This window comes from Salarias fasciatus, chromosome 9 (assembly GCF_902148845.1).
Source record: "Salarias fasciatus chromosome 9, fSalaFa1.1, whole genome shotgun sequence".
In the NCBI taxonomy this organism is placed as follows: domain Eukaryota; kingdom Metazoa; phylum Chordata; class Actinopteri; order Blenniiformes; family Blenniidae; genus Salarias; species Salarias fasciatus.
In genome coordinates this window covers 20438295-20548965 of record NC_043753.1, presented here as the reverse complement: position 1 = coordinate 20548965, position 110671 = coordinate 20438295, and the positions used below count along the sequence as shown (strand labels likewise).

The window sequence follows — 110671 nt, the reverse complement described above, 5'->3', positions numbered from 1 at the left end:
TTAAGAAGTTTCAAGATTAAAAACATGCTACGGGTCAGTAAAAACACTGAGAACTGGGAGAACCCAGCAGTACGATTTCAATCCGTCCACAGGAAGCAGACGACTTTAAAGTTCTGGCTTGAATGAAGAATGAAGTTCGCAACACTTTCAGCTTTTCAGAGACAAATTACAACATTATTGTTTGCTGCATTCGTCTCACTGTTGGCAAAACTGGACAAAAATAAAAAACAAAACAAAACAAAAAAAACACAAAGAAACAAAAGAGGAAATAACACAACACTTCAAGGCCAGAAAGTTCAATCTCTGGACATCTGTGGAACATGTTTTCACCCTCACAGTCTCTGCCTTGCCTTTTAGCCGCTCTTCCAGGAGCGAGGCGGTAAGCTGCGAGATGGACGGGCTGAGCGTTGCAAGGTTTCCAAAAGCGAACAGAGTCTGACTGCTGCTCTACCTGAGGAGCAAAAACAAAAGAGCCATCTCTACCTGTAGGACTGTGGGAGTCGAGGCTTTGATCTGGACCAGAAAGAGAGAGTAGTTTGATGAAATATTGATGCTTTTTTTTTTAACTGTGTCCTGAGGGAGCTCAGTCTGCTGGCAGGATGTGCGCGCTGATCCACTCCACCGCTCCGCGCCTCGCTGGATGGGAACGGACTGGACTCAATGAGCGCTATCAGCCCTAATGGGCCTAATGATGACCCCCCACCCCGGGCCCGGATTGGTCAGGGACCCTCTTTTTTTCCTCTCGGTTGATCAAAAGAAGAGGTTGCGCTTAATCAGTCAGCACCAATTGGAAAAAACACGCCGTGCTGATGCGTGTCTGACAGCCAGCCTGCTCAACAAATCTCTATCTGGCGCTGCAGTGGTAATTGTTTGACCTTGAAGCAGCTTTAAATGTACTTGTTGTGTGCTTAACTCCATGATCACAAAGCCTGCACTTTAAGTTTATTTGGTGCCGAAGTCAAAAATTAAACAATTCTCTGTACTAAATAATACAGCGCTCGAATCTTTCTTTTTAAGTAACCAGGGATTCTTCTGGCCGACGCTGGTTTGGCTCAAATTTTGAATCACTGAGACCTTGTTAATCCCTCTATCACACACCCCGCAACATGAATCCAAATGGAGAAAGTTTGATTTGAGTTTGTATGAGAGTGACCCACATTCTTAAAGCAACAATGATCTCCATGGAAGAAGAAGAAGAAGAAGAAGAAAATCTGAATATTGATAAATTGCCTAGAGTGCTTTTGTCTGAAAGTTAAGAGGCCAACACACTCCAATCAGAGTGTAAAGAGTGTGAAAAGCGAGGGGGGATTTATCACTCTCCCATGCTCACGTTCGTGCACAGATAGACGGCGGGGCATAATGACTTCTGCGGGAAAAAAGCAAAACGATTATTTGAACTTGAAGCAAGAGGAGAGGGAGGGGGGGAAATGGAGGGGGGAGGGGGGGGGTGTCAGGAGGAGCCAGGGGCAGCAGATAGTCTGGGAAAGGTCTCGCGTTAAAGTCGAATTAACATGCCTTTCCATTGGAGTCCATTAGATAATCATATTCATGCCACACAAGGCTCAAAACCCTCTCTGTTTCATTATTCCCTTTTAATCCCGCCTGATAAGGCGGCGCAGGCGTCGTGGTTTTATTATGTCGTCATTTGGAATCCACATGAAATCCCCACGGGACGTTATCGTTGGGAAATTGCTTTAAGTAGCCCAAGTGGATATAGTTCTGCGTTTATTATTTCTGACGGATTCAAAATAACTGCAAATACCCTTTTTCTCCCACCCCTCCGCCCCGATTATTGGGGGCTGAGAGTCTTATCAGTCATTCGCACTAATGGCCCACTCGAGCCACCCGATACCTCCGGCGGGGCAGAGGAGGGGGGCTGGGAGAGGAGGGGGGGGGGGGGGGGGGGGGGGGGGCCGGCGCTTCACAGTCCTGTAGGTACAGGTACAGCACATGTGAGCAGCAGGGCAGCATGGGCAAGGATGGAAAACACACACACACACACACACACACACACACACACGCCGTAAGTGAGAGCTTTTCTTCAGGGTGTGTTTGTTTGGCGCCAAATCTGGAGTTCCTGGCAAACAGAGCAAATGTCAGGTTACGACAGTCATTAGCGGTTCAACACACTTGTGGTCTGGAGATTAAGGCAAGGAAACACTTGACTGAATCCTTTAAGGCCTTTATTAGAGAGAGTGTGTGTGTGTGTGTGTGTGTGTTTGGACACAGAGAGGAGACGGGAGGCGGCGAGAAGCCGCTGAAATACCCGGACTCAACATTTTAATTCATGACAGTTAAGTGAGGAGCAAATAAAAAGCGATCTGGGCTGCCTTTGGAAACGAAATGTTGTTAACGTTTAACTTTGAGATTCAGCTTTTTGCTTTGATTTCTCTGCTTTTCCACTTGAGTCAGAGAAGTATTGCCTCAACAAGGCGGGAAATGTTTGTTGTGTTGCGTTTGAATTGCTGAACACCGATTAGAAACCAGGAATTGTTTGTCTGTTTTGATTTTAAAAACGTATGCACAACAATTTGGAAAGTGTAGAAGCAAAAACCTCAGACCAAATGAATGAGAAGAAGTATTTAAAACCCTAAAATTTTACCAGTTCATACGATTACATGCAGTCAATAGTGGACATTCACACACTGATGTTCTGCTTAAACAATAGCATTCATGTGAGCACATACATTTTCAAATGTGTAACTTAAATAAATTACATGTAAAATACTTAACAAACAGGAGGGAGTGCAAGAAATTACTTCAAGAACGTAACAGAATTCAATTGAATTGTCAAATAAACGCATTTGATTCAGGTTTTCGCCAAAAAATTCTACATTAATATTACCTTTTTCAGTCAAAACATAGATCAAATGAAAAACTACTGCAGTTTGTTTATATAATGCAAGAATTTGCTTTAAAAAATTAATGTATTTATTGGTGAAAAATGCAAATTATAGGATTACAAGGTTAAATATACTTCATATTTTCTAAAATAACACTTACAGTGACTTTCAGTTAATACTTTCTATTCACAAACAGGACTTTTACGAGTTAGTTCTGTTAATAAAATCCTCACTATCTCCTCTACTGTAACTGTCCTGAAAGGCTTTAGTGTCTCCGCAGTGAGAAACACTCCGGCATCTGTCACGCCTCTGCTCCTCGCAGCGCGGCTCTCGCAGCCACATCTGTGTGGATATAATATGCTTATTCTGCTGTATCCATTTCACAGTGACATCTGTCCAGCGGCGAAGAATTAAAGGCAGAAATCCAAATGCCTACACAACAATCTGCCAAGTATTGATTTACTGTTCCTGGGGTAACATACATGGACGGACCCGGCGCCGCATAGCATCTCAGTGAGATCATCTGAAACCGGGACGGCGCTCCGTCCGCTGGTCCCCATCTGAAAGAAATCAGCAGAAAAGTGGCGATGGAGGTGTGAGGGGAAGGTGGCTGTATCGTGTGTGTGTGTGTGTGTGTGTGTGTGCCTCCCTGTCTGTACATCTCAGGGTCTGGAACAAACAGTAGTTCCTTCTTAATTGGGGTGAGATCTGGGGCTTAAAGGGGGCCAAGAAGGGACCTGAACCCCTTTCTTTCTCCTCCAGAATCGCTTTGGCTACAGAGGTGCGTTTGATGTGTGCTTTGGCTCTGCGAGTCCTACTTTGGAATATGTTCTTGGGAGACCATTGGTTACTTGCCTCCAGGCAGAATCTCAATCCCCAGGATCCTGGCCCTCTTTGATGAAATACTTTCGGGAGCCGCTAACCCTACTGATGCCCATGTGTACCTCCTCCCTCCTCCTTTACCCTCTTGTTCTCCACCGCCTCGCCCCCTCCCCACCCCCTTCCCCCCTCCACTCCCGCCCTTTTCCCCACCGCTACCACCACCACCACCACCACCTCCACCACGTTCCTGGGATTCTCTTTGAGAGATTCATAACAAGGACTTTATCTCTGTGTAGTCCGGGCCAGATGAGCACCGTCTGACAAACTGACAGGAGAATTAGTCGTGTCTTACAGAGCGCCTTTAACTGTCTCCTGCCTTCCGCCGCTGCTACGCCGAGCCACCAGCTCTTTCTGGGATTCACACCGATATCAGGCTTTTAAGAGCATATTTTATAGCTTCCTATTTTCATATATCCTTCATTAGTAATATCTGAATCAATTCCACTTCCCTAACACACACACTTGCACACGGGTTTCAGTTTTGACGTCTGAAATCCATCTTCATACTCCGACAAAGTGGGAATCAAACATTTCTAACGATGACAGAGACGCTGACAGGCCTGACAGGAGATCCCAGGTCCTGATTGATTGAGACGGTAATTAGTCGATGTCGACTTTATCAGCATAATGAGGGGAAGTGGCTCCGAAACGTCCTCCGAAGGCGGAGGATTTCTTCTCCCAGTCAATCACGTTACGCCGATTTCTTCATTTGCCACAGCGGCTGATTAGATCAGGATGAAGAGGCCAACTGCACTTTGACGGACCTGACCTCTCGGCCACACACACACACACACACACACACACACACACACACACACACACACACACACACACACACACTAAAGTCCGAGGTAAACGATTAATGGGTGATTTTGCCTCCCAAACTCCCACCTCTTCATTGATTGGGACCGCACCCTAAAGACCCTTCTTACCACATCATTTCCCTGTATATTGATTATGTATATTGATCACACCTCACCCTACAGGAGGGCTTCACTCAGCATTAGGTAACACTCTGAGGTCCAGAAGACTGATTCAGCCCTCATGGAGTCACCTTTCAGCTTAATTGAGAGGGAATTATCAGATTTATTTAATGTCAACAACTTCACTGTAATTAAGAGCCTTTTAAAAAGTGTGTGAAAAGTGATGGCGAAATCAGTTAAATAGTAAGATAGAATATTTTTTCAAACAAATAAACACTTTCTTTCACCTGAATTGCAGAAATATTGAACAATTTGTCCTGAAACTTCAGTCATCCTGACTGAACCTGGATGTGTTTTCACTTGTCTGTGTGTCAAAACGGGTGACGCTCAGACAGAGGTCGCCATGCGCGTTTTCCGTTGAAACACTTGGGGAAAAAAAAGGGCGTAAAAAAAAAGCAAAAGAAAGAAAGGAAGAAAAAAAAAGTGTGCAAGAAAGAATGAAAAGAGGGGTGCAGAAATTTCAAAAAAAAAAGGAGGGAGGCAGTGAGTAAAGGAGGGAGCAATCCGAAGGGAGGAGTCAAGCGAGGGAAGGAGCAGCTGGAGTCCCACACTTCGCTCTCTCTCTCTCTCTCTCTCTCTCGCTCTCTCTCTCTCTCTCTTTCTCGAAAAAACGCACTAAATGCATTAACAACTCTCCACGCGCTTCCCTGACGCCCGCGTTGTTTTCCACGCACATCTGCGGTCTGCTGTCGGCAGATATTATCGGCGGGCTGATGGTGTCGGTCCGGCGGTGGTTGAACACAGCAAACTGTGAGAAGGAGGGGAAAGACGGACAAGAGGAAAAACTCTGGCAGCGCCGTTTTGGAGTTGGAGTTGCAGCGTAAAAAAAAAAAAAAAAAAAAAAAAAGGAGAGAGAGAGCGAGAGAGAGAGAGAAAGTCCCAGGCAACTCCAGAGGCACATCTGCCACTTAGGAAGAAGAGAAGAAGAAAGAAAGAAGAGCTTTTTTTTAATTTTTCTGAGAAGACAAGGGGGAAAAAAAGCATCCAAGAAACAAGTAAGTAATCTGGTTGTTGACGCACACTTTACGCGAAATACACTTTGTGGATAATGTGGCGCTCTTTTGTGTGTCCTCTTTTTTTTTGTTGTTGTAAAGTTTAGAGGAGCCAGTGAGAGTCTTAAAAAGCTGAAAAGGTTTCATGTTTCAAAACGTCGGGATTCAAGCAAGTTCAGCTGAAGTGGATTAAGTTCGGCGACGCTCGCGTGAAAGAGCCTCGATCTGGGATCTCTTCAAAAAAAAAAAAAAAAAAAAGGCTAAAACTCAGCACAGAGAGCTGCACTTGGCCTGGACGTGATTTATTCCCTGTGAAATAAGCGTTGGTTGTTAGAAACCCTCCCCCGGATGGCACACTTAACAAGTATCCCGCAGACAGATGTGCACATTTTTAAAAAAAGTCTTCATGAAAGTTGCGTAAAAGTTTGGCATCCGTGCGTAAACGCGTTTTTCCCCCCCTCTTTTCCTCCTCGTTTTGCTGGTTTTAGAAAAGACTTTACAAAAAACAACACGTCTAATGCACTGTGGAGAGTTTTGGAAACTTTATGAACTTCTGCAAACTTCATTGGAGCTTTACCTCCTGGAGAAACGCGCGCGGGGGTGTGGTGTGGCGTGAAGTGGGGGGGGGGGGGGGGGGGGGGGGGGGGGGGTCGTGCATATTTATGTGCATGTGTGATCATATTTCAGTGTCTGTTATTGATTCGCTTTATCCTGTTAGAGCCCCGCAGACTCACCGAGGCGCGGAGAGGCTGTCCGGTCAGACCGAACCTGAGCCTGACTCCTGACCTCTCCACACGCACACAGTCACTGTCCACAGACCCAAACATCGACTTCTTATTTTAAAACATCTATGTTATCCCCAATACCAAAGTTAGTTTGTATTTTAAATAAAAGACAAGCAAGAATTTTCTGCAGTGCATGTTGAATTAATTTTTTTTTTTTTTTGCAAATGCAATTTGTAACAAAACAGTTTTTCCTCTCAGCAGTTTTATTATTTTTGTAAAAGTGTCATATCTGTAAACCTGAATAATTTCCCTCATTAGTGCCTCTGAGTGTTGATGCACAAATTTAGAATTTTAGGCGGCTGATCTGAAGGAGGGAAGCTTGAGCACATATCTGAGTGTGTTTTAAGGTGTGAGTGTGTGTGTGCTCTGGGAGAATTACGCCCATTACAGTGGGCTCTGCGGCCCAGTGGGGGGCCATGTGGGGAGTTTTCAGGGGTGCCAGGAAAAGAAGAATGAACTTTTCTTCTTTTGAATTTTTTTTTTTTTTAGATTGAAAAAGGATTTATTTATAAAAAAGAAGAAGAAGTAGACGAAGTGCAGCATAAAAATCAACTTTCCCATGAATAAGATGAGAGGAAAAAGAAAAGGAAACATAAATATGTGTGTTCATTTTGGGGGTCCGGGACATGAAAACGTCTGGAGCCCCCCGAGTCTCCACATGTGCAGATATTTGTTTGAAAGTTTCCCTCCTGTCCTCGCCAGCTGTTCCACATTTTATCTGCTTGTCTGCTCTCGGGTTTCATCCAGACGACGAGGGTCCGAGGTGCTCAGCCATGCGGTGCAGCTCAAATCCTCCTCTCTCTTTTTTTTTTTTTTTTGACACATGGCAAATTATTAACGGGGGTCTGGCCGCCCTGAGACGGAGGAGCGAGCTGAACACACACCAAATGAGATGTTTAACAGCACGAGCTCGCACAGATAAAAATCTCCTTTCAGCTATTTTTATGAGCTCGCTCCATCATTCATCTTGCTGCTGGATTTGGCTTTGAGCACAGTTTTTGCAGGTCTTGGTTACACTTGTCCAATAAAATAAAAAGAGGGACTGTCACATAAACTGTCATTTAATATTTCCTCTGTTTTATTCATTAAAAAAAAACAAAATAACAAGTGCAGGGCCCGCAGCTGGAAATTTATCACTGTGTCTGAAGTCCTGTGTTCACAAAAATGAAAAAAAAAAACAAAGAAAACAAAAAATGAGGCCTTAAATCATACAAATTTAGGCCTGTTGATAAATGTTAAAATTACAATTTGAGGATCATTTTACCTGTGATTTCAATTGTTGGGAAATAAAAACATTTTTGATTCTTATTTTGCAATTTTAACATTTTATCACAGCATCAATCATTTATTAATAACTCATTATTTCATGTGTGCAATTACAAATGATCTCTTTTTGTATAATAGAAAAATAAGCCGTCTTCATGACTGTCAAATAATGAAATTAGTTGTAATTATTACGAATATATAAAAAAGAGTCACATATATGAAGGATTAGATATTCTTTTATGGCTTGTTTTATGTAATTGATGGTGTTAATTTATATTTTTACCCTAAAATGTACACTTTGTAAACGCATCTGGAATAATTTATGTCGACTGAAGGTCATGTGATAAAATTGAGGGAGAGTAATTGCTTGTTATATTCAGTATTTATTCTACATAACGTCATTTCCACAGGTACTTTTTGACCAAAGGTAAAGTCCAAGGTTGATGCTCACTCCTCGCTGGTGCACCTTTCACCAGAAAAAGGACTTTTGTCTCATTATGATGCAGCAGCAGGGATGAATGCAGCAGTGTTTAAGATGCTAATCTGCTGGAATGAGATGCACAACTCCGAGCCATACGCTTACTGTAGCCAGGAAAGATGCATCACCGCCGCCGCTCTGCGCTTCTTCAACTTCCAGGCGCGGAAGGGAACAGGCGGATAACGCTCCGCTCTGCAGGAATCCGTCCGTCAGATAGCGGCGGCGCGCTGCTTTATCTCCACTTTAAGCGCTCCTTTTTAGCAGCATTATGCACGGCGGCGCTGGCCCGGGACACCTGTGACCCGGTGACCTGGCAGAATAGGAGCTGTCATGTTAATGCGGGGAGATGACACGCTATTAGCTTTTTGAGGTATGGCTCGCTCCTTCTCTGCAGGGCCTGGCTTTCACAGCTAAAGGCAGCTTCTGTCCCCGGGCCTTTGTTTTTGCACCCTGCAGGGAGAATACCTGTTCTGGCTTTTTGCATGCAGGAGGCCCTGATGAGCCGGGCTGTCGTGCTAATGCCGCGAAAATGAAAGGTGATGTGAGGGAAGTTGATTGTCTCCGAGATGATGCTCATGACAGCTTTCTTTTTTAGTGTAATCTTTGTAGGTTTTTGTAGGCTTGTGGAATTATTTCGAGTTTCTTCACAGTTGTTAGGAATTTCAGACAGTCGTAAGTGGTTCGCTTGTTTTCAGGAAACCAATCCGCAGTGGAGTCACTTGACCGGTGAAAGTTTTGTCGTAACCCGCTGTGTGTTATTAATAGCTGCCGCCTCCCTCGCATAAAACTGATATCGCTGCATAGATTGCCCCCAAAAGACATCTCCCACTTTGATGATTTGCTACTTTGATATGTTGACATCAAATGAAACAGACACAGTGGGGAAAGAAAGAGGACAAGTCAGACAGAGGTGGTGATTGAGGGGGAGAAAAAGGCTGTGTGTGAGTGTGAGTGTGTGTGTGCTGGTGTGGTTTGTGAAAAACTTGGGCCCCAAGATGGCAAACCTGAGGAGCGTCAAAAACGTCTGGATGCATTTGCGTACGAGCAGAGACAAGAAGGGGTCTTGGGGTGTGCGCGGGCTTCTCCTTGGCCTCCTAATCCCCAGGCCCAGCCATCCCTTCAGGGCATGCCTCAGATCTGACTCTCTGGCTCTGTGCGTGGACGACCCAGCTCCGCCAGCAGATTTAATATGCTATGTGTTCCTGCTCCCCCGGCAGCCCCCCCCACCCCCCCCACCCCCACCTCCCTCCACCTCCACCATCATTGTCCCAGAGCGGGACCCTCGCTCTCCTCTTTTCAAGGAGTCTGCTAAAGGCACCTTTCAAGCCGGGCGATGTCTTTGGATAAGATGAACGTCGGTGGGAAAAGTAGCAGCGAGGAGGCTCCAGATAGCACAGCGCAATTTTAGATATGTATATTATTCACATCAGGAATCCTTAAAAAGAAAACAGCCACAGACCCAGCCGTCACCACGCCATGCCGCTCTCCTCCAGCTTCAACATTTCATCCCTTTTCACTTCGTCCTATTTTTATTTTTTTTTTTTGTCTTATTGGTAACTTTTTTTTTTCCTGGTTTGTACGACATTAAAAAAAAAAAAAGGTGGGGGAAAAAGAGGCATGCGCCAAAGTGGCCTTAGTGGAGCTAAAAAAGAGAGAGCAATGTCTTTTTTTCCATTTCTGCTGCCTTTTTGGAAACTACCTGACAATTAGCCCGGTCAGCTGCTCTCCCAGAGTAAAGCTAAGAAGACTGCAATTTAAAAAAAAAAAAAAAAAGAAAGAAAGGAGAGCGAGGGAAAAAGAGAAGAAAAAAACAGTCACATAAGTTTGAATGAAGTGATTTGAATTTCCAGGTGATGGATCTGAGCCGGACAGGTGAACACAGGGCCTGTTGTGGGTCGGGGGTGAAATTTACTGCGAACGGGCAACGAGCGTGTGTGTGTGAACGCAGAGTGTGCCAGCGTTTGCGTTTCACACACGGTTGACGGCAAACAGGACAGGTCTCGCCTGCACGTGGCTGCCACTCACCCCCCCACCCCCCACACACACACACACACCCCACCCCCAAAACCCCCCCCGTTCGCTGTGGCTGCTGTAAAAATGTCTTTAGGTCTGTGGTGTGAGGTATAGCAGCAAGAGGTGAAGCGCGCCGGTCTGAGAACCCATTTGTGTGTGTGTGTGTGTGTGTGTGTGTGTGTGTGTGTGTGTGTAAAGTTGAGCGCCTAAAGAGACAGTTTCCCGGGGCTGGGGCTGTTTCTGCAGATGTGGCATTGTGTCAGCGTTGATGGGAGCCGGTTGTGGCATCCGTGAGGGGGTCTGCGCTTTCTTGTCCGGGGTGCTGATCGGGAGACGGATGAACTGGCCGCTTGCCGCGAACAATGATCTGTCACACAGCCGTCTCTTCAAGTGTGAAGCCCGCCTGCTCCAAGCAGCGTTTCTTTTTTTTTGTTTTCCTGTCATAATTTTTAAACTTAAAAAGCCAGTTTAAGTTTGTCCGAAACTGTCCGGTGATGAAGTGATGTGTCGTCACGCGATAGCGCTCCACCGTGTGCGTTTGCGGTCCCATGCTGCTCGGACTTGTCTTCCGGTGGGAGTTATCCCCGAATCTTGCCGCATCCCGGAGTGGAGGTCAAGGAGGCGTCTTTTGTTTGAATGTCAAATGTAAATCCCAAGGTTAATACCTGAAAGCAGCGCGGGGCCGGCCTTTCTCTGGGCTCTCCAAACATGCTTAGAGGAGTACCTCTTCCCCCACTCTGCCCCTTCATTTCCGTCTGCTGTGGACTTCAGGGCAAGTTGGGAAAGAAGGGTTGTGTGTGTGTGTGTATGTGTGTGTGTGTGTGTGTGTGTGTGTGTGTGGTGGTGGTGGGTGGGTGGGGGGGGGTATACCATATAAACCTCATTCGTGTGTTCTGTTCAGTAATGAATGCTAACAGACCCCTGCTCTAATAATGCCTCATCTTGGAAAAACAAAAAAGAGGAGGGGGGGGGGGGGCTCTACTATCTGAGCAAATTTCTGCCCCGGCCCGAAAGAGCCCTCCTTTGACAGCGCAGCATTTGAAGACTAATCGTTTTTTCTCATGCAAAGCACGCTGTTTTAAGAGCCCGGGCCACGGAAAGAGAGGGGGCTGTGTTTTAACAATACTCCGCAGGGAGCGAGGAACAGGATTCAGGGAGGGGAGGTAGGTTTGAGGGGCGGGCGGGCGGTGTGTGTGTGTGTGTATGGGCGGTTTTGGGGGGGGGGGGGGGTCCTCCTCTCTTTGCTCCTCAGACAAAGCCCAGTTCCTTTCAGGGTTGCATGGGGGGTAGGGTGTGTGGGGAAGAGAGGGGAGCATCCAAGAGTTTGGGTTCCTTGAAAGAGAGGTACTCCAATAGCTTCTCTTTTTCTCTTTAATGACAGTTTGTCATCGTGGCTCCTCGGTCTTCCAGGAAAACGGTGGGACTGGCCTTTCTGTGACAGGCCCGGAAAAAAAGTAGGCCTGAGAAAATTTATAGAGAAACAGAAATATTAAGGTGTACATGGGGGCCTAAAACGGCTTTGGCTATTCCTGCCAGACTGGTGTTTTTATTAAGAGGGGTCGACATGCTTTGGAAATATATCTTATTCATGAAGAAAGCCAGGTTAGACTTCCCAAAGAATTCATTATGTTCCCCCGGCCGCGGCTCCGCGGGTCGCAGCCGTCCCTCGGAGGACGTGGAGCGTGGAGCGCAACATTGTAAAGCCTCCCTCAGTGGGCACGGCGGCGCGAAGGGTCCCATTTGTCAAAAGGTGCAAGAGTCTTTTTCCCTCCTCAACACTTTCCCGGCTCAGTCTCAAACTCATTGTCTGAGCGAAGGCAGGACATTAGTCACTGCAACACCAACGGGAGCCTGCGGGGCCGAGGACCAGAGCTCTGGAGCCCGGGCGAGGACTTCGGGGGGGGGGTGGGGGGGAGAGAATGGAGCGAGCGAAAAGGTGAAAGAAGAGCAGGAAAAGAGGTGGAAACGAGTGGAAGATGGAAAGTGAGGAAAAGAGAACATGAGGGAGGAGAGCATGTGTGTGGGAGAGGGAGAAAGACCGTGGGGGGGTTAGAGGGAGTGGAGTGTGTAGCTCTACCTCAGGGCTCAGTGTGTAAGCCCCTGTCTACCCCCCAAAGCTGCTTTCACAAAGAGATTTACAAGACAGGTCTCCGGTGTGCTTTGCTGCCCTGCATTATGAGTGAGTGAGTGTGTGAGTCTATAAAAGTGTGTGTGTGTGTGTGTGTGTGTGTGTGTGTGTGCGCCCTTGCACAAAAAAAAAAAAAAAAAGAAGAAATGCTCCACTCAGTTTTGTTTTCTCTTTTGCATCGACTATGCAAGAACGATATTCACCCAAATTTACCAATCCGGGCAGGTCAGACTCCCAGCAGCCCCAGCGGAGCTGTGTGAATAACCTATTCCCCCTGGTGGCAGGGGTTTGTGTGTGTGTATGTGTGTGTGCACTCATGTGTGAATGTATTTCACAGATTCACACATACAAGGGATCCTGTTAGCTTTTGGAATTATTTATAAAGCCTGGCTTTTGTGTGGCGCCCTAAGTCCCTGTCTCCTCCCATTACTGCCTATGACTCTACCTGGGCTTCCTGCAGCCTCCAAACGCTCCCTCAGCCACCCTCCGTCTGCCGCTGCATCGCAACCTCTTTCCAGTCTCTCCCCTTCTCCTTTCCTATAAACCGGCCGGACATTTTCTCCTCGTGAGCAAATAGTTTTCTCATTTAGGAAGACAAACACAATCTATATGTCTCAGAAAGAGAGAGAGCAAGAGAGAGGGAGGGAAGGAGAGAGAGAGAGAGAGAGACGCAAAGTTATGCAGACCCATCCCATATGGGCCTGATTACCCTGTAATCCAGGAAACTTTTTTCCGCTGCTCTCCCTTGCACGGACTGAGCGGGGGTGAAGGTTTTAGTGTGTTTGGGATGGTTTATGTTAATGTTTGTCTTTTATTGAAACAAGCTGGAATGTGATTATGCTCCCGCTCGGTAACATATAAGCAGCTGAACTGCTCCAGTTTCCCCGTCTCCCTCTGGCATCGAGATCAATGCAAACCAGCTAACGTGGGGTAATAAGCCATTAGTACACACATTGTTGGAGAGATTTACATACATCGACCGGCGGACTGATAAAACCGGGTTCCGTATCCTAGAGGTAAGAGCGATTGTGCGTGCGAGTGATTAACTGGATGAAGCGCACTCCTCGTGTGACCCGCGAGTGTGTGTGTGTGTGTGTGTGTGTGAGAGAAGCATCGCCGGGCGATCTCCTCCCCGCGGTTGCCGGTCGTGTGTGATAGGTGCCAGATTGCGTAGCTGCGAGGCGAGCCGGGTTGTCTCTGGCTGTCAGGAGCGCGGGGCGGAGGAGGGGAGATGTGAGGATGATTACAGTACACCGTTCCTCTGATCTGATTCATCACCGGCCGTCTCTCCTGCAAAGGGTGAACTTATTATCCCTGTCTCAACTTCCACCGCCGAGCCAGCTGCTCTCCATGCTTCCCAATTAACCCCAGGCACCCGTCAAATGCTCCAATTAAGGCCTCCTCCTCCTCCTCCTCCTCCTCCTCCTCCTCCTCCTCCTCCTCCTCCTCGCAAATCCATCCGCCCGTGTTTGCCGGGACGACTCCGGTCGAGAGGCCAGAGCGTGTGAGTGAGTTAAGTCAGCGAGTCGGCGGGCGTGTTTGTTTAGGAGCTGTCCCGAGCGATGGCGCTCCGGCTCCCAGATTTATGTGAGGTGGGGCTGCTAACAGCTGAAAGACGTAAATACCCCCAGATGTTTGGCTTCCTCACAATCAAGTCGGCGGGCCTCAGGGAGCTGCCTGTCTAATGACAGTCTTGTTCCTTGCTCTGTTTGCTGGGGATTTTAAGGGGGCCATTTTGTGACTGTGCTCTTTGGAGTTTATGAGAAGTTTTCTTCTGTTTTTTGCACGGCACAGTTTCGGCATCTCATTCCAGCCTCGCGTGCTGCGATATCGTATTTTCCTCTTTTCCACTGGGCTGAGAGTTTCCTCCGAAGTCAGACCTTTCAAAATCCAAAATATTCATCTGTGTGTTTTTGATGTATTGGTTTCTGATGAGCAACAGTGTGTGTGTGTGTGTGCGTGTATGTGTAGGGGTGTTGCTGTAGGTGGGATACAGCCTTGGCAGCACTGCTAAATCCTCTTGAGACCGGCTGCGTGAGTGCGTGTGTGGAGCCGAGGAGCCAGTGCGGAGGGATGGGGGGGCTCGGCGGCTGATATGAAAGTGAAGGGAGAGAGCTGTCTCCCCCCGCGCCGCCGAAGGGAGAGCCGTCAGGGAGCGCCGAGTCTCCGGGACTCCCTGTGAGCCTCGGCTGTCTTTGATCTCGCACCTCCGCGGCGCTGTGCTCTGTATTCCTCTATAGAGCGCGCTCACCTGCCGCCAATCCTGAAACACACTGAAGAGACTCCTCACTTATCAGACTAGCGCGGCGTTCGGTGCCTCCGCATACTGTAATATGAGGCCTGGAAGTCTTTGGATACGGCAACTTCCAGGAAAAAAAAAGTACAATCAATGCTGCACTCACTTTTTACTCGCTGTATTGATACGTCTATTAGATTTTATAGGCTACCCATTTAAGTTATCACCATATATGAATGCCACAAATATATTGAAAGACAGTTTCTATCTGTTTGACCAGAGTCGCTTGGTCTCTCTGAATACCTGCAGGTTCTTCAGGCAGGCTCAGGGAGAACATGTAAACTCCGCCTCAGCCTGGAATCAGACCTCGCCCACCAGTTGCATATGGCCACAAAAAAGTCACAGTTATATTGCTGGACTTAATGAAACTGCAATGAAAGCCTTATAATTTCAAAGAAATGCAGAAATTATTGACCTTCAGCAACCAGTCCTGTCTGGACGGGAGCAATGGAGCCTGTTCCATCTGACGCTGGACAGAGTGCAGGAAACAAAAAGACACTTTCAAACCTACAGGGTATTGAGTGAGAGTTCACTGAGAAAACAGATGTAGACACAGGGAGAACATGCAGATTTGACTCTTGAACTGCAATGAAACCAAGGTTTTCTTCCAGTGAGCCAGTGCTGTAAACCACTGATCTTGTCTTGCACAGTTGATTCACAAATGAACTTTTAATCATCAGTAATTTGACAGATGAGATTTAGTGTCTTGCTGGTTTAAGGTGCCGCGCTACATGTGGGCTTCGCCCCCCGTCCATCACCGACGTGTGAAGGTGCAGTGGAAGTGCCGACAGAGTGAGCTCACTTTAAGGTATTCCTCTGCACTCCCGCTGGAAGATAAAGAGGAATGTGAAAGATACAACCGAATCATCTCTTTCTGCATGTGTGGAATGTTTGACCCAGTGCTACCCTTCTGGATCCACTCCCATCCAAACAGGAAGTCAAGCTTTAAAGCAACTTTCTTCTTCATTTTCTCTCCCCTCGCCTCCTCTCACCCTGCATTCCTCTGACGGACTGTGGCACGTTTCAGGACAGCTTCATTCAGCATTCCTTCACATCCTGATTTGCTTGCCCTCCCTCCTCATGTTTTTCAAGTCTCACTCTGTTTAGATCCGGCTTTATCACGCGAGAACCAAACAGCGAGACGACTTCGTCTCGTGCAATTTTCACCCCTTTAATTCGGTTTAAATGGCAGGGCTGCGAGGGCCGGGACGGGAATTAATAAGAGCCAATAAAGCTCGCCGCTGGGGCATCGGGCCGGTCTTTAAGTAAACATTATGACTTCTTGAGGGGGGATTCAGGGGCAGCACTTGATGAATTGTGGCGGAGCTCGGGAAGGGCTAATTTCTCACTTAGCCGTCCTGATGGGGCGAGCTAATAGGCCTTGCTTTGCCTGGCTGATTGTCTGCTGGCTTTATTATTGTGCATTATCGCACTGCCCCCTGGCTGTTTTTAGCGCTCGGCCCCGGAGACGCCGGAGCCCGTCATTAATCATCGAGCGGCACTGACTCATTCCACTCCAGCACTTATTCCAATGACACAGTGGAATGAAGGCAAAGAAAGCGAGATAGAGAGACGGAGGAGAAGCGAGAGAGAGGGAGAGAGACGTGCAGAACCGGCAGCCGAAGTTAAGTGAAACGGAACTTCGACCTGTAGCTGCACTCAGCACCACTCTTTGTTATACACCTCAGTGTCGGGCGCAGAGGGGAAGTGGAGCGCTCCGCGCGGCACCGAGACGGACACCTTCTGTCGAAGCCATACCTGCCGCCACTGCATTTCCGCGGGGCCATCTATCTGCGAGCGAGCGAGGTGTGCGAGGTTCTCATCGGTGCAGGAATTCCTCTTGCTCCACTCATCCCCTCCCCTGGGCCCTCGCTCTTATTTATGTTCTGCACACAGTGATTGCACTTGCATACTGAAAGCCATATAGAGCAGCTGTTGCGTCGACTCCTACACACACACACACACACACACACACACGAACCGGGGAGGCTCGTGCACTGTCAAACAAAACATTTCCTCTTTCTCCCCGTGCCATGTTCACACGTGCACACACACACACACTCACGCGCAGGTTTTTTTCATATGCAGTGCGCTCTCAGGCAGCGCAGCCCACAGTTGTAACATGTATCCTGCGACGGCACGGCGGAGGATGTTGTTGTTGGTTGTGGCGTGGTGCGGAGAGCTCTTCTAAAGCCTCGTATGAAGAATCCCTCCACAAACAGGAGTGTTTTCACTGGAGTTGAGAGGCCCTTTACTTTACAAGCTGCTTGACTGGAAAACTTAGCCAGGAGTTCAGTATCCAGAAAGCTCGATTTCAAGCCACTCTTTAGATGCAAACCTCTGAAAGTTGGAGGCACAGAGGAAGTTTTGGCATACTGAACTGAATGTTGCTGATGTTTTAGGATGCATTGTTTGCTTTGGGATTCCTGAAAATAGCTGACCAAGCATGTTTTCCTTCATTGTCAAGAATAAACAAAGATGACGACTTATCCGCCACGACAACAAAGCTGAGAGCGTTATCCAGTCCCAGTTGCCACAGCCCTGAAACAAGTCGCTCCCGAACACATGCAAACTCGAAATATATAATTAAAGAGTCTAATAAGCAGCGAGCTGTGGGGAAAAGGAGCAAGGCTTCCATTGTGGCGCGCGCTTTATTTGCCCCTTATCTGCTGGGTAGCGAGCGCAAAAGAGGCGTCGTGTAAGCGTTCCGATTACATCGTGTGGGTTTGTTACCCAGGAATGTAAGATGCACGCAGCTCATTCCGCTGCGCAGCGCGCCCGGTCCCCCACCAGCCCGCCAAAGCATCTTAAGTGGAGAGGTCTGAGGGACCAAGACGCGTAGCGAGGATAATCTTATTAGCTGCGCTGAACGCTACTGATGGGCTGTGCTGTTTGTCCTTGAAAAAACATAAAAAACAAACAAACAAAAAACACAGTCCTCATACGAACAAGCTTTACAGTTTCAGATTTTGTGCGGTGCAGTCTGGCTTCCTGATAGGATGCTGTATCATTAAACCTTAATAAAAGACAATAAACCCAAGAAAAGTGGAGTTTCTGTAGCCACAATTAGACGAATCTGTGGGATCGATTACATGAGAGAAACAACTTTTAAAACCTAGACTTAAGTAAATCTCTTTCATTCAAAAGGATAGTGTTTTTTTTAGGGGTTTTTCTTAGGGGTGGCTGTGAGTTTAGTTCCAAATGATCAGATTTTAAAGTTTCAAGCAATTTTTTGGCATCTGTTCTCATTTTCTTGATCAGATGACCTTTGCTGGGATGACAGCTATTTAAAAATGTTCTCAACATATTTCACAGCATTACAGTTTTGCACCAGCTCAACAGTTTCTGGGGTTCACTAACCAACTCGAAATGTACCAATAAATAAACATTTTGTGGTTTGTAAAGCTTGTGCTCACAGAACGGCTCCCATCAAATTGCTGAATGCACCTGCAACATCCTGCTGTCGTACTGGACCCAAACGAGGCCGACTGTGTCAAGACCTGTACTCTTTTCAAAGTTGATGTGGTTCAAATTTTCTATTTTCGCATTAAAAAAAACCACAAATTGACATCTAATTTTGAAAGTTATGATGTTGGATATAATGAAAAAGCACCTTATAGTTATTTCTCTACTGCAACATTGTAAAATATTGATGAAAAAAATACTCGTTTCTCTTTGTTAAGTCAACTACAGTAATGCGAACGTCCAAATTGGGCTACAGCAGCATGTCATCCCTGTGCCTCTGTGATTTATTGGTGCTTTGGCGTTGCCATTCAGCATTCGTGAAATGATTTACTGATTCCAAAACTTGAACCAACAAGTCATATCCATAAAAGTGTCAACTTCCACGCTTTACAATGTAGCTGTAAAAGTTGGACTCACACATCGTGCGTGATGGGATGTTATAGAAACATGTAAATGACTAACAGTCTGAACAGCTCAGCCGTGTCACTGTACACAAAAGGGCGAGGAGATCGAGCACTAAACCAGTTTGCATGTGCATATTTTGGATTTGATATGAGTGTGTGTGGCAGGGTGTGACTAATTCCTGCTAAATGGTCCTCACTGGAGGGGCTGGTCCCCATCAGCTGTAGGCCAGACTTAGTACCATCTGGGCACGATGCAAAGTTTTGACTGGTGAATGAGGAGCCGCAGCCACCAAATCCCAAACCGCCCCTCCAGGGCCGAGGGCAAGCTCCCAGTGCAACATGGGAACCCGGGTATGTGGTTTCCTCAAAGAGCCATTGAGCTCGGGACCACCTCCTCAGTGTGGGGGTTTTGAACCCTTGACAGGTCCTCGAACCACCAGCCAGAGCCTCCACTGTCTCCTCGAGAGGGTCGCATCGCCTCGCACTGACCTCGCCCGGCGCAGACACACGCAGCCCGTAGCAGGCGCTTTCTGCTTTATTGCTGGATTCGGCTAATCTTGCCGACGGGCTCCGACTCCTCCCCCTCCTCCTCCCCCCCCCCCCCCCCCCCCCCCCCCTCCTCCCCCCCCCCCCCCCTCTCTGCCCCTCGGTGTTTTAGTTATTCCAGCTGTGAAGGAACCCTTAATATTGTTGGCATAGCTGTGAAATGTGCAAAACACACATCGTACACGCAGGAAAACATGTGCAGGCACGCAGGGGCACAGTGAGGCGCTCGCAGATGCATGCATGCATACGTGAACACGCGTGCACGCTCTCACTTCCCCCCCCCCCCACCCCCCCCACCCCACCCCACCCCAACCACCCCCCCACCCCACCCCACCCCAACCACCCCACCGTTCTCCATTCATTTTCTCCGTTATCCCACTTTCTGCTCGCAATCTCCCCCGATCGTCTCCATCTCCCATCTCTCCCCTCCCCTCTGTAACCGGCTGCGCCGCGGTGCGTTTGTGCAGCGTTGATAAGCCTAAGATAGCAGATCTCGGTGGTCGCTGATGTAATGATGATGAATGCCGCGGCGCTGCCAGTCTCCCCCTCAGGGGCCTTCGACACTGAACAGGCGCCCTAATGAAATGAACACAAATACAGTACCGCGTCTGTGTGGAGGAAAGGGGGGGGGGGGGGGGGGGTGGTTGCCAAATCTAAGAGGACACTTCAAGAGTTGATGTATAAATGTCCCCGCAGCTTCTGAGTGGCGTGCTGGTGCGTGCCTCGCATTCGTAAGCGTGTCGCTGATGACGGAATGCAGAGATATGCGAAGAAGTACCACCTTAAGCCGTCGTGTAAAATCGAGCCTGCGAAGAAAAAAAGCACAAAAGCGACGTTTTTTTTTTTTTTTTTTTGATGCCGTCGCTGTTTGTTTAAACTCCCCCCCAAAAAAGAAGCAAGACTGACTTCCTTTTTTTTTTTTGTCGAATCAAAGGCAAAAGTTTATTTTAGTGTTTCACTTTGATGTGTTCAATTTGCAGATGACTTTCAACTCAGTGCCTTTGTCACCAAGGCGTATAATTTATGTTAAATTGATTTGCTTAATATGCTTATAAAATAAGATTTTTTTTTTTTTTTTTTTCTGAGGGTGCAGTCTGAATTGTGGTATTTTAAACCTGTTTAATCGCCTCCTTTTCTGTGTGGAAGGATTACAGTCGAGCACAAATAGAGATACACTCTCTTTCTCTTGTCTAATTGGGTGTGGGACAGACATTTCATGGGAATGACTTTAATATGGAATCATCATTGATTGTGGGTAGCGGCAGCATCCAGTGACGCCAGCCTGTAAAATAGCCTCATTAGAGGATCGTGTCTGTGCTTTCTCATGTTTTCTGGCCTGTAGGTACTGGCGTTTGTTCTCTGGTGCCAGAGGTCAAAGGTACAAACGCCAAGTTGCGACGGCCGTCGTTAAGAGCGAAATCCTGAGCGAAGAGGAAAAACCTGTAAAACGTCTTTCGCGAGGAAGACACTTCGTCTTCATGTCTTCATGTAAACAAATAGCACTTTTTCTTTTTTTTTTTTTTCTTTTTCAAAGATTTGTTCGGGGCAGAAATGAGCAACACCAAAGCTGAAAGCAGAGACGGGAACATCTGCAGGATTGGGTGTGGGCGTCCAGGTCAGAGGGATTATGGGTGAAAAGGTCCTGCTTTTAATTGCTGCTTTGGAACTGTGGCCTGCCTTGTGGAACACAAAAGGCCCGTCAGACACGCTTCAGTGGCTCGGACTTGTGAATATTTGCCCGACCGGTGGAATTCCCCGCTCCGCTCCTCACCCCCCACGCAAACCCCAATCGGGACCCTCATATTTACTGCACTTTCAGCTCTTTTCTTTCTTCTTTCTTTTGCTTTTGCTCCGGTCTGACTCACCTGGGGGCGATGTGAAGACACACACATGCATGGATCCGCACTCCACACACACAGCATGCTGGGAGATTTTCAGCGTGAAGCAGTATCTCTCCTTGTTCTTTGCCTCTTCCTTTTTTTTTTTTTTTACTGCTTCTGCTCGAGTTTTCTCTCATCAAGTGAATGAGCGGCGCCTGTGATCAAGCCGTCACAGAGGAAACACACGTCGCACATATTCTAACCATTAACAAAAAGATAAAAAAAAAACAACACAAAAACACACGCCGGTAATGAAAGCGTTCAGGCTATCAAACACACGCAGCAGTGATTTCAGATGATATCTATGCAAGTAGGACAAAAATGTCTTTGGTTGGGGATGACGGCTACACATGTACTCATGTGGGAGTGATTAGAGGACAAGCTCTTTTTTAATTCTGTTTTGATTGGTAGGGGAGTAATTGCATTGTGTTTTTTTTCCCCCCCTTCTCGCGCGTGTTTTTTTTTTTCTTCCATAAGCCGGCAATTGCTTACAGATGTTGTTGTCGGGTCAGAATGGATGACAGACTCTGGTTTTTCAGGGGGCTGGGAAAAAAAAAAAAACAAACAAAGCATACAGTGTTTGTCTGAAGTTTACCCCTCACCACTTCCCCCTTGCCTTCCTTCCTTGGGGAGTTGGTTAAAAAAAAAATCACCCCTCCCTCCCTCCCTCCCCCCATCCCTCCCGCCCTCGCCCCCCCCCCCCTCCCACCTCTAGTTTTTGCAGCACTTCTGGTTTTGCATTACAGCTGACTTTACTGCCGTTGGATCCATGCATGTTTATAGAGCGGAGGACAATTAAATGGTACGGCTGGGTAATTTAACGGGACTTTACTGTAAAGAAAATGTTGGTGAGTCTAAATATTTCCAGTAATTATCCATGAATTACGGCGTCTCGGCGAAGCCCTCCTATTGGGCCGAACGAAGCCGTCCTGTACTTTGTGTAAATGACTGCTTGTGATGTTGTCTCCATAATCAGAGACCTCCGTGACCCAGATAGAGTGGAGCTGGTAGACGGCCTCTGAGGTGCTGAACCGAGCAGCGTGTCTGCTAGACTGTTGGCTGAACCCCTTCTAAACCCACAGACAGTATTAACTTGAACCACCTTTATTCTTTGAAAGAAAAATTGCCCGGCACCATGATATTCCCAAAAGGGCCTTCAAACAACCCTTGTTTTTTTTTTTTTTCAGGACTGCGAATGTTTCTCTCTCTCTCTCTGTGGTATCCCCTTAAGGTTTCTCCTTTCTCTCTGGAAAGGCTGCTGGAGCAGGATTATCAGTACATCCACGAGCTGCCTTTCGTTCTATTCTGAGATAGAAAACCTTCTCGGGATGTCCCGCCTCCCACTGTTTATCACCTCGTTTTTTTTTTTTGTAACAAGTCAGAAGTTTAGTGTGACACAGTTGAGGATGAGGTTAGGTAAATGTTGGTGTTTGGGTTATTTACCCACAGTTGGTTGGGGTGGTGATCAGCCCCTCGCCCCCCCCTACACCTCCCGACAGGCAGATCAGAGCCCAGCAGGTTTGAGTCAAAATATGAGGGTGAGCTGGTGGATTGACCCCTGCTCTGCTCTGGGCATCATGAAAAAGGAGGATTGGATCTGAAAATCAACAGTGTTTACAATGCTGAAGCCTTTTCCCGATGCATTTCATCAATAGTGTCTGACTTTGGATTATCGTAAGCAGCTAATGCATACCTGGACAAATCTGAACACTAGCTTGATCACCTCGTGATCTGTTTGTCTTTCTTCTTCTCCGCCAGTCGTCTTGGCTCCATGAGGTCTTGAGGAATGAACCATCGCTATGGAAACCCAGTCCCAGGCCAGTTCAGCAGCTGAGAAGAAGAAGAGGGTGGAGACCATCGTGGCGACCAAGGGCTCGTCGGCACGCAGCGACATCAGCGAGAAGGCGGTGGCCTCCAGCACCACCTCAAATGGTACGTTCTCACCTCCAAGTGACCCCTGACCTTTTCTGTCCGCACACGAGCTTGGACTATTTCACAATCTGACCTTTTTTTTTTTTTTTCTTAATCAAACTTTATCACTGAATCAGAAGTTTGGCAACTTTATTTCTGTGAAAAAGTGAGAAGAAACTTTGAAGAACTTGCAGTATGTATATTTCATTCAGAGTCTCAGCAAACCTCATGTGAGATGTGTGTGTCTGCTTCAGACTCCTGTAGGAGAGAGTCTTCAAACTTGCATTTTCAGTTCCCATTGCTCAAAGTCAGTGGGATTGTTGAATAGGTTTTAGATTAAACTCTCAAACAAGGATTGTATTTAGCTTTTACTTTTTAAAGAAATAATATTGAACTCAGGTGTCGTGGGAACTGCTGTCAGGCCATCGTCCACCTCGGGCTGCTGAAGTCCAGCATTCCTGTGGCCCTGTGTCCGTCACCAGCATTCACTCAACAGAAATGAGGCTGTGTTCTACGGGGGACAAAGATTTTCTTCATGTCCGTGTTCTTACTGTCAAATGACGAAGTCGACTAACTCGGAAAAACATGATTAAAAGATTTAGACACGCACCGATTCTCACACACATAACTGTTTTCCTTTTCCCCGCTCCTCTGGAGCTCCGCAGTGAGTGGAAGACAAAGCTCACTGGTAGCAACTCTGGCATGTTTACATAGCAATGTCCTCAACACATGCTATTAAAAGTGGCACCGGGCTTGCGGTTCATTAAGCCTGTCATCATTCGGCCTTTCATTCTCAATTCTGTGGCTAGAATGAAAGATATTAGATGGCCATTTTTTTTTTTCCTGTTTTTTATTAGTGGAAAGCCTCGCAGCATCAAACTAAAGTCATAACAAAAGCAGAGTTGAGATCACTGTGGGCCGAGCTGCAGCTGTGCTCATTAGCTGCGAGAGGATTTGGAACGTTTGTGTGTGTGTGTGTGTGTGTGTGTGTGGGGACGATTGGCTCCGGTGGCCCGATTGAATGTTTTCTGACACCCGTTTCGACTTTGCTGATGTCAAACACGATCATCGATCAAGTGTGAATGGGAAACAAACGGCCCGAAAAACAGTAAATACGTTTGGGCGACTTGTTCCCCGCGTGGGGAATTATCATGCGGAGTTGGCAAAGGTAACGCATCCCGAGGCCTTTCGAGAAAACTCTCACTCTTACTCATTCCCAGATGGCCTACGCTCTTACCTCATGAGGAAGGGACAGCTCTGAGGAGACGGTTGTGGAATACGCATGCCTGTAGTGGTAGTTACAGCTCGTCCCACGACTTCAAGCCGCTCCAGCTACAGTAGCCTGGACGATACCCATCTGCAGAGAAAAGAGCCCTTTTAGATCCCGATCTCTCCTTTGGAATCATAAGATAGCTTACACATTCTTTGTGTGGTTATAATTACGGCGCATTCCCGATTCGCCCCCAGAACTCATAACCTCTTATCAGGTGTAACCCTACACTCGCTTCAACTTTAACCCCCGTAGCCCCTGCCCCGCTGCCTCCATGCAAACAAAAGGTAATTGTGAGCAGCTGTGGAACCCCGGCGACTGCTTCTTCTGAGGAAAAGCCCGGCAAAAATATTTCCCCCCCCCCGTCACGCGGAGCTGTGGCCCCCGATCTCCACACGGCGGAAACCCCGCGGTGCGTCCGGCAACGGCGCGCTATGATAAGTTGTGAAAAGTGGGAAATAATTAGGGAGGGCAGGTGGAGTGGATGTGACGGACGTTCTAGGTCTGTCTAAAGTAAGTTCTGATGTAGCTTCCAAATCTTCAGCTAAACCCCCCCCCCCCCCCCCCCCCCCCCCCCCCGCCTCCGCCTCCTTACTAACTTAGTTTGGCCCGTGTTGGGTGAGCCTGGAGTAATTATCCGCTCTCTGGTACAGCGTTCCCACATGGTTGGCTAAATGGTGGCTTCATCCTGTGTGCCATTCATCTCCGTGCCCCCTCCTCTTGCCCTGACAGCTCAAAAGGGCCGACTGTGCCACAACAATGCTGTGATTGGTGCTCTTTAGGAGGGGTTTGAAGGAGGGGGTGTCCCCCCCCCCACCTCCCCTCCGCTCCTCATCATTCGGCAGGCAGGTGGACCACAAAGTCCCCTGATTCTTTTGTTGGGTCTTGCGATTTCACAAAAAAAAAAAAAAAAAAAAAAAAAAAGATGTCCATGCTCTGTGGCTGAATAAATCCTGCCGTCATGGGATAATTGTTAAAAAAAAAAAAAAAAAACTCCGAGGAGAAAAGGCCGGTTATTTGCAAAGACGTCGAAAAGTTTGTGGTTGAACTTTAAAGCTACTCGTGCCCCTGCTAGTTAGCGTAAATCACAAGATGGGCCTGAAACGGGGGAGGAGGAAAAACCGGATTCAATTCAGGAAAATTTGTCGGTGAACGCCGCTTTAACAAGCGAGCCTCTGGGTGTGTTTAATGGCCGCGCTTAAAAGGCCGGGGACGGGTCTCAGAGGCAAACAAGTTAAGCTTTAAAGGGCAACAAATACAGGCCCTTCGTGTAGGTTCCTAAAGAAAACCCGACGCGAATGCAGAGCGTGGCTAAAGTGTTTAAAGAAGAAAGAGAGCACTTTGACTACATCGACAGGAAAAAAAAAGAGAAGCATCTTCTGATGTGGGGGGAAAAGAGGAAGAGTGATACAGAGAGGAAGGGAGGGGGCGAGATAGAGGAGGCGTGAGGGGCCACCTTCTTTTTAGGCAGCCATTTAAATGATCAACAGTAAATAGAAGGGGAATGTCATCTGACAGAAATAAAGTTCCCGTTAACAGCGGGGATGGAAAGTAATTTACAGATACGCTGTCCCCACCATCTTTGTGCCTCCCAGATAAGGTTTCATTTCAGAAACGGATAGGAGACATTTTCACTTACGGGCCCCCATTCTGGGACACCTGTGATAACAGCTTGTGGACCCCTAATTGAAAATGGGTTTCAAAATGGATTTTCACTTTTCTTCCTCCCTCCTCTCCACCCCCCCCTCCCTCATGACTAAAGCCCCCTCCCTCCATCCCCTGCACTACCCCAGCTCCGCTCCATCCCCTTTTTTTTTTTTTTTTTTTTCCTCTCTTGGCGTTTCTCTTGTCGCTGGCAGAGCGAGCGGAGGGGAGGGGTGAGGAGAGGGGGTGTTGGGGGGGCTTCGGGGGTGGGGTGGGGGGGGAGATGGAGCGTCGGGAGCGGATCATCCCTCAGCCCGTGTCACAGCTATGACAGTCGCATGATCTGTCTTATTAATGAAATCATTGATCACTTGATGGGGCTCATAATCAACTGTTTCTGCGCCGTGTCCTGCCCCGTCTCCTCCTCCTCACCCCCCCTCCTCAGGCTGCCTCCACTGCTTTCCACTGTTTTTATCTTGCCACCCCCCTCAATAAATATGAATATAAACTTAAAATTAAAAAAACAAACGCATAAAAAACCCAAATTTACGTATACTTACATTGCAAGCTGATGTCTGGATTTTGAAATTAAGGTTAATTCACATTAAAGAATTCTAAAAATGAATGTCTTCTACTTATATAAAATAAGTCCAGTGTGCTTTATTTTAAGGAACAGGTTCAACACAAACAAGTAATGCTTTTTAATAGAAGCAACATATAATACTGGATTATTGTGTTTAATTTTTTTAATTAGCCTTTTTTAATTGTTTTTTTTTGGGACATTAGTGAATGAGCAATAAAAGAAAAAATACAACACTGAAATTATTCCCTCCAGTGGTTTTTTTTTTTTCTCAATCCACAAAAGATATTGAAAATGAAATATCACAAAATTCCAAGTGAAGAGAATCGTGGAAGTTCCCCATCAGCTTCACTGAGCCTTTGCGTTGCGGAGGTGATCTGTGTCATCTGTATTTGTGCTGTGTGTTTTTCATGGGGGCCCGGGAAAGAGAGCGAGAGAAAACAGGGGCCCCTGCATGTTACCCTACTCTTGGCTCTGCCTGTAGGGGCTAATGAGAGAGAACTGATGGAAGGATAAGGGACCTCATGGGAGCTCCGGCTGGCCCCTGGGTCAAACAGCACAAAGGAGGAGGCGTTATGGAGCCTGACACACAACCCCACACAGGAAAACTGGCTTTTAGTGGCAAAAGACCTCTGCGTGGAACATGCATTATACATAGAAATGCACAAAAACGGACTGGAACTTTGAAGAGGATGCAGATTTAGCCACAATATGGCCATTTTCACAGAGGTTCATTGTGAGCCGTGGAGAGGTTTATGCAGGAGGTATAAAATATAGAAGCTACCTGTAGAGCGGAGTTTGTAAAACCTCCATGTGCTCTCGCGGTGGATGTGCTTGGACTTCGCCGGTGAGCCATAGCCATTTCATGGACCTCTGCACTGAAGGCAATTTCCTGCAGCAGCAGGGGTACGGGCTTTGGCAGAGCCACCTCTCGGGGGCCTGAGGCGCAGGATTAGCTTAGCCTCGCTGCTACTCGGGGCGGAGGGGAACCTCGGCTGCCCGGCCTGCCTCAGCCCTGCCTGGCCTCTCTCTCTCTTTCTCTCTCTCTCTCTCTCTCTCTCTCTCCTGTCTGGCAAACTTCCGCCTGCCCAGATCTGCCTGCTGGGGCCTCTCTGCTCCTTCACTGCTGGAAGATGCATGCAAGAAGCCACCGCCTCAAGAATCGAGCACACTGTGGAGAATGGAGCTGTAGTGGAATTGAAAAACCCCCTTTTATTTATTTATTTTTTGCATCCATGCTACTTGTTGTATCATTATACAAGTTATGCAAATAAGTTGAAATATAATTTATCTAAACATCCTTAAGATTTATCCAAAATTATCGCATTTGCTTGAGTGCTTTGACTTAATTTCCCGTACTTGTTGGTTAGCTTCATTAGGTAAACGTGGCTTTAAAGGCTGAGTGTTCACATTGTGCGCTCACAGGAGAAGCGAGCGCCACGCTGGCACCTCAGCGCTGGGTTTGTAATTCTAATATGTTTTGAGAGTTCATGCTGCCCATCACAAAGGCTTCTTAAAGGAACCTGAGGTAATTTTCACTGACATGCTGAGAGCAAGGAAAGGCCGGGGTGTCAGAGGTCATCGCGGTCAGAGACAAGCCTGCGAAAGCAATGAGCAGCCCCTAAAAGACAAATCAGCCTGCCCTGCGAGGGAGGGCGGTGGTACATCGACCAGGCTCGCCCCGCTCAATCTCCTACATCTTGCTTCCTCACAGAGCGAGGGAGATAAAGAGAGAGAGGCTCTCGGGGGGGACCGAGGGCCCCGTAAACTCATAAACCAATAAAGTGGGGAAACAGTAGTTGATTATTCTGCCATTCTGTCCATTTGTTGGTCGGCATCAGTGGCCTCCCTCCTGCCAGGAGGAACAAAGCAGGAGTGTCTCGGAGTGTCCTGACCCTGCCAGGAGGATTTATTGTGGTGTGTTCCTCTGCGCGTCCTCTCTGTTTTGTTTGTTCAGTCTGTCCTCCGCACCGGATTTGGATTGTTTCTGAATGGGACTTAGAGGATGAAGTAGCAACTAATGGGTTAGATCTAGATTTGATACAACCGGACGACTCAACAGCGAAGTACAGGTGCTATCAGGGAATAGTTCTAATTTTTATCTTTAAATCTCACAATAAATTTCAGGCTATTTTCTGCCCCAGACTCTGGATTAAATCAAGACATGCTTTCTGAATTGAGTGTAAAAAAAAAAAAGAAAAAAACAGGCCCCTCTACCCCCTAATCTCTCTCCCCTGACCTCCACACCCCCTGGGCCTTGACTCTCACCCTTCTCCTTGCTCCCCCCTCCCCTTTCGCCGCCCAGCACTCTCCCTCGTAGTGCGAAAGAGGAGCCAGGATCAAAGGCCAGAAACCATGGCAGTGATTTCTGGTGATTGATTAGAAGCAGAGGTTGAGAAGCAGCAGCTCTCTCTCTCTCTCTCTCTCTCTCTCTCTCTCTCTCTCTCTCTCTCTCTCTCTCTCGCTCCCCTCGGTTCTTCCCACCCTCCGGTGCTGTGCATGTATTCTCTCAGGGCTCTCGTAAATAGCTCCAGCTCTAAGTGTGAAAAGAGTTGCCACGATTGGCAGACGGAGCCCCAGAAACACATCCACTGACAAAGCGGCCTGGCCAGTTTTCCTGCCTCTTCCTCCTGTTCGGCGGGAGGAGAGAGCGGGGGGGTGTCAGTTGATAAGAACCATTTGTTGTCTTGCTCGGATCTGGGGAGGGACAGCGTAATCCCCTCGCCCTGGTCTGCTCGCAGAGCTGGAGGAAAAGAGCAGAGGAGAGGAGGAGGAATTGATTTTCAGAGCGAGGGCATGCGGAGAATTGAACTCAGATGTGTAGCAGAGACAGGGTTTGAAAGAAACATTCTACTTGCGGGGAAACAAATGTCTGTAGCTTACAGCGGAGGGGCCGTGCAATTTGAACTTGAGCAAGTCCTTCTAATGTTAATCAATTGCATAGTTGTCTTTCACCATCCTCACCCCCCCCCCCTCCTCCTCCTCCTCCTCCTCCCCTCCTCTGTCCCGCACAGCTCAGCCCGGAGGCCCCTTGACAAGCGAGTGGTCCTGTAAAGGCATTTTAATGGGCCCCGGCCATTCAGTGGCACTGAGATTAATACTTGGAGCAGCTCTCCCAGATGTACGCTCGCGCACAGAGAGAGACACAAATACACTCGCACCTCTCACCAGCGTTCGCCACCCCTGCCTGATCTCACCTGGAGCTGTGAGCCTAATGATGTTCGGAGTGTGGGCCTCGCAGCGACAGCTCCGGTCCCGGGGAGATGTGTCTCATGTCAGACTTTGCGCCAGACAGACTCCAATAAGGGAGAAAGTGGGGCGGGGCGGGCTGGGCGGTGTTCCTCGTTGCAGCTGGAGCCAGGCCAAAACTAAAAGTGCAATTCTCTGACGGTTTTGTTTTTCCTCTGTGGTATTTACAAAAAGTGATTGAGCGCGTTTTTGAGTGTCACGGAGTATCTCATTACGGTCCTAAAAGCTTTTTATCCATTCGCATGCTCTGAGATATGTACACACCAGTTGCAGGCTGTCGGTAGTCAGTCATGCATGCGCATGCAGACACTCTTGTTTTCTCTCACTTTCCTCAACAGTGCCAAACTGTACACACACACCCACACACACACACACACACACACACACACACACACACACACACACACACACACATACACACACACACGGTGCAGCTGGAGGATGGGCTGTCATTATTAACTGTTTGGCGACCTCATGACTTCATCTTCGGAGCTGTCAGAGGCGGCCCACATTATGTCTCTGCTCGGCTCAATGGGCTCTTTGTTCTGGCTTGGCTCTGGAGCGGCTCAGCATGGGGCTGCGTGAGTCCAGCAGTCCCACCGCGGATCGGGGGAGGGGGGGGGGGGGGTGTAGGGAGGTAGTGGATGGAGAGAGGGAGGGAAGGGAATGTGAAGGGGAAAAAAGGATGAGGGGAGATTGAGGAGATTTGGGAAAGACATGGGAACTGGGAGAAGACCTGGGAGTGTGAGAGGGGTGCGGAAAAGATAATCCAGGCATGAGTGAGAAGAAATTAGCTGGAAGAAAGTGGGAATGAGATACAGGCGGTGGGATATGGAGGAGTAAAACTCGGGGAGTGAGCGATGGAGAAGGAATGCAGCGGGGGCTACAGGTGAATCCTAAAGTAGACAGAAGCATTCAAGTCTTTTGCTTGAATGAATTTTAAAGGGCCTCTCTCATCCTGTTGAATTATTCCCATAAGAACACCAGATTATGTCAATTGAGCTGCAGTAGCCGTCCATGTGCCAATTGTGGGATTAATATAGAGAAAAAGATTAGAGAAGGAGACGAGGTTGGAGCGGGAGGCCGGGATTCCTCTGGTGGGAGTGACAGGAGAGGTCATACATAAGGGGAGCTTATTACCCAGAGGGCTCAGCAACAGGAGGGCACAGAGGAGTGAGGGATGGGGGGGGTCGGGGGGGCAAGAGAGGTAAATGGACAGTGTGTTGAAGGGGGGATGATGAGAAAAACAGAGGGATAATGGCTTTAAAGTAAACATCGTGTAATTAAAAAGCGGAATGCTCTGAGGAAGAAATGTTCTGTGTACTTTAGTAAATGACTGTAATGAAATGTGTCATCATAAATCCCCCAACGGCCAGTCGCGCTCTCGCTCTCGTGCACTAACAATGTGGCTGGAGATCTATTTTATCCCCTTTTCTGCTTTCTTTGATCACCACCAGCAACTCCTCCAAGAACAAACTTCATTCGCTTCACGATAAATAGTTGTTTAATTTTGGTACTTACAACAAGCTCATGTTTGTGGGGAAATGAAATGACAAACTGGACTGGATAGCGTTATACCTCACAAGACTTGGCAGCTTTGGGGTCCAGTGAGTTTTGTCGATTAGACCTTTTGCTCTGCTGCATAAAGTTGTTTTTGTCAAAAGATTGAAGCCTCATGGTGAATTGACTTTTACTTAATTGATGTAATTTACCTCTGAAACTCATCAGGTTCACCAATCCAGTGCACGCAATTAAGCATTGGGGCATCAGTTGTAACGACTGTTATCGTGCCCCTGTTTGGATCAGCTTGGGGTTCAGTGTCTTTGCCATGTTGATGAGATTGGGGCTAAAAACTGACCTGCTCGACCCGCCAAAATACGACACGTTTACGTCATTTATTCAGTGTTTGGTTTTGAATGGATGGAAGCCATCAAGATAACTTACTCCTCCATCAGATTTTCAACATGGAGAGTTCTGGCTCGTATCCCAGGGCCTTAAGAGTAATTTTAAATGACTGTTGTAGCATAACAAGAAGACGAGAAACAGTTAGATGACCTTATAAAGCTACTGCCATGTGTAGACTGCAAAGCTTGAAAATAACTGCATAATAAGTGCAAATAACTAAGTTCTTTTTTGCCATTATGTCCTAAAACTGCAATTTTACTTGCAATGAGAGTCCAGATTCTGTTTGTGGAACCTTAGTAGAAAGCAATAAGTAGCCCCTGCTCCACTCATGGCTCTTTCGGTAAAAAAATGGAGAAACTGGCAAAGGTTAAACATTCCTACAAAGTGCAAACTCTAGCTTCAGCTCCCATTAATGGTGAATTTTAAGGTCAGTGGTCAGATGTTTCATGCATCAATGCTCCTCTAAAGCCGTGCACAGCCTTTCTGAAAGTGTGCATGAGTTTGCAGAGTTTTCGATTAAGGTATTTCCTGATTTCATGCCTATTTGAATGAGCCTCAGAGCCTTGCCTGCTGCGCTAAACCCAAGATTATTTTGGTGAAAAGTAATAGAACTTTAACATCTGGAGGCCCGAACTCCTCAAATAACTATTCCGTCTACTATTCTTCAGCTTTGCAGCGGCACAATGACATTTAACTCCGACTGGCTGAGCTAACCTGTGACACATGAGACCATTGTTCCAGCCGTCCAATGTATTGTCCAGACCTGCAATGCAACTTTTCACCTTACATTGTGCTTTTCATTGCATTATAGTGGCATTTAGCTAATCACACCGAAAACCCCGGGTCTTTTCATTTCCTCAGTCACCTCCAACCTTCAGCCTCCTCCCAGCAGCCAGTGGTTAAGTCTGTTTGGCCAACCTGGCAGATCCCCTAATCTGCAGAGCTTTCTCTGCCTGCAGGAAGCACTGTAATGAAGTGGTCGGTCCACATCTCACCTGTGTTTTCAGGTGTAGGGAGGTGAAGAGGGGTGAATGACGGCCTGTGAAATGAGCGACTGCTGCCGTTTATATCACAGATTGGGGGCATGTGCAGAATTCTGCTGTGAAAATGTGCAAAGTATTACTTGTGAAATCGTTCGGCGCCTTGTGGATTTGGATGTAAAAAACAATAATGTTGGTTTAGTTAATCGGCATGTAAAGTTCTAAAGAAAAAAGTGTATCCAAATGACACAGAGGGTTGTTTGTTTAATTTCTTTTGACTGAACGTGACTTAGTGCTCACGCAGAAGAGCCCCTCTGTGTGGGAGTAGGCTGAAGGAGTCAGTTAAGTAGTGTTATTTTTATGGCGTTTGGCTTGTAGTTTGGAATTCTGATTGTCATGCTCTCTGGTAGAAAGGCCTCATGTCCCAATGTGACGGGTTAGAAACTGTAAGCATTACCAGCTGCAGCATCAAAGCTCCAGGCATGCTGTTCATTTAACCCAAATCCGTCACACTCATGCGTAGCCCCTGATTCAACCTGTAATGTAGACATTCAGCAGAATGCATTAGACTGCGACTAATGTAGATTTATGGATGGGAATTAATTTCCAACACCTCTCTACCTGTGCTGTGTCAAAGATCGCAGAGTATATTTAAATATACTTGGCTGAGGAGCGGTTCAATAATACAGATTTACAATCATTTATATCGTTTGAGCAAATGTAGCCTGTTATTGCCCAGTGTTGGTTTATTACTTTAATACAGCAGGAGTTTGGGTCAGTGCTGGTCAATAGATGCCTCTAGTGGTAGTTTCGGATCAAGATGATTTGCTTGGTAAAAGTATTATAAATCAGCTTTCAAAAGAATCAAGCTTAATGTTTATGTAGTCAAAGAGACATGACTCGTAAAACAGTTTCTCTTCTGTTTACTGAGCTGCCAAGCAGGTGTAAAAAGACTCTGCAGTAATAGAGCCGGCAGTGAATTAGACAGATCTGAACATCCACAGGCCTAATCACCATGAGAGAGAGAGAGAGCGAGTGAGAGAGAGAGAGAGAGAGAGTCAGTCCACTCTGGATTCAGATGTTCACCAGTCATTGATAAAGTGCTTAGCGGGAAAATTAATGAATCCGGCCTGACTGGTGCAGGGGGGGTTTTGGGGTTGAGGAGGAGGGAGAGGGAGGGGGTGTGTCGGGGGGTAATCCTGTTCCAGCTAAATGGCTGATCCCTCTCATTCCTCAGATATCAAATGTCAAAAGTTAAATTAGCCTGGTAGCCTCAGATATGAGCTAACATGCTTTTAAACGGGGTGGGGGGCGGTGATTCTTGCCCCCATGGGATGGTGGGCAGGTGCCTTTGAAGTGTCTAATTATCCAACTCCTCGTAAGTGCTGGCAAACTATCTTAATGAGGGCCTCAGTGTCAGCGCAATGCCCACGAATACCCACAACGCACTGCTTTCCTTCTCAAGAAAAACACTCATGAATCAGTCTTTTTTTTGTGTGTGTGTGTTAACATCAGAATATACAGCAGTGCAGATCTCAAGTTTGAACTAATAAAAGTTGAGTGAAAGACTTTTATGACTTCATTCAGTACTGAAAGGTGGAAAAGATCCACAGTGGCATTCTGGATCACATTTGATGTGCTTGAAATTGCTGTATTATTTTTTTCAGTTTTATCCAAACTGTTGGCGCTGTGTTTCTTTGCCTTGGCCGAGTATCCATTTCTCTTGGCGAGCCGCTCCTAATCTGAGTGCCACAGACTTGGTCCGGATCACTCTGGTGTCAGAAGTGGGATTCCAACACCGAGACCCTGTGGAAAGCTGGCCCTCTCCGTTCTGGTGGGCGGCTGGCCCAGATTCACCGTAGAAGACCGACCCACTATCCCACGAGGACTTAATTCTGCCCCCGCTTGCCCTCACACACAATCACTCTATATTGTTGCAGAGGACATTATAAATGACTAACAGGTTACAGCTGATGGTAGCTGGCGTGTGACCATCTGAAGCAATGCTAATCCGAGCCAATCAGAGCGCTAAATGGCATCTTTTGCTTTGAAGCCTTGATCAAATGCATCTCTCGGTGTTTGATTCCTCAAAGAATGCAGGCCCAAGGTGCCCTTTGAGTGAAAAACCTTAAAAGCCGTAACTATCCATGGTCAAAAGCGCATCAGTGTTCATTTTAGAGTCAAGCTTTCAGCCCTCTCACTGCAATGCTCATTGCTGCCTCACAATGTGGCCCTGATGAAACGGTAGTGGGGTTTCGGGCTGCTCTATGGTGGGCCTGTGCCCCTAATGGGCGAGCGAGGGGTAGCTAGGGGCTGGCGGAGGCTTGGCACGACACAACCCCGCTGTGAGGCTGATTTGAGGTGAGCGGAGGGAAGGAGGAAAGAGCCAGGCAGGCTTTGATTTTGCCCCTCCCCAGCCTCGGGGCCTGGAGGCTGGGACTGCGAGATGCTGAGCTCCGGGTGCGTCCCAGCAGACCCCCGGCGGCAGAGAAAGAGCGGGCTGGGACCGCGGCGTGCTGAGCCAGGGGGCTGGGGCGTGGGCTGGTCAGAGCCAAATTGAGATGTGGGAGTCGCTGAATTTGCCTAGATGAATATTGAAGAGGGCATTTGCGGTGCAGTGTGGGAAATCAGCACCTCACAATAGACTGTTAGCCAGGAGAGGGAACATCCTGACCTCTCTTTACAATTCAGCCAAACATCAGTCGAACATTGATGTGTAAATAATGTACCGCCACTGATTCCCTCTCTACAGAGAGGAAATCAGACTTGAGTGCAAAGTTTGAGGGAGTGAACTTTATGTTTGCAAGTTTTCCAGAATGTCAGAAAGTATCTTGAGTCCCAACAAATCCGGATATGATCCTGTTGACTTATTTCTGCCTTTTGACATTTTAATTTTGCTGTCAGAAAAGTTGCTGGAAAGGCCCCCATTTTCAGCCGAACACTGAAATCCCGTTCAGAGCTGCTCACCTTCTCGCTGTGCAGAACTAGACCTTGATGTGGCGAAGGCGCCGAGCTTCCCGTGGCATTGAGCTCATCAGCCGAGAAGTTGATCAGAAAAATACCTCACACAATTGCCATAATCCTCCACACTCTTGTTGTTGGGTTTTGTTGAGTTTGAGCACTCTCTCTCTCTCTGTCTCTCTCTCTCTCTCTCCCCCTTGTAATTCAGCCTGCGCTAATCGTGAATGATTCCCTCTGTCTTTAGCGCCGGTGCCAGGGCCGGTGAATCAGGTACATAAGCCTAAGCTGCTTGGAGAGGTGCTCTTATTAAACTCCAGCCAGCTGCTGGAATTTTTCTTCCCCCTCTCATTGTTAATTGGCTAGTCTCGAGTCTTACCCGGGAGTTGATTTGCAAGAGAAAGAAAAAAAAGGAGCAAGAGATTATTGCACAGGAGGAGAGGAGCTTTGAAGAAGTGCTTTGTGATTTCACTGTATATCCTTCACTCCTCTTCTGCTCGTCCATGTGCTCCCCAGCCAAAACCTGTTTGTGCCACTGGTGAATGTGCTTTGAGAAGTTAGAAGGTGGAAAACAGCGTAAGTCTAGCTTTGGCTCAGAGGTACAACAACAACACCTCCTCCTCTGATTTTTAGGCTTTTACAAACCGGCATTGCAGTGTGCTGTGGCCCTTTGTGCGCCCCCCTGAAACACGCATGTCCCAGCTTTAAGACACTCGCGCTGAAGCTGGAAGGCAAATGTTTAAGAGTGAGGGACAGATTGGCATGTGGAGGAGCAACAATCCCCGTTCTTAACCTCTGCCTTGAAGAAAATGCCTTCAATAACAACAAGCCAAGTGTTTTGTTTCACTTTCTGTTTCTTGGAGCTGGCTGGGCACCCTTAACTTTAGCCCCCTCCTTGTCCCGGAGCCCAACACTCAGAGGTATTGGCCCCACTCCATATCTCATTATCTCTTTCAAAATTTCACTTTGTCATTGCATCCACGCACTCTTTCATACCAGCACATTAAAGGGCATGCATAGTGTTTTCTTGAAAGGTATTTGAAGCAGAATCTTACAATGGAGAGCCCAGACAAGGGGAAAAAAGGGAGAAACCTGGGTTTTAGGATTTAATGAGTGGCTTGCTGGGGGTGAAGGAACGATAGAAACCAAGTGAGTGAGAGCAATAGAGAGTGCATCTGTAGAGGGTCAGAGAGAGAGAGAGAGAGAGAGGAGAAAGAGTAGTGAGGGAGGAAGAATGCAGGAATGGAGCACCAGGTACCATTATAGTGGCAGAGAAAGCTCCTGAAATACTAGAGCCGGGGCGTGTGCTCTGATCAGGACGGCAGTGAGCACAATTACCTTCTTTTCAAATCCTTCAGTGACACTGCGGGAGGAAGGAGGACTTTGAAACTTGAAAGGCAGGAGCTCGCTTTCAACCTCAAACGCGAGCAGGAAAGGGCTCTGAAATTTGTTCAGTGCTCCCCATCCACCATTAGCTTGTTTCTTCCTCTCGCCTCCAGGCATTTAAGCGCTTTTTGAAAAGATGTTAAGAAATTCAATCACCATAGAGAGAGAGCGGGATAGTTCTTTTTTTTCTGTTTTTTTGAGAGGCATGCTTTCCTCTGGTCCACAGAGGACCGGCCTGCTGCTTTTGTGTTGTGCTGAATAGACCTGCAAACTGGTAGCGGACTGGATGCGGCAACCATGGGAAAAGAGAGGGAAATAAAAGAGGAATGAAAAATGAGGGAGGGAGAAAGGGAAAGGGGTCTGCTGGGCGGATGGTCAGAGTTAGAGAAGTGTTGCAGGGCTGAACTTTTCAAAGTTGCGATTGTTTACCTGTGTCAGGTCTTGTCTTCATTAGCTCTATTTCTTGACAGATGTTCGACATGCTATAAGGATACGAAAACTTTCCTCCTGCAAAGGCAGGCAGCGCAGAGGCAGCAAGAAGAAACATCTGACTCCAGACTCGCTCTCTTCCACTGCGGAGTCAAACAGTCAGTTGACCCTTGGGCTGCAGAGTGTTTGTTTAACCATTTAAGGTGCTATGAACTGAAGTAATGAAGCCCCTTAACTTGGTATATGGTGGAATGGAGAAACCCCCCTCCTTCATTTTGCCAGGGTGAATGCAGGGGGATGGTAGGACTGTGACAGTACTGTGATTGAACTATTAGCTGCTTGACCTCCCTGCGAGGAGACAGACGGATCTTGAATCGCAGTGTGGGTCGCCGAGGAAGAAAACGGCAGGAGGGACAAGAAATATGCAAACAATTTGATGTTTTCGGTTTAGATTGTTTTCATAAGTTAAATCACACAGAAGTAATGAATCTATTCATAAAGCATCAAGCTGTGTGTGGAAATAAGTACGAGAGGACGAGCTCATAAATATTTAGACACATTTTACTTTTAAAAACGTTACGCTGGATTTTTTTTTTTCAGATGTGAAGATGCTGGGGTAAACAGAGCTGCACATCGCTACGAGGTCTTCCCTCAGCAGTGTTTGCTCCACGCTTTATGGTCTCGACTTCCTCAATCCATGTCGGGAGATGAACTCAATTCCGAAATCCCTTTATGTTAATATTGCGCTTTGCAAGCGCAGACCTATTAATCCAGCTTTAACCGTATAAGTTGCATTATTCCCTTAATAAGATCACTGGCTGTGCCGTATAGGATTAAATACTTATATCATAACTGACACTGTCATTTCCCGCGGATGAGAGCGACTTGCCTCTCTGGCTGTCAGTTCCGCGTTAAGAATCCTTGAATCTGCTGCCAGCACTGCGCCCGAGCACCGCCGGCCCGAACGCAGGTAATGGATGTGGGAGAGAGAGAGAGAGAGAGAGACGAGAGAGAGAGGAATAAAAGCAGTACCCTTGGGTCGCTCCTCATGCTACTCCCAGTCTCATTCACTCTTTCTGTTTCTCTCTCTTAACCTCCTCCTTTCTGATCGCTTCTGTTCTTCTGTGAAGTGGTCCAGCACTATGGCAGCCCTCTCCAGTGCTTAAGGTAGCGCTCTTTAATCTGGCCCGCTCCTCTGTTTCTAATTGGCAGTGGGATGCTGTTGGGTTGCAGCACGTAGTGGGGGAGCCACTCCACACCGCTGGCCTGCTGATACTACAGAACCTCTGGCGCCGGCACAGCGGCGTTTTGCCAGGTTCTCACTCAGGGACATTAATGCAGGAAGGAACATTGGAGCGTACTGATGACCAGCAGCGTCGGCGGTGAAACCATGATCGCATTCTCTGTAACCAAGGATAAACATGGAGATCAGGAACAGTGGGGTTTAACTTAGAAATCTGCCTCAGGGCAAAAAGTTAATGGTTGCACAAACTTATGTATTTATCTGGAGGGTCTAGATGTAATCAGTGTAAGCAAAGGAGGTAAAATACATGCATTTATCACTGAAATACTAGTAGTCTAGAGATTGTTTACAAAAGGAAGAAACAAGATGAAATTGATTCGCCAAGAAACATCTGGCTTGGAGTTGAATATTCAAACTAGTCAATATTCTAAACATTTTTTTTCGACCTCTCAGTGCATTTCAGTCTTGAAGTAATGAGTAAATACACAAACGTGTCTGTTCCACAATAAAATAAGTCTGACAGATTCCCAGATATGCCACAGCACTTTGAATTGCTCTCAATGGCATCGTACTGCAGAGCGGACTAATACCAGGTCAGGAGGCTGGCTAACCCTCATATATGTCAGATCAGAGGTCTGGCCAAAGGTCAAAGGTCATGTGTCTTTGGCGGAGCTCAGCCCTTGAACTCGGCTCACATTTATCCGCTTTTACACCGCATGCCAAGAAACTTTCTCCAGAGACCCCACTCCACCTGATTTCTGGGTTAGACGGAGAGATTTAGTCTGAGAGCGAGGGGGCTGAGGGGCGGCGGGGGTGAGGCGGAGGGCGGAGGAGAGAATGGAGGAGGGCGGGGTTGATGCAGACCACGACGCTTATTAATGGGCAGTTTGGAATGTGGGCAGAAAGCCTGTGTTCCCTCCTCCATGACAATCAGTTTCTGTATAAAGAGAGCAGACTGTGCTCAGTTTAAGAACATACTTCCTGTGTTATTTCTATAATTGAGAAATTGGCCTTTTTAAGCATACTTGTCCACAAATTGCTCATAAACTCACATATATGTATCAGATTGGATTCAGATGTGCACGGTTGACGTCCCGCCTCCCTCTTTAACTGCTCACTTTATGTAAACGGACTTCCTCACAGCCAGATCTGTAACTTTTCTTTCCCCCCCCCAGCAGAGGACGAGAGTTCGGGCACGCCTTACCACCGCGAGAGGCGCAATGCCATCAGCTCCCAGGCCGCGACGCCCGGCGCCCCCGACCGGAGCGTGACCGAAGAGCCCTCCACCTCCACGGAGGAGCGCCCCTCCCTGCTGAAGAAGGAGCTGCACGGCTCCCTGCCCCACTTGTCCGACCATGCCCTGCCGTACCGGGGCACGCTCTTCGCCATGGACCCCCGCAACGGCTACCTGGACTCACACTATCGTAAGTCCACTCACCTCAGAATGCTTTTGTTTTTGTTGTGTTTTGTCTTTTTTAAAGTAGAAAACTTGTAAGCCGACTGTGTAAAAGTTAGGGAACTCCTCAGCTCAAGGACATGTTTGTAGCACCCGGAGCGCCGAGGCCAAGCCTGCCTCTTTACTGTAGGTGAGAGGCAGGACTGCCAGATGCTTGATTAAGTCTGACAGATTAGCCCTTCTCTTGCGCTCGCGCTCGCTGTCTACGCACACATCCAGACACACACTTGTGAACACATGCACGCACGCTTGTCTTGTTTTTTGTGCCTGGGAAGTTAGTATGGGGAACGGCCGGCGCAGCTTCTTAATTCCCTCATTAGGGGCCTGTCTGAACACAGTACTCCGCTTTCTCTCATCAACACACACTTCAAAGCCCCAAAGCAGCGCCGAGTCAAACCTCACCACCCCCTACTCTGCCTCTCTCTCTCTCTCTGGGACTCGGAGGCTGTGTGAGAGAAAGAGAGAGAGAGCGGGAGAGAGACTACCGGAGACGAAGCTCAAGAGATTGAGGTGAGGGAAGAACCGCGGCCCGAGTGAGATAGTGAAGATAATTCGAAACAAAGGTCAGATAGACAGTAGTGGTTAGATAAAAGTGAAGCTGTGTGTATTTGGAAAGGGAGAACAGGAGATAGATGTTAGGGGAGTAAGAGTCCTGATTAGGGGGTTAATTTGGTAGCCACTGTAGCCAAGACTTCGCCTGCTGACAAGGATTTGATGTGATGGCTTGTTAGGTTTGGTAATATTGGCACTGAATTGGTGCAGACAGAGCGGGGCAGAAGGATTTTTAATCCAGTGGCAATAATGAAAAGTCCAGTGGAGCCCGACGTTATACTGTATCTCTATTTATTCAGCCACTTCATTAGCCGCTGCTCCCTGCTTGGGTGCCTGGGAGTCACCAAGGTGCCTCTTTAAGGGAAAGGTTACTTAAAAGTAGGCGATGGTGCTGTGGACAGGGCCCTCGAGGGCAGAACATTACTGCCCATTACATCCTGACCTAACTCAGCAACACTGCCACTTCTCATTTTATGTATGTGTGTGGGGATGTGTGAAGGAGCTCTGGTGGTTCCAGACCACTGAAGCCTTGTAGCAGGAGTGGGGGGGTGGGGGGGGCAGGGAGGGTCGGGGATTTTGGGGGAGGGGGGGGGGGGGGGGGTCATTCAGAGGCATGGGGTCATGCGGAAAAGTCACAGTCTGTAATGGAGAGTTCAAAAGCAGCAGAAAAAGTCAAAAGGGCTGTAGAGCTTCAAGAGGCTTTCTTTGTGCAGCCAGACTTCAAGAGGCTTGAAGACTGCAATCATGTGGAGCAGAGTAGAGTACGGCACTGTGATAACAGCAAAAAGCTACATATGTATCATGCACGTAGATTTTACTCTCCTTTTACAGCACCCCTCCCCAAAAAAAAAGTCTGATTTTGACCTTTGGGCATCAAACCAGATGATCAGTGATTACAAAAAGAAGAATCGGTAAAATGAATTGTCACTCCAGATAAATAGGAATCACTCCGAAAAAATGATAAATCAACACTAACAGGTTAAGAAAGTGAATGAATTCTGGTGTTGTTCATTGATGTTTTCCTGTCTTGCTGTGTTTGGGGAGACATATGACCTGAGATGAGAGCCCCGCTGTGTAAAACGCCTCCTCCTGGCCCCAGGTGTTGAGGACACGGGGTGTCCCTGAAGGCGGCGGTCCCATTCTGTCTGATTGAACCCGCTACCAGAGCTCAATCCCCATGAGCGCCGCCACGTCTTGAGGGTCAGCAAGAACGAAAAAGGTCCCCTTAAACCTCCACCCCCTCCTCCCCTCACCTCCCCTCACCTCCACTCAGCAGCTTTGAACCAGAAGCCTGTAGCATCTGTCGCCACTCCAGCACCACAAGGTGTAAAAAAGCCGCTGGCTCCTGTTCTGGTTTCTGATTCCACACACACACACACACACACACACACATGTTAGACACTCACACACTCCATCAGTGGCGAGGCCTCTCTATGAGGGCTTTGTCACCTCCTAAATTCATCCCAGGTGTGTGTGTGTGTGTGTGTGTGTGTGTGTGTGTGTGTGTGTGTGATGGAGAGGGGGCTCTAAGCCGTTGTGCTGTGCTTGCACGCCGCGCCACGCCGCGCAGCAGACAGCCAGGTAAATCCGATTACTCTTAGCACTGGTGTGTGTCAGTAGTTAATGTGCCTAAATGCGGCGGCACCTGCCGCCTCCCCACACCTGGCTGCCGGATCGTTAGCGTGGCGGCGGAACGCCGGGAGGTGTGGGAGTTGAGCAATGAGAGGGGAGAGGAGTGGGGGCTGCGGGGTTTATCTTCAGGGGTCTGGGTAAATCTCTGCTTTTCAGCCACACTTGCCATCTCCCACTCCTCTTGCGTCGTTGGCCTAAGACTGTGTTTACTCTGGTTTTTAAACCCACTTCAGGCCAGAAAGGAGGAGGCACCAAGGAAACTCCTATTGTCAGCATTAGCTAATCGTGGCGATGCCTAAAGTCTTAGCCGCTTTTCTTGGGCAAACACTGGATAAGAGTCCATATCCTTCTTACCAACGCTCTAATACATGAGGCTTTGGCTGTGGGATCAGAAAGAAAGGATTGAGATGAGGATTAATGAGGGAGAAATCTTTCTTTATAATTGTATGGAAGCATGAATGGGATGCACGGCGTTGACATCTGTTTACATTGTGTGCTGATTAGCCGGTCAGCAGTCCTAAAGCATAAGTGAGCCCACTCGCTGGCAGAAGCAAGTCGACATCCTCTGAAGACGCCCTCTTCTTTAAACGGTCTCCGTGCTGCCCTTCTCTGCCAGCCTAAATGCATCCGTGGAGGGAATAAAGTGCATCCTTTTCAGTGGCTCTCTTGCTTGTGTTCAAACTTGGAAGGAAGGCAGCAAGAGGAGATGATGCTTGAGCATTTTGGTAATCATGTGTGCTATAACACACGCTTTGTGACTGTATAGAATCTTTGTCATAGAAGGGAACTGGTGGAAGCAGACTGGAAACACCAGGGTCGTTCTCTTCGAGACGTGCTTCAAATTTAATATCAAGCTTGTATCTTCATGTGGAAGCTTCAGTGAGGGACATTTGTCTGTAAGAATAAGTGCAGCTTAAACATATTTTCATCATGACAATCACCCACATCAGACATTTTGAGGTATTTCACTCATTGTATAGGATTTTATTTGCAACTAGTTGCATGTCAAAAGCACTTGAAACTAGTTAAAGAGCATAAATCAATTAGACCCTCTATTAAAGTGCACATAAAAGCAGATGTTCTTGAGATAGAATATAGAAATGCAATGGATGTTAAACACAATAGAAAGACCTGCTTAAGAAAATAATCACAACCGTTTTAGTTGCATTGGGAAATTGTAGAATATGAAGAAAATCCAAGATATTCAGGCCATGATATGTGATACAGTCCACTGGTTTGACAAGTAATGACCTATTTGTGTCCTCAGTCTTTCCTTGGTTTCCCTCTTTTCAAAGATCTAACCCAGATCTGGGTGCTCGGACCTAATCCCTTCACTAAAGCCTCGCTGTTCTCCACTGATCTCAGAAACCAACCCAGCTAAGCTGAAGGCAGTGGAGGTGTAGAGCTTTTGGCCAGAGGATTCCTTCACATGTATCGCGCTAACCCTGCTCTCTGAGCCCGGCCAGAGGTGACCGCCGCAAGGATCACAGCCGACCTGCACTCTGGGAAAGCTGCAGAGAACACTGAGCCCCGATGTGAAACCAGCCCTGGGGCTTTAGGGTGTAGTCGGGGTGGTGGATCGTCCGGTCGCAGAGGTTAAACTGTAAACTGCTGCGCTGAGCTGATCTCGGGTCCACTCGGCCGTAGCACGCCATCCGCCGCCTTGGCGTCACTCCGTCTGACTTTATATCAAAACGCAGCTGACCAGTGAACTGAGCGAGCCGGCTGTCATCAAACTCGCTGCGATCCGCGCTGCAATAGCTCCGGACTCTGCAGTTAATTAAAGGGCTTGGAACTGCGAAAGGTCCGTCTGTCAGGCTTGAAATAATAAAAGGAGAAAAGCAAAATGAGCGATAAACTGCGTGCATACAGAAGGGGGGGTAAAAAAAAAAAAAAGAAGTTGTGGGTCTGTTGTGAAATCACATTCAAAGAGCAAACTTTCAAGTCTCTAGTCGGTTTAACTGTGACAACTGGCAGGGATGCAGGTTCAAACGTCCTCCCCCCAAAGAGCCGGGGAGTACAGAGGGGAGCCTGGGGTGAGAGGACACGTGCCTGTTTCAAGGGTAAGTGTTTGTCTTTGTGATTGTTTCAATATTGGCTTTTTGAGCGCGGTGGCACGGCGTCGTCCCCCAGCGGTGTGCCGGCGCAGAGGAGCCCGGGGCACACTGCAGGCAGTGGAGAGGGATCCCTTCCATCCACCTCCTTTCATCAAGAAAGAACAACACGGGCCCGCGCTCCGCCGCGGCCCCTTGGTCCAGCGCACCAGGGATAATCAGATGATCCCCTTTTATACAGCTTATTAGAGGCATCTCATGCTGTAAGATAGGCAACACACTCGCACGCACATGCCCCTTTGTAGCGCTTGATGATTTAAGAGGGTTAAGCGGAGTTTTGAAGTGCTTCGACGACGCACTTTCCTACCATCTTAAGGTCATGCGGCGCTCTTATGGCAAAGCTGATGAATGTGAAACCGAACATCTCCGAATAATGGTCGCTCTTATTAACAATGACAAGATTAAATGCAGAGGGGGCTGAGAAGAATTAAGTAGCATTTCCGGAGAGCCCGAAGATGCTTAAAAAACAATACTCAGCATTTCTTAGTATCATCGCAGCAACATCTGTCACCGACGCCTTTTCAAGTGTGGTTGGTTAAGTCAGTCCAGTCGCAGAGGGATGCAGGAACAATGGCACATTGTCGATGTGAAGGCTTAAAATGAAGATTTGTTGGATCATGTCCCTCCAAAAGGGGGGAATAAACTGCATCAAACACCACAGGCAACAATAACATCAGGCACTGTGCTACCAGAACAAACGTTGACAGGGGCTTCCTCTCGGCTGTCGGGTTAAAGCCACAGCACTACGAGCCTGTTCTCCTCTTCCTTAAGTTACCCTGTAGTCTCCAGTCGGATAATCACCTCTGTGTTCTGCGGGAGCATCAAGAGTTTCCAGGCCTTTCAACATGTTTGTTTTTTCTGTGTATCCAAATCTCATCAGTCCTCTCTCTCTCTCTCTCTATTTGCGTTCCTCTCACATCGTGGCGAAGATAAGCACCCTTATCCCTTTCACCAACAACCCGTATCTCGCGCTCGCCTCTGGAGGGTCACAAGTATATATTGTTCTACATGGAGGGGAGGCTGATGAACACGGGGTAATTAAAATGTTTCTGAGTGTGAGATACCGCTGGAGGAAAGAGAGCCACAGCTGACTGAGAGGGTGTAAGTGAGGGGGTTAGAAGAAGGGAGAAGAACCGGGGAGCCGGGGAAAAGGAAGGAAGGAGGAGGAGGCGGTGGGGGGTGGGGGGATGTAACAAAGCAGAAAATGAAGAGAGACATAAAAGAATGGGAGCTCAAGGAGGTCAGGCCCATCACAGGCTTTAGTGTTGCCTTCAAAGATGCCTGGGACAGGTGGCAGCTCCAGACAATCTCGCACCACAGAGCAGCATCCTCTCAGGAGGAGATAAGGGATTCCTCCATCCAGGCTCTCTCTCTCTCTCTCTCTCTCTCTCCCCCCTCCCTCCCATCTCGGGGGTTCTCCCAGACGGGCTGCTTTGATGTGGCTCAGTGTGATCGGGCAGCTGTAGGCCACGGGGCTGCGGCAGCGCTGCTGGGCCGCTGGGCCGGCGGACCGTTGGGATCCGACCGGAGCGCGGCTCAATCAGCGGGGCTCTCCGGTGCCCGGCACTTTCAGGTCTCATTAAAGCACTCCGGCAGGGTTAATCCTCTTTAAGGTTTACACGGGCCCCGGTTTGTCTCTCTGCCCGGGCCGAGGGAACCCCTGGGCGCCACCTGCGTGACAAAGACTCAAATCGCTGTGACACAAGTTCCTTCCGTCTGCGCTCCTCCTTTCCCCTCGCTCCACAGCTCCCTCTTGCCTTCCCCGGTGCATTCTGCCTCTTCTTTCCTCCCCTTCCCTTGATAGTACCTAGGCCTGGTTGTAAGTCTTTTAGGATTATTTGGGTGGAATCTGTTGACAGGGGTGCAGTAAATGGATTACAACTTTGTCCTTGTTTTTGGGATGCTGTGAGGAGGGAAAGGGGAGAGATCAGGAGCATGTGCTTTGAATAATGAGCGAGGCAAAGAAAGAGAGAGACCGAACGCGGGATTAACTCAAAGAATTAGGAAAACGATGCAAGAGTGAGCGAGAGGGTGAAAGAGAGGGTAAGGTGACATCGATACAAATAGTACAGAGAGAGAGAGAGAGAAAAGGAGAATGGGAGAGCTGCACATGCCGGTGCACTCATAAGACCTCATTTGTTTGGAAGAATGAGGCGCTATCTGGCCCCGCAGAGCGCTGAATCCCTCTGTCTGATTCCTGCACCACCAGGTTTCTTTAAGTTCACTCACTGGAGAGGGATGAACCGTGGAAATTCACTTTCATAAATACTTGACGTGGATCATAAGGCCTTCAGTCTACATAATAATAACTACAGTCAGGAGTTAAAACCAACTAGAAGAACCGTTTTTAACAAGTTTTACTTGAAAATGAACTTCAGTTTTTTTTTTTACTGCCCAGCTGTGGACAGCGACCTCTCAGCATGACTCAGGATGGAAGCTCTGTCCACCGTTCCCAAGCAGTGTGCAGGTCATTAGAATGCAGGTGTACGAGCCTCACGGAGAAACATGCAGTTTTAGCCTCACCTGCATCAGGGGCCTGAAGAGGAGCTGTCACTCGGGGCTGCTGGAGGTCACTCTGTCCGATTGCAGCTGCGCCAGTCACATGGACAAGGTCACCGATACGACCTTGACTCACGCATGTGTTGCACTGAATCAGAATACCTTATCATAGATGTTCTCTCATGCATGAATCTAAAGGAGACTTTAAAAACAAACATATTCCACATGTAAAGGTAAAACAAATCTACTTTTGTCCTCATAAAAGCCCAAGTCTGAAATGAAGATTTGACTTTGCAGCGGCTTTATATTTTTGGAGAGCCAATCTTGCTTGAAGCAAAGTCCCTGTGAGTTAACCCGCGGTTTAAATCAGCTCCCTCTTCTCCAAAACGTCTTGTTGTTTGGAGAAGTTGTTGCGTGAGAGGTGTAGCTTTGCGTTTCAGTAGCTAAACCGCTGCGTCTTTTCCCCAGCTGGGTGGGGAAGCGGAGACTGGAGGGTGTGGAGCGAGGGGGAAAGGGCCAACGCAGAGCTCTTTGTTCTGCTCCCCAGATTGTCCCAATCTGGAGAATTTCTGCAAATATAGGAGATGGATTGTTGCTCTGCTGAGGCCTGGCCTTCACTTCCTGATCCATACTGGGATTCAGGGAGAGGGAATTGAAAAAGAAGGTGCAGGACTGAGGCTGGATGGAGGAGGGCCCTCCATCTGCTGAGGAGCTGAAGATTGATTTGGCTCCGTAAACGTCTTTCATATGTTGCTGTGAAATATGTGTTTGTCCCATGACAAGACAAGAATTCTAGTTCATTGTCAAAATTTTGAGGTTTTTTTTCACATTATAGAAAATCATTAATATGTGCTGGAATCCATAAAGAACTAAAAGCAGCACTCTTCTTGCCTCAGAGCATCTTCCTCCTACCAAATGAGCAATAACATGATGCTTTTTCTAACACAAAGTTGCTTTTTTCATGTTCTTCATATAGAAAAGTGTTTCCATTAACATTTTTTGAGCATGTTGTGCTTGTTAGATGTAAAACAATCTTTATAGAGCTTATAGTTTCTGACTCACTCTTGTTTGCATTACAGTTATATTTACTTCTCTTCACAAAGATGTGTTGTTATTAACAAAATTCCACCCTTTACCTTTCATTTTCATCAAGAAATAAAACTCCTGGGCCTCCCCTGAACCCCAGATCTCCCCTTCTTTTCCCCTTGTGTCTCTGTTGCAGCCCTAAAGTAGGCAAATAAACCCTGCCCTACTGGAAACGGCGAGTTTAAATCATAAGGTTTTGCATGAAAAGTGCTGCATATCTTCTGAATGATGTATGAGTAAACCAAATCCTTGGAGGGAGGGTAAAAAAAAAAAAAAAAGAGGGCCCGCACTTAACTTGGCAAACATTGGCACAAAGAGATGAGCTGCTCTCACTTTAAGTCCCAGAGCAAATATGCATAGACGTGTAGAACCACGACGAGAAAGAACGGGCATTGACTGACTTGTTCAGTCTAGACAAACAAATTACATCTGACAGCGAGCGGCGGAGGAATGTACACTCCAACGGGAAGCCTGTTATCGTGCAGACGGCTCGCTTTTTACCGCTCATTTTCTCTCCTCTGTTCTCGTTTTCTCTCTTCTCCCCGGCGTTAATTACTTTTACCCACAGAAAGACCGTTCGTGTTCAAGGGTGTGTGAGCGCAACTGAGCAGAGAGTTGGAGGAGGAAAAAAAAAACAAAAAAACAAAGGAGAACATAGCGGAAGAGAGGAAAAAAAAAAACCTATTGATTCACAGAGGAAGGGCAGAGTGTGATCTGCCAGCCGTGCGTATATGATGAATGGCAGAGAGATTGGCAAGCCGGCACTTAACATTCTTCTGTTATTTAACCTCTCTGCTGGCTTTCTTCTCCCGCTTTCACACTATTGCTCTTCACTGAATAAAGACTGTTTTTTTTTTTTTTTTATCTCCCTGCTCTCCAGTGTTGCATACAGTACAGAAAGCTCTGCACAGCAAGAACATTAGGCTAATTTATACAGCGGTAATTAGGCCATTAGACCTGAAACAATCTGGGACCTGTAATTAAGCAAAGCGCTCCAAAAGTCAACAGCAACTCCCATTGAGCTTAGCTAAACAGTCTCCCAAAGTGTTATTTACATGTCCAAACAGCTTGAGGTCTCAGCGTAAGCAAACGCGATGAAGAGGAGGGGCGGCGCGGAGGGGATTGATCGGGGAGGGGGCCTGCCGTCACGCGAGCGGCGGCGGCTTCCAAACCTTTAGCGCTCGTAGTCGGTCTCGGGTTTCTTTAACTGCGACTCGTGGCCGACTGATTAAAGATGAAAGGCTCAGCGTCACGTTTCTGGAGGAAAGTGGGATCAAAAAAATTGCCCAGACACAGTTGGCCAGTCAGAAAAAAAAATGTGCTAAATCTAGTGGATTTTTTAGAAAAATATGCAATTTTTGTTTTATCTTGACAGTGTTGAATTTTCAATCTCGTAATAAAACTGTCTGCTGAAAACGTTTCTAGTTACGAAAAAAGCCTCCAAAAGTTTGTCAGTATCAACTTGTCATTTTGTTGTCTCCATAAAACACACCATAAACAGTTATCTCCAGTCGCACCAGGACACGAACCCGGCCATGCACATCATAAACTGCAACATCTCAACACCGCCGCTCATAAAAATAGTTTACAGTATACAAGTCAGCGCTGTTAGAGCTCTTCTCTTAGGACACGAGACTCTCTTAAGTAGAAGTCGAAAAGTCCTGGCTGCGAAATGTTTTTTTAGTAAAGAAGGAAGTTCCCCTTAATTTTTTTCTGGTTTGTTTATTGAATATTTATTTATTTTTTTTTACATCTGTTTACAATGTTTTTTTTTTTTTTTTTTTTTTTTTGCCGTTTTGCATCTGCTGTGCATAAAACTCTGAAAGTCCTAATGTCATGTCTGACTCTAATTTGGTTGCACATTTGATTCATTTCACAATCTGAAAAGCTCAAATTAAATTTGAAGAAACAAACCACTTTTGACAAAAAGCTAAAAAAGAAAAAAGTGAAGAGTTAATACATTTGTTTTAGTGAATAGACAGTAGAACTTGTGTCAGATTTAATAGTTCATGATCTGTTACTCAGATTCACATATGATTACCAGAAATGTAAAATAAGTCAAACCTGCTCTAACTTTTTTGACCTTTGTTTATAAGAGGAATCTGGGGAAAAAAAAAAACAATTTACATTTCAAGAGGTCAGACACTTCTTAGTATCTTCAACACCAAAAATGAAACAGACCCAAATCTAAATCCTTCCTTTTGTGCGTCAAAGTCATGTTCACGCGCTTTTATTCACTCCTAGAAAGAATCAGCAGAAGTTGCAAACATGCAAACAGCCGAAGTCGGGAGCGTCTTTCATGCGCGGCGGCGCTGCGAGCTGCGGAGTGACTGCGGGCCTCGCTGCAGACGAGCGTGCCTCAGCAGTGAGATCATGAGCGGGGAGAGAGGTGGCATAATGAAATCTGGCAGTCACAACCCCGGCACAAGCTTCATATGTTCCACATTAGCAATTCTACAAACCTCTGGAGCAGGCCCCGGCAGCCCGTTCCCTCACTCCGCCTTAGTCGCTTATGACAATCTGTCAGTGACTCTTTGTGCTCTCGCAGCGGAGCGTCGACGAGCGCCGCGGTGTTTATGGAAGAGGGCTTCGTCCTCGAGCGGTGGGTGACACTCTGCTGAGAGCGGAGTCACTGAACTCTCACCGGAGGAGGAGGAGGAGGAGGAGGAGGATACGGGGCTCAGGTTTTTACCGTCAAGACAATAAGTTCACCGTGCTGAGTTGACAACAACAATAAAAAAAAAAAAAAGAAAGCAGGAAAGGAAATGGTTTGCATTATCAACACTGAAATCAGAATTGCGAGTGGCAACTGAAATCACACCACGTACGTTCCGAAGCTCGGTGAGGATCCTCCGTGGAAAAAAAAAAAAAAAAACTTCCATTATGAAAAGAGATTAACCAATAAGGATATTTCAAATGATCTGCTTTGGGCTTTATCCTCCTCCCTTTGTCCTCCCCCTTCTTTTGAAATTATTCAACTGTCCAATAAAGGACGAGGCAATTACTATCCGCTCTTTAATGAAGCGGAAACTGGCTTTTGGTCCTGAGCATGGTGTGTTTGCGTTGAATTACAATTAATGAGCCTGGTCAAAGTGTGCTTCTAATTGCCCTTTCATTAGGACCCATTTGTAATCATGTCTTAATGACTTCCTTCTCCTAAAAGACTGAAAAAGAGAAAAAAAATAATAAGACAAAAATGAATGGTGCAGCTCGGAAAAGTTGCACCGAGGTCATTAAAGTGTTGGTGAAGAGTTCCGAGGAGCTGCTGAATCAGTCTGGAAGCTCTGAAAATCATTACTCTTCCTCCGTTTCAAAACATTAAACAGAAGTTTTCAAACTGCGGTGTCCTCTGTTTACAGAATCCTAACGTTCATGGGTTGAGATGTTTCGTTTCGGCCCTCTTGACTTGGCCAAACGGCGGTTTACCAGACGCAACCCGGGCAAAACTGCGGCGATTGCATTTTCCATTAGGAATGCCGGGGCTGCTGCGGTGTGTGGCCTCAATGGGAAGGTAAAAACTGTGACGCGTGTTTTGGCTCCCCGTGTGCCTTCCAGCTGTATTCTGCACTTTGAGGATGAGAATACCCCAGAATATCCAGAAGAGCAGGGGCAATTTAGTCCGGGAGTAAACAGTAAGGAGTCCCTACAGGAAACACTGGAGATGGATTGCAGGATGAAGCCCCCCCCTCCTCCTCCTCCTCCTCTTTCCTTTGCTCTCTGTTCTTTGTGACTGTATACATTCCCTCCAGTGACACGAGGGCTGTTTGCCTTGCTAATGGAGAGCCGCGCTCATGTAAAAGAGGTGGCGGACTCTATTTAGATAGGGCCGTGGTAAAGTAAACTTCTGAGTCGGATTTAAATAAACCTCGGCGGAACGGTTCGCCGCGCGGCAGAGTCGTGGGCAGCAGCCAGAGGAGCGAGGGAGGGAGGGGGGGAGGGGGGGAGTGATGAGAGAGTTCGAAAAAGGGGTCCAGTCACGGTGCAGAGTTGCGCTGAGTGAGGAGCTCCAGAGACATAAACAAAAGGGGGGATCTGGGTAATTCAATGAGGAGTGGCGGATGTGGGAATGAAGGTGCATGTTACGGGGGCGAGAGGGTGGAGCTTTCTTCTTTTAGAAGAAAAAGAAAAACAGAAGAGATTTCACAGTTTGTAATCTCTCAAGTCGTCCCACGTTGGCCAACATGACAGAAGTTACTGTGAAGTTCCCGCTATGTGGGCAGGGATGAGTGAGATTAGAGAACATGGAGCTTTTACTCCCAGCGAGCTCCAACGCGGCGCAGAGACCCCGGCAAACCTTAAATGTTCATTTCCGTGTCTGACAGCCGAGGGCCGGCGGCCCAGGAGTTGAGCTGTGGAGAGTAAACAAAGCTGATTCTGCCCTTGTCTACCAGCAGCCCTTCCCTACATCCCAGCATCGCTTCAAACCCCCCCTCCCCTCCTCCCTCCTCCCTCGGCAAGCTCTGGAATCAGCCGAGGTGAGCCGAGCCAAGACTGAGTCATCAGGAGAAAACTATCAAACAGACAGAGACAGAGCGGTCAGATACTTGCCAGAGCTGCACGGAGGAGGCTTTTCCCACTTATCTCTGCTGTTCTGCAAACGGGATAAAAACTGTTGGCCCATTCGAAGAAGTTTGCATAAGTTTTCTTTTCACTCACCGAACGCCGACAGCCAAATTATCTGTGGTATTGCTGTTTTGTGTCTTTGGGAATCATATCGATCAGCAGTGAATGAACAGTTATTTGGCCCGCGCAGCTCTTTATGAATTGGACTTTGTGATTTCTTGTGTGCAGAGGTTTTTCAATCCCTCTTGTTTTGTTCTATCTCAATTTACCCCGAAAGAACTGAAAAAAGATTTTTCAGCTTCAACACAACACATGAAGGCTTGACCTGTCAATACAGGGTGAACAAATGTGCTGCAAATACTCCACTCTTCTTGAGTCATGTGTTTTCACACGTCCAACCCAACTCCATACTTTTGGGAAGGATTGACACAAGGAAAGGGATGTGTAACGTTTGTCGCTGTGAGCAGAGCCGTCCGAACTCTCTGAAAGTACACAAGTTACATCAGCCAGGTGTTACAAACCGACAGCATCCAGCTTGATAGACAGGACTGTTGGACAGCAAAGAGGATCAAATGAAACATTCTGCTAAATTGCATCATGGAAAAGAACTGGTATCCAGAGTTTTTTAGTATTTAACCCACACTAGAGACTGGAAGTCAGAATATCATATCCTCTGCTTCAAGTTCTGTCCTGTTTTTTTTTAAGATCGAACAACTAAAAGCAACTCCTGAAAGACTTTGTAATGCTATAGTTCCACCGACGTGATTTCCTTGTGGTTGTAGCTGCTTTTGGTCGGAGCTGGCAGCGACCATCTGAGTGAATGTACGCCCGGTGAGGTAAGTGGACCAGAGATGTGTTCGGGGATCAACACCTGCTGCGTTGCCCAACCGTGCAGCTGCATTGGTCGTGACCCAACACATGCAGAGCAGTCGGGCTCCCCGCCGTTTGGCCAGCTGCCCTTTTGGCTCGCGCTCGAGAAATGTTTACTAGTAAAAAACAAAAAAACAAAACAAAAACAAAAACAAAAAAACAAGCAATGTAGCCAGCAGCTCTGCAGACTTTCTGCGTGAAGCTGTGCAGATGTTGACACATGCTTGGCCGCGGGGCGGTGATACGCTGCTTGGCAGCGGTCTCGGTAACAGCCAATAAAGTGACACATGTTCCTACAGCGAGGAGTGTTCGTGCTTTGTGAGTGAAAGTGTGATTTATTTGTGTGTCAATCATTTTTCTGTTTATGGCCTTCTGCTCAGGCTTCACTGTCGTAACTTCTCAGCTGAATCGGCACAAAATTTCCCCGCGATGATCGGCCTGCCTCGACTTGTCCGGCGGCAGATGCTTTGGTTGCGACACACAACTCCGGCCCCGGTTTTTAAGTTTGCGGCTCGGAGTGCAGCTGAGGTTAGAGGATGAGTGTGTACATTTGCAGATTCACTCTGGTGGCAAAACACCAGTTCCAATTTCAGGGGTAAAAATAGAGAACGGCTCAGAAGCTCATATTACGCAAATGTTTTAATGTTTTATCTGGACAGGGGGGGGGGGGGAGAAGCCTCAGGAATCTCTCTGGCAGTTGTGACAAAACGCTGAAATGAAAAAAGGATGTTTTTGTTCTCATTTTGTACGTCTCATTGGTTGTACTTAAATGTTATCCTTTGTACAAAACCACATTATGCTTGGCACGGCGAGAAATGTGCCGTTCGGCGGCTTTTCTTATGGTTATTTATCGCTGTTTATTTTGAGCTCTGTCAGCCTTGAGGCATTTACAAAGACTTCCTCGGCGAGAAGTTAGGAGCCGTGCAGCTTTTTGGTCGGCACGTTTTAATGAGGGCTCATTTGGGTGGGTCCGCTGAAAGATAGCCATCGACCACTGCCTTTCATTATAGCTGCTGTTTAGATTAGCTCAGGAGGGAATGGATTCACATGACTATACCCTTGAAGAAGAAGAATCTGGGATCTCTCAATGTGTGAAGAAAAACTGCTCATGTTTCTTCTCTCGCTCTTCTTTTTCTTTTTTTTTTTTTTTTGTTCCTCACAGCTGCTCCTCAGTTCTTCCCGACTTTCCATCCGCCGGTGCCAATCGACGACAGACACGCCCAGGGACGTTACATCTACGAGCCTTCCCCTGTGCCCCCGCTTCACGTGTGAGTCTCTCAAACCGGCCTCAAGTACACACTCATTACTCACCGGTCGGTTAGCATCAGCCTGGTCATCGTCCTTGACGAGGACTAATGAGGTTTGGCTCAAATTGATGCAGAATTGAGTTGAACTTCAGCACAAGAAAGGCCTTGTGCAACCGAAAAAAAGTGGACGAAGGAAGTTGAAGTTTGTGCAGTTTGTCGGGCTGTGCCAGTGTGGGAGCAGTGATCATGACTGGGATGTTCACTGCTGTCAGTTTATTGGGGTTGTACTGAAAGCTCAACAGCCTGACGCCATCGAAAAGGGACGGCGGCGCTAAAAGTGCAAAATTGCAGTTATTTCTGGATTCCAGGCCTCATTCCTGCAGCATCCACTAAGCAAAAACTGACAATTCAGCTGCATCATGTACATCGTCGACTCCCCCCCTCCCCCCCCCGCCCCCCCTCACCTCCACCGATTAATGGGCGATACAAATCAAGCTCCGAAACTTCCTTCCGCCCATGGGTGTGGAGCATCCTCCTGCTGGATGCTGGGCGCCTCTCTTTGCCTTCCAGGATCAAAGGCCACGGCCGCGTACGCGCGCAACATGATCCGCATGTCAGAGACACGCAAATGAACATGTGTCAGAGACATGGAAATGAGAGCGGGGCGAGGGAAGCCTGGGAGCGCGCAATTCTCATAAGAACAGTGATCAAGCCCTGTCAAGAGAGGGAAGCGGTGCCTCCGCTGACATCCACCCGTCTCTGACAGACACAGACGGGCTCCTGACACGCCGACTGTACACAACCACCGCGTGCACTCCGTTCAATGTGAAAGCAGGTGAATACCTGCCTCGGGAGGAAGTGAGGTAAGTAATACCAGGAGAGGGAGGCTGTTAATCCCCCTCTGATGGCGCCGGACACGAATCCCTCTTCTCGGGTTCGTGTTTACTCGGCCTCTTCGCGTTCCTCTCTCCATCATTTGTATTCTTTGCCTCCGAACGGCGAGCGCCACAAGTAGATGCTTCATCGTCCTTGTGGCGCTTGTTTCCTTCCCGCAGACACGGAGGAAGCGATCAGAGTGCGACGAGGACAAATTGGATGGGGCAGCTACTTGGGCCGCATTATGTTTGATATTCTTCATCATTATCAACTCAGCCCCCCTTTCTCCTCCTCCTCAGGAGTCATATCTCTCCCTTGCTGATGTGCCACTAAGCGTAATGAATTTTTTATGTCCCCCCCCTCCCCACCACCACCACCTCCGCTCACCGCTCCGACCCACCCCGCCTCTCTCAGCCCCCTCGTCTCCTGCTCTGGGGCTGCAGCCGAGGAGGAAAGGTAAGGAGGGGGGCGAGTGGAGAGGAGGAAATAAAAAAAGGGAGGTGATTGATGCCCCGTGTCACCGCAAACAAAATGGCAAATATAATTTAGCATTTAGCTTATGCGGAGATAATGGGGCGAACACGCGCAGCCAACACAGGCTCAAACAAACAGCCCGGCTTGTTATCCGTCAGGAGTGCTTTGGAACGATGTGGAGCGCAGGTTAGGGGGGGGGGGCGGCGGAGAAAAATGAGAAGGGGTGGCGGGCGGCGGCGGCGGCGGAGGGACAAAACAAGAGCTGGGGAATTGAATTAAGGCGGAGAAGTTCCACAGCAGCCGGCGTCTTCAGTCACTCCGTCCGGACAGGAGTTATCTGCGCGCTTGGTTTGCTGTCAGCGGCGACACGGCCGCGCTCCGCCGTGCTGCTTAAGGCCTATTTATCCAAACCATTAAGCACCGAGCTGTTTAATACGTCACGCCACGGCGAGGGGGACTATTTGTCATGATTATAAGACAGCTGTTGAGTGGCTGTCCGTATTTAAATCAAGTCCGTGAACTCACCGCGGTGAGCGGGGTGTGATCCGGCGAGGTTACCAGGGCCTTGGTGTGGAAACGCTCCTCGCCTCGCCTGATTAAAAAAGCAGCTCCGACTGAGAAGCAGGACTCTTCACTTGCGGTGTTGCAGCTGCGTTCAACCACCTGACGGTAAATTAAAGGAAATTACACTCCCAGGTTCGGGTTCTGTGCAAGTTTTAGCTGTGGCTAAAGTTTTATGGCCGTGAAGCTGCAGCCAAAACAGCAAATCTCCGGCGGGAGTTAAGTGATGCCTTCTGCTGGGGAGTGTTGCTCGGAGCCAGCAAAACAGCGCCAGTCGACGGATAGCCGTCGCTTCGGGGAAATGGAGGACAGGAGGCGGCTTATGGAGAAATATTGAATTGTTTTAGGACAAGTTCTCCTCGGTGTGCAGAATTAATCGTTATTAGCTCTCTCAAAGATATGCCTAAGTACACAGGGACTATTATTGCAGTACTTCCCCATGCAACCTCTCATTACGGCCTGTAATTACAGTCGGGTTGGCCCTGCGGCAGTTCCATCAATCCAACCGCCCTCCCCCCCCACCCACCCACCCACCCCTCCTTCGCCATACACGCAAACGCCAGCCACCACCGGGCGTCCGTGGCCGGAGAAGAAAAAGAAGAAAAAACAAAAAAAAAAAAACCCACCGGGCGCTCCCGGCAGCTTGTTTCCTCTCCGCCACAGCGACACATCCACCATCCATACGCCGCAAACGAGCAGAATCATATCCTATTACCGCGACGGGCCTAATTGAAACATGTTTATTTATGGCCGTCGTTCCGAGACGAGGAGCGGCGCGTTAGCAGTGCGGCTAACGGGCTCCCGCGATATGAGGCTGCGGAATTAAATTAAAAGCTCATAAAATGAAATATGCTCTGTATTAGCTGTTTGACACTTAATTTGCCTTCAAATGAGCAGAGGAAATCACAAATTAACTGTCTTTGTTTTTTTTTTTTTCTCCCCCCTTCCCCTCCCTCTGTACCTCACCTAGCCTATTAGGCAAGGGAGAGCGCAATTACAGACAGAGGCTAATCGTTTAGTTTATGAATTCTTGTGGGGAAGGTACCGATGTGCCATTCAGTATTAAAGCCTCGGGGGTCAGGAGAAGGGGGGGCGGGGCCTCTCCTCATGGTGGCTGGAAAAAAAAAAGAAAAAACACAACATTTCAGAGTTTCAGCAGCTTCGGTTTAACTAAAAAAATAACTTTTTCTGACCTGGAGGCCGACGCTCCTGAAACGTCAGAGAAGACGCTTCCTGCCTAAATAAACACACTGATTGGGTGAAGAGCCAGCGCTCCATGGGAGCCCTGGTCCCCCCTGTGCCGCCGCCATTGTGCGCGACCGGCTTAATGGGAGACTTTTTGGAAGTGGGGGGCAAAGGAGAAGAGAGCGCTTCTTTCACTCCCGGCTTTATTGCCCTGACCGCGGTACACAGCACAACAAAACAAGCCTCTCACGCGGCGCTCTCGGTCACCCGGAGACGCCTCGCAACAAACAGAGGTATTCGCCACGAGTCAATTATCAGCGTCGGGTTCTGCTCCGCGGCGCCCGGCCCTCGTGCTGTGAATGGGGCCACTAAAACAACAAAACATTCTTATGGGATAAGCAATTGACTCACAAGCTTCTGCTCACTCGCTGCGTGTGAATCCAGACTCGACCTGACAGTCCATTTAAAAGTCTGTAAAGTTGTAAAGCAAAGACTTGCTTTGAGCTTTGAGCTTTTATTTTGTAGTTTTGTGGATTTATGATGAAATGTCTGCTCTCATTCTAGAAACGTTAGATTTTTTTTATTATTTTCTAGACGATTGAAGCTTAAAGACACATTTTTACTGACGGTGATTTAAAACAAATGTAGGTTTCATTCTTTAATTTTGCTAAGTTTATTCCCTTCAAACTTTTCTTTTGCTTTTCTGCACATGGATGTAAAGTGATGGAAATGTAAAAGGAAAAAAACTTGTGACTCACGCAGTGATGTTTTCTGTCAGTGCAGTGGTGAAGCGTGTGTGTGTGTGTGTGTGTGTGTGTGTGTGTGGGGGGGGGGGGGGGGGGGGGGGGGTATTTCATTCAGTTGACTGCAAGGTACTGCAAATGGTGAACCAAGAAGGTGATTTGTAGTTTCCAGAGGTTTTGTGTTTTCTGAAAAGTGCAACATGGCGGTAATACCAGCGGGTCACCTTCTTACCCTCTAATTCCTCTGGAGTTTTTTCTTCTTCTTCTTCTTCTTTTTTTAAAGCGTCTCATATTTTCCCCACCTCCATAGATTTTGGGTATCGTCTCGTACCCGCTTCCCCCTTGGCCGACCGTGTTTTTTGTTTCTTTTTTGTTGTAAGACGTGTGCTGAGTTCTTTTGTTATTTACATAAACTGTTGTCAGAGCGCCCAATCTGAGCATGGAGGAGCGGCGCGTTGCTTAGCATAAAGACCACGGTCTTATCTCCACACCTCCTTCCAGATGGGCCCGGGCCGAGCATTGCTGCACGCTCACAAACACACACACACACACACACACACACACACACACACACACACACACACACACACACACACACACATACACACAGAGAAAAACAATAGGAAGATAAAAAAAGGACTTGGTTCAGCTCCTATAGAAGGACAAAGGTTTTCTTCTGTTGCGATTTATGATGCGATTCAACTCTGAAATGTCAAGACCTTTATTTATTTGTTAATTTATTTATTTTAGCTCTAGAAAAACTTCTCTGCTTTGTCAGATTTTATTTCTTCACCGTCAAATATTTATCGCTCAAGCCTGGAATCCGCAGCGACCCTTTTTTGTAGCGTTTTCACGCCGCTCTTCATCGTGAAACTACTGAAACTATCAGCCTGCTCCGAGGAATTTCCATTCCTATTGCATTTGAATATGGTCTAGACTAAAGCAGAATGTCAAGTGGGGCCATAAATTACATTTGGAATAAATGATTATGCTGTAATCGCATCGGATCATCTCTGTCCAGATATGGCCGCTGTCACCCAAAAGCAGGGCCGGAGAGACGAAGGCCACTTTTTCATCTTCCTCTGCGACTGTCCAGAAGCCTCTCTGTGTGACTTCACAGGTCAGCCCTCTCCGCTGCGCCCGCCGTCCCGCCTCGCCCGCCTCCTCCCCCACCGCCCCGCTTCCTTTAATACTTCCTCTGCGGAGTAAGTCGGGGGGACAGGCGGTCACGCAGTCGCTGGCTTCATGATTAATGGTGTTTATTCTTGACAGAAGGCTCCTTTATTTATCTGCATTGCAGTTTCGCTGATACTATCAGTCACCTGAATGAAAAATATTCAGTCATACCAATTTTGCAGTATAATTGAGTAGAGTCACTTCCTTTCAGCTCCCCCCCCCCCCCCCGCCGTCTCTTCCCTCTCTTGCTCTCCTCTCCCACTCTATCTGGCAGCCTTATCATCGCCACAGTAATTTTCGCGCTGCGTTGTTTGATATGGAGAGGCTGGCTTTAGCCGCATTTGACATAAAGCCTCTTCAATTTTCACAGGAGGGAAAAAAAAAAGAGGGGGGAAAAAGAAAGTTGTGCCACTCTGTGAAAATGTGCGAGGAGGGTAAAGTACCCCCCCCCCCTTCTTCTTCTCCTTCTTCTTCTTCTTCTTTTTTTTTTCTGAGGCAATTTCAGGATTTAGAGAGAAAGGAGATAAATGCCTAAGCAGAAATGTGGGCAGATTGAAGTTACAGTATATCTATTTTTTTTGTAATACACCAGTTTCAGAGCCTCTAAATGGGCAGTGTAGCCTCTTTTTTCCCCCCCTCCTTAGCCTGTGCACTGGACCGTGATATATTTGAAGGCACCTGTGTATTTTGAGAATGATGGATCCAGCAGGTTGGGAGAAAAGAGGAGGGGAGGGAGGAAAGAAAAAAAAAAAAAGAGTTTGGCCCAGCAGACACTTGACAAGGCCTGTAAAGGTTTGTGGGTTGAGTCATTACCTGTGGAGATGTGTTAAGACGCGTTCCAAAAAACCCTCCTTACAGATGCTGCTGTGTGTGTATTCAGATTTTCCCCCCAGTTATTAAATATCACGTGGGTTTTTTACATTTTTTTCTAATCTTCTCAAGAGGGTTTACATCAGATTTTAAGCATTAAATACAAACAATATTTAGAAACTAAACCGACTTTATCTCATTTCTTACATAACTATTTAATTCAGGCAAGTCTGATAGTTTAACAAGTCTTCCTCGTTTCTTTATCGCCTCTGCAGTGTTCTCCTCGAATTTGATTTAAGGGTCCATTAAAAGCGCTTTGAAAAAGGTACATTTTTTTTGATAAAAGGGGGAATACATTAATCTCTAATATGAGGCCTGCGAATTTGCACATGTAACACATTAGTGGATTTGATTTTCTATACACAAGTCATTTGCCCCCTCTTCATGTTTGAGATCTCAATTTGTAGCTCTCCCAAGGAGCACAATGGAAAACCAGGTCTGAGGGGAAGAGATAACAGGCAGGTGCCAACAGCTCTGCGCTAATGTGTGTGTGTGTGTGTGTGTGTGTGTGTGTGTGTGTGTGTGTGTGTGTGTGTGTGTGTGTGTGTGCGCGCTGGTGGTTCCTTGTACAGCCATGCTTCTGCACATACACACACTTATATTTGAATATTGCATTATTTATTTCTCTGCATTAATAAAAAAAAAGATATAAAGCAATTTAAATATAAATATAATAAAATGCTATTTTGAGGAAAAAATGAAATGCGATTTATTAATTCATGCAAATCTTTTCAAATTGTTTTTTCCTGTTAGATGTCTTGGTTACAGGCTTCTGCTGTAGTTTTTACAGCCTCATATGAGGTTATTTTGGCTTTCAAAAATATTATTATATTATTATTGAAACCATCTCGCAGGAAAAAAAAATATTGATCTTCTCATCCGTTGTTTTTTACTGTAAATAATACAGAATTTATGTCTTTAAAAAAGCTTTTTTTTTCAGCCTTTTAAATAGAGAAATAGTTCAATTTGGACAAAAATGGCTGCTGGTTTAACTTGTGTCAATCAGCTAATTAATTCACTGACTAATCTTTGGCCCTATAATTTAAAATTTAGTGGGCAGGGATATTATACAAAAATTAAATTACATTTGTGTGATGTATTACGCGTCTGAGGAGCTGTGAAGTGCAGGCGGGTTTCCTGCGGTTCTCATTTGATGGGTGTGGCGCGCTGTCACGTTTTATGAGCCGCGCCGCTCCTTAATTGGCTTTGTAAAAGACCCTCCTCTTATTGGCGGGGACCTATTAGAGAACGGCGGCGACTGTCAAAGATACAAGCCGGCGCTGACGGCGCGCCGCCTCACAGCGCCTCGCGCCACCCGAGGCAGCAGCTGCTTCTCTTTAGAAAAAAAAAAAATAAAAACAAAAATGGGGCCTGAGCTGTGGATGCAATCAGAGGATTTATGGATTAATCAATTTTACTTCAGAGACTGATTTTAGCTGTTTGTCTTTTTTTTTTTTTTTTAAAAAAAAGAATTCAACCTGTGCCCCTCCGACGTCACGCCGCGGCGGCGCAGAAATGTGGAATTTCCATTACTGTGATCTCCGGGCTGCAGACCCTGCGATCCCACTCTGGGGGCCAGTTATAGCAAGTAACGAGACCGAGGGAACAGGGTCATAAATCCTCTCCAACTCTCCTCATTTTCCATCCTCTCCTCCGTCCCTCCCCTCTTTTCCTTTCCTCCCCCCCTCCATCCCTCGCCCCTCCTTCTCCTCCATCTCCCCCCCCCCCGCGATAAATGATTGAACCTAAACACAACAATGTAAAATATTAACGGCGCGTCGGCCGACGCTCCGCTGAAGGCCAGTGACACTTTGAACGTGGGAGGAAATGAGTTCATTACCTCTCTGGCGGCTCCAGCGCGTCCCTCCCCCCCTGTTTATCTCTGAAATAACCAAAAAATCCGCTCTCTTTACACTCGTCCCACCAATGAAAATTAATTCATGTCACATAAAGGGATTCTTTTCTCTCAGCCGCTCGTTATCGCCCTTATCAGATGTAGCGTCCATTTCATCTGATAGAGACGAGTTTCATCTAATCAGTCTTTTTTTGCAACACGGGCCGGAAAGAAGCCCCTTGCCATTTCAAAATTCCCATGATGCCTTGCTCCTCTGAGAGGGTGTCAGCTTTTTTTTTTTTTTTTTTTTTTCTCTCATTGAAGCACTGGAGCTGCACCGTTATGCAGAGTCATGCATGAAACCTGCAGGCTGACGCGCTTTCGTTTGGCTTTAAACTTCACCTTGTGTGTGATTTTTGCTAAATTAGATGTGAGGGGTGTAAATAAAACTTGTTACACCGAGCAGCCCTATTAGGAATTCCCTCCCTCTCCCATCGGTTTTGTTCCGGGTTTGTGAAACATCCTCCTTTGGGCATTTTCCCCCCCCCAAATTTGCGCAGGTCCGTATTTAAGCCTCCCCGAAGCTTCATCAAGCCGGAGCGTGGCACCGCCGCGCGTTCGCCTCCGTCATGATTAAATATCAAGGAACTCCACTTGACATTTTATTAGCCCAACAAGATGGATGAAATGGCCAGAATAAAGTAGGCTGTGTCTGTTCACTTTCCCACCAGCGCTTGCCTTTCTTCTGTCCGGCTCTCCTCCTCCTCCTCCGCCTCCTCCTCCCCACCTCGGAAAGAAGTATGTATTAGGAAAACGTGATGGATTTCCTTCTGAGGAGGAGATTTTCAAATTTGAGAGGAAAAGCTATATTTCTGTGTCTTGTACCTGATGCTCCTGCTCCCCCCCCCCCCCCCCCCCCTCTCCCTTCCTTCCCATCCTCTTTATTTTTTCTCTGTTGTTCTAGCTCAGATCCCTGTCTGAAGGATTAGCCATCTCCAGCGGTGTGTCTCCGCTGTGCATTGTGTGTGATTTGCTCGGGCCCGTCCGTGCGGCTGCTCATTTCGGCAGCGCAGTGTGACGCGCTGGATTGAAGGGAGGGGGTGGGGGGGTGGGGTTTGGGGGGGGGGGGGGAGGGGGGGGCACGCCGCTTCTCGCAGCCTCTGGGCCACACTCGCTCTCCTCACCTGTAGGCTGCACACACACACACACACACTCAGTCTCACACACACTCATTACCCGAGCTGCCGGCCGGTGGAGGCGATGGGGTGTGGAACCCGGACCCTGTTTAGCTGCAGGCGTCAGCTGAGTTTCTGTGTAAAAGGCATCGGGGCCATCGAGACGCTACCTGAGCGGAGAGAGAGAGAGATGGATGTGTTTTCAGAAGTTTAACGCTTTAACACCCAGGAGTGGCCTCCTGTCTCCTCTCTAGCCCGAGGCTTGCCAGAGGAACTCCAAACTCTGACTCACAGCTAATTCCACCTGTGCTTCAGGAAGAAGAAAAAAGAAAGAAAAGAAAGAAAAACAAGCAATCAAGCACGTAATTTTCAGTGAGCAGAGATGGAAGGTAGATTATTTCCTTTCAAAGCGTTTTAAAACGAGCAGACTGGAGCATGGGAGACGACCGAACTCTTTTCTTGTTGTCGCCGGTCTCGTGTTTTGTTCCCTGACTTCAGCCCCCCCCTTGAAATTACAGGAAAAAAGGGTCGGCTCATTTTCTGCTATTTCACTTTCATGTCTCGGTTTTTCTCGCTGTACACCCTGTTGATTCGTTTTGCTAGACTTTCTTATCTCGGTGGCTGGAATTGCATTTAATTGCGGTGTGGAAAAAAAATGGCTTTCCAAACAGCCTGGGAAGAAAAACCCCGCTGCGTGGCACAGCCCAACCAGAAACTTTTTTTTTCCTTTCCTTTTCCCCCCAAAACGACGACTGTTTGCAGGCGTTAATTCCGACGAGCGGCGAGGAGATGCGATTGTGTCTTTTCTTGATAAAACGTAATCTCCCCCCCCCCCCCCCCCCCCGACTTTGCAGACGTGACGCCCTGATCTGAGAGAATTTTCCCTCTCCGCCCCGCGTGACAAGGAGCGGCGTGCGTTCGTGACTCGCCGGGCGGGGTTCGCCGAGGCGGCGGTTCGCTCTGACACCTGGGCCCGTTTGTTATGACTCGGCCTCGTCACGCCCGCTGACTCCCGCGGGTAAACATACGTCAGCGCTGCCGCGGCATGGAGAGCGATACGTGCCTGAGGAGAGGCGCTGCGGCCGTCTTATCTGGAGATGGTGTGCGTGAGACCCGCGGGGGGGTGTTGGGGGGGGGGGGGGGGGGGGGGGGGGGGGGGCGCTGTGCTGGATATTGGACTGGACAGTGAGCGTATGTGCGCGCCGTCTGACTAAGCAGTGTACGGGAATGTCTGGCACGCCTCCAGAAGTATCCCACCGAGAGGGAATCCTGCTTGATGTGACCATGAATAGAACCCCACCTCCACCCCCCCCTCCACCCCCGCCCCCGCGGACCCGCCCAGGCCTTTGATGTCAGGGGGGGTCACACGGCGCTCTCACAGCTCCGGGGGGGACATAGTTACCCCGAACGCCTGGCAACCCGGCCGTGCCCTGCCAGCTCCGCGGCCGGCGCTGCCCAGACAGCAGAAAGGCTTGAAGAAGACGCCGCCGCCGCCGCCGGTCGGCAAACGAGGAAATTCTGATTACATGGCCGCTGCCGCTGTCGACGCTGACAAAAAGAGGCCAAAGGACAAATTCCTGGCACACATTTACTGCTGGAATGTCCCCATTCAATCTGCCACCAATAGTATTTGCTGAAACCTGAATCATTTGTCACTTCTGAGTCGTCTGGTTTGATGATTTCCTCTCGCTATGAGTTCAGTCTGAGTTGAAGGAATTGGTAGAATTTAGGGAAGACTTTCCCATTGAATCATTAAGGAGGCAGAAGATATCCTCCCTCCTGTGTTTGTGTCTCCTCTCCCCCGTGTCTCGGCTCCCTCTCCTCCCTCCTCGGGTCTCAGCTGGCTCTGTTCCTGTGGCCCTTTGATCTCAGTGAAAGGGTTTGGAGCTTTAAAGTGCTTCTGTTTCCGCTGTCAGGAGCCTCTCTCTTCCTCCTCTCAGGTTTAGGCTTTCAGAGCGGTGGCGGCGTCGTGCCGCGGCTGGGTGGGTTCCGCGGGGCCGGGAGCCGCGCAGACGGGTGAGGTGGAGGTGAGGTTTCGGGGGAGGTGGGGGGGCCGGGCTGTCAGCCTCGGTCAGGACGGGACCTGACACCTGACTGATTCCACTTCCCTCCAAAAAACTCGGCTCCCTGCTCACACAGCCTCTTGTGGTTACAGTCGTGTGTGTGTGTGTGTGTGTGTGTGTGTGTGTGTGTGTGTGTGTGTGTGCTCCCTCCTCTCGCTGAATCCATACATGAAAGTTTGTGTTAATCTGAATTGAATGTCACTAAATAAAATCAGGTTGAATGTGTGAAAGTGACAGAAGCATTACTGTAGTGTCGGCTGTGGAGAATGGTTTTTCTTAACTCATATTTTGGACTTTGGATGAACCTCAGGATCCATATCTTCACCACAACACATTAATATCAATTTAAATGCTTTAATGATTGCTCTTTAAATGAAAAAAAAAAAAAAGCTGTATTGTGTGCCTTTCAGGTCCACTCAGCTCAGAAATCAGGCTCTGGCCGCTCAGGCCTCAGTGTTCACAGATGATTGTTGGCTCTGATGTCAAGCACATCGTAAAGTTTACGTTTCAAAAATCGAAACTAGCAATTTAGACACTGGTTTAAGTCCAAGTGAGAAGGCAGAAGGTCATGACTGTTGGGATAAAGTCTTTCTTGGCCGTCTGTTTTGGGCCAGGCGAGCAGCTCCGGATGAAAATATGAGCGTCCGTGAGTTGTCTCAGTTGCTGGATTATTGGATTTGGACTCACCAATTTCCTGTACTCTTCTGCAAAGCACACACATCCCCAGAATTTTCTTTTCATTTCAGCTGTAACCATTTCATGCTTGAGCTGAAAGCATTTGCAAAGCAGCGGTCCCGTTTTAGCCGAACCGCTGTGTCAATACCGGCAGGTCGAGCCGCCGCTCCGCAGCCATACCTTCTGCGCTTTAGTGAAGTCGTCAACCTTTACCGCAACTCTGTGTCTCTGCAGCCTTCGCCGAGGAAAAAAAAAAAAAGTATTAGTGTTGATATAACCTTGTTCCAAACAAAGACTCAAGGCCTGCTTACACGAGCGCACACCCCTCCATAAAACCTCAAAGTCTTTTGGGGGCATATTTACTCTTGGCGAGTGTGTACTCATCCGGTGGAATAAGACGACAGTTTAAGATCCGCAGACCGCTCCGTGTAAACACGCCGTGTCTTAAAGGGGCGCTGGCTGGTTCCAGCGAGGCCACGTGAGAGGAAACGGCTTCCATATGTCAGGAGCTCGCGCTCTCCGCGCGCCCCGCACGTCTTCTTCAGGGGTTAATGGGAATTAGAAACCGGGGAAGGGAAGCAGAGGAGTGAAGTTTGAAGAAGCAGGCTGCAAAACCCTGCGGTGCAGGCTTTGATGTAAATCTCAAATCAGGTGTAACTAAGACTTCTCAGCACACACGCACAGCGCCAACATTCCTGCGCACACACGCACACACACACACACACACACACACACACACACACACACACACACACACACACACTCGGCACATTGTCAGATTACTTCCTTTCGTCATGTTGATGAATGTACGCTGGCAGATGCTGAGGCGATCACGGCCGCTCACACCGGACCGGCCGCTCTGCTGGACGTTCCTCCACGCCGCACTCCTCCGAACCATCCATCTCGCATGCTGTCCTCCTCAAATCCCCTCACACCTGGCTCTACACCCACAAGACCACTTTTTTTTTAAAACCTTCCTCCCTTTCTTCTCCAATTCCCTTCTAACTCTTATCTGTCCCCCCGTCTCTCCCCGACTTATAGCTCATATCTTCACGGGCTCCTTTCTCCTCCTCCTCCTCCTCCTCCTCCTCCTCTTCGGCCCTACTACTGTTCATGCTCTGATTGTTTTTCCTCCCTCATATCCTCTCTCCACACCTCTTTCCCTCCTTTTCATTCTCTCATAACTTTGCTTCTCTTTTTCACATTTCAGCTCAGATGTCCCACTTGCACAAGTTGCTGCTCTCTTCTTACCGATTACACGGATGTGCCCTTTTTTTCTTTCTACTCCTGTTTCAGGGTCGTTAAAAACCGAAACACATGTCAAAAAAAAGAAAGCTTAGTACAGCATACTTTTATAGTCTGCAAATTCAAAACGATGAAAGAAAAGTGAGATTGATTTACAAAAACTTTGACAAAGTAGTTTTGACAGCAATAATTGTCTCTTCCCAGGATGAAACACACGCGTAAGCCTTCCTCACTGTAACCTCAACCTGTTTTTATTCAAACTTTAGTGGAAAAACAAGGTAAACAGCAGGAGGTCCGCAGAGCCAGTGAATGACAGAGTTGATCAGTGTCACACAGCCAGAGTGGGTCTCTGGCTCACCTCACAGAGGGAAAAAAAAAAATCCCAAAGAGCTTCTAAACGTCCTCCTGGTTTCTTATTTCGACATAGAAAATGTCAGAAACATCACATGTGTTGGTTTCAGGGGCTCTAAATGGACTCCTGGTGAAAACCAGGCTCGCCGATTTAACTCGGCGCACGTCTGTTTGTCTTCCAGTTTCCTCCCGGTAATCAGCGACAGAGCAGGTTTTTCTGTGTTTCTCCCTCAGCTGCGCACGCCGCCGTGCGCCCGGGTGTGTACGTGTGTGAGACTCGCCGCGCCGCCGTGTGACAACAGAAGCCGGCGTCACTCCGCGGCGGCGTTGTGATCTGTGTAAATGAGCCATGTAATGGAGGCATGTGGGCACGGGACGCACACACACGTACACTCACACACACACACACCTGTTTTGAAGTGCGCTCTTGCCCTCGCCGTGGCCTGGGAGGTGTGTCGGGGCATGAAAAATGTATCATGCGCTTTTTTGACAGCTGACGTGCAAAAACACACACAACTCGAGCGAAGGTTGCAGGAACCGCCATGACCGCCGCGCTGAAACGTCACCGGCTCGGGAATCGGACTCAGATTTCCCTTCGGGCTGAAACTCTCGGGGCGGTTGTCGTCTTTTTCGCGTTCACCTGCCTCGGCGCCGGAGGGACAGAGTCTTAACGCACTCCAGCACACTGAACGCCGTTAAAATTGTCCTGCAGCCCCTTCGGGCTAATTACAAAGAGCCTCCTGAAGGTGTGTGTGTGTGTGTGTGAGAGTGTGTGTGTGTGTGTGTGTGTGTGTGTGTGTGAGTGTGTGTGTTCGCACATTTGTCCGGTGTTTCTGTGTCGTTTCCGCTCCTCTGTGCTCATTATTGACCGCGGCCTGAGCTCTTTCATTAGGGGGGCTGTGAAGTGGAGGGACGGCGCGGGCCGGGGGTGGGAGGGGGTGGGGGTGGGTGGGGGGGATCAGGGGACGGGGCGGAGGTCGTAATTGGGCTGTTCCGCTCCCCCCGGCCTCGCTCAAGGTCACCGCCAGCCAGGTCCCTCTCTTTCCCTCTCTCCTCCCAGCCTCCCATCTTAAAACCCACACTTTCAGCCCCCCCCCCCCCCCCCCCCCCCCCCCCCCCGTCCCTGCCCCTCTCTTCCCCTCATCCTCCTCTTTCTCCCGGGGTCTTTTGTCACAGTGGGCCGGTCCGCTGGGGAGCCACCGAGAAGCGGAGGGGCTAATTCAGTCTAATCTTTGAGCCTGTTAATGTCTGGCTGATATGTGGATTTCTCCACGTCCTCGGGGGACGGCCTTTGTGGCGAAGGCCATCATTATGAAGTTTCCAGGCCCTCCGAACCAATTATAAGGAGGGAGACAAATTAGTTCATCTCAAACTTCACTCCTAAGAAGTTGTCCTGATTGTTCTCAACTTTATTTCCCATCTCTTCACAAAGGAGACGATCCATACTGAAGGTTTTGATGAAGAGGACCCTGATAGGGCTCTTTTTCTTTTTTTTCTGTCAGAAGACTTCCTTTTCTGTGTAAGTCTCGCTGCAGGATTTTGTAAAACGCTGTATCCGTCGTGTGCAATTCTGCGCCCGGTGTCAGCTCAAAGCCAAAGTCTGGAGCCGTCCGGGCGCTGTAGTGTTGCGGTGCAGCGTTGCTTGTCTGGCGCTGGCCGGCGGTGAGCTCGGTCTGGCGTTTCCCTCTGATTAAGATGCAGCGGTGAAAGCTGCCTTTGATCTGAGGAAATGTCTGCGTAGGGAGCAGTTGGAATGCGGCGCTCTCCTCCTCTCTGCCCTGCAGATGGAGGGAGAGAGATAGTGTCACGCTCTATTTGTCTGGCTCTGCCACTGCCGGCCCAGCCGCGGCAGTAAAAAAAACCTTGAACGTTACGGGATAATGAAGCGAGCCCTGCGACGCGTCTCTGGAGCCGGACGCCGCCGTTCTGTTTACAGTCCGCTGGCGGAAGTGGTGAAAGCACACGCTTTCTTTACTGCAGGAAAAGTTCAAGTTCTGGTGGAGGAAAAAAGTTTGGAAAAAGTAGTGAAACTTTTTTTTAAAATGGGGGAAAAACATTCATGCTGTGAAATAAAAACAGGTTCAAATGGGAAAAGTTAAATGTGCATCAAGGAGTTTTTCAACTTTAAAAATACTTATTTTCCACCATAAATATGTTACAAATATTCAATAATGTGTACAATGTGCCCTGACATTGCAAGTACCTCTAACAAGCTAAATTGTCACTTGAAAGTTGCAGTGCCGGTCCGGCACCAGAATTTTTTTGGGGGAGAATTTGAGACGATGTGACATAATGCGCCTCCCGCTGGCCTGATTTCCTTAGGTTTCGTTTTGTCCGCCATTACTCCACCAGATGTTTAGTGAGCAACAACTGAGCAGTATTGAGGATGGATCTTCCAGAAAGTAAGAAAAGACCGGCTTCTAGCACTGCAGCTCCAGCACAGACCCCACCAGGCAAAAGAAACTTAAAGTTTACTCGAGCGCTACTTAACGAGCGAGGAAGGAGTTCCCGTCTTGCGTGCACATACATGGGCACAAGCCACAGACATTAGTGTTTCACTAAGCTGCAGTTACGCCCAAGGCCTGCAGGGGCCGTTGTTTAGCATAAAACGAGGAAACTCCTTAATGCACCTTTAAACTTAAACAAAAGATTTGTATCAGATGATTTCTTAATAAGTAAGAGAAACTTTTTTTTTCTCTTATGTGGTCCAACCATCCATCATCCATCCATGTAAGCCAGGGAACTCACCGAACCATAACATTGTAACTTAGATGGGGAGAAAAAGCCTGTTTTCAAAATTTAATATGAATACAGTGTTTTAATGTTTAAAAATGTGAAAAGTAAGTTCTAAAGCGAATCCAAAAAGACTTTGTACTTCATTACTTTGCATCATTGTCGTTACAATCAGTAGATTTTAACTCATAGCTTAACTGTTTGTTTTCCCCCTTAACCTTGTGTGTGTTTGTGTGTAAAATGTGTAAACTTTTGAAAAAACCCACATGTGCAACGGTGGCAGACTTTCTATAAAGCAGCTGCTCACAATGACTCTCGTTTCCCTCTCTTTCCGCTGTTACCTGTGTGTGTGTGTGTGTGTGTGTGTGTGTGTGTGTGTCTGCAGGCCTCCTGCGCTGGCGGGCAGTCCGGCCTTCTCCGACATCTCCCTCATCCGGATCTCCCCTCAGCGGAACCCGTCGGTGGGGGCGGAGTCTCCCTTCCACCCGCCGCACCACTACATCAACCCCTACATGGACTACATCCGCTCCCTCCACAGCAGCCCCTCCATCTCCGTTCTGTCGGCCACCCGGGGCCTCAGCCCCGCCGACGGTGAGCAAAGTCACACACACACACACGCACACTTCCATCCCACATGTACCGCAGAGCGAAGACTTTTAAAAATAATTGTTGGGATTGATTAGTGAGGCTAAACTGCAGTTAAAAGGAAACCTCAGTTCTCCGCATCACTTTAATTCCTGTTTGGAGATCAGAGGAGGTCAGACAAGAGGCAAGCAGATCCATCTCTATTAAGACCCAGGGGCTGGCGAGATGCTATCTGAGCGAGGGAGAGGCGAGATGTGAGTATTATGAGTGCAGCGCTCCCCGTGTGGGTGGGGGGTGGGGGTGATGGGGGGGGGCTCAGGTCGGAGGGAGGCTAATCCTTTTGATCTGTGAGTCGTGTCAGAGACCTCTGGAGGACGCATCAGCGAGCGGCAGGGTCACATACAGTTACACCAGAGGGGAGGGGGGGTCGGATTCAAGTTCAGGGTTGGAGGGGGGGCGCGCGAGGGCGGGGAGCGGGGGCTGTTATGGCTTCCTATGGGGAGCGTTTGTTTCCGGAGATCTTAAAATGGATTTTGGCCGAGAAATCAATCGAGGCTGACGTCTGAAGGAGTTTATTAATGAAGCACTGATTGAAAATGTCCATGTTGAAGAGGGAAGAGGATGGAAAATAAGAGCCAAGTCCAACATCATTGCTTTTTGAAGCTTTTGGATTGGATAAAATTGTCTTTCTATTCTTACAAAAAGCAAAAACCAAGAATGATTTTAACTTAGCAAACCGATACTGGCCTTGAAAAGAGACATTTTTTGTTTCTGCTTTCCACCAAATCAAATTAGTTTGAAGCCACAAAACAAATGTAACTTTCTAAACTTTTAAAAAGTTACTCAAAACTTGTGGTTTATGAAATTTTAAACAACAATTAGCAACCTGTTCTGGTCATTTTTGCTGTGTTAAGACATTTAGTGTAACTCAGCTGCTCAACTAAACATGCTGGAAACTCAAGTTTGATCCCCTTCTATGCAAAAATAATTCAAACTGTTCATTTATGTGGTTTTGTGAAAGTTGGAGGAGCTGTCACAGGTTGACACGCCGCCCTCAGCCCTCATCTGTCTGATCCTGCAGGAGCAGATACGCCCTCATTGACTCTCAGCCTCGCGTTGAAGTGTGTTCCTCGATCTGCACAGAGCTTCTACACCCCGTGCACTCAGCCTCACCCCCATGCAGGCCTGCTCAAAGCTGTTTCCCAGTTCAAACCGCCGCTCTCCAACGCTCCGGCTCTTCCATTACCACAGTGTGCTCCAGCCTCGGATTGCTTTAAAGCAAACTAGTTTCTCCAACCTACCACACGATCCCCTCTCGCTGCGTAATGCTGTGAATTGTGAATGAGGCCCCTAATTACTTCTTTAATCAATCCAGTGATTAATTAACCCATCAGCTTTTGTGCTGTTAGTATATCACCACGCTTACAGGGAGCCTCCTTCTTCAATATGCAAAGGTTTTTTTTTTTTCCTACCAAAAGCTACATTTGAATAATGATGAATTAATTAACAGAATCTAATAGAGATTTAAAGTGGGTGGGATTTAGTGCCACCCTCTCGCTGCCACACATTTGCCTTTTTTTTTTTTTTTTCTTAAAAAAGAAAAAAGAAACAGCTCCTTTCTCTGGGTGTTTCTCTCCTTTCTGAAGCAGGGTGGGTTCAGAGGTAGGCTCGCCCCTGATCCTATTGTTGTGCTGAAGGAGCGCCCGGCGGCTCCCCAGGTCCTGAGGCATGCCTCTGCCTTCTCCGCATCCAGTGCCACACTGACAGCTTCCCCCTTCTCAACCCCCCCTCTTCTTTGCCCCGAGGATGGCACGCGGATGCCAGCATTTCTGATTTAGAAATCCTGCAAAGCCCCTTTTTTTTTTTTTTTTTTTTTTCCTCCTTCTTCTTCTTCTTCTTCTGCGCACGGTTGCTGAATGGGACACATTATGGTTGAATGCAAAAGCAAAGCCAAGGCGGAACACTGGAGACAATTAAGAAACTCCCCCCCCTTCCACCGAAGACATAAAAGCCAGATCGAATTAATTTAGAATTTTTTTTTCTTCCTTTCATTCAACCAATCATGGATGCATATTGCCGGCATACAGGCCAGCCTTAAGAGGAAATCTCCTCATACAGGATTTCTTTATTTATTTTCTCTTTATTTCTCCAATTGGGGGGGAAAAAGAGCTGCAGCTCGCAGTGGTCTGAACAGATTCCATATTTGCATCCCAAACCACAGTGTTAGTCTTCTCCCTCTGTTTCTCAGAGTATTTGCATATGGAAGCCCACCGCCAGATGTTTATTTTTAGGCTGCGGTTCAAGGACTTACAGCACTCTATAACTAAGGGAATGACTTGGAAAAGAGGCATCTTGAGAGAGAGAGAGAGAGAGAGTGAAGTGGAGGCAGAATCGGTCGCTCCATCTTTATGCAGCGCGGATCTATCTGGGCAGATTTAGGCCTTTTGTTTCGCTATAGAGTTTAAAGGAGCAGAGTCGCGGAGCAGGTTGCATATCTGCAGACTGCAGCACCGACGCGCAAAAAAACACACAAGCACCATCTTTGGCAAGGGATGCGTCAGCCCACATGATCTTACCACACACACACGCATACAGTACATACCATGCACTCTTTCCAAGTGATCAAGGAATAGTAAGAAGAGGAGAAAAGGCTGTTTAAGAATTGTATTGTGAGATGATCGGTTCTGCCGCTGCATCAATCGAACGCCGATGCGCACTCACTGTAATCTCCGGGGAAGCGCCCGGTAATCCTCGCCGAGGTTCTCCTCTTCAGGTGATGCTCCCCGTGCAGCTGTTTCGCTCGACTCGCCGCTGTTGCTAATGTGCTCATTACTGTTCTGCTGAGCTGATTATCATCTAATGTAAATGAGTGTGAGTTTCATAATGCGTTGCAGGTGTGCTCTCCCTTTTTTTATAAATTTTATTTCCAAATGTTTTCTTCATCGCTCACCTTCTTTTTTTTTTTTTTTTTTTTTTTCCCCCTCTGGTGCTGATCCCGTCTCTCCCTGCCTGCTCCAGCGCCTCACACCGGCCTCACCACGGCCGAGTACTACCACCAGATGGCTCTGCTGGCAGGCCACCGCAGCCCGTACGCCACCGACCTCCTCCCGTCCGTGGCGTCCACGGCGGGGGCCGGCGGCGCCAGCGCCCTGCACATGGAGTACCTGCAGGCGATGGACAGTAAGTCTGCTGCAAGTCCCAGACTCAAGACACCTCTCATTTCCACAACATCAACTTTGCATGAACTTTTGGGGCGAAACCTAATCCCACAGATCATTTTAGGAATTTGCACCAAACACTTAATCCTACTTTTATTTTTTTTTATTTTTTTAATTCCAGATCAGCATATACAAACACAGTATGTGGTTTTGGGTGGACTAAGCCGTCTTGCAGCTGTTGTAGGTTTCCCTCCTTCCCATTTAAGCGTAGATTTGTTGACTTGCAGATCACACAATGCCTCGGCATGTAGGTTAAATCCAGGATTAGCTGCGGTTGGGAAGTGGAAGGTTTCACCACATCACTGCAAACAGTGAATATATTATTCATATCAATCAACCAGTCGTTGTTTTTGCAGCACCTTTCACACAGTGAATGCACCTCAGAGTGCTTTACAAGCATATGTACACACACACACATATGGGTAGAGTTGTGTATATGCATGTGTGCACATACGTATTTGGAGCAACACTGCAGGTCTGAAACATCTGCCAGGTAACAGAGTGACGCTTCATCCATGCTTTAGGAGTGCAGTGGATTTCCACAAGACTGTGTGTGAAAGCACACCTACCACATTCAGCTCCGTTGGGAAGACACCTTTAAGCATCGAGAGTGCATACCTGCATGTTTAAGGCACAGGTGGGCCCAGAGGGAATTCAGCGCTCAAATTGCACTTTCACAATGCAACGATCCGCTCCTATAAATAGCTCAGACTACAGGAGGAGGTTTGCTTTGACATGATTTAAATGAGCTTTTGTCTTAATGTGTTGGGCTCAGGAACCGTGTGCAGAGGACTTATGCTAATGAGTTATTTTAAAGTGTAAATAGGAAATTAAACGCACACTAAATCTTAGAGAGGTCGCGCAGCCTCACCCCGCTCCCTTTGATGAGAATGTATTTAGTCAGGCAGACGCTGCTTTCATGGAAATCCAGGGTGAAGTTCCCCCTATTCCTCAGAACAAACTAATTAAAACTAGCCAAACTTGTGCGGGTATCAGAAAATTAATTGCTATTAAGTGGGAATTGGAATGTCCCACCATTCATCACTGGAGAAATCCTTTCTTCTGTGTCACTTTTTAAGATTAATAGACAGAAACAAAACAATTAGGGGCCAAATTTAAGTGGAGATGCGGTGCTCCTCACTTCCAAATCGCCTGTGATCATTGCTAGTAATCACTCATCGTGTTTCAACATCATGTGTTCCAACGGCCGCAAGAAATTAACACTTTAAAGCTTTGCTGGATTTCAGAAGGAAAAAAAAAAAAAACATGCAAAGAACGGCCGAGTCTATCAAGAGGCTTCCGCTGATAATCTGGGCTACGGCAGCTATTTTGGTCCATTTCAGATCAGTGTAATTACCTTCAGCGAGAGCTCTGCTAATGAAACAATGAGCCCGTCCTGCGTATTTGTGCTTTAATGGGCCATTGTCTACGTTCGTACTGCCTAATTAGCGCCGTAGCTCTCATAGATCACAATGACTCCAAGTCTTTATTTCTCCTCTTTATTAGCTAATCTTTATCTTCCAGCTATTTTTTCCTAATAGTTGTTTTACTGACACGCAGGCTTCTGTTTTGTAACGTTTAAGCATCTCGAACTGCTATATAAAACCTGATAATTGTAGCTATTAAGCATGTGGAAACTCTTCAGGTGCTGGTTTGTGTTTATTACCAAGCATGGCAACATTTAATTAATGTTTATAACACTTTGAAATGTCACTTTAGGTTGACATTTTTATCAAATAATACGTCAATATGTGTAATTTTTCAATAATGATCACATTAATAATACATTTTATGTATAAATAGCACTTTTCAGAATACTCAACGCCCCCCAGGTGCGTCTGCTGAGGGTTCAACCCCAGTTTTGCCAGACAACTTTTGTCAGTCGGGCCTGTCCGAGCCCTCCCCTGGCCACCAAGAATTAATGACGCGGCGGGTAAGCAGCCGTCCCGTCCATAAATCAAGAGGAAATTAGAGGGACAGCGGCGCTGCGATCCCGGACGCTCCTCTCTCTGTCTCCCCCGGCCGGCCGATTTATCATTGGGGCTGCGCATTAATAAACACCACTCCCATGAGGCTTTGCAGTGCTGAGAAACCAACCTTTCTCAGTGATCCCCCCTGCCCCCCTCCCTAATTCACCACAAGTGGAGGATTTTTTGGTTGTGGAGTTGTCAGGAAATTTGTGAGTTTCCAAGATAACGCCAGCTTGCTCAACACTTTCATTCCTCTGCTTTCCGATAGATGTCCAGATATCATGAAATGATGTGAGAGCAAGGCCACAATAAAAGAGTTATCATGTCAAGTTTTGGGTTTTTACATTTGTTTTTTGCTTTTTTAAACAGCAGGATGAAATAGAAACAAATTGAGCTGAAAGATAAGACATTAGAGTCAGTTGGTTCAGCGCTCTCCAGGCACCTCTCCCATTAAAAAATGGGAGATTTTTCATCCGGTGTGCGGACGGCGTTGCTCTCCTCGCAGATGAAACTCGGGCCTGCTTATGCCAGAACGCCGCCGCCGCCGCCGCTGCCACAGTATCCACGCAGACGCATTCACATCCGCGCGCCGTGATTACCATGTGAAAGGAGCGCGCTGTAATCGTTGGATGTGTCAAACGAGAGACGGAGCATTTACGTTTCGCGAGATGGATGGATTGTGGGGGACGTAAATATGGTGGAGGAGGAGGAGGAGGAGGTGGAGGTTTTGGTGGGGGGGGGGGTTATCGGGGCTGTGTAAGCCGGTTTTGTTTGGCTTCGCGAAATTACTCAAAATGTTTTATTTCCAAGTCTTGAGTCACAAAGTCATTGTGTCAGTTCAGGCACAAAGCGCCACATCCCCTCGGTGCTTTTTCTCCCCTCCTTCAGCCCCCCGCCCGTTTTTCCTCTGTCTTGTTTGTGACATCTCCATGTGAAAAGACAACAAAAGTCATGTTTTAATCTCTACCCGTGGCTCATTGTATGTGCGGAGAGAATGGTTGCGCCGTTTCCGCCTTTTACCTTTTCAAGCCCCCTTTTTTAGTATTTCCAGTCAACACTGATTGCATTTGAATAACGAGTCAAATTGGACTTGATTAAATATTACCATACACAGTCAGAGCATTTCTCCAACATAAAAGACATGTTTTCTCATGGATGAAATGCAAGCAGTGCATCAAGTGACAGCCGAACACTCATTCAGACGGGCCTTTTGTGCGGTGATTGACAAAAGTGTCATTTGTCAGGGTTAGATTAGGTTAGACTTTGGATAATGTCAGACGGAAAAGCTCCAAAAATTAAGATTTGCAGTTTTTGTGATCGTTTGTCAGTGAATCGCTCCTGCTTTTCTCCAGAAAGCAGCAGAAACGGGTTCATTTCCACTTTCAGGAGACATTTTAACCTGTCATTTGCACGGCGGTCACTCACTCCGGTCTCTCTCGCTCCCACTCTCTCTCTCTCCTGGTCTCTCAGGCTCCCGCTTCCCCAGCCCGAGGCTCCCGTCACGGCCCAGCAGGAAGCGGCCGCTGCCCATCTCGCCGCTGTCGGAGCACAGCTTCGACCTGCAGACTATGATCCGCAACTCGCCCAACTCCCTGGTCACCATGCTGAACAACTCTCGCTCCAGCTCCTCCACCAGCGGCTCCTACGGCCACCTCTCCGCCGGAACCATCAGGTAGCTGGAGGAGGAAGGGCAGAATCTTTCTGTAGAGACATGGAGGTGACGGAGGGTTGATGAAATCGAGGGTCGCGGTTGTTATTTCTGGCTGTAGCATGAAAACAGTCGGATTCGTGAGGATGTCTGTGAGTGTGCGTCCTTCGCGGTGGTCATTTGGGAACCAGCATGTGCCAATATGGAGTCGGACGGCGGCGCGTCCCGTCGCTGAAGGTTTCATAACGCCATCGATTGGCACGTTCCCTCCACCGCCTCGATAAACCCGCGCACCTCCTCCAGGATCAATGTGTGCTGCAGAAAAGTGCGAAGGAAGTGAATATGTGTGTGTATGGTCCACGTCAAACCCCCGCGTGGGTGTTGCGCTCCCGGCCAGCCGGTCAGCCCGCCTCCCCCGGCGGCTCGTGTCAGTCATCCGCTCACTCCTGATGGGAGAATCACATTCATCACAGCCAGGTACGGCCGGCTCAGGCAACGGGAAGCGAGAGGAAAAGACCGGAGAGGGGGCAAAATAGGAAGATCCATCGCCCCACCCACAGCCATTGATCAGCGATCTGTAAGAAGAGTCTGATCAATCATGCGGCACACTTAGCCACTGTCCAAGTGACAGGGCCCAAATAGCCGGAGCCAACAGACTGATGAGTGATATGACAAGCGGATGGGCCCCCAAATGTGTCTCGGCCCATTGATTTCCACTCGGCTCGTAATAAGATCAGCAGACATATGGGTCGCGGCGAGAGCAAGGCGTCAGCGGCCAGGATGAATGGAGGCTGCCGCCGCTGAGCCACACAGATCTGTGTTTATCGGACGAACCCCCCGAGGACGCTCGGCGCCATTCTGGGTTTTTGTTTTTTTTAACCATCAACAAAGTTTTAGCTCAGGTTAATAAACTTCCAGCATTCAGTAGAACAGTTTCGCCATGTTGACGTGTCTGTGCGGCGCGCTGCAGATTATTTACGGTGTGTATCGTTTGCCCAGTGGAGAAATGACATCGTGCCTTACACACAACTCAGGATAATTCGCTGTGTTAACAAGCTGAACATTGGCAGGGATTTGCAGACGGAGCGGAGCTCCAGCATTACCACACCACCTCCTGTCAGATTGTCCCCGGGGTTGCGGCGCTATCCAGAACAATCCATTTACCCACTATCTTTCCCCCTTTTTGTCTCATTGCTTTTGCAGCTGTGTGTTTTTTTTTTACTGAGTGAAGTTGTGTTTTAGTTTTTTTGGGATTATTTAGCCGTATTGTAACTCGTCTGTCTCGATGGTTCAGCCCGGCCCTGAGCTTCGCCTACCCCCCCACCCCGGTGGCTCTGCACGTGCACCAGCAGCTGATGGGCCGCCAGCCGGGCATCGTGGGCTCCGCCTTCGGCCACAGCCCCCCCCTCATCCACCCGACGCCGGCCTTCGCCACCCAGCGGCCCGTGCCCGGCATCCCGCCGTCCGGCCTCAGCGCCAGCGAGCGCTCCGCCATCTCCAACGACTCCTCGCAGGTGAGAGCGGCGGCGGCGGCTGCGATTCATCATCGCCGGGTAATAGATAGCGGCGGCTCACGCCGGCGAGACGCGGCGGAGGAGCGCGGTACAGGCAGGACCCACCCTCCTCGCTCGCCTCTCCTGGGACTTTCCTCCAACTTGGGTTGCCTCTTGTTGTGCATCCCGCCGAACGCGGCGCCGAACGCGCCCGCGGCAAACAACCAGGGGCTTGTTAGCATAGACTCCCACCGCTGACGCCATTAATCACAAGAGGAGGAACAAGGATCTGGAGAGCGAGCGCTGACGTGGATGGATGGATCCGATGGGGCTTTTCCTCTGCTCGTTCGGCCCCTGCTGTATGTGCGGGCCCTTATTTGAAGTAAATATTCACAGTTTATTGGTTGTCCCCCTCCTGCTGTTCCTCAGGCCGTCGACGTTATGTTATCTCAAATTGGAAATACCAAAATTGCCTTTTCCTTTTCCCTGTATACACAGAATATTGCTTTGGGGCCGCAGCTGAATCCCAGAGATTGGCCAAATGTTTTACATGCTGCAAAACTGGAAAAAAAAATAATATATATATATATATATATATATCCAAACATCACATCCAACAAAGCTCTTTTTCTGCTTTTATTTTTTAATTTCAACTTATTCAAATCTTGTAATTTCAGCCAGCTTGCTTTGTAATAAAAGCTCCCCCATCGGCTGATTCAAGCCGGGGCTGCATTTGGGTCATCCGCTGGTTGAATCGGTTAATGAGTCGGTTTTAATTGCGATGATTAGCAAAGCTAATGTGATACACTGAATTGCCCAGTTTTTCATTAGCCGAACTAAAGCTCTCATCTGAGACGGGATGCAGGAATTATTATGGTTCAACCACAGTTGTTATTTTTTTTTTTTTTGTGTGTGATTAAATAAATGACTGATTGACTTATAAGCATCACATGCATTTTTAATAACCTTATAAAGGATCAAACAAAAAAAAAAAAAATAGCAGGGAATTAAAGGAGTGTAATTATCAGTGTAGTGAAAAGCAGGCTGTTGGACGTCCGTAATGAGGAAATAAAAGTAGTAAATGCTCACATATGTCCTCTCTCTCCACAGACTAAACCAACAAGTGAGTCGGCGGTGAGCAGCACGGGCGACCCCATGCACCACAAGCGCTCCAAGATGAAGCCGGAGGAGGAGCTGCCGAGCCCGGGCGCCGTGAGCGTGCAGGTCGGGCCCGCAGCTTTCTGTGTTCCTCTCAGAAACACCCACACTGTGGAAAGATTATTAAATTTCTCGAAGGCCGTAAAAACCGCTGCTCGCCCGCCGAAGGTGAAGCTGGAGCCACGATAACCGACGGCGTTGCTCTCGTTAGGGAGGAGGCTTGACGCTCAGGCCCCGCTGGACCGGAGCCACGCCGGCTCCCGGCGCCGCGCTCAGCCGTCTGACCGTGACAGTGAAATATGTCCAGGCTAATAGAGCGACCTACAGCAGGAAAAGGGGGTTAGATTCCTCAAACACTCGCCCCGGTCCCGTCGTATAACAGCCCTCAGACACAGAGAGCGCCTTTCACTGCTACATTTCCGCTCTGCACACTCGACCCCCCCCCCCCCCCCGCTGCCACACGAGGCCGCATTCACACGTGCGCTGTGGTCTTGACCTATAACCCACAATTCCTCGCCGCCTCTTTCATGTGGAAAACGTCTTTTACGAGTTTTTACGTTTTTCAGTCGGCGCTTGACTTTAACCACGTCGCTCTTTGTTTTTTTTTTGTTTTCCAGGATCATCCTGACGGGATGACGCTGGTGAAGGAGGAAGGAGACAAGGATGAGAGCAAACAGGAGCCGGAGGTGGTTTATGAGACCAACTGTCACTGGGAGAACTGCTGCCGCGAGTTCGACACCCAGGAGCAGCTCGTACAGGTGAGCGTGGCACGCCGGAACAGGGGCGGAGCCTCAGGAGGCTGCAGATCACCGCGCATCTGCGGTGATCGGAAAGTGTGACGTCAAACCCGCTAAATGATTTTTCACAGAAGAGCTTCCTCTGCCTTCTCACCTATTGTCATTTCCAAGGAACTTCATTAAGGATGAACAAGTTACAAAAAGAAGATATAATAGAAATTAAAACTTATTTAAAAGTCAAGATTATATTATGAGAAGTTTATTATAGAGAAAAAACATTAATTCATTTGAAATCCTGAAGACATTTTTGAGCAACAGTGTTGTGGTTTTCTGGTTTTCAGTGAGATCTGAAATGATAAAAAGTGAAAGAATGAGAAAACAATGTCACTGTTTGCTTCACTGTGATCATAAGTGAATGTTGAAAAGCTCACATTTTGTTCCTGTTTGTAGTTAAAAGAACAATAGAGGATCACCTCTGTTGTGTTGAGTCCATGACTCTTGGAGTTTTGATTTAGTGAGTCCAATAAAGTTATATGAAACAGAAACAATATCAACAAACCCACACATTAAGGAATTAGAAGAGTGGCAATAATTACAGAGGTTCCTCCAGTCCAGCATGCATCCTTTTACAGTCAAGTATTGATCGTTTTTGGGGGGATTTTAACTGCATCGCATTGCGTCAGTTTCTGAGAGTGAAGTGTTCAAACTCCAGTTCCTCTTCAGCACCAGCAGCTGTTTCTGGGTGAACGTTGAAAAACACAACAGGAGTCGTTCGGCTGTAAGACGGAGCTCAGAAAACACTCGCCAGAGCCGCAGTGTTTGTGTTTGTGTGCTGGGAGAGTTGTCAGGCTCAGTCGATCTCAGCAACACAAGCTGCAGCTGTGCCGGTCGGGACAGCGCCTCCTATCAGGCCCCGGCAGCGGCAGCCTTCGGCGGCGGCGGCGGCGGCGGGGCCGCGGGCGCCGTCCGCTGCCGGCCTCCTGATTGGATCCGGGGACGTGGTAATGGGCTCAACAAGCCGGCGAGCACATCCTGCGGCTTAATGCCGCTCACTGATCTGGCGGGCGAAGCCTCCGGACCGGACCCCCTCCTGTCCGTTATCGGGACCCTCCTGCGACCCGCGAGATGGACGGCTCTCATCATCCGGCGCCCGGGGGTTCGCCGCGGTGCCAAATATTAATGACGCGACGGCCGCCGCGCCCCCTTCCACGGCTACTTACGCTGACACCATTAGCTCTGCTGGCCGACTGAGGCTGGAGAAGTGATAAAATTACAGCAATATGAGGGACGGCGCGGCGCACACACACACACACACACACACACACACACACACACACACACACATGAAACACACATCACCGCCACATCTGATAGAAAGATCCTCAGCTCTCCACAGCTGTCTATTTGCCGTCTTGACATTGCAATCCTGGGCTGCGGTGGTAACCCCTATCTATAATTGATATCCTCAGCACGGAATGGGCTGCCTCCCGTGTTTGAAGGGCTCAGCTCAAAGGTTGAGCATCTTGACAACTTCTTGCCCCTGTTTCAGAGGGTGTGTGTGTGTACGTGTCTGTGTGTGTGTGTGTGTGTGTGTGTGTGTGTGTGTGTGTGTGGAAGGGGAGAGGATGGCTTCTAAATGGAGAGAAATCCAGCTCACATCCTCACCAGGTGGCCGTCCAAACAAAGCAGCGGCCTCTCATTCCTCCACACACACACACACACACACACACACACACACCCACACCCACACACACTCACACACACACACACGCCATCCAGCTTTAACCTTGCCAAGCCGCACTTAGTGCTATCAGATTTTCATGTAGACACACACCAGCACAATCCTTATTAGTTTTCCATTTCCTCATCTTGGAATTGTTTTTTTTTTTTTTTCTTCTTCTCCTTCTTCTTCTTCTTTTTCCGACGCTCGACTTTCCGATATGACGTTTTATTTCTCATTTTCTATGCGCATGCAGATATGCAGAGAGATGCCAATGAAAGTCTTCGCCTACAGAATCCCTGCCCTCTAATTCAGCCGAGCGGACGGGAAAATGCTCTTATCTCTGCGCACCCCCACCCCCCACAGTAATAGGATAAGTACAGTATTTGGACCACAGTGGCTCTCCTCACACACTGGGAGGGGTTTGGGGATAGGGTGTGTGTGTGTGTGTGTGTGTGTGTGTGTGTGTGTGTGTGTGGTTGGGGGGTTTCCATATAAGCAAACAATAGAGCGTCCCTTCCCCCTTGTACTTGTCGTCTGAAATAGCTTTGGGGGTAAAATAAAATATCCATTTCTCCTTGGTTTTAACCCTTTTCGTCCCTGAATTGTTTAAAGTGGCATGAACGTCAGCTTCCCAGATTTCTTTGTGGTTGGCCTAATTTTAGCGCCAAGCCTCCAACACCACCCTCATCGCTCTCCACCTTCTTCGGTGGCTCCCCCGCCGCGCTCCCGACGCACATTTTCACCCTCTCCAAACGGGTTCTCACCACGGCGCGCCTCCGCCGCTCCTTTATCACCCGCGTTTTGAGCGCTTTCGGTGCCGCCGATAAGATAAACATCAGATCTGCGCAATTTGGCTCACTTATCGGGCCTACCCAGTCAGCGGAAAGCCAGGCGGGTGTCAGCTTTCGTCGGCTGTATTTATTTCATTTATTACATTTCAAGTCTCGATACCTCTCCATCGCCCTCTTCGCTCAACCCGTCAAGTCTTTCGCTTCCCCGTTTTTGCGGGTGAAACCTCTCCCTCGCTCATTTTCCCCTTTCATTTCCCCCTCCCTCCCTCCCCGGTTCCCCTCGGAGGGAGCACTTTTAAAGATAAGGCCTGGTGGCTTCTTTAATGTCTCTCTTGAAGTAGGCTCTTTTCATTGGAGTTTGTTGCCAGAGATGCCAGCCCAGCACTCCCATAATTCCCTAATATGGCCTCCTTCAACAGCCTTTTATTATTTCCCCATTGATCCGTTACAGGTTCTACATGGTGGAGTTTATAAAGGAGCTGTACGTTTCTGACTGAGTGGGGAGAGTTTATATAAGGCATATTGTCTCAAAAATAGGCCTAAAATCTTGCCTGCTTCTAAAACAAGTTTGTGGATCTTTAAATTCAGTCGTCCTGTAAAGCCTCGTTCCTCGTAAAGGTAGAGAAATGGGTAAAGTGTGACCGCGAGGGGCGATGACATTAATTCATTCATTGGATCTGCGGTAATTCTCAGCTTTTTCTCACGGATTGAATATCCAGTCAAAGTTTATTTTAGAGGTTCCTGCGGCCCGCTGTAAAAAACGAAACCCCCTGAAGGCTCAGGACTTATTTCTGGTGAGTGAACTTTCAGGTTCGGGTCCGTCCCCTTATAGACACTATAGATACCGACTGGGTTTGGAACATTTTGGTTGACATATTTTATGAGGGCTTCTTATGTTTTATGGGGGTGTTTTATGTAGCTGGTGGTGTGTGTGTGTGTGTGTGTGTGTGTGTGTGTTGCTGCAGCTCGCCGGGCGGCGGGCCGCTCTGCACCCGGTCCTCCACATAGGTGGTGCTGTGATGTCCTTGTTCTTGCAGGGGGAGCTGGGAGATCTCCCCGTGTGCAGCTTTGTTGAAGCAGCGGGCGTGTGTGTATGAGTGTGTATGAACGTGTGTGTGTGCGCCTCCCCGGTGTTAAAGAGAGATAAACGCAGGCGCAGTATAAAGCCCCCCCCCCACTCCCTCCTCCCACCCGCTCCTCTCTGGCTGCTGGCGAAGGCCTTTAATTGGTAAAATGCAGATTTTTTTTGATCATGAGGAGGATTAGGCCCCCTTATCTGTCTCGAGTATCTTACTCTGAGATGAAAAGACTGTGCTGAATTACACATGCCAATTCCAGCTCCCTGCCCCCTGCTCGCTCGCTCTCAGCCTCTCTCCTTCCTTCACTTACTTCCACCCCCCCCCCCGCGCTTTTTACTTTTTCTTTCCCTCCCTTCTTTTGCCTTTTTTTCATGCCCCCCTCCTTCCCTCTCTCTCTCTCTCTCTCTCTCTTTTTTTTCTATACAAAGCACTTCAGCGGCCGACATCACAAAAGAGCATATGATTTATTAGGCGGTGTTTGATAAAGCTAAACGGTGTTGCGGGTCCCACAGCTTAGTGAAATTGCCTTGTAAACAGGCCCGTCTTTTCTCACATTCTTAATACACGGCGGTGGCGGCGGCGGCCCGGAGAGGGCTCGATAAGGAGACACGGAGACGGATACCCAAGCCAGCAAATGTGAGGGAACAGTAAAGGAATTTATATAATTATGTGTATTGTGTCCCGCCTAGAGATCGGAGGGAATTGCTGCCGGCAGCGGAGTATGGAGAGTGATTTTTGTTTAGCGTTCTACACGAGTGTGTATCTAAAGCTAGAAAACGGCACCTGTGTGTGTGTGTGTGTGTGTGTGTGTGTGTGTGTGTGTGTGCGCGCGCGCGCCTCTCGTACGTCACAGGCGGCTCCAGTGTCCCCTGCGTCCGTGTCCCCGGCGCTCCCTGTCGCGCGCCTCCCTCCTAAATCCATCTTGGTGGCGTTTTTACAGTTGTTGGCCGATAAGCTGGCAGGGGGAAGATGAATAACCCGCCGCGCCGCCGCTATCAGCACCTGTTTGTCGATTTAACCAGGCAGCAGGACCTGTCTGCTCAGCATGGAGATTATTGATTCAATAAGAATTGCCATTAGATCATGCCATTAGGTTCCTCAGCAGCCCCCCCCCCCCCCCCCCCCCTCCTCTCACATGCCCCCACCTCGGCGTGTCCGCCGTTCTGTCACCCCGGAGGCTCATGCATCACACCCGTCAGCGGCCTCCTTCATTTGTACAAACAGAGAACGACTGTGTATCCATCTGTGTGTGTGTGTGTGTGTGTGTGTGTGTGTGTGTGTGTGTCGTGCCAGCCACCGGCGCGATCCCACACCACGGCGCTCGCCCATCGCTCTCAGCCCGGGGATATTGAACGCTGGTCACACCAGACCGATCGCTTGCCACAGGGATTCCCTCACAGGGAGGAGAGGAGGAGGAAGATGAGAGCGACGGCCGAGGCCTCCTGAACCCCGGACCAGGCCGGGGAGGAGATCAATCTTGGGGGGGGAAACTTCACCGGTGTCTGTGGTCATCCAGTTCCCAATCATTCCCCCCAGAATTAGTCTTGTTTTGTCAGTTTAGAATTAAAAAAATGTCAGGCGAGAATAATGGCGGCGCTCCGCTGATCTATTATTGTCAATTTCGCTCATTGCCTCGGCTTCTGCGGCGCCGCGGTTACAGTGCTGACTCATTTGTTGATACACCGTTAGTATTTCTGGCGAAGCGAGGGGGCTCGCGGGTCAAGATGTCTGGAAGAAATGATCAAGCGTATCGCGGTGGCCGCGGCGCCCGGGGGTCACGATCTGGCCGGTGGGCAGGCGGCTCAGGAGGCACAGAGACGACATTGTCAGGCCGGAGTTCTGCCTCTGGGCGGAAACTGACCCTCGCTGCTTTATTTGCTTTGGTGTCGAACCTTTGATGGCTCGACCGTCTTGTGAATGAACGCTGGCACAAAGCGCCGATTCCCCAGACGTTTATGAGCATTCAAAGCGAACTCTATTTATCTCCCTTCCCTCCGACCGTCAGTCCTTATTCTGCCCCCTGAAGGTAAAAAGACTCTGTTCTGGTTTCTTTCAGTGGGGATGTGGTGCGTCTCTCAGAAACACTGTTGTCTCCAGAATTGAGCCAGATGTTGACTTCATCCCCTGAGGGTCCAGGTCTACTTTCTTTTTTTGTCCCCTCGCTGCTCGCCTCCTTCTCTAACATCCACCACTTGCTGCATTTTAGTAGGAAGGTGGGAAAAAGCAGAGAAAGGTTGTTCTCTCTCATGTAAGGCTTGACTGCAGTCGTTAGAGCCGCTGCGTTTCAGAAGCCTTGTCGTTTCCTTTCCATTTTTTTGCCGCCCCACCCCACCCCACCGCCTGAGCCCGGGATTGGAAGTTGCCACAGCAGCACAACTGTCAGCACTTGTCATGAAGGGGCAGGAGGCCCAGCGTGATGCGAAGTGACGGTTTTATTTGAAAATCCTGTTCGGATCGGACGCCGAGGCTCCCGAGTCTGCCATCCTCCCACCGCAGATCGCCACAGAGCGAGGAGGAAAAAAAGGCTTCAGTGGAAGGAAGGAAAGCACTGAGATAAATGAGAAATTAAATGGAGAAAGAAGGATATGAAAAGAAATGAAAAACAAGAAAAAGAATGTTTTATTCGCCTCTTATGCTGCGGCAGAGCGAGAATTCCCTCCAGCTAAAACAAGGAATCAGTTTAATGCAGAAATCACATTGCACACAGACCGTTCTTCATTCTGGTGTACGGGAACAGAAAAAAACACATTATCATGATGCAGCTCCGGTTTTTTTTTTTTTTTTTTTTTAAATTCTCTCATCTCCTTTTCCAGCACATCAACAATGACCACATCCACGGCGAGAAGAAGGAGTTCGTGTGTCGGTGGGAGGAATGCTCTCGAGAGCAGAAGCCCTTCAAGGCACAGTACATGCTGGTGGTCCACATGCGCAGGCACACGGGGGAGAAACCACACAAGTGCACGGTGAGGACGCTCACGCTCGTGCCGCTGAATGCACGGATTTGCATGGGAAGATGCGATGTCGTGGTTACGAGGTGAAGGATGTGTGTGGAGATCGTCTCTCTCTGCTCCTCCAGTTTGAGGGCTGCACCAAGGCCTACTCCCGTCTGGAGAACCTGAAGACTCATTTGCGCTCGCACACGGGAGAGAAGCCGTACGTGTGCGAGCACGAGGGCTGCAACAAGGCCTTCTCCAACGCCTCCGACCGGGCGAAGCATCAGAACCGAACACACTCCAACGAGGTACTGACCCCCTCCGCCCTGCCTCGTCCCTGCAGGTTCCTCTTCCCGTGGTAACTCACCTCTCCGTTCTCCTCTTTCAGAAACCGTATGTGTGTAAAATCCCCGGCTGCACCAAACGCTACACGGACCCCAGCTCCTTACGGAAGCACGTCAAGACGGTGCACGGGCCGGAGGCGCACGTCACCAAGAAGCAGCGGGGGGACTACCCGCGGCCCCCGCCCCAGCCCCGGGAGCCCGGGGGCAACGGCCAGGGGCGGTCCCCGGGGCACGTGCCCCTGGGCGGCTACGCCGACCAAAGGGAGTACAACCACGCTACCTCAAAACAGGATGAATGTCTGCAGGTCAAGTCTATCAAGACAGAGAAGCCTATGGTAAGACTGGAATCCAGGTCGTGTTTGGTCCAGTTTTACTTTTTCAGATTCTTACTACTATATTAACCTATATTAACCTTGTACTCTGAATACATAAAGTCAAGCTTCTCTGTCCCATAAAAGGGGAAAGTGCATTTAACCCAAACCTTCTAACGAGTACATCTTTTCCTCTATTCTATGCTTCGGCATTTCTCTTCCTCAGTGGGTAATCAGGTGAGCTAGGTGTCTCTTTGCATTTGTAGAAAAAGCCATCGTTCCTTTTCTCGTCGTTTTCCAACCTGTTGGACATTCTTGATCACTTCACAGCTCCTCAGCATCTGTTCTCTTTGTCTCATCCCTCACAAGTTTCACTCTCCTCACTTCATTGTGCAGTCCGCAGCTATGTGCGGCTCGCGTGCCTTTGAGCAGAACTGCAAGGGCACTGAACACATGGCCAACACTGCCCCGGGCTGTGCAGCACAGCCAAGCTCATCCCCTGGTAACCAGGGAAACGGCTGATACTTTGGTGCCAAAAAAAGTCATTGCATTATTCCTCAGTGCCACGTAGTTTCTAAAATTCTGTAAACAATATAATCGGGCAATAGCGGGTCTCAGAGGAGGACTGAATCTTATTTGTCTGTGCTGCAAAAAACAATTCCAAACATTTTTTTGTCCTTTGAAGCTTTTTTAGCAGGGTCACAGAAGGAGAAACTTCTCTTCTGCAACAGTGAAAAGTGCTAAAAGCCAGTATTACATTGCATGAAAAGTTAGAGGGCCTGTGTTTGGGACATTATTTATTCACTGTTGCGTTGTTGCAATGCTTCGTGGCGAATGCATTTGTAGGATGAGTTGAAGATGTGGGTTTCCAGAGTGAAAAATGAGTAACAGCTCAGGCGTTTCCAATCACTCGATTTACTGTGGTCGAGTGTTTGGCCGCCCAGTTGGCGCACCTGACGAAGCTGTCCGAAGTAGATGGTTTCTCCACACACTAGACTCTTGTTTTTTAGAATCACCGCCCTCCAATCCACTGAACAGTCACAGGATAATCTACTGTTGGCACTGAAGATGTTGAATCTTTTTGTAAACCACAAACCCAGCTGAGTTTCAATATGATGGTGGGATTTAAATTATATTTCTCATTTGTGTATATATTCATCATTATTGACATTACAATGAAAACATCCTTTGCATTGCATTGCATCATTGTTTTTGTTGTGTAATGTTGTATATCTTTAAATGGTGTAACCAAAAGTCAGCATATTTATTCAACATTCTCTCTCTCGCTCCTTTACTGCTTGCTGTGCGCCCGCCAGACGTCTCAGCCAAGCCCTGGCGGTCAGTCTACATGCAGCAGTGACCAGTCCCCCATCAGCACCTATCCCAGCAGTGGAGTCCAGCTTGCTGTGAGCGCCGGACGCTCGCCAGGGGAGGGGTTGGAGGAGGACGAGGAGAAAGAGGAGAATGAAGACGAGGTGGAGGAGGAGTGCGAGGGCGAGCACGCCCCCATCATGGACTCCACGGTCTCCACGGCCACTGCAGCCATGCTGACCCTGCAGGCGAGGCGAAGCATCGGCCGCCCGCTGCGCTGGATGGAGCACATTAAGATGGAGAGGCTGAAGCAGGTGAACGGAGCGCTGCCCAGGCTGGGGCCCCTGTCCCCGACACCACCCCCAAAAGGTCCTGCAGCGCCCAGCATTCTGGGGAAGGGTAAGGGTTACTAAAGACATCTTTAAGCTTCTTTCTTTTGACTTTGCAGGTGAAATGGGATGATTTTTTTAATGCTTAATCTCAGTCCAACCTTCATTGAAGGACATTGGTTCAGTTCAGGCAGGTGTTTTACAGCGCATGACAAGAGATGAATGACGCCATCCCGTCCGGCTAAAGGATTCAAGCACAACAGATGCTTGAAAATCAATGTTCTACTGGAAAATGGTATCAGGACCATATCAAGCCATTTATCATATCAGAGACAATAGCATGTAATATCGTGTTTCATGGCCAGGAGCTGCCAGTTGTCTACAGTGACATCTGTTGGAGCAATCTCTCCACACTTACGCTAACCTGATTCTGCTCCTTGTCTTTTATCCAGTGGGAATAATCTGTTTAGTAGATACATGACCTCCTGTAAAATGCAGGGTTTCAACACATTTGTAATATCCACAGACTTTAGAATTTTTTCTTGTTATAAAAGAGGTTTTTTGTGTTTTTCTTGCTTTCCTTATTCATGTAAGAACCTTTTTCCCATTCACGTTTCAGGATCCTGTCTGGGCAGGCAGTGGGGAGTATCGGCTCCTCAGCCTCCTCCTCATGCTGAGCTGAGCAGCACCGAGCTAACCGTGCTAAACCTGCTCCGCGACCGTCGAGACAGCAGCGGGAGCGCGACCAGTTCGGCCTACCTGAGCAGCAGCCGGCGCTCCTCGGGCATCTCCCCCTGCTTCTCCAGCCGACGCTCCAGCCAGGCGTCCCAGAACGACGGGATGACGGCGGCCGCCCACCACCGCCGCCTCCACAACCTCAGCTCCACGGACTCCTACGATCCCATCTCAACCGATGCCTCCCGCCGGTCCAGTGAGGCCAGTCACTACGGAGGCGGGGTGGGAGGTGGCGGAGGGATGCTCTCAGGTGGTGGCTGTGGAGGTCTGGGAGGAGTTGGTATGGGAGGAGGAGGAGGTGGAGGATCACGAGGGATGCTCAACTTAACCCCAGCACAGCACTACCACCTTAAAGCCAAGTACGCCGCAGCAACCGGCGGCCCCCCTCCGACGCCGTTACCTAACATGGAGCGCATGAGCTTGAAGACTCGGATGACCATGATGGATGAGGGTGGCAGCAGTAGCTGCTTGCCTCCGCTTGTCAGGCCGCCCCGTTACAGTGAAGGCACCAGCGGGTACAGCAGTGGGTACATGGGGCATGCGGGTTACAGGAGAAGGGTCCTCTATCCCGGGGAGGGACCACTGAACGGGAACAGGAGAGCCAGCGATCCAGTGCGGACGCAGGCTCCCGAGAGTTGCAGTTTGCCCCCGGTGCAGCGTTTCAACAGCCTTAATAACCTCCACCCCCTTCCCCCACTGGCTCATCATTCTTCGCCCGAATCCCGCAATTTCAGCCTCCAAAATTACACACGCTCAGAGGGTAACCTCCAGAGGGGCCTGCAGCACTCACCATACACTCCTAGCATAGCGGAACATGCGGCCTTAGAAGCCCTGGCCATGGAGGACGACGGGGTGGCTGGCCTGTTGCTTGGGGATGAAGATATGCTGCCCGATGACCTGGTCCAGTATCTCCACTCCCAGGTGGACAGTGGCTCCTATATGCACAATGAGGACCAAATAGTTCTTAACCAAAGGGACACCTCCCACCTACCTTTGGAGGAAGTCAATCAAATTCACACCTCAGAGTTTAATCTGGCGTTCCCTGGCCCCCAAAACCTCCAGCTGCATCAAGTCGGAGAGCGGAAGAGTCCCAGTAAACTTCCAATCCAGTGGAATGAAGTGAGCTCTGGGAGTGCTGAGCGGTCGCCTCAGAGGGAACAGAACCACCTTTCACAGTGTGGACGGTGGTCCACGACAGAGCAAGGCCCGGTATCTGCACCTTTTGGAAGGTTTGGAAACATGGTGGTCCAGCAGCAAATGCCCCTAGACTTCCAGAACAGCTGTGCCCAGGATAATCAGCCTCAGAGCGCATGCTGCGTCAACCTCGGGGTGAAGTTAGAAACATCCAATAGTTCCTGCATGGAGATGAGAGGTACCGGTCACAACGTCTTCGGCAGGCCTAACTTTTCACAGATCATCGATGGGCCTCTTCCCCAGAGTTTCAAACAACACGTCTCGAACGGACCTCAGAAACAGAGCCACTTTCAGCAGAACCTCAACGGCAGCGGCCCGTGCCAGATTGGTAACAACCCAGCCCTGTGTCGGTCTGCCATGGACAGCCTCCCCAGCCTCTCCCAGGGAACAGCTCTTCAGCACAATCGACTAGCTCATGCCCCTCGTCCACCAGTCAGTGGTTACAGGAACTTGGTCAGAACCCAGCAGTACCTCAACTCTGAGAGCGCCAGTGAAGTCCAAGCTTGCCCCAATCAGCAACAGCAGCTGCAGAGGAATGGAGACCACTGTTCTCTTGCAAATCAGGTGTCAGGGCTGAAACTCGAGGCCACCGACCACGGATACTTAGAGCAAGGCTTTGGTGACTGTCTGTCCTATGAGCCAGCAGATAGGAAGGCCTCCTCATTTCCTGCTCTGGAGGATCCGTGCTTGCTGGACTCCATGATTGAGTCTCAGGTGCAAGGTGGTGGCGACAACAACAGTGGGAACTCAGTGGCTCTTCTTTCCCCTGGCGCAGATCAGGTGACGAGCACCATGGATGGCGGCGTGACGGGCGTTTTGGATGAAGGGGTACCCCTGGACTTCGGTGTAATGCTGGAGGACGGCTGTGACCAGGGCAGCCTGGTGTCGGGGGTGTTGAGTCCCTCCATCTTTCAGGGTCTGTCCAGGACCTCGTCGCGTCTCACCACCCCGCGAGCGTCCGCTGCCTTCCACAGCGTGGCTCCCGGCGTCAACAACATGGCCATCGGAGACATGAGCTCCCTCCTCTCCACACTTGCGGAGGAGAGCAAGTTCTTGGCGATCATGCAGTAGCTGCCCTCTTTCTGCTTTCTCCTCTATTCGGTTCGATGGAAAAAGGAATAGAAAAACTCTGGTGTATGTGAAGATTACAAGAAAAAGAAAAGTGTCAATGATGAAACCTTTCTTGTGTACTTAAGTGTTCTGGAAACAGGCAGTTGCCAAACCCGTTTATTTTGTAAAAAAAAAAATTCATCCTACACAGAAATGGGATGTGTCAAAAATGATGTATATATAGTTATATTCCTTTTCGGGAATGAAGGCTATTTTTGGAAGCCCGTCTCTTTGTACAACAACGTGGTGGTGAGCAAAAGCTCATTTTATTGAATCAGTATTCTATGTATTGTCACTGTTATTGCTGTATACCCTGTAGGTAAAGAACAAAATGCATGTAATCAACATTGAACACTGTCTATACGAGCACATAGACTAGTCCATTGTAGAAAGTAAGAAGCGCTCTGCTCTCACAGGTACAAAACTGTTCTCAGTTCTGCTCATTGGTTTAACAAGTTTTAAAAAATTACAAAAAAAAAAAAAAGACTTTATATACATCATTAGTTTTAATTGTGGTATATTTACATTTGCTGTTGTTTTGTTTCTGTTTCTTTTGTGAAGCTGTAAATGTTTCAGTGCTTCTTCCATCTTTTACCAAGTGGTATTTTGTTTTTTTGTTTTTGTCAAGTTACAACCAAGTCCAAAAAAAATAAAGGAACGGACCAGACTTTCAAGTCTTCGTGGCACTGTAGACCGTCATCTACTTGATATCTAAATGACTTGATTTAGTTCGACTGATAAGGTACTCTCACTTTGTACATAACAGTGTTTTTCTATTCTGTTTGTGGTCTGATTTTTGACGTTGGATTGCACGGTTGTTGATGTTAAAAAAGACTTTTGGTCCATGATTTGGTGCTTTATGTATGCTTACAAGAATCGATATGAGTACTTATGGTTTTTTAAACTGTCTTAATAATGACCAGCTGTGGTCCGCAGCACAGGAGAAGTGCACAGTGACGTGTTTTATTTCATAGGAAATCATTTGTATTGTTTTCTCCAAAGCTCTTAAAATTCAGAATGTGTACTGCCATCAAGTATTGCAGTGACTTGGTCAACAGTGTTAGCATTGCCTTGCAGTCGGAAGTGACTGACTGTACACTGAATTGTTGAGGAGTTTACCTTTTATTCATTGTGGCATCCGAACAATGAGGTACAAACTGTTTTATTGTTCTTTGGTACTTTTGTCCCTTTTGTAGCTGTGCATTGACGGTGTTTTGTTGTTTTTGAAGAAGTAGAAATCATTTCCTTGGGAAGAAGGAAATTACAGAGGTATGTGCCTTATACGTATCTGCCTGTCGGTAAAGAGAGAGATCACTGCCAATCTTTCATTGTGAATTATGAAAAGATAAAATAATAAACAATAAAGTGTCTTGTGAGACCTGAAAAAAAGAGAAAATGAAAAACGTTTATATAAGAGAAGTCTGAATATGAGAAAAGTTAAGATTTGCGAAATGCATTCTACTTTTCTTTTTCTTTTTTTTTTTTTTTAAGTTTTCACATTTATTGTGCTTTTATAAATATATATTATGTAAATACATTACTCTTGCTTTAGGCTTAGCAGAGGAAATGGGGGTGGGGTGGGGGTGGGGGGGTGTCCTGGGACCAATAAAGAGCTGACTCTGAAGGCAGGGATTCCCAGGCCCTGGGCAGAGGCCAGGCAGATCTGGCTCCAAGCGGAGCTTCAAGTGCCCAGCACTGCCCCACAAGAGCCGCTTCGCTCTTTTATAACTGACTACAAATGTTTGTATGGTTTTAATAAAAATGGAAATTATATTTTAAGTCTCTTTCCTTCTTTATATGATTGCTGTGTTTTATGAGGCGTGACGGCTTGAATCATTTGCTCGGAGACGCGCGGGCTGTAAAAGATCAATAGCTGATGTAATCCTGCACACATTAGATTAGTATAAATCAAATTCACCATGTCATCACATCCCCGTCCGTCCGCCTGTCGTCTGCAGAGCTTCATCCAGCTGACCCCGGGTGGAGGAGTCGTTCACAGCAGGGCCAATGTGGAAGGAAACTGGAGAAAATCAACACACACCTTAATTCTGTCACAATTCATACTGATGACTTGAGAACAGGCCGTGCTCCTGATGCCCTCTTCTGATCACCCTGACAAATTACACCCAGACACTCGAGCTGTGCAGGGTTTCAATTCTCCGGCAGTAGTTTAGAATGGCCGTCTTGGCTGCATACTGACATTAAGAGCATCGGCCGTGTCCTCGCCTCTCCGCGCCGAGATTAAAGCCAGCAGGTGTCATTCACGCCCGCTTGTTCCTCCGCAGCCCGGGAGTATTTACAGGCCCCTCTAAAGGTCGACAGCCCATCAGCTCCTTTCAGGAGGCCTTTTTAAGCGCGGCATGCATGCACGGAGAGACCTCGACTTTCCACACGCAGAAAAATGGGACTCTTTTCCAAGCGAGCCTCCCATTATGTTTTGCACAAGTGCAATCATGCGGCAGAGATGAAGGCTGCAGCCCCACAATGGAGAGGGCCAGATCTTAAAACCGACCGGCTCCTTCAGCTTCTGCTGCGGCGAGGCCACAGCCCTCCTTCAAAACTACCGTTAACAGATATTAATGAGACGTACAGAGCATCACCATCACATCCAAATGAAGAAAGGGTGTTTGGTATATATTAGGAAACATTTTATTACTAAAAAAGTTGTCATACTGAAGGTGCTCTTTCAGCAGCGTTTCCACAACTATTCTTTATTGAAATCACAAGATTATTTTTTTTTTTTTACCACTTAATGGAAAGAAAGATTCAAATCATACATGAAAGGACAGTAACTATGATCTATATACAACAATGGGAAGGGGGGGGGGGGGGGGTGGGGGCACAGGTGGGCTTCAAGAGGCCAGCATTGTTTATGGGTTGAACACAGGAGGCTCCTACAGGAGGCACTTAAATGTTAGAGCCTTTGGAGCCAGGACCGAGCTGGAGTGTAGGAGGGAGGGGGAGGGAGGGGGCAGGTGGAGACAAAATAAAGTTTGAGGAGTACATACGATGCATCTCTCCCTCCGGCTCAGGCCGAGGAGCCTCGGGACTTGTTTTTAGTGGTGTGGTGGTGGTGGGGAGGGGAGGTCGCCGTCACGTGTGGGACACTGATGCACAAACAGAGCGTTTTACACAGGCCTGCACCACAGGAATCTAGAGCACGAAGGGTGCACATTCAAAAAGCATGCATCGCCCCACAATGAGCAATGTGGTTTCAAACAAAAACAAAAAACAAAAAGGGGGGAAAGGATGGAATTACACATCTGCGACTACGACCTAATTCAACTGTCTGCTGCTTAAGATAATTAATGCAAGAGACATAACAGTATTTACAGGAATTATATTTTTCTTTTAAACATCTGTCACCCAATGCCAGATAAATAAAAAGAAAAAACAAACCGAATGTCTAGATCTGCATTGCGGGAAGGGATGGGGGGCAAGTTTACAATGAGAGTTGCAAAAGTTAACTTCTTTAAGAATGGCTACCATTTCGATGACCTATTTACAATAAAACACAGAAAGTGTCTCCAAACAAACAAACTCATGTGGAGGAAGAACAAAACTTTAGGTGACATTCTGATCAGAAGTCTGTAGGCGGCCGGCCTCGCTGCACCGTTCCCGTCAGAGCTGGTTCAGTGGTTGGTTCATCTCTCCGGCTCTCGGTGTGTGTGTGTGTGTGTGTGTCTCAGATCTTCTCCTGGATGAACGGGTGCTGCAGAGCCTGGTTGATGCTGATGCGTTTGGCCGGGTCCAGCATCAGCGTGCCGTCCAGCAGGTCCTTCAGCTGCATCACCTTCTTCCTCTGGTCCTCGGGCAGCCGCTGGCCTCCGATCATGTCGGCCAGCAGGTCTTTGGTGGGGTTGATGGTGCTCATCACCGTCACCTTCTCCTGATGGGGTGGAGAAACAGAGATATCATCAGGAATGAGGTTTTCTTCTTCAAAATGTGTCTTTCAGTTTGTCTCACTGATCAATTTTGTAAATATTATTTAAAAAAAAAAACACTGCCTTTTCAACACAAGCAGCAAAAGGAAAACATTTAAATTCAATCTGCTATCTGTAGTTTTCTGTTAGATCGACAAAAACATTTGAACATAATCAAAATTGCGCGACACGTCAGCAGTGAAATACGCCGAGTAAGAAAGAAGGCAGACTTTTACCCTTTCTGTCACTTTGTCGACTTCAATGTACAGGAAGTTGAGATTCTGATCGAAGTGCTGGTCTTTGAACAAGCCTTTGCGGATCATCTGAGGGGAGAGCGCACAACATTGCATCAGTCGCTGCTCCTTCGGCGCCGCCGAGCACAGCAACACGTCTCGGAGAAGCAGGAAACAATCGCTCGCCGAGCTCAAACCGCGTGATGCAACCTTACCTTGTTGGGCATCTTGCCCTTGAGGTCCATAGCCAGCTTGATCATGTGATTGTTGGAGGATCCGGGGAAGAGGATTTTGCCGGTGTAGAGCTCGTACAGAGTGCAGCCCACGGACCACATGTCGATGCCGTAGTCGTACGGCTTTCCTATGACTGAACAGCAGGTCGTGAGCCGGCAATCAAAACAGACTGATCAAAGGTGAAAGCTGGAGTTAAACTCCGTGACTTACTGATCTCCGGAGCCCTGTAAAACCTGCTGACCAGATACGGCGTGATGTCGTTGTCGGCGACGTGCGACGCAGAACCAAAGTCGCACAGCTTCAGGATGGTTTTGGACTCGTTCACCTGATGGAAACACAAAAAGAAGACGTGACACGAGCCTCCACGTCGCTCCTCACCTGGACTGAGGCGCAGGACTCGGTTCGTACCAGGATGTTGTCCGGCTTGATGTCGGCGTGGAGGATGTTGCACCGTTTGAGCAGCTTGAGGGCCAAGAAGAGCTGCTGGCTGTAGGAGCGCACGGCTTTGATGTGGAGCCCCACGTCTTTCCCGTACTTCTTCAGCACCTCTCGCAGATTCATACTGTGAAGAAGTTTTATGAGCAAGAGTTCCCGGCAGATGAAGACGGTGCGACAGAAGCGGCTTCCTCTGTCAATACCTGAGAGGCTCGAACACCAGGCACAGGTGCTGCTTGTGGTAGAAGTGTCTGAACAGTCGCAGGCAGTGGAACTTGTCATCAGGATCGGCGTCGTTCAGCTTCTTGAGGAACTCCAGCTCCTTCAGTCCCGTCTTCTGCCTGTTCACGCACAACACAGAGCGGGCACGCCGTCGTCAGGGCTTTGATACTGAGAGTCGGCGTTCAGGTGGAAGCGGCCGCTGTAAAATGGAGAGACTCACATGAGCTCGTTGTTTCGGATGATCTTGACTGCCACCTCCTGGCCGGCGCGGGCGGTGTCTCTGGCTCGGATCACGTTGCTGAACACACCCTGGCCGGTGTAGCCGTACACGTCGTAGCGCTTGTCCAGTGTCTCCCCGATGTTCACCCCTGGAAAACAACACAGGTCACACCTGGGAAACGGCAGGACAAGAGTTTCTCTAGCTGGATCGATGATGAACACAGTCAGGAGACATTGCGCAAATTATTTTATTAAATGTCAAACATGCCTTGGTGGAGGATTTTCTTGTATCTGACAGTAGAGAAGAGTGAAATGGATCTAAAATAGTTTGAAGTAGTTCTAATATTGATAATGATAGTAACATTCTCAGCAGTCTGCCTGAGGTTATTTCCAGTGGAGGAAAATAATCATTTGATCCTCTCCTGAGTTTTTGAAGTTTGCCCACTTAGCTCAAAATGAACAGACTATTTATGTGGTTGTTTATCCATTATGGCAATAGACAGAGTATGATTTAAAAGTGCATTTAAAAAAAAAATCAAAAGATAAAAGTTTAATTGTGTATATCGTCCATTCCCAACCACTCACCCTGAACTCTGGCTTCCAGCTGTGTGCAATCCCCCCAATAACAATCTGCCTGATTATAACGCATTTGTATAAAGCACGGCTGCTCCAGGAAGCAGTTTCATTCCAATGTCTACAGCACCATACAGACCAAAGACATCAGGGAGACAACTGTAGACCTGCACGTGGCTGGAACGGTTACAAAACCATCAGCAAAAGGTTTGGTGAGGAAGTGAAAACTACTGGTGCCATTATTGCAAAGTGGAAAACACACAAAATGACCATCAAGTGTCCTTGGTCTGGAGCTGCACGCAGGACGTGGAGTGAGAAGCCTGAAACTCCACGGCAGGAGTTTGTTCATGACCTGGAGGCCATCAGGACCTCCGTCACCAAGAAAACAGCTGGTAACAAACACCCTGCTCTAGAAGACCTTCCGTTGACAAGAAAACATCTAAATGACTCAGAGAAGGTTTGGGAGGAAGAGTTGTGGTCAGACCATACCACAGCCAAGCTGTTTGGCATTAACTCCACCCGCCATGTTTGGAGGATGAAACAAGATGAGTATGGTCGAAAGAAAAGCAAAAACACAGTCCAGCATGGAGGAGGAAACATTACGTTTGAGGACTGTGTTTCTGCAAATGGAACAGGGCGACTTCACCGCACTGAGGGGTCGAAGAACGGAGCCACACACTGCAACATGTGGATGAAAACCTTGCCTCAGTACGAACACTGAAGATGTGTGGTTGTGGTGGGGGGTGGTGGGGGGGGTCATCCAGCAGGACAATGACCCAAACATGCTGCCAGGGAAACACAGGAGTGAAACACAAGAAGCATGTTCAGGTCATGGAGGGGTCAAGTCAGTCTCCAGACCTCAGCCTAACTGGAAAACTGTGTGGAGGGAACTGAGGCTTCCAGTATGCAACCAGCAACCAAGAAACATGAAGGATTTAGAGGTTGTAAAGAGAAAAAGGACCAAAATCCCTCCTGAGCTGGGAGCAACCTGGAGACCAACTGCAAGAATCACCTCACTGCAGCGCTAGAGAACCAGGGTTTCACGACCAAGTACTGTTTGGCTTCTTATTTCACTCGGTGAAATGCATTTCAAACATTTCTAAACTTTTCAGCTGATATTCTGTCTACTGCTATAATCAGTAAGTCACCATAGGATTAACTGTGTTGATTAAGTGTTAATCGAAAATTAAGGCTGGGAACTTTGTACTGCGTAGAGGACAGGAGAGGTCATCACTGGGGGACCCGGAACAAGGCTGAGAAATCCCTGGACCACAGTCGCTCCGCACCCAGCGTCAGATTCCACTGTGTTCACCGAACAGCAGGATTTCTATATTTAGCAGTTTTTGATCTTCATAAGAAATGTCAGGCCTGTTTATTAGTCTGCTCAGCTGCTTTCAGCCATGAGCGCCGGCTGCACATGATGCTGCGTCACATTATGAGGCCGTCTCGCTCTCGTCTGTGTTAAGTGCCAGGCGTGGGTGTTTCTCCTGCTCGCTTGTGTCAGGTCGTTGTTCATTACTGTCCTGATCACACTTTAGTTCAAACACAGCTCAGCAGAAGTCCAGAGACTCGGTGTGCACAGGGTTCTGTGCCTGTCTTCCTGTAGGTTTACTCACTGTAGTAACCCTCAGCATCGGTCCAGTTGTCCCTGAGGTTGGGGTTCTCCTTGAAGTCCTTTCCTACACCTGCAGCTCTCATCCTGGCACTCTGCACAAACACACAACAGTTAATCATACATCACACTCTGTGGAAGTCAGGTAAATGAAATGCTAAAATTCAGAGAGACGTGTTTTTAAACGTCCCACAGAGAGCGGATCTTCATACTCACATCGAAGTCTGCAGCAAACATGTCATCTGACTCTGTAAACATGTCAGGAGCTGAGGGCTTCTTTGGGTTGGCTCCTGAAACAAACAACAATAATGCCAAGGAAAGAAAGAAAATAAAAACAAAAACCCAGGTTAGATGAGTCAGACGAGCTTCTGCTCGGGCAGCATGATGTAAAACAGTATATCTGGAACATGTGTTTGATTCACATACTCTGCAGAGATCAAAACATGCTGCAGGTGGCAGAGACACTCAGGCTTTGGATAACAAGCCAGCAACTGAATGAACACATGACAGAAAGAAAGAAAATTAAAGCCTCTGCACCACAAAACTCTGCATTTCTCACACAGATCAAGCTGCTGAGCATCGGTTTGGTCTTCTATCATTTTGTGGACTTCAGTCTGTGTTCAGCGTAAAGTTTAAATTTAGAGAGGAAGCATGAAATCAAACTGAACTCACATTGATAAATGATGGTCTTTTGAGGGGGGAAGAATCAAGGATGTAAGAGAAAACAGATTGTTGCTGTTCCCAAGAGAACGTGTCACAACATACTGGGTTCTAAGCAGACTTCTCTTTCTGTGCTGTGGTGTGAAGATGCTGAATCAAATTCACTCACCAAGAACAGCAAAACGGTTTTTAACTGATGTAAATATTCATTTGATTGGGGCTGCAGCAGCTGATGGCTGCACTGAGCACACCGCACGGCGTGGTTCATTCAGTTGTCCTTGTGCACCAACACGGGAGCGAGCGCTGAGCGGGACATTACCGTCTTTCTCCTGCGCGATGAGGTTGTGCTTGGCTTTGATGCTGGCCTCGAAGGTGTTGAGGTTCTCGCGCTCGTACTCCTTCACGTCTGCGGCGACCCGCTCCAGGATGTCGTCGGGCGACGGGGAGCGGCTCCTCGTGCTGCTCTGCGGGCTGCTGGGCTCGGATATCATGTTGGTGTCCTCGTATTTCTGAGCGGCGGCGAAGGAAGGAGACAGGGGGGAAGTTTGTGGGAGCAGCAATGAGAGCTTGACCAGCGGTACTCATCACTCAGGCGGGCAGCGGTGAGAATATGAGCAGACCTGGACGATGGCCTTCCGCTGCTGGCGGCGCTGCTCAATGACTGCTTCTTCATCGATCTCCTCGCCATCAAAGTCATCCAGCCTGCAGAGGCAACCGAGGATTCGAAGAAGAAAAGACACAGATTAGTCGTTTTGCAGAAAAGACAGTAAATATATGTGAAATGAAGCAAAGACATTCTGAACACAAACAATGAATCTTTTGGAAAATGAGCTGTTACAACTGAAAGAGCTGTTCACGTTTCAAATACCAATTACATCAAAAGCAGCTGTTATGAACAAGCTCTGTCCAGTGTGGTGTGTCGAGCATACACACCAAATGTAAACACAGAACCTGTCCGATTCATCATTCAACAAATACAGAAATTAGATAGTTTTATTAAACCTGTGGAATAACCCTGCCGTTTTAGATATTGCTAGAGAGTAAATGCTGTGGATCAGATCCCTTCCGACTTACATTTCCCCCTCTGAGGATTCCTGGTCGGCCTTCATGCCCTCAGACAGGCTGCCCTTGAACTTATCCTCATCTCTGCTGCGCCGCCGCCTCCTCTCCCGATCACGGGACATTGAGCGCCGATACTGTCGCAGTCGGCCGTACCGGTCTCTCTCATCAGACCTGCAATGCAAACAGAGAGAAACCGCAAAGTTAAACACACTCTTGATGGACTAAATGATGCTGAATGTGAGGAAAGTTCCACTGAGACACAGAACTGGGAACACAAATTCTTTTATTTGGTGAACTGTTTTGGTGCGATACGGAAATATGGCCGATCTCAAAGTGGTGAGAAGTGAGCTGCCCTCACCTGCGTCTCAGAGGAGACCTGCTCCGTCTGCGGGGGGAGGAGCGGGAGCGGCGCCTCAGTGACGGGGACCTTCGTCTCAGAGGAGAACGACTCATCCTGCGGCGGGGCGGCGGTCGGGGACTGCCGTCCCGGGATCGGGCCCTGCCTGGACCCAAATCCACCCGAGGGCGCTTCCTGCAGAAACACCACCAGAGCCACTGTCTCACTCTGATCCGGAGGTTTCTTCACATTGTTTCATGCCAGATTTTTACAAGTAGCTTTTTTTTTTTCCTTATTTACAAATACAGAAATGATTCAGGATGGGAGTGGAGACAGAGCTGCCGTACCTCAGCGGGGAGTCCTGCCTGTCCAGCTCCCTCCTCCTGGGGTCGGGCGAGCGGCTGCGGACTCTCCGGGGCGAGGACCTGGTCCTGGAGGGGGAGTGGCTCTGCTTGGCGGTCCTGTCCGAGGCACTGGCCGACGGGTGGCGGGCGTCTCGGTGTCGGGGGGAGGCGCTCCGTCTCCTCGGGGGGCTGTGAGGCGCCCTCCTGTGCGGGGAGCGGTTCTCTTTCCCTGAAGAGGCGTCTTTCGAAGGCGACTTGGCCGGCCGCTTGTCGCGATCTGCTTCTGCGCGGCTCGGCCGCTCTCGTCCCGGCGACCTGGACCGCCTGCTCGCCCGCTCCTGGTTTGGTCTGTCGTCTCGTTGCGGAGAGGAACGCTTGTCAGAGCGGCCGCCACGCTGCTCTGCCCTAAAGCTGGACGGAGAGTTGGACTTCCTCCTCTCCTTCGGCCTTTCAGTGCTGTGTGAACGCTTCCTGTCCTTGGACCTGCTCCGGCCGCGGCCTTTGTCCTTAGCACTTGAGTCCTTGGTGCTTTTGGTCACCTTGTCCTGTTTGGACTCTTTAGCAGGCTTTTCTGCAGACTTGCTCCGACTGCGACGTCTGGAGCTGGGTTTACTGCCCTCTGTTGAGTCCCGCCTAGACTTCACACTTTTGCCCCCTCTGGGGGAAATGGGTTTACCTGAGCTGCCCCTCTGACGCTGCTCTCCATTTCTGAACCTGGCCTCTGCGTCCTCTTCAGACCCGGAGTTATACCCCTGCAGGATCAGGCCCATGCCGGACTGAACCTTGCCCTCCATCAGCTGGCTGTCCAGCTCGGCTTTGATCAGGGCTCTCTGCTTCTCCAGGTCCTCCAGCAAGGCTCGGTCGTCCAGGCTGGGATTCCCGGAGGAGGGAGAGGACTCCACCTTTCTGTGGCTGGAGGAGGCGAAGAGGGCGGCGCCGGAGGGGGACGAGGCCTCTTTGCGTTTGTGTTTCCTATGTTTGTGGCGATGCTTGCGCTTCTTGTCCTTGTCCTCGTCGGAGGCATGTTTGTGCTTTTTGTGCTTGCTGCGGTGTTTGTGTTTTTTCCTCTTGTGTTTGCCGCTGCCGCTGCCGCTGTGATGCTTGGGCCCCTCCTCCACCTTCTCTCCATTAGTTTCAGCCTCCTCCTGGAAACACAAACGCACAAACATCATTCGGAGTTCCGAAAGTTACAATTCAGTACATGCTTGCTTTGGCAGTTTTGAAATTTGTGATAGCTTTAGAATGTTTGATAAAGCCTGGTTTTATGTTGAAATTATTAACATATCGTCACTTTCCTACAATTCAATACGGACCGATATAATATTGCTGATATCAATATAGCTTTTTTGTGTTGAAACATTAGAATGGATTACACTGTGCAAATAATGGATCATTAATTAGAGCACGTATTGACCAGAACAATAGTCTCCAAGTTTCCTAGGAGGTCGAATGTTTGACCAAATCCACAGTTTGTCTATTTACATCATGAACTTTTCTCCAGCATAAAAATGCTATAAGCACAACTCTCTTCGCCGTGAGCTTCATTTAGTTGTTTCCTGAATCAACAGTGGGGTACGCCGATGATGAAAAGGATCAAGCAGGTTTTCTTTTATATTCAAGGAGGATGCTGCGCCGTCACCTCTGTTTTAGATAAACCTGCTGCTGTATTAACATTTACAAGAGACACATTACACACAGGAGTCATTGATCAACTTGTAAGGTTGCTAAAAACCAGGCAATCTGTACAAGCCTTTAGGCATGGTGAATATATCAGTGTTAAAAACAGCCACAACACAAAACGTCTCATCTTTCATTTCGGTATCTGTGAATAGATGCAATCGTATCACTTTACAAAGATAAAACATCCTCGTCAATACGGTGTGAGAACAACAGCTCAAACACCGATTAGATTACATGTGTAACATCAGAACACTCACCTCTTCCTCCTCTTCTTCTTCAGATACGTCTCCACTGTCCTCGTTCCCACTCCTTTCATGGCTTTCCAGGTCTTGCTTCCTGTTCAGCATAGAACAATATTAGGAGTTGCATAGACGGCATAGTACCTGAGCTCTAAACGCAGGTTGCTTCATGTAATGTAGCTGGGAGACAGAATTAATCCACAAAAACCTGTGCAACAACACTGCCATGAGCTGAATGCAGGCATTATCTCACAGATACCTTTTAACTTATGGTAACTTGTAGAATACATTACTTTTTTTTGTTTTGCTTCATGTCAGCTGACCCTCCAGCATCATGTTGTTACGGAAATTTAAAAAACTAAGTATTTCTTCAAGCATAAGTGATTACTATGTCCTTAAACAAAGCCCAGCAACGTTTTATGAATTCCAGAGTAGTCCCCACCGTTAATCTGCTGTTATTACTACACACGTTTAATGAAGTTTAAAGTGAACATTACGAGAAAGACAGCATGTCAGAATTCGGTGTTTAACATAAGGTCGCTCAGTGTTACGTAATGTTCTATAATTAGCCAGCAACTAATTAAACACGGAGAAGTAACGCGATAGACGGAAGATGAGTTGGGAGAAGAGGAGACTCTCTTCGTGCTGGGGTAAACTTCTCGTCTCCGATCAAGACCGCCAACATGAGCTTTCTCTCATTAGCTCGTTATGCTAACCGTCTTTAGCAAACTTCCAGCTAGCAGGCTCGGTTAGCTTCTGAGAGTGCTAACTTTCCTTACAGAGCCACTACAAACAGTCAAACACAGTTTATTAAACCTCCGCAGTGCGGCGTGCGGACTCCACTCGGGGAAATACATCAGTTTATACGGTCCTGTGTCTGGTAAAAGTTTAGCTTAGCTAAAGCAGCTTAGCCTGTTAGCCAGCCGCTGGCATGGATTTTAGCTACATCGTGAATCCTCCGCTGTGTTATCCTCTCCCTGATACGAGTGCTCCCATCTTTGATCCGGACCAGGTGAGGGCTCGCGCCTCGCCGCCACCAACAACCCCTTTTTAATAATGTAACTTACACGTGTTCGTTGCCATTATTCATTCTCCTGGACGTGATGTCCATCTCAACGTCCGCCATTTTCCTCAGCTGAGGGGCCCGCTCTTCTTCGGTTATCATGACAACAGCAAACACGAGCACATAAAAATTCTGACACGCCCCCCGGTGGACAGGCGGCGCACTGCACCCTGAATTTCATATGCTGCAGTCTGTCTTCTGTCCACCAGAGGGCGGGTTTGTGCCACTGATTCCAGGCTGATTATAATAACATATCCACACGCGGTCTTGTAGCATAGTTCCTCTTGTAATTGTAATATTTTGGAAACTTGAAAGGAAAAAAAGAAAAAAAAAACTCTAGCTCGGTAAGAGAACACATACATTTTTATACTCTTCAAACTTTTTAAACTTTTATACCCCATTGGTCAAGTTAAACTTCACCCACAAGGTTGAAGCCATATGTCCCTCAAGCCTCAAATCTAATTGTAAATAAACATTTAATCTTAATATTAATGATTCTTTTGTCTCCTATTTGGTGAAAAAGTAACTCTAAAAAAAAAAACATCTTTAGTTTATCAACTACGAGGTGAATGACATCTTGACATGTCACCAAAAAACAAAATGTAATGATAAAAGACAAATACTAAAGAGCCGAAATGATTCAAACAGCTGAATGTCACCATAGCAAAGCTCCATGTTATTTGGGTTTATAGGCTGTGTTATCTTCATTTTGTAAGTTAAACATATTTTGAGGTGGAGGGGGGAAAAAAAACAACCTTGTTTGTGACATTTCTATGAGGTCAAAAAGCTCCTTGAATTACAAAACCTACATATCATCATATCTCATAATCCCAGTACAAGACTTTCATTATGATTTAATTTTCATTTGACATTAAAAGTTTAAAAGTTTTCAGTCATAGAGGCTCTATAGTAGAGGGGGTCAAACATAAAGATCCTAAACCAAAAAAACCAGTCTGTTCATCAACAGGCGGCATTAGGTGAAGGAAGAGATCTGCAGCAGGAATCACAGCTGTACTGAAGCTGTTAGCTGCTTATGATAATCATCTTCACACAGACTAAATGTTAAAGTAGTTTTTGTATCCTGATTCCTCTGCTGCTGTATATGATGCTTCTCATCTCAAAGTTAAAATCTGAGCTAATTAAAGAAAACAACAGGACTGATATTTCTTCTCTTCAGTAAGAAAAGAGCAGGTTTAGTTGCTGGGGCATTTTGAAATTGTCTGAAAAACAAGCTGTTCCAATTCTGACTGAAAAGAGTATTTCAAAAGGCAAGAGCAGAATATGATATTTCCTATTCTTTTTATAGATAAAACCTGTTTGGCAATTGTAAAATTGATCAAAATTGAATGAAATTTATTATTAAAACCTCCAGGTTTGTCTAAATGGGGTTTATTTCTTTTTTAAGTGAATATAGAATGATTCAGCCTTACTGTCCTTTCCCGTCATGTGCTATTTTTAACACAATCTGCTTTTCTTCACTTGTTCTTCGAGCACTGTGATTAAATATGGTGTTGAGATTCACTATATTCTTAGACTCACTCCGGTAAATTTTGCCCCAACTGGGAGTAAAAGGTGTTTTTCTTATACAAAGGAACAAAAAACATGAGTGTTTGTCTTCATTTCTAAGAATTTCAAAGGAGAAGAGTCAATACTGACACAACCTCTAACAACTCAGCACATTGTTAGGTGTATTGCATAATAGTTTTCTGTAACTCTCTTCAGAAAAAGGAATAAATTAGTACGTTGGAGACCTCTCTCCATTAAATGGTCTTTTCTAGATTTATTGATGGAACTTTTTAGAATTTTATTTGCATTGCATCTGCATTTATAACCTGTGAATCCTGTCACGCATTTATTTATAGATTTGATGAATCCATAAGAAACTGATAAAGAGAGAAGCTTTTTAATTTAATGGACTGTTGTTTGAATACACTGATTTGTAGTTGTGGCGGGATTTTTTTTTTTTTATTTTTCAATGGTAAATAAACTTAATTTGGAATCATGTTGCATTAAAAGAAATTGCAGAGATGCAAAAAGTAAGTGTTGGTGGTGTGACACGGGTCACACGACTCCTGAGGATTCAAACGCTTTCAGCTGCTGGTTATTATCAGCTGGTGACACTTTTATTTGAAGCAGTAAATTCTCTCATTGTGAGACACCTGCGGCTGCTCTTTCTCAGCGGCGAGGAGGCAATGGAGGCGTGAAGACGGGGCCGTAACGGCGGCGTCCCGGCAGATGGCGGTCCCGCAGGTGTTGCTGAGAACATCCTGTGTTTTGATGCATAGAAACACAACAGGATTCCTCTGATGTTCATCTCCAGATCATATGTTGAGAATCAACACCGAATATCACTTTTTAACTGGGCTCCATGTTTGTACTGCGTAGAACACACAAGGCGTGTTCGGAGCCGTAACTTACAGCCTGCCGCACGGCAGAGGCTCAGATTTATACGAGGAGGCTGCGAGCTGGAAGGCCTCAGCGCAGATTAAAGTCTCCGTCACAGAGACGTTACATATTCCATTAGTTGAGCCCTCTCTCCCAGTGCGGCCGGTAAATCAGAGGAACGCCGTGCGGCCTGCAGGCCTGCGTCTGCCACGCCGCTCTTCATGATTCACCAGGTGACTCTGCGCTTTTCAACACGGACGCAGGAGTCCTGGTGTAGATGAAGTTAGCGCGATTCATGCTGTGAAGCAGGAGAGACACAGCTCAGCTTTTACCACACTGAACACTCTCATGAAGACACAACATTTCGCCGTCGCAGCAGATTATTAATGTTTGTAACGACCTCCACCTCTTCACGGCGAGCCCAGGGAGCTTTTCACCGGCAGCCAGGGACCTGTTCGGGTTTCAGGGGAAATATGCTCAGCTTCTGTGTAAAACTTAAAAAAAAAATAACCTCAGAAAACTCAGGGGATCAGGTGAAAGAAATGTTTTAATATTGTTTCGTGATTCACTGAACAGGGTTTAGATGGTGAGTTTACTGAAAACTAAAATGAAGAGAGAGAAAAAAAACTTCCATTATTTTAAAACTCACTTTTTTCATTCCTACTGGATAAATGAATTTTGCTCCTGAATGAACTGTTATTAAAATAGACTCACTTCTCTGTCGTGTTTTCAAAACACTCATTTGGTTGCAGACTAGGACTTTCGACCCAGTGGCGTTCCTGCTGAAGGATGTGCAGTTAGGATTTTTTCGAGCACCTGCGTCTCCTCTTTCTGTCTGTCACTTCCTGTTTTTCCCCTCTTCCTGATATTTTTCCGGTCAGTACATTTTTTACATTCTCAAAAACGAAAGCAAGCAAGCAGATTAGTAAATACAGTCTGGGATTTATGTGAATAATATAACACGTAATAACGTTCCTGTTGGACCTCCAGAAGTATTTGTGCTGCAGATGTTTGAGCAGAGCGATCTGTGGCTGTGCTGGGACTGGGATCTCCGTCAGGAGGGGGCAACGCCAGCAGATCCTCGGCCTGCCGGAGCCTCTGCTCTCCAGGCTTCACCGAAGACACAATGAGGACGCGGCCATAAAACACGGAGTCCAGCAGATGCTCATTGAAGACAGGCTCAGTCCATTCTGCAGCCTGTTAAAGACTCTCCGGCAGTCTGCTAACCCACTGTCACCCCGGCCTCTCCGCTCTGCTCGGGGTTTTGTCTGCCGGTGCGGACGAGCAGAGTTATGGTTCGGAGCCACTTCCTTTGACTGAAGCTCCGCCAGCGCCTCTCACCGCCTGCGTTCGTCAACGCAGATGTCCTTTGTTCCCCGACAGATGCGTCGATCTTCGTGTTTTCCTTTCCTTTCTCCTCCGTTTGGTTTACGAGCTTCTGATGTTGGGTTTTGTGAAAGGAGAGTGGGCCGGCGCGCCTTTCAGAGGCAGGTTTGGGAGTTCAGCCCAGACATATGGCCTTGTCGGGAGGTTAAATTTATGTTTGTTCCAGGAAGCGGGGATAAGAAAAGCACGCTTACGCTGTCATATCAGTTGGAAACTGGCTCTCTCTTGTCACGATAAGTGATTTTAAAGTTGAAATCCACAGCAGATCCTCTCATTTCGGCAGCCTGAGTAACGGCTGTGAGCAACTCTGGAGCCTTTGTGTTATGTGGCGTCAGGGTGTGGCAGCGAGGGGGTGACTAATTAGAAAACAGGGGCCTTCGTCTCCCTCCTCTCAGCTGCATGGGTGTAAAATCGTACACGGGTGACTGGTAAGGCTTCAAACAGAAGGTAGCAGCAGGTCCTACTCCAAAGGTTCAGCTGCAGACTAATGCAACATTTCTTTTCGTCATTACCTTCGTATTTCTGAGCACACAAAGGCTTGTGTTCCATGTTAACATAATGAGATTATTGATACTTTTCCAGATATCCAGAGGCAACAGAGTGGAGACAGGCTTGTTTTTTATCCCTGTTTGGTTCTGGCAGTCAGATGAAGAGACCACTTCCTGCCTCAAACCGAAGGTTTCTCTTTGGAGAGACTCAGCCTTTTTGTCTCGATGTTGAAGAAAGTCGATCTCCAAAAGACACAATGCAGCGCCTTCTCCTATGAAGCAAGTCAATTTAAGTTTTAATGATAAATTGCAGACGTGACAAACTCTTATTCCAGTGGATAATCCTAAATTATTCCATTAAAAGTGTGGAGACACTTTCTCCTCACTCCGCGTCTTTTTTTCTTGCACATC

The 110671-nt window shown here is 48.1% G+C and overlaps 2 protein-coding genes across 4 annotated transcripts; one reads left to right on the top strand and one right to left on the bottom strand.

Moving 5' to 3' along the window:
* The first annotated feature begins 5240 nt into the window (after positions 1-5240).
* gli3 (GLI family zinc finger 3) lies at positions 5241-93999 on the top strand. Of its 3 annotated transcripts, none has more exons than XM_030099412.1 (15): positions 5241-5703; positions 22720-22893; positions 39695-39940; positions 54451-54556; positions 70882-71087; positions 74100-74261; positions 77740-77941; positions 79212-79431; positions 80521-80634; positions 81186-81326; positions 87712-87861; positions 87975-88139; positions 88220-88510; positions 89803-90196; positions 90746-93999. In XM_030099412.1, exons 2-15 carry the CDS (start codon positions 22761-22763, stop codon positions 93124-93126), a joined length of 4911 nt encoding a protein of 1636 aa, XP_029955272.1. In that variant the 5' UTR covers positions 5241-5703; positions 22720-22760; the 3' UTR covers positions 93127-93999. The 3 variants fall into 3 exon arrangements, with proteins under 3 accessions (XP_029955272.1, XP_029955270.1, XP_029955271.1); XM_030099410.1 differs by having other exon boundaries at positions 39692-39940; XM_030099411.1 differs by having other exon boundaries at positions 22717-22893; positions 39692-39940.
* Positions 94000-95835: 1836 nt separating this feature from the next.
* On the bottom strand, positions 95836-106064 carry prpf4bb (pre-mRNA processing factor 4Bb). The gene is made up of 16 exons (XM_030099680.1): positions 106006-106064; positions 104957-105035; positions 103023-104164; positions 102697-102870; positions 102351-102509; positions 101897-101978; positions 101596-101785; positions 100833-100906; positions 100621-100711; positions 98433-98580; positions 98194-98331; positions 97964-98117; positions 97766-97880; positions 97537-97688; positions 97325-97411; positions 95836-97054 (listed from the first exon to the last, which is right to left on the bottom strand). The coding sequence occupies exons 1-16, from the start codon at positions 106062-106064 to the stop codon at positions 96851-96853; spliced, it is 3048 nt and encodes a 1015-aa protein (XP_029955540.1). The 3' UTR covers positions 95836-96850.
* Positions 106065-110671: the final 4607 nt, after the last annotated feature.

Bases quoted from the DNA above. Each gene is read 5' to 3' on its own strand.
- gli3 (XM_030099410.1), top strand. From the start codon at position 22,761: ATGGAAACCCAGTCCCAGGCCAGTTCAGCAGCTGAGAAGAAGAAGAGG. The intron at 22,894-39,691 runs GTACGTTCTCAC...TCCCCCCCCCAG, and splicing joins CTCCAGCACCACCTCAAATG to CAGAGGACGAGAGTTCGGGC. The intron at 54,557-70,881 runs GTGAGTCTCTCA...GTGTGTCTGCAG, and splicing joins CCTGTGCCCCCGCTTCACGT to GCCTCCTGCGCTGGCGGGCA.
- prpf4bb (XM_030099680.1), bottom strand. From the start codon at position 106,064: ATGGCGGACGTTGAGATGGACATCACGTCCAGGAGAATGAATAATGGC. The intron at 101,786-101,896 runs GTCTGCTCATAT...GCCGCCGCTCAG, and splicing joins AGCGGAAGGCCATCGTCCAG to AAATACGAGGACACCAACAT. The intron at 98,332-98,432 runs GTGAGTCTCTCC...GTGCGTGAACAG, and splicing joins ATCCGAAACAACGAGCTCAT to GCAGAAGACGGGACTGAAGG.